We start from the raw sequence: 144,179 nt of genomic DNA on the forward strand, positions 1-144,179 counted from the left end.
AATTTTGTGCAAATGGAGGATTTTGTGAGAACTTTTTCTGCGCACAGAAATAATACGAGGTTAGAAATAATACATAAATTGTATGAGGTTATTAGTCAGTGAGGGCAAATCTCCTTAAAGAGATACACCACTTTTTTTGGAAATAGGCTCATTTTACAACTCCCCCAGAGTTAAACTGTTGAGTTTTACCGTTTTTGAATCCATTCAGCCGATCTCCGGTTCTGGCGGTACCACTTTTAGCATAGCTTAGCATACATCATTGAAGTGGACAAGACCATTAGCATTTCTATAAAAAAAATTACCAAAGAGTTTCGATATTTTTCCTATTTAAAACTTGACTCTTCTGTAGTTACATCGTGCACTAAGACCGACGGAAAATGTAAAGTTGCGATTTTCTAGGCTGATATGGCTAGGAACTATACTCTCATTCCTGCGTAATAATCAAGAAACTTCACTGCCGTACCATGAGAGCAGCAGGCGTAATGATATGACGCAGCGCCTGAAATAGTTCCGTTGTGTTGACGGAAGGTAGCCTATTTTCAGGCGCTGCGTCATATCATTTCTTGATTATTACGCAGGAATGAGAGTATAGTTCCTAGCCATATCAGTCTAGAAAATTGCAACTTTACATTTTCCGTCGGTCTTAGTGCACGATGTAACTACAGAAGAGTCAAGTTTTAAATAGGAAAAATATCGAAACTTTTTGGTCATTTTTTTTTTTTTAGAAATGCTAATGGTCTTGTCCACTTCAATGATGTATGCTAAGCTATGCTAAAAGTGGTACCGCCAGAACCGGAGATCGGCTGAATGGATTCAAAAACGGTAAAACTCAACAGTTTAACTCTGGGGGAGTTGTAAAATGTGCCTATTTCCAAAAAAAAGTGGAGTATCCCTTTAAGCCAATCATTAAAAACAAGAAACTTTATGCAGTGACAGATATGTTCATATATATATATATATACACTACCGTTCAAAAGTTTGGGGTCGGTACGATTTTAAATACTTTTAAAAGAATTCTCTTCTGCTAACCATGGCTGCGCTTATTTGATTAAAAATACAACAAAAATCAGTTATAGTATTAAATATTATTCCAGTGTAAATCAGCTGTTTTCTGTGTGAATATATAGTAAAGTGTCATTTATTCCTGTGATCAAAGCTGAATTTTCAGCATCCCCAGTGTCAGTGTCTTCAGTGTCAAATGATCCTTCACAAATCAGTATAATATGAGGATTTGATGCTCAAGAAACATTTATTATTATTATCAATGTTGAAACAGTTGTTGGTCTGTCAGTTGTACAGTTTTTTTTTTTTTTTAGGATTCTTTGATGAATAGGAAGTTCAAAAGACTTTTGTAACATTATAAATGTCTTTACTGTCACTTTCGATCAAATTAATTATTCCTTGATAAATAAAAGTATTGATTTCTTTCCTCCAAAAAATAAAAATAAAATTCTCACTGACCCCAAACTTTTGAACGGTAGTGTATATATATATATAAAGGAGAAAGACCATAAACCACAAAGATGTGCCCAACATATGACTGCTCAAAGCTGACCATTGAATCAGTGTGATTTCTTTGAACAAAAAATATGCAACGAAAGGGAATAATTTCTCCCAAAAGATGGTTTGGAGCATTTATTAAAAACAGTGTACAAAAACAAAACTGCATACAAACATACACCAATGTGAATACAAGCAAGCAAGACCCCAGAAAAAGTTGAAGAGAAATGTTCGTCCACTGAGGACATTCTGTTCGCTCAGTGTGGAGTCATGTCTATGTACATATCTAATCCTCGTCCTGTTCAGCAAACACTGTATAGCGCCACGGTTTGACTTCACTGCACAAAAACTGTTAATGATTGTCCTAAAATGAATGAGCGCCCACTCTGAACACATGCATAGATCAGGAAGACAGTCTGGGCTTTGAATGGCCTTCAAGTTTCTATATACAAAAAGACAAAATGCTACTAAGAGACCAAACTTTGCATTTGCATGATTTCTTATTGCCACTATTAAACACAGAATTGTTCAAAGCTTATCAGGTGTGAAAGTTTGACTTGTTCTTGCAGGGGGGAAAAAAGATCAAAAAAAAAAAAAAAAAAGCAGCAAGATCTCTTCAAGATCAAGGAATAAAAATGTAAATCTTGCTTAGACAAATGAATATATACATACACGTACATTCAAGCTTCTAGAAATCAATCGCATTTACGTAACATTACAAATGACAGCCTAGACTAGAATAAAGTGCATTATTGCCCAGAAACACTTTGCCACAACGGAAGGGTCTTCTCGTCTTGAGGCAGCAGGCGTTGTGGAGAGGTCAGCGGGAGAGGTCGTCATCTTCAATCATGTATCGTCATCTTAAAATTACATCAGACGTTCCAATCAGAAGTCACAGTTCCCAACATGAACCCTGATTCGCCGGTTAAGCTCCTCCCCTGCCAGCAAGCAAGGAAAAGCAGGTCTTTCATTGGTTCATTCAATGAAAGGAGCTGATTGGTCGAGAGGTTTGGCGGATGGACGGCAGCTCTCAGCGGTTCCTCACGCTGTCATCTTCATTCGTCCTATGAACAAAGACAAAAAGGGTGGGAATTACATACACAATGATGAAGCTTTTCCAGTTTCCAGGAGATACAGGGCTTATACAGCACACTGTTGCAATGGAAACCACACAACAGATGAATCATCTTCCATTTAGATGTCAACTTCTGCACACTATTTTTATCATGTTTTGAGCACTACAAAGCTCGTCTTACGGTTCAGACAGTGGCAGGATTTAGTTTTTGTTATTCATTACTCAGGAGACACACTCGCTCTGTTGATAAACCTAGTAAGGTGCATCATCCCTACACAATGTACACCACGTTATGGCCAAATTGTAAAGGCAGCATTGCATGTTGCATGATCCAAGATTGTGGGAAAAACAAGAGAAATGTTGACAATAGAGTAAAAGGTATTCATAAAATGTGTTCAGATTTAAGACCTGTCCAGACCAAGTCGAATATTTGGTGTGATAAACATTTGAATGAATAGCTGTTAAAGGGATAGTTCACTTTGAAATTAATTTTTGGTATGTTTTAGCTTACCTCAAGGGCATCCAAGATGTAGGTGTCTTTGTTTCCGCAGTAGTTTCAATTTTTATATTTTTAGGTCAAACCGTTCTTGTCTGTCAGTCATATAATGCAGGTCTATGGTCACCACCTCAAAGAGCATGCACAGAGAAGTCCAAATTAAACATGATTTAATGACTCGTTAATGTAAGTACACATTGATGGCCTAAGACACGAAACGAGCGGTTTGTGTGAGAAAACGAACAGTATTTATATCGTTTTTACCTCTTGTAACCACAGCCACGACCAAGTGATCTGAGGGCGCGGGCGCTTCGGTCTGTGCGTTACAAGAGGTAAAAACGATATAAATACTGTTCGTTTTCTCACACAAACTGCTCGTTTCGTGTCTTAGACCATCAATGTGTACTTACATTAACGAGTCATTAAATCATGTTTAATTTGGACTTCTCTGTGCATGCTCTTTGAGGTGGTGACCATAGACCTGCATTATATGACTGACAGACAAGAACGGTTTGACCTAAAAATATAAAAATTGAAACTACTGCGGAAACAAAGACACCTACATCTTGGATGCCCTTGAGGTAAGCTAAAACATACCAAAAATTAATTTCAAAGTGAACTATCCCTTTAATGCATCTGTTCAGATCGACACAAACATTTGCATGTGGTCATTGCAACAGTTTTTTTTTTTTTTTTCTAATCTCTTTTTCATGGAAAATGGAAATGAGATTCCTCTGTATTACTGTACATCAAGGTAGCTCACTAGGTCTTTGGAACAGAGCTACTGTAATCACTACTGAACATTTCTGTGACTCATTTATTCTCACATGGTAACAATGAAAATCACATTTGTCACAAAACATTTTTGTTATCCTTTGTCACCACCACAGGGCAGCCCAGCCAACCAAAAGCAGAGCTGTAGGTGAAGACAAAGAAAAATAACAACCAAACTCTTTTTCGCCACTCTCTTACTCACACACATAAAAATGAACAAAGACAAACAGTGAATACAGTGCACAACTCCAAAAAACACAAGACAACAGGTACACACAGTAAGCTTGTACAAGACCAAACAAAACAAGAAAAGACAAGAACAAAACAGCAGCTGATCCCAATTCACACACACACACACAAAGCTTCCTGGGGTTAAAGGCGCTGTGTTAGATGGGTGGGCATTGACGAGGTGACACGTGGGGCACCATGCCATGCTGAGCGTTTCATGCCAAGCGACCAACCACATAAAACCCCACCTACCTGCCCACCGTCCCCAACCAATGGGCTGCTTCTGTCTACCTGACTATCTGGAAACCAACCAATTACAGCGTCACAATGCAAAGAACAAACGTCCCTTTCACATAGTGTGACCTGTACTAAATGTTCCATGTCAGATGTTTATCAAGGCTGCTGTTATGACATTATTGCATTATTATATCAGATTATTTGCAAAAAGTTCCATCAGAATCTTATATAAGGTGGTGTGTTTGTCATCAAGTGACCATGGGCTTTAGAGTGAGTGTCTCTCGGCTCACCTGCGGACAGCTGACTGTGGGACCTGCGTCGGGTGCTGGGGGTTTTAGAAGTGGAGGAGAGGGTTGAACCTGCGCTGCTGGCCCTTGAGATGGGGAGGGGCACAGGGGTCACGGGAGGAGAGTCCAGCTACAGCAGAAAAACAACCATTATTTTGTGATGTTGTCCTGCATTTATAGGGCCCTATGAAATGTAATCACAAATAATAATAAAAAAATGTATTTGAATTTTTCTTGATTTCGTTTTAATTGCCAAATTAAATTTTAGTAATACATTTTTTCTTTTTTGGATAAAAATGTATTAAAAGTTACATTTTAGGGCCCTATGAAATCAGTTTTTTCCCCCCCCAAAGTTTCCAATTTTCCTTTTTGAGTTTTAAATTTCTCCCCTGAGTTTTGATTTAAAATGTTTCTCTATTATTCTGTTTTAATGGTTAAATTAAATGTTAGTAATCCAAAAGCATGTCCAATTAATTCAAATCATTTCATAGTTTCACAAATTCCAAATTTTCTGGATTCCATTTTAATGGTTTTATTACATTTTAATAATCAGAAAGCATGGCTACTAAATTGAATTCACACTTTAATTTTTCTTATTAATTTTTTGTACAATAATAAGGCCCTATAAAATGTTTTATTTTTTCATAAATTATCTGTCATCTTAATTTTTGGGTTCATGATTTGATTACTTGGGTAATCAAATGAAGGCAAAACAATTTACAATTAACAATTTACTTAATATTTTAAAATGTAACCAAACACGTCTGCACAACAGAGGTTTACTGTTATCACAGTGTGCTACATCTTCAACTACTTTAGACAAACAAAAGACTGAGTTTGGATTGTGTTGCCTTTGTGAGCACTACAACTCAAGTTCCAACACAAATCTTATTTTAAATATAAACCGGAGAGGAGGGAAAGTGGAACAGTGAGTGTATTGTGGCCCACTGCAGTAACTTCAAAGTTGTGGGTGAAGGATTGAGACCTTTCATTCAGATCTCAGAGATGTTTTTTCCAGACATGGACATGTGAGAATATGACTAGTTGTGATTGTGTACCTCCACGCTGTCATGAGTTGGTGAGGAGGATGTCGAGGAGTTCTCTGCTTGGCGGCGTGAGGAAGACGAGGGGCCGATCTCAACGGTCCGAACACGCTGAGCAAACTTCAGAGAGCACACCGACTCGCTGACGTTACTCTCTAGAGGAGACACCTGAGACAGAGAGAGGAACATCGCAGTTTAACTGGTGTGAGAAGCTGCATCCCAGAGAACGGGAAACCGCAGGCTAATCTAACATGACAGCATACAAAGTGTTTCATTTCTCAGTTATTTAATGTTGGCTTTATGTACCTGCATTGTGTACAGTGAGCTATGATATCAGCATTTTCCCTGTCCATGTGGCTCTGGTTTCATCAGCAGTTTGTTAATAAATAAAAATTAATCTTATGACGTGAACAGCTTTGAGTAGAATGTCCTGTATTGTCATCTAGTAATTATGAGACGGTGCGAACAGGCAGCTTAACATCCACTGGAAAATTGTACACAAAGTGACCAGGAACATTTATTGGCAAATTAAATGCGTTTTGATTTCATTTCGTCTTAACTACAACCGACTTTATGATTCCATAAGTCCATGACAAAGTTCTCTTTCTGTGGCGATTAGCTAGCATAAAACAACAGGAGAGTGTGTGCACAAAACAGCTTAAGATACTGTGCCTGCTCATGCTGTACAAAGCACAGTCTTTATCCCATAAATCCATTATAATCCACTCAAAACGTGTGGAGATTTCGAGCACACTGAGTGCCATTGTAACCCTGCTGACGTGACACACCTGCACCATCATGAGGGTCTTGCTGTCTCCGCTGAGCGAGTCCTGCAGAAGGTACGTGAGGCGGGAGTTCCTGAAGGGCACGTGCGAGTGTTTGGAGCGCAGGGCGTTGATGACATCACCCAGCGCCGACAGTGATTTGTTGATACACTGAGCCTCACGCAGACGACTGCCCTCGGCGCCGGATTTGGCAATCCGTTCTGAACCGGCCAGATCCACCAGATTTAGCTTACCTGCAATTGACAAGTGATTGTTTCATATTTGCATTTCAATTGAACTGTGTTGAAAACTATTGAAAAGGACTGTGTGTACCTGAGGTGCGGTGGCCCGTTGAAGAGTTGAAACCCGCCACTGTGACGATAAGGAGGGCATGAGAGCGAGAGCTGTGTTCGTTTAGATTAGTGCATGCTGTTGCCCTGTTCATGTGACCCAGGTCGAACACCTGCAGAGTCAAAGGTTATAAATAACGGATTAGGCTAAAATGGGTTGACGCTTGTCTGTACGACAAGACCTTGCACTGGAGCACTGAATATTTAATATCTTGGCGGATTCTCTCAGAGGGCATTAACACAGAACTAGCTTCACTTTTCTAGCTATTTTTGTAGTTATTAGTATTAAACTGTAAAAATGTTGGTAACACTTTTAATTGTCCTTGTTACGTGTTCTTAGAGTACTATAGTAATACCAGTAAATGATGCTTTTATATTTAAATTAAGTATATTTTTACAGTTTTCAGCAGAGTAACTATGACAAAATCCACAAACTGGCCTAACAAGCACATTTTTTTGCTTGAAAAGTATGCATGTGCTTCCTTTTCCTTGAAAAAATTATAATATTTTGGGTCTCACTTTATATTAAGTGTCTTTAACTACTATGTCCTAACATTTGAATTAATCAGTTAATACATTGTTTTTACATTGTACTTATACTTAAAACAGGGTTCTCAAGTCTCATGCATTGGCCGTGAGACACACGCAATTCAACCAGTTCACACGCTCACACGCCACACCGTGTATATCTCACGCTGAAAAGGCAATGCCAACCAAGTTGTCCTGCCAGCTTTATATATAACGTTGTATACGAGGCGCATGCACACAAAGATAAGTTTCCTGCCACCAGCGCGTCCGCATCTCGGCCAGATTGCGTTCGTTACTAGGCAACTTATAGACGTGCGAAGTCCGCGAGCACACACGGAAGTTCGGCCACCGCGACATCGCGCGAAAACACGTCGTGATGGAGAATGTAAGTTGGAAGAAAGCTCGCCTAACATTTTTAGACTAGAACATTTAATATATAGCCCATCATATACATTATTGAAGCAGTCAAAAACTCTACAACTTCTTTGCAACCAGGCCAAAAGCTTTGGCTCAGTTTGGCTAAGGAAATGTTATTGGGTATGGGAAGGAATGAAGATTTATTTCTTCAGTTTATTTTAAATTCTATATTATACTGTATTAATAGTATTTCTAGTTACATTAAGGCTAAAGCAGAGTGCTCTTGGTAATTTTGTATATCCTGTCAAAACATACATTAGCCTAATCATTGCCATTGCATTTGTATTTTTCAAAGATGTCAGGGAAAAATGCAAAAATATTTGTTTTTCCAAACATTTTGGAGCAATTTGTTATATATTTGTAGCCTAATTTTGAAATATAACATTAAAGAGTAGGCCTATATTTGATGTGATGAATTGCTCTGTCATTTATCAGATTTACCAATTGTTATAATTTCAATTTTTGCTGGTTATGAACAATGGGTAAAATTGGGGGTGGGGCTAGGTGGGGGCGGGGCTCCATTTAGGCCCCTCCCCTAACCGCATGTGATCTCACTTCAAGCTTTTGATAAAACTTGAGAACCCTGCTTAAAAATTACCTGCATGTAATACCGCTGTAATTAATGTAATCACATTACAATTACTGTTACTGTTGACCCTTCCCTTCCCTTTTAACCCACTCTTAATCTTCACCTACAAGTGTTTTGCAATACAAAATGAACGCAAAGTACATTGAACCTAATTGTGTTATCTAATGTTATATTCCTTTGGACTATAAGTGTGGAGTAACGGCATGCGGTTTGGATGCAGTGAGCTTTCACCTTGTTAATGTCCTCCACGCTCTCCACTGTGAACTCTGTGAGTCCTGGCACATACAGCTGTCCACTGCCATCTGGACACATCTTTATATCCAGCTTCTCATTGGGATTGTCACCCAACAGGTTTCTAAAAACAGATTCAGATAAATGCAAATGAATAAAAGCTGCTGCATTAGGAAGCATTGCTGAAACTCAACAACAATCTGTTGGAAGTTGCAGAAGTTTTTTCCCCTATTGTGACGTATATCAGAGTGAAACTGCTTCTCAAACAAGAACATTTTTAGGATGGGTTTTGATTTAGTCCATTGGGAATTGATTGGATGGTTGTGGTTTGCTATTGGTCGATCTTCCAACCCTCATGCCAGTAAATACTCCATCAGAGAAGAAGAGACGTCAATGCAAGAGGGAGGGGAAGCCATTTTGTTTAAAAATTACTAGTGTATATGAATTTGGGGCACAGATTAATATTACAGAGGCAAGCAGAATCAGAACCTACACACATCTGTTCGAGTTGCGTAACCCATCAGGAGGGGGAAAAGTGAGGGACAGTGTGACAAACAGACAGGACCAGCAGAACTGAATGCGTGATCTGTGATCCGTTTGTGTCTTACAGATGGCCTGAGAGATTTTAAATCTAATCTGTTTTTACATAACTGCTGACCAGCAGAATTTGTGGCACACACACACTTCACAGTGACACTGGGACAATTATATAAGAGTGCTGAATATGCTGCAGTGTGTCTGGAGTGACGTGCTCACAGCCGCTCACACACTGAAAGCCCATTTAGAGAACATTTGATAATCATCAAATTCAACCTCCTACTTCCACTGTGTGGTTCTACTTGTGTGTGGTTTTCTCACCGAAGCGTCTCATTGTAGATTTCCACCATGCTGACAGTGATCTTATAGTCCCAGTCAGGCTTTTTCTCAGACACTTCAGAGAAGAGCAGCCGCAGAGCACGCTGGTTAATGCCAGGGTCCTCAGGGACCCCCTAGAGGACAAACAGAGACATGAAGTAAGTACAAAAATTTGCCAACTTATGAACTGCACTGTATGTATCTACTTTGATAATGTGCACTGATTAGACATTTCACAAATATGAAAGGGACAGACATCACAGTCAATGCAGTTAGCATACCTCCATAGTGTAGGTCTTTCCAGAGCCGGTTTGCCCGTAAGCAAAGATGCATATGTTAAAGCCATCAATACAGGAAGTGACCAAAGACTGGACTTCCTGGAACACCTGTCCAATCACAAGAGAAGGGACTGTATAATAACTGACACAGGAAATACATCCATATGAGAAACAATGAGTTCAGGCACTAACCTCCTCCTGAGTGGCCTGAGTGGGAAAGACTTTGTCAATTTCAAAGGTCATGAGCTTCCCCTTATTGGATAAGTAGAGAACTGCATCATCATCAGGGTCAAAGGTCACTAGGTTTTTGGTGTCAGCAGCATCTGTTTCTCCAGCACACACGGGGCGTACGCGACACAACACACGAATGTTTCCTGAAAAAACAAGAAGTCTTCCTAATTAGAATGTAAATATCTAATTTGATTAAAATTAATTAGACATTTTGTGGAGATTATGCATCCCAGACACGATTCCCAGGTCTCACCTTTGAGGCGCACCAGTTCATTGTGGCATTTCTTCCTCAGGTTCATCTCCCGCTTATATTTCCGCAGCAGTTCTTGGTTTGCACTGCTCACCTCTCCAATCACCTGACAGATCTGTAAATCACAGACAAAGCTCAATTCTTAATGAGAGGCAACGAAGACACAAAGAAATAAAACGCCATCATGCTTTAAAGAAGAGATTAAGTGGTGGAAATGACGGATGATGGGCACAGAATGAATATTGAATTTTATATATAATATATACACTTTTCAATTGTAGTCTTTTAAAAAAGCATCTAAAATAATAAACTAAGCACAATGTAGTGTTGTCAAAAATATAGAATTTTCAATACATAGATACTGAAATATCTGAAACAGTTCCAATTCTCATTTTCTGCAGAATATATACACGACACCAGTTGCGCTTTCTCACTCTCTCATCTCTCCGACAGAGAACTGTTTACACACAAACCTGCCTCCCCTCACTCACTCGTGGGATTGTGTGTATTGCGCATAATTTTACGCAGATTTTGTGCACGCACCCAAAGTGCCCGCACATAAAGTCACCTCTCAGTACTAAATTGTGTTTTAAAAAAAAAATTGCGTTCAAACACACAAAACAATGTCAAAATGCCGGTCTTGGTAAGTATTCAGGTAAACACAGTCAGTTATGTTTTAAGTGAACGTAAACAGTTGAAAGAGAAAACGCATAATGCTGAGTGGCTTGTAACTTTGGAAAACTACTAGCCACAGTGGCTGGTGAGCAAAAAAGTTAAAGTCAAGCCCTGATCATATCCCTTTTTTATTGTTTCATTTAGTTTTTTATTATATTATATTAAACAATGTGTGTATCTGCTATTTTGAGCAAAATAAAAATGACAGTGACTTGTTATGCTCTGCAATTTTGACTAAACTTCCACCAACACAGGCGTTGTGTTTTGTTTATGTTTGGAAGGCTGCTCCTCATAGCACTCTCTTGCCATGTCCTCTTATTAAAGCATTTTTGGGCATGTTGTTTGCACTTGCCTCATTAAGAGATCAAGTTTATGGAGTTATTAAAGTGGGCAGGTGGGGTTCGCAATACATTTTTTTTTATTTTCAATATAAAGCTTTTGAATTTATTTCGGTTTATTACGTTTTTTCTATCATGATCTGGCAACATGAATGAGGTGAGGCTTGTACCTCTTCCCCTGTGATTTTATTGCACCGCGCATACAGATGAGAGACACATCCCTTATGCACATTTAAATACACCATTAACAACCAGTTTGGTTCCATACACACTGCATATAATTTTTGTGAACTGTGTGTGTGTGTATAGAACATGATTAAGCACTAAAAGGTGAACTGACACACTGCATATAATTTTTGTGAACTGTGTGTGTGTGTATAGAACATGATTAAGCACTAAAAGGTGAACTGACAACTGAATTTAGCTGCAGTGTGTACGAGCTGTGGTCAGGCTGGTGTGTCTGTGTGCTTGTATGCGGTGGTCTCACCTCCTGCTTGGCCTCAGTGATGGCTTTCTCCAGCATGTAAGGGAAGTCCTGCACCTGTCTCTTCAGACAGTTGTAATCACAGGTGAGGGTTCTCAGGGCCGGCTGCAGGGTCAGGAGGTTCATCCGCACACCTGCACACACAGACCATTAGAGCCAGTTGTAGTTCATGTTTACCACAAGATCAAAAGACAAACAGTAAACTTTATCAAATGAAATGGTAACACTTTATAATAAAGGTCTCATTTGTTACCATTAGTTAATCCATTAACTAAGTATTAACAAATGAAACCTTATTGTAAAGTGTTACCAATTAAATATATGAAAATTATATCAAATGAAGGCAATTTGAGAGTCATAACTATATTTTTTTGCATTGTGATATTATTTATAATTTTTATTTGTTTGTGCCAGCTTTGTTTTTGCCATTTCCAATACCCTCAAACAGTGATTCTGATTAAGGCGAAGAATCAATAGGGTTTACTCCAAATGAACACACATTTTTTGACTAAAAGCCCAGAGGAATGTTGTTTATTAAAAGTCTCTGTTTGATGAGTCCAAAAATGGAATCTCAAGACACATGGTTAAGATTAAATAAAGAGCAATTACGAAGCAATAAAAAAACTGCATATGTATACAAGTCTTTAAAAATACTACAGTAATAAAATATGATTTTAATGTAATTACAATTTTAATATAAAGCAGCAGAGGCCTATACATATTTTAGTTTAAATATATTTTTGGTTAAACTTTATTTTAAAGGTGTCCTTGGTACACAAATAAGTACTGAGTAATATTAATTAAAAACATGTACTAACAACATGTAGAGTTAGGGTCTATACTAAGTACATGAAATGCGTAACAAGTGTTTCCTATTTTTTGCATTGAGGCTGAATTTTCATGAAAATAATGTCACAATGCAAGACATCTTTAAGGTCCTAATGGGACAATATAATTACTAATTTCTTTTTTTGATTTGAAGGTTAAACACCGTCTCACCTGCTAGGTTCTCATGGACGGCCTTCATCTCACTCTCCGCTCTGATGAAAGCATCTTCGATCACTCTGTTCTTCTCCTCCTCCAGAGTCTGCATCTCTGCCTCCAGCTGGCCCTGAGCTCTCTCCATCTCACCCTCATACACCAGGATCTAACACACACACACGTCAACACGGAGGTTACACTGAGGTCATAAGCTCTATTCAAACGGTGAATGTTTTACACAAGGATTTACATAAAAGGTCATTTACACCATAAAGGGATAGTTCACCCTAAAATGAAGTCATCATTTACTCACCCTGGTGTTGTTCTAATCCCGTAAGATCTTTCTTTTATGGACCACAGAAGGAGAATTTTTAACAAAACAATATCACACTCGCGCTTGTCCATATTATAAAGGCAGGGAATAGCAACCAGCATCAAGTTTTTTTTAAAAGACGCAAAAGTATCACAGAATGATCCCATGCGACGTGCAGGATATTCCAGGTGTTCAGTGGGTGTACGATAGGGTTTGGTGCGCTTTTGTTAATCTTGATTTATCACAAATTGTGTGCTTTTTCTGGGCGAGATAGAGTGAACTACTAGTCTCAAGAACATAGAATGATCCCAATCAACACATGTTGTATATTCTGTGATACTTTAGCATCTTTTAAAAAAGCTTGCGAGCAGGACATTTAAAAAAAAAAAAAATCTCCTTTTGAGATCCATAAAAGAAAGGAGGACAGCATTAGAACAACACCAGGGTGAGTAAATGACTTTCATTTTAGGGTGAACTGTCCCTTTAATAGAGCTTTTACAATGACAGTGAGTAAATTTGCAACTCACTGTATGATTGATATAGTTCAGTACAAACAGCTATAATCAACCAGAGTCACTGTCAGTGTAAACACCCCTATACAGATGTACACACAACCGATGAACACAGATGCACAGAGAACACCTGCTTTCTGCTTTCAAGCAAAGCCAGTTATGATTTCTGAGATCTCTGACCAAAGCAACACAAACACCACCAGCATTAAAGACGTCATCTACTACTGACCACAGTCATTTGTAAGACAGATTTAATGCAGTTAGGTGAAGTGACCTGTGGGGTGGGTGGGTGGGAGGGCTATTAGTCACATACTTGGGAGAGGCATCTGGGGTCACACACCATCGATACTGTACATCTGCAGTACACAACGGAGTGACATCAACTATTTCACAGTAGATCATGGGAATACTATTGCAAGAACACAAAATTACGACCCTGAAGAGAATGTGAGCTAGTCACTCTGCAAAGTTTCAGGGTTTCATAGGTCAAAAATGAGCATCAGCGAACATTAATCTACATTTGCAATAAGCGCTTAAAATGGGACATAGAAACCTCATATATATGATTTCCTATAAAGTTGCAATCTGACCCATGACACATTTTTGACCTTTGACCCCTGCCGACTGCAGAGTAATCTGGTTGACCTTGGAGAGCCTGTGGGTGACCTCTGTGTTACCCCCACCCACCGCCTTGGAGAGCAGACCATATAGACGGCCGCGGTCCATCCTCAGCTGCAACGCAAGTGAAGAGAGAGAGCTGTTAACCTGCTCTTCCACAACACCGCAATCACAGAGGCCTTCAACTAGATTTGAATGAAACCCAGTCAGGAATGTTACGGAATCTGGTAAAAGTTGGATGAATAAATAAAAGTAGAGCTGTAAATTTAATGTCTGCATGTTCTGCGTGTCTCTGTGTCTACTACAGATACTCAAGCATGAGTGACGCTCGTGGTGTTTCAGCGTCCGCTGTCTCACTATATCAGGACATGAGCACATGAACTTCACCTCCGGAGCTGCTCTGACAGTCACTTCACCAGCATTTCAACATTTAATTTGAGAAAACTATCATCAGACACAAAGGGCTTTGCAACAACCAGTAAAAAAAAGAAGAAGTTTGGTTTAACTTTCAGAAATGATGAATTATATTACTAGTGCACAGTAACATGCACTTCTCAAAATATTAACATAAGTAATAATACAGTTTAATAAAACTTTATTTTTACAGAATACCACACAATAAAAATGTTCCTCCAAGTTTTAATTTAAAAAAGTAGAATTATGTCGTGCAGCACTTTGCCAAATAAAGAACATAATTGTTCAAATTTAATTTATTAATTTATTTAGTATTAAATCATAAAAAGTCAAAACTGTTAAAAAATAACACTTCATAGGGATATATTATTGTTAAAAAGTTAAAGTTTTATGAATTCAGTTGATTAGATAATAATCCTTTAGATTGTTAAAATTTAATTAAACCACTCCTGGAATCCAGAAAAATTAAAACGCAAAACACAAAATTTGGGAAAAAATAAAAACCGGATATCATAAGGCCTCATTAAATTTCTAATCTTATAATCTGATGTGAACAGATATTAACAGACCACCACGGTCACCACAAACGGGGTCAGATCTGATAATCCAGGACACTCTTAATGCTAATAATGTATCAGAGCGGCTGGTACAGGAGGTGAGTGCGATACCTGCTGGCGGAGCTGCCCGCTGGTTCTCTGGGACTCGTGGAGCTGCTGTTCGAGCTCTCTGAGGAGCTGTCTCTGCACACACAGCTGCTCCTGCAGCGTCTGGTTACGGGCCTGAGCCTCCATTAAAGCCTGCTTACACTGAGCCGACTCCACTTCAACCGTCTTGGTCACATACTGCAGGAAGAGTGAGAAACAGACACATTCATTCACTTTTATTAGGTGTTCATCAGCCCTGAGTATGTGCCTTCACAGGCTATTTGGTATCCTAAATGTAGAGAGAATATATATATACACAGTCTGAAGGCGCAGTAGAGCTGACTATATAAGGTTAAATATGCAAGGAAGAAAATGGAAATTGAGCCGGATTCTGTGTTGGCCATTCTGAGGGAAATTAATAAGGAGGAATAATTGTCTATCTCTTTCAGTATGGTTGATTCTCTAGATGTGGAAACTGGACACGGTACCAACACTTGATGTTTGGCTGAGTGAGTTGTACATAAGAAATTGTGATTTATCAATAATGACAAATGATATTTATTCGGGAAAATCTGAAAGTCTCTATTCTGTGAATATTAACACCTCATACCTTCTTTTATTGCAGTATTTTTGTATTAGTTTTGCTTTAAGGATGTAACAACATCTACCCTTACATTACTTTAATTATGGACATTCGTCTTTGACGCTCTTTACATTACTTTGTTTCTAATTCTGTTAATTTTAAATCCACTGTGGGAAAGATGTTCCAGTACACAAGTATGACTGTTTATAAGATGTATGTGATTATACAGAAACAAAGAAATACACATTTAACATGAATAATTATCTTGTGTTCACTTCTTTAAATAATACACACAATGAAATGCATGAATCAATCATGACAAAATGCATAAATCATTAAACAAATAGCATGGTGGGGACAGGAACAACATTAAACAATACACACACACACATCATCTGCGTTAACTGACGTTTATTTTATGCATGAACATGAAGTGTGTGTTACTGTACATTCACAGTCCGGCATCATAATAAAAGTCATTTTTTAAAATAATGTCTCTAGTCTCAGGGTCTCAATATGACACTATTAGTTACTTTTTTGGGCCTTACATGCGTTTAAGCGTTTGCTAAATAACTCAAACAAATCCAAAAAAAGCCTCTACGATAGAAGTTCAAGCTTACATTTCAATAAAACATTTTGTCAACACTTTATTTTAGTGTCCTTGTTACATATTTAATATATACTTATTGTAGTAATAACAGTAAATTATGCATAATTACAAGCAACTAACCCCAAACCAAACCCTAAGTAAGTACGTACATGTAGTTCATTTTTATATTACTCAATACTTAATATATAATTACACTGCAACAAGGACACCTTAAAAGAAAGTGTAGCCAACATTCAACAATTTCAAATCAACAATGAAACCTGAAAACACTCAAACATTGTGCTCTGTTATCACACACTCGCCTTGACCTGCAGCGGCTGTGCAGCCTGGAGAGACAGAGCTTCCTCAGCGTCACGAAGCCGAGAGGTCAGCTGATCCTCGCTCTGGCTCCTGTGGCATGACGCCTCTTCCAGCTGCTTCTGGAGCTGCCGTCTGTGGTGCGCGGCCTCCTCCAACTGCTCCTGCAGCTGAACTACTACACCCGTCCTCTCCTGCACCTGCTGCTCCAGCGCAGCCAGTCGCCGCTCTCGCTCGCGACACTCCTCGCCCTTACGACACAGCTCTCCACGCAGGGCCTCCACATCCTGACACATTACATAACAAAACAGAGGATAAACAGCTGTGAGAATAAACACAAGGTAGATAGCATTTCAAGAAGGGCTGTCACTAATGATTATCTTGACAATCTTGACAACAAAAGACGAGAAATCTGATATTTTTGTGTGGTAATGTAAAAATAGACCTAAGAAAACAATAGCCTTAAAGGGGTCATATAATGCCATTTTTGTACAAGCTAATATGATTCTTTAGGGTCTAAATTAAAAGTTTGTAATATACTTTAATTAAAAATTCTCATTAGTATTGTAAGAAAACACTTATTTTACCTCGTCAAAAACAGCTCTGTTTTCAGCACGCCGTTTCAGTGCATATGCCTTTAAATGATCATGAGCTTTGCTCACCCCGCCTCTCTGTTCTGTGTACACCGTTTGTAACACAATAACCATAACGCGTTGTTCATTATAAACGTGGGATTATGAATTATATGGAGAACGTCGTACATAGAAAACATGCAATAATGTACCGTGAGTGTAAACCTTAGACGCATTCCTCGTGAAGCGATTTGGAAAGATATAAATATTAATATAAAGTTTAATAAAACGTTACACTCACTTCAGTTGTTCTAGAGGTTCAGCAGGAACACGAATAGCTGGTACTGATCCTTTATTCAGGAGCAGCTTCTTAGCAAAACCAGGTTTATACTGACCCTCGTTTATAAAGCAGTCTGGTGTGTGAAATGATTCGGCAAACATGAGAGCATTGACGTTGCTCGTGGGGAATATTCCCTTCGAAAACAAACTCAGCCACTGTGTCTTCAGCGGTTCGGATTTAGGAACATTAAAATGACTGCTGTGTTCGTTATTACACCCAAGAACAGAACACCACAATCGCTTAGACGCCATTCTGCTCATAGACAGTGCTCCAGCATATCAACAATGAGCGCGCCGGTCCGCGCAGACTATGATTGACAGCTGGCTCACGAGCGAGGGCGGGTCTGTGTTGAAAGGCGCCTGTCAATCAACAATCGCGGGAGGGGCGTCCGACCGTGTGACGTCACACGGTCGAACAGCTCGATTTGAGGCAGGGGAAAACATTTAATGAGATTAAAACAAAAACACTGGATGGATTTTTATCATTATATGATGGTTGTGTACAGGCACTGCCAACACACATTTCAGTACAATCAACTTGAAAAAGTGCATGAACCATTATATGACCCCTTTAAAAATTACTTAAAATACATATATAATAACAATGAGGCAATAATATTTGGTTCATATAAAGCATCAATAGCAAGTAATCATATGGTTTCATAAAACAATACAGTTCAAATAGATAATATAATATACATAGTATAAACAATCATCATGTGTACATTATGTATTATAACAAATGCCTGCAGAGGGCGCCAACGGCCTGGAGTTGTTACACTTCACAGCAGATCAAATCCTTGTTTAATATTGGCCAAACGACATTTAATCAAAATGTTTACTTAATCTTTAATATTTGGCCACTTCTTTACAATAGAAGTGCTACAGCCACTGTAATTTCTTGAACAAGAACATGTGGACATCAAAACATGCAAACTTTAAACAATGCACAAAGGTTTAAACTTATTTTGAAATCACGATGAACAGTTTGCATATTTAGAAAAGTATTGATATATTCTCCTGTGTTGGCGTAGGTTTATTAATGATTTACCTCACAAATCTAATGAAACGGTGCACATTACGTTCCCAGATGAACATTATAAGTAACCTAAACTCACAGCATACGAGATGGAGTTTGAGACGTATTTCACTCATGTAAATAACAGCATTTACTGTGAACAGAGCCACTCTAAGACGCACTTAGGTGACCTACATGCATGTAAATAATTAAAGAGCATATATATTAAACCCAAAAGGCATATATTTATTTAATTGAATATCAGCCTGTGTGAATTCACAATAGCACTATACTACAGAATGTTTTTTAAATGGTTTTAATACATCTTGTAGCCTTAGAAAACTGTCCAATAATGGATTCATGGATTCTCGTCCATGGAATGAGCCACTTCTGGCATTTTGCCGGTTACTCGACACGGGTAAAATTGCAATCAAGGATTTTTTAAAACCATACTTTAATTTAATCGAGGAATCGTGACAGCCCTAATTTCAAGCATCAAGTAACCAATCGGATTGTATGATTGTATTTGACGCTTGCAATGATTCCCAACCTGGTTGGAAAGATTAGGATTTTTCATTGTTTAACCTATAAAAGTAAGATGGTCTGTTCATGGTTGTGCGAGTGTACCTGGCTGTGCGGGCAGTGGGCAGTAGAGCAGCTGGTCTGAGTGTGACTGGCCCTCAGCTCCTGTTTGAGACGCTGGTTTTCACTCTCCAGCACCTCGAGCTGTTTCTCCAGATCTGTCGCCCCCTAGACACACACACATACATACATACACATTTACTTAGCTAACTGAATGAGGATTTAATTTTATATACACCTAATTATAATTACAAAGCCGAGCCTTACCCCCCCAAACATTTTTTAGAATTGGGGGAAGATGTATATATATAATTATATTATTATACATAAAATGTAATTTATTTCTGTGATGCAAAGCTGAATTTTCAGCATCATAACTCCAGTCTTCAGTGTCACATGATCCTTCAGAAATCACTCTAATATGCTGATTTGCAGCTCAAAATAAATGTCTTATTATCAGTAATGTTGAAAACTGTTGTGCTGCTTAACATTTTTGTGGCAACTATGATGCTTTTTCAGGATTCTCTGATGAATATAAAGTTCAAAAGAACATTTATTTAAAATAGAATAATTGTAACATTATAAATGTCTTTACAATTTGTCTGTCACAATTTGAACGGTACAGTAATTTAATACTCCGTGTTACAAAAAAAAACTAAAATTAAATAAATTAAATGTTAATTATTTTATGAACTGGCTTTACTACAAATGAGAATAGGATTCATAATATTTAGCTTCTGGGGACAAATTTGTCAAAGTACAGATAAGTACAGCCACGCCAATCTAAAATTAAAGATCAGATCAGGGACACATTCCTCTGCTATCAACAAAACCAGATAACCAGGTTAACGCTCCCTCCACCTCCCATCATAAAATTAGATCAGGTCAGTGTTCTTTATAAAACAATAGAAATGTGTTTTCACACAACTGTGACAACTCTCCCTGTCCCTAATAATCCCGGTTTCAGTCTCTCACCAGCTCAGAGCGCAGTCTCTCCACCTCCTGTGTCTGATCCACTAGTTTCTCCTCCAGCTCCTTGACCTACAAAACCACAAACAAACAGCATTATTAAGCCAAATCTCTTTAAAAAGAAATGAGTCAGCCAGTTTAATGCATTCACATTTATGAGGTATCAATCTTCTTTAATCCAACCCGACAGAAACAATGAATATCGATGCATAAAAGGTCACGATACATGGCGGCTGAGGAATGTAAATGATCTGATGGTGCTCTTCTGAATCTGGCTGGAAAACTGAGCCCTATTCTTTGTGTGTAACGTACCTGTGTGCGCAGCCCTGTAATGAGAGCGAGTTGTTCTCCCTCGTCTTTTTGCAGTTGCTCCTGTGAGTGAATTTTACTCACTTGTACAGTGCTGGGAAAATCCAGAGGCCTTTGTGTCAAAGCACTAGAGTTCCTCGCACCTACACAGAGACACATACAAACACAGACTTAACCCCCTGGGGTCGGCTATCGCGCCGGCGCGATTGTCTCGCTTTTTTTCTTATCAGTGCAAAAGAGACTCAAAATACTCGGTTGATTTTGATCTTACATATAAGTGCGATACATCATTAGATCCTGTTAAGTTTCTATTTTTTTTGTGGATACTCACAATAAAAACAAAGTGTTGTGCTTTTCACCAAATAAAGAAAAACAAACATGATGCGAGTTCAGCGTTCTCTCTGTCAGTGCAGTCCATTCTGAAACGCGTCCTAAGATTAACTGTAACTCCGCGATTACTTGTCACACAGGCACGAGAGATTTTTCTTTATGAAGCTTGAATTCTCTTCTTTTAAATGAAGTAATTTATATAAAAAACAAATATTCTCAGTTTATGCAATCTGTATGAAAAGAGAGTGCTGTCAGTATTTTTTTCCCAGCTCATTACACTTCATTACGCGTTAATCTGACACGCCCACGGAGGACGCGCGCTATTCAAACGCAAATGTCGAGGCAAGCCATGACAATGCCCACATCAGCCGTTCCACCGCGGCGGTAAAATGTGTGGTGTATTTGCTGCCTTTTACCGCTAAGAGGCGCTACAGTCATAGACTCTGAAAAGTGTTCGTTTATTCCGGTTTATTCTCTCTAATGTGTAATCTGCTGCCGCACCGCGCTGATTCAGAGCGATTGAAAGCTGGTAGCAGATGAATTCAACAAGTGAAACGTAGTTAAAATAATTCATAATCACAATACTGAAATTAGGCTACTGAAATGTAATTGAATAAATAATGAAAACATTTCAACATCAAGGCTACATCAATGAGAATTTACAACTGTAACAGCGTACAGACGGTAGCTCAGTGATCAACGCAACAACACGAGCTTCGAGGAGCTTCATTCGACCCGAGATCGAATCTCAATGTAGCATACATGTTGTTAACCGATGTTGGCCTACAGCGTTTATATTTTACCACCTTGATGCTTAAATAGGTTACTGTTTATAACTGTTTACTTATTTAAAGTCAAGAGTTTTGTTTAATTATCATTACAACATAAATTTGCTACATTCCTGTAGAACCGCAGCCGCTGCACAAACGACAAAAACTGATGAAGGAAGATTGTCAGCCGATTGCATCAGAAAATGAAAATGAAGAAGCTCGTCTTTAGTCTGCTAAATTATTGTGTAATGTAAAAGAACACTAAAATATCTTAAGTTTGAAACCAAGTTCGAACATGTCAAGGTTTAAATAAAGTGTCGGGACAGTTTTTTTCATTTAAAACAGGGTTGCATCGGGTTTAGAGTTTATTTCTTTTGCGATGCAAAATAAGAAACACTAGGCTAATCTTATTCTTGCGACATTTTAAATTTGTATTGCCAAAGAAATTACAGCTAAATTAAACAATTAAAACAGTACAAAACGAAAATTGTCCAAAGAAACATAATTAAATTAAAAACAAGCGTTTCTCTTTGCCTATCTCGCGCTGGATCTCTTTTTAACAAGTTTATTTAGTCTCCCTCGCTGCGCGCGCCGCGTCTCTCTCGAAATTAAACATTTCAGGGTAAAAACACATCATACAGCTGATAATACTGTATATGTCGCTGCGTGTCAGCCATACAAATCACGAAAAAATTATTTAGCCTTTAATTATTGCTTCAAAGACACAGCATGCCTTGTTGAATTCACCTTACAATAACTTCAATTGAAATTTTGTGTGAAAAAAACTTTAAATAGGCTACAATAAATAAACTACAATATTTATAATTTAATAAGATATGGGGCCTACATTTGGACACAGATTTATCCTTACAATAATTTTGCCTGCTCATCAGGCTGGCTATCCGACACTCTCCATATGAAAGAGGAACATTAACACCTTTGTCCAGCAACTGTCCCTCCAACCCCCCACAGGCTATCGGAGTCTGAGGCTGACTTAACACAAAGAGAAGTCGCAATTCACACTTAAATCGCTATTCTAGACAGTGTTGATAATGAAGGAATTAAATGATTTAAGTTACATGTAGCCTTGTGATATTTCTGTCATAAAAGTTTATTACTAAATATTTCATTATTTCAATAATTGATGAAATAAAACCGGTTTGGGCCAGCTTTTTCCAAGCAAAACTAAATATAATCTGAAAAATCACATGTTAATTTGTTGTCATTAACAAATTGTTCAAATCAATATTAAAGTCTACAGGGATCTTTGGATCCTTACAACCAGGCATGCAATTTGTGAATTAAGTTTTTATTTTATTTTGTATTATTCAAATAAATATCGAAACACGGTGCTTCGTGGTAATGCTGCTAAATTAAATAACATTTATAGAATAATTATGAACTTAAATGAAACAATATCGCAACATTTCGACAAATACATTATTTGATCTGTTTTTACATTTTAATTCAGGGCGATTTAGCCTACATTTAATAAGAGCGAGATTTTGCCATGCAAGCAGCTTTTTCTTATTTTTAGGTCACAAGAAAGTCAACCTGCATTTATGTAGCACTTTATACAGATTGTTTCACTAATAAACAGGAAAATGACAGCGTTAATGTTGCAAAATTCATCAATTATGAAACAAATTCTATTTTAAAGCAGCTATACAGAAGACGACAGTATTATTATTCAGTTCAATGTCAAATCAATTTAGTTCAACAACAGTGTCAATGTTGTTGATAAATGTAAATATGTATAAAAAGCTTTATATTACATAAATATTGTCGCTGTCGGGCAGAAACCTTGTATTTCCATATTTCATCAGAAAAAAAGGAGCGCCCACATAGCAACAGTAAACTTTATCGCATAATAGTTGATAAAAACGTAATGTGTTGCACTTATTGCCTTTCTAATGACGGACAAAACATATACATGTCCGACATTCGCTGGTCAAAAACCTTATAACTCCATTCAAATGGTAAAATGTTAATAATATAAATGACAGATGCAAGCGTCTGACCATATATGACAACGTGGCGTTTAATTATTTAATAATTAAACTGACACTAATAATTAAACGCCACTGACAACGTGGCGTTTAATTATTTAAAAAATACTTTTCCATTTCCTAAAAGTAGCGTTTTTGGAGATACGAAGTTTCTCCCTGACAGCAAATATAAATATATATATATATATATAAAAAATAATACATTTATAATAAAATGTATAGAAATATAAACTATTATAATAAAAATTAAATATTATAAATATAAAAATTTATAATAATAATAATAAATTGGTCCCATTTTATACGAAGTGTCTTTTAACAATGTATTACAGTTTTTTACAGTCGCTAGGACACATTTCTCAATACTTAGGTCACTTTTTCAAAACTCTTCACACAGTTCTCCTAACCAACTTTCAGCTCGGCACAGCAGTTCATTTCACATTCAAAATGCACTAAAACTACAGAATCACTTCGTACATGTCTCAAATCAACTCATTCTTCCAGAACACTAGCAAAGGTTGACAGCCAACAAACACACTTTGTCACCCACAAAACAATGACCTAAAAAACACTAACAACAGGAAACTTTATACAATGTTTTCCTCTGTAAATGCCTTCTTTCTTCTACCTCTCTACTGTTTAGAAATCACTGCAATATATGTTACTAGAATGAATTAGACATGATGCAGTAGCCTATGCTTCAATACTTTATATATTTTATGTTTTTGGAGTAATTCCAAAGTACAAAAATTTGTATACACACCATCCACTGATTCAGATACAATAAGAATCAGCTGTGGTTGGTCCAAATGTCCAATTGTTTTTATACCATTTAATTTTTAGATTTGAAATATATTTCATTACAATATTACTGTAAATGTGGCAAAATGCTGTCTTATTCAGTTTTGTATAATGTTATTGTTTTGAACTTAAGTTGAACAGTTTTGAAAACAGTATGTAAGCATGTGCAAATTGACCTGTAGGTACACAGAGTTTTGGTGGTTGTTGTGTCGAAGTGAGAAAAGAATTAATGTAATTTGAAAGATGTAGTCATTGAATGCATATTGTGCCAAAGCAATGATAAATGATCTACAGTTTAGCTCACATATACTTCTGTTGTGCTCACTGTGAAGAGTTTTGAAAAAGTGACCTAAGTATTGAGAAATGTGTCCTAGCGACTGTAAAAAACTGTAACATTTAAACTAATAATTTGATACAATGCAGTTATTGTGTACATTATTTCCCCCCCATTGTACTTATTTATAAAATACCTTCATGTAATTACAGCTGTACTTAAATCTATAATTCCACTGTAGACCCTTCTCTTACCCCTTAACCCACTCAAATCAAACCGGTCCCTAAACGTACCCGTATCCCACCTCAATAGCAGCAAGTGCTTTGCAATACAACAAGAACACAATAATAAGAACACTGTACCTAACAATATTTTTTGATGCAAGTACATAGTTAAATACACCTGATATAAAGTGTGACCAATTCATGATGTGTGTAATTATAGTTTCACATTTCTCACCTGTAGGGGACACAGCTTGGTTGAGCTGGACGCCGTTCAGTCTGAGCTGCTCTTGAGGTTCTTGGTTAAAGGATGAATGTTCCTCGTAATGGTGGTTGTCGTGGTTGAGCTGATGGTCGTGTGTCTGCAGTCGCTGTAGCAGGAGTTGTTTCGCTGCGTCTTCGTTGCGCAAGCGTGCCTGGAACTCACAAACTCTCTCTTGCAGCGTCTGCACAAACACACAAGAAATCTGTGTAAATTCAATCATGAATGCCAGCTGTACGACCTGAACCACACACAAACTAAAGACAAGCAGGAAGGACATTTAAACAGTGGGAGGATTTTCTAAAATGAAAATGAAACAACCAGGTTACTGAGAAAGTGCTTTTCAGGTTCTTCAAGTGTCATTTACACAACATACTCATGTCATCCCAAACACATATGACTTTATTCCATGGAAAACAAATTTTTTTTTAATAATGTCAATACAAGTTTAGACTTAAAAAAAAATTGGTCACTGTATGTTTGTTGTAACAAAAAGCAGCCAGGACATTTGCAAAAATCTCTCATCATGTATTCAAAAGAAAATATTTTGAAATGACATGAGTAAAAAAGACAAAATTAAAAAATTCCTTTAACTTCACAAGACAGCTTAATGAGCAAGTGACTATTTCTTCTGGCACTCAACTACCTCGGATACAGTTTTCAGGAACTCAAGACGACTACAAAACCTCTAGTAGAGAGATTTAAGCAAACAAGGAGAACTATGAACATTAGAGACTTTACAGCAGTACAGTGTTTTGTAAAGATGACGTCAGAGCGAGGCAAGTAGCACACAGCTAAGCACAAAGAAAGAATCAGAGGGAATTACGTAGGCAGACGTCCAGGAACAGGACAAAGTAACCTTCTGTGCAGGTGAAATGGAGAGAAGGCAGTGCAGAGACACACAAATAAAGACCGAGGGGGAAGAAAGGAGCAGAAAAGCATGAAAACAAAAAGATCAGTGATGTGATGGATGACAGATGACACACAAAAGAACAAAATCACTCAACTCAAACTTCGCAGGAAAAAATGTGCACATACCAACTCTTTGAGATGATGCTATTTTTGAAGATTTGAAAATCTGATGTCTTAAAATCCTGTATTTTAGTGATTGGTTAGGCTGGAATTCCCACTACTGACTCATTGTACCTCTACAGGTAACACTGCCTGGTCAACACAGATAGATCTAGAGAAGCACATACAAAGCTATCCCACGTCTAAACTATTGTTTGTATTGAGAAGAGCCGTCAATGCATTGAAAAGCAGTGGCCTGGACAAACCATACGTGTGATCTCCAGCCAATCGGATCTCTTCTGTGCTGATGGTATGTTGAAAAGACTGGAAACCCAAGCACACTCAAATCTCTATTACTCTAGATTGTTCTTTTCAGAGAAGCTTTACCCACCCCTGGAGATCAAAGAGAGGAGGACTGTGCTCCTAATGTATCATTAACCTACGGTGGATCGTGTTATGTAACTCCAGATGAGCTACTAGAGTCATATCTATCAACCAGGGGTAAATGCGCAAGTTACAACTTAGCTTTGATGTAAAAGGGCACAAAGGTACTAAATATTTTTGCGGTGCACTATTCAATTTGTTGAAACGCAACTATGTATAATCTAAATATTTCCGGAAGCCTCCGATAAGGAGAAATGGTTGGAATAAAACAGAAGATCGACAGACTTCAATCCTTTAGACATACATGATCATGTTGACATTTACACTCATCTACATTTTAAGAGCGAGAACATTATGTAAATAAATTACTTTGTTAGTAGCTCTTCAACAAAACCCCTTCCCTAAAGAGCACACCGCTTTGTGCATCGGTCCGTGTTGTGCGTGTCAAATAATAAATATATTTAATTTCTTATGTTTTTTCAGTATCAGTATCCTTATTAATTTCAAATACAGTTTCAGAATGTTATTACATATATGTTGTATCATGTTCTTCATGAAAGTAGTACTGTATTTCAATGGCAACATATTTTTACTGTTAGTTATGTGAGGCAAAAGTTAGAATCAAGGATAAATTAAAATTCATGGCATTTCAACAAATTCTGCTCACATATTTGAAGGGAGCTATTGGAACATTAAAAGGTAAACGTCATATGTGACTAAACATTACTTCATGAAGAGCTTACGACCTACTAACTATGTTCTGCCTTAAAAACAAATGGTGCAACCAAATAAAGTAGAGAGTTAGTTATAAAACTGGCTAGTTACCTCTAGCGTGGACTTTACTTTTCAATTTAAGTAAGAACTTACAAACGGCTTGAGCAACCATACGCAGGATATCAGAGAAGTGGGGATGGACTTATTTGCCTTCATAATATTCTTATAAATCTTTCCATTTAAAGCTCAAAAACTGAAGAGGTGTTTTAGATCTGAAACAGTCTAAGAAACAATGAATGTGCAAATAGCAGCCCTAATCTAATCTAATCAACTAAATGAAATGGGATTTGCCTGCAGATGTTGCCCTGAGGGAATCTCACACCGAAATAAACCCGAGCCCGTGGTCGTTTACAGACAGTTTGAGCAACCAGCTGCGCAGAGAAGCCCTAAAGCGGATAACATTGTTTAAACACAGAACACAAAGGCAGCGCTGCCTGTTAGCGGTGACCTATGAAACCTGTAAAATCAATTACGCAAAGATCACACAGATATAGAACAGACCGGTCACACAGAAACCAGCTCCTGAATGTAGTAATCTGGTGAAGATGATTCAATCACAACACACAACCACAGAAACAGATGGTTGAGAATTTAATGCATATTTTTAATGCATTTTTTATGTTTTGAAAGAAGATTTTTCTGCTCATCAAGGCTGCATTTGTTTGATCAAAAATAGAGTATTTTAAAGTGTAATTTATTCCCGAGATGCAAAGCTGAATTTTCAGCATCATTACTCCAGTGTCACATGATCCTTCAGAAATCATTCTAATATGCTGATTTGCTGCTCAAGAAACATGATTATTATCAATGTTGAAAACAGTTGTGCTGCCTAGTATTTTTGTGGATGAATTTTTTCCCCCAGAAAGAACAGAATTTATTTGAAAAAGGAAATCTTTTGTAATATTATGTCTTTACTGACACATTTGAATAAATTAATGAATCCTTGCTGAATAAAAGTATCAATTTCTTTAAAAATTACCCCAAACGGTAGTGTAAATGGTCTAGAACACAGAATCTAGAGATTGCCCGACCGTTGCTATTCAGGCTTAGCCTGGGAAAACCCAGACAACTTCCGGCAAATTTAGATTTGCTCTGAAAGTTAGTCTGGCAAAGAGCTCATTCAAGCCCATTTCCAATCCGTCGAAATCGAGGCACCAATCAGAAACATTGGGGCGGGCTTTACACGATGACGACAGCGCTGGGATTTTGAAGCAGATTTTAGCCTACATTACAAAGATGGATGCCGCCGTCGAACATCACTCGTTCGAATCAGCTATCGCGTCTGTTTTAAGCCATTTGAACGTTTCCTTTTTGTTAAAAACCGAGCAAAGAACAACACTCTGAGATGTTTCTCCGCCGCTCTGCATACGTCATCTCCTTCATCGCTCTGATTGGGTTTAGGTCTATCCGCGACGGCCGTTGGTGACGCCCCTCTGGAAATGATTTGTCTATGACGCTTTGCCAGACCATAACTCAGTTACAACTGAGAATGAAAATTTTTAGCCAAGTAAGTGTGCTGATCCTTTAGAACTGACAAAAGTCCCAGAATGCCTAGTATGAACAATCATAACGGTTGTGCTTGTCTTCGCAAATAACACTCGCAGGGTCGTACCTGTATCAGCAACTGCTGCTGTTCTGAGGTTGCCGTTTCAGCGAGGTCAGAGGTCAAACAGTGGCGTTGAAGGACAGAATTGGGTAACGAGAGGAAGGAGCTCTCCTCCTCACCATCACTCATCAGGATATCCAGGGAACTCGCTGAAGAAAACACACAAACAACAAAAACAGTAAATATGGTTATTATTACGACAAAAGTAAAGTGGTAACATTTTACGGTAACACTATTTTACAGTTTTTGTTACATACCAAAGCAATAACATTAAATTATGCATAATTACATGCAACTAACCCTAACCCTATAGTAAATACATGTTGTTAATTAATATTACTCGGTACTTAAATATATAATTATTACACTGTAATAATGTAACAAAAATAAACAGTAACCCACTTTACATTAAGGTTCCATTTGTTAATATTAGTTAACTACATTAGTTAACATGAACTATCAATGAAAAATACTTCTAAAGCATTTATTAATCTTAATTAAAATGTTAATTTCAACATTTTCTAACATTATTAAAATCAAAAGTTGCATCGGTTAATATTATTTAATGGACCCGAGCAAACAAACCAGTATTTTTATGAACTAATGTTAACAAATTAACTGTAACAATTAACTAACTGTAACAAATTATTGCTCATTGTTGGCTAATGTTAATGCATTAACTAATGTTTACTAATGGGGCCTTATTGTAAAGTGTTACCAGTAAATATTGTTATTATTATTAAATTATATAATTATACATTTCGGGAAGAAATGGACCCAAAAGCACCATGAAAGTAGCCCAGATCAGGGATATTATTGTTAGCTAAAGCTAAAACTATAAAAAATATTTGTGATAAATTAATAAAGCTGAAATAAATTTAAATATAATTATTAGATGAAAAACTTAGATGAGAAATAAACTCAAAAGAATGATTCGTTTACTGATTAGACAGCTACTTCTCATGAACACACCAAGGGGATCCAGAAGCAAATGTCAAGATCTTCATATAATAACAGCTTCAATTTCCATCTATTCCTCACATAAACCCATCGTATGATTCAGAAGATTAGGAATATAGAGTCTTGTGCAGTGGCGCCTACAGCTGTACGGTTGTACACACTTAAGCATGAGCGCTCCGATTGACCTGAGAAATGTTTTTTCCAGCAAATATTTCAGCAGTTATTACACATGTCCCGTCTTTCTGTTGACTGAACCAGTGAAGCCAATTATTTGTGAACTAACCATTCTTTTGAGTCATTTCTTTTCAGGAAGTGAATTGGACAAACGGGTTTGCAAAATGGTCTGAATCAATTTGTATTTGTTCAGACTGCGCTCTCTGTGAATCATCTGAAGTGGTTTCTCAGTCAGAAAAAAAAAAAAAAAACAGTATCGAGAACACGAAGTAGATATTCATCTACAAACAATGTAAACAAAAGGCTACTTTGTGAGAGGTAACTGAGAAAATCCTGCTACTGCGGTGTCATCTGAATAAGCGGCCATTTACAGTGTTTGTGTCTGTCCATGTTGTTTTCATGTGAACAGATGTTTGATCATTTTATTGCTTTTTGTCATTTCCGTTTTAAAATGTGTTTAGAGACAAACTTCTCGCTGATAGTTTGGTCTGAAGAGTCTCATCTCTTCTAGAACTGCAAAGTAGTTACATAAATGCTAGAATTTATAATTTTATCTCAGAGTTGAATTATTAACACGAGGAATGAGCATATATTGAACTTTTTTAGTTGCAATTTTTTCTTCTTGCAGACGTCACCTGGTCTTGTGGACAACTTTTATGATATTTTTTATTGTGCTTTTGGCTTCCTTTTTGAAGCTTCAGAGCTTTAGTCCTCCTCAGTCAATAACTACATCAAATCATAAAAAACAAGTTAACAATTTCTCTGTTTGTGTTACTTGAAAGAAATAGAAATCAGGTTTGGAACAACTGGACAGTGAGTAAATGAGGACCGGGTGAAGTAATCCTTCAAGATAAACATGCATTGAAAACATTATCAATCAATCTGGAAAAGGTCTCATTGTGACAGCAACTCATGATAAGATAACAACCTGCTGCGAGTGATGCATTAACCTGGAATTCAATGTGGCCATGAACCATACCAAAAAACAACAATTTACCGTTTTGTTTGCCAAACACCTCTCGTTTACACTCACACCGATGAGACATGCAGCCTCTCGCTGGTACGGTTTGCGATGACACAGCAGTAGAGCCGCTTTCGTGGAAGAGTGTCAGACTGAATGCAAATCTGTCACTGCATCACTGCAAAAACCAGCTGCCAGCACTCAGCCCCGACATTTCCCCGTTTTTCCTCTTTGTTTGCTTCCCTTTTTAGTCCTTTTTGGTCTTTGTTTCTCACACAATTGCTGTGCCTGTTGTTATATTGTCCCATGCAGCAACAGAGCGCATTAGCACACGTACATATTTTTCTCGCACACACAATAGTCCCAGTGTTCAAGCCCTCCTCTCGTCTTTAAGGAGATTTACCCTTCTGTACCTGGACAGAGCGCATGTTGTTCTGCATTCGGTCCGAATCCGTCTGTCTCTGTTGCTCCCTGTCAGCGGGCAAGACCACATCCCTCTAGCTCTCCTCGATGACTGAGCCAGAGAGTGCTCTCTCTCTCTCTCACACACACACACACACGCCTGCACTGTATCTCTCTCTTCTACTCTCTATCCCCACTACATACATTCAAACATTCAAACTATCCTCGGGAAAAATGTTGCCAAACCGGTTTTTAAGTCCACCCATGTGACAGTGCTTACCATCCAATGACAGGTCTTTGTTCCAGAGCTCCTGCAGGCAGGGTGTGTGGCTGACGTCCCAGGTCTTTCGTGTGCTGTACATGACCGCAGGGCCGAGCAGACCACTCCGCTGGACCGGCTGTAAAGCCAGACAAAATCCAATAAATAAATACCCAAGTAATGAACATTTAGGGCTTTTCACACTGCACTTAACCCCGGGCTATCTTCGTTCTAAACACCGCTTTTAACCCCGGGTAAAGGACCGTTTCACACTTGTAATTTAGAAGCGGGGTTGTGAAACCCTGCTCAGGAGCAGGTTGAGCACTGCTTTTGCTGTGTTAACCCCGCATTGCAGTGGCAAACTTGTACAGGGTGTTAGTAGGCCTATGTTACAGCTAGACACTTAGCAACAGACAATCAATCGCGTGCCTTATATTTACATGCTTTGGAGTGTCACGGAAACACTGCGCCTTGTAAATAAACAGTAAATTCAGTGAATGATTGGAAAAATGTCAAATGCTGACAAAGTTTTATAACTGGAGTGAAGAAGAGACCGTATCATTCTTACCTTTATACTATTCAGGATAAACTTGATAGTAAAGTCGGCTACATGTAATATAAGAATGTGACATATGTAAACATATCGCAAGTGGTCCAGACAGTAACTAGGGTCTAGATATGTAGGAACGGCAGCTTATGAATACCCAGGATTTATTGTTAACCCCAGGTAAATTATTATCAGTGTGAAACGTTAGCAAGGATCCCTTTTACCTGGGGTTTACAATGCCCCAGGGTTAACTATTTCAAGTATGGAAAGCCCTTTTGTGCCATTAATAATAACATTTTACATAGACATTTTACAAAATAAATGTAATTATTATTTGTGCAAACCACTGCTATATCGGCCTAAAAAAAAATAAAAAAAAAAATAGAGTTGCATTTGACATTTAAATTACAGTTTTAACAAACTAATAAACTTATATGGGTAGTCATTCATAAACAAAGCTGGTAAGAAATAGGTAAGATTCTGCACTCAAAATACCATGGCATAGCTTATTAACTATTTGCATCTATTTGATTTTATTTAAATAATCATCATTTCAAAATGCATGTATTCAAATTGCTTAGAATCCACATAAAAAACATTTCAGTTAAACATTATGAATCAATTAGTTAAAATTTGTGAGATTGAAACAAATTGGATTGATCCATTATAATATATATTAAAATGGTTATTGTGTTTTTTAAAATCATTCCGTTTATTACTTAGTTCTATTACAATAATATTACTAGTTTCTTACTGGTTTCATTTATGTACTGTATGACTGAGCAAATATGTATCACATTAAATTTATTAGTTTATGTTAAAAACTGTGAAACCCAAATTGATGGAAATTTTATATGCAATTAAAATGCATAAATAATAAACTTAGGTCTACATTTTTTTTTTTTTTAGTAAACCGTAAATCAATCTCTCTATACTTTTCCCCTCTTTTGGAAAGTCATAGAAATGCTATCGTGGACTTTTCCTTTTGCTATTGAAGAAAATGGGATGGGAACACACAAATTATAATTTTATATAATTTCACTCAAGAAGTTTAACTTCTGCTTTGAGAAGTTGAACCCTGGAAAAGTGAAAAGGGACCAGAACTCGTTCAATTGAACAATCCTTAGGGCCATAAACACAATTGGTGTTATTACAAATGAGATTAGAGCGCACAGACTACAGGTCACACTGAGAGAAGAGGATTACGGTCCTTGCAGACAGACAGACAACAAAAGGACACCCAATGAGTTAATAACTGACCATCAATAACGTCTTCTACAAACAGACCCCATCTGCCCACAAAAAAAGGCGATGACAGCATTTACTAGTACTAATCTCTTTATTCCAGTTGGAGGCAAAAGTTTTTGGTCACTAAGATGTTTTTTCAAAGCAATTAATTTTTTCAGCAAGGATGCATTAAATTGATTCAAGTGACAATGAAGACCTTTAAAATACTACAAAATATTTTCATTTCAAACAAATGCTGTTCTTCTGAATTTTCTATTAAAAAAAATCCAGAAAATAAATGATCACGATCACAATCCCCCAGAATGAAGGATCACGTGACGCTAAAGACTGGAGTAATGATGCTGAAAATTCAGCTTTGCATTACAGGAATAAAGTGCACACACTAAAATATAATCAAATAGAAAGAAGTCATTTTAAATTGTAATCATTTATAACAATATTACCATTTTTTACTGCATTTATGATTAAATAAATGCAGCCTTGGTGAGCAGAAGAGACTTATTTCAAAAACATTAAAAAAGCGCATACAGTACATCACAATTGCCTTTTTTAAATCTTAAAAGCATGAGATTGGGTGCGTGTATGGGGTGATTAATTATCATAAAAAAAAAGAATAAAAAAAAAAACACCTTTCAAATTTGTGATGAAATAACCTAGGCATTACCCATTTCAGCACTGCAGCATGAATAAAAAAAGCCTTTAATAGGATAATCATCAATCTCTCCAAATATTCAGCCTGAGTATGTGCTAAACAGAAAACCTCTGTCATAGTACAGGGGTCACTGGCTGATTTAACATGTCTGGGCCTAAAAAAAAGGTCAGAGTTGTATTTAAATACTGAATAGCAGAATAAGCTGTCAGTCCCAACAACACACGCTAGTCACGCTGAAACTAATCCTCTAGAGCACAGAAAACACTTCGAAGACTACATAGCTTCTATTCACGCTGGTCTCTCACTGACTTCAACACACACACACCTGCTGTACCATGAATCCAGTTTTCCTGCAGTCCTGAGGATGCACAGGCTGATCCCGCTCCAGCCGGCCCTTGTTAATGAGAGATCCCATCCAACACAACATCTTTATCCTCTCCAGTCACAACAAACAAACAGCTCTTAACCGCTCCACATCTTCAGAATGATGCTCATGTTGTTAGAAAGAAAAGAATCTGTTTACTAACAGGTTAGTGAAGACGTCGTGCGTCAAGGCAGCTTGGATCAAGTTCATTTTACCCATAATCCTTTAAGCTGACAGCAAATGACCTCTTTCCATCGTGATGGCAGGGCAGACATTTTTGGACTGATTCAAGTCCAATCCCTGCACTAGCGTCACTTTCCCCTGATATTTTGGAAAACATCTGCACAGTTCCAGCAGATTTGCTCATGCTCACACAGAGGACAAAAACTACCTTTCAAAAGTTTGGGGTTGGAAAGATTTTTGATAGAAGTCTTCGGCTCATCAAGACTGCATTTATGTGGTCAAAATTACAGAAAATACTGTAATATTGTGAGAAATTGTTTAGTATTGGAATACATTTTAAAATGTAATTTATTCCTGTTATGCAAAGCTCAATAAAGGGGCAAGAATAAACCTGGTGTCCATGATTCCAGTCCTTTTCGACAACAGCACTTGAATGCGACGAGCTCGTAATAACAAGCAGTAGGACATTTCCAACAGCATATGAATGCAACATAAACATCACTGCTAAAATAGCTCAGAAAAGTTAACACTGAGAAAAGCTCTAGAAGCATTTGTTTTTCATTCAAACACATGTAAAAGTGCTCGACACCAAAGTTAGTCCTTACTCCACCTGAGAAGAAACCTAAGTGCTGAAATGTGCTTTTAGGGATAGAAAACACACTCTTAATGGTCTCTCTAATTCTGGAATTAAGAAACATGTCCTCATTACGGTGTTTTGGCCACCAGAGGGAGCCGTACACAGACCTCTTGATTCTGATGCGAGTCACTCTTTACCAATTATTGGATACATTTTTCAGGGGTGCAGAGACAGATGATGATCTGTCATGTACTAACAGACATAGACACTAATTATCCAACAGAATTCACAGTAAACAACAAAACACCACAACATTTCAATTATCCCAGAGCACTTTCCCTCTCCTTCTCTCTCTTCCCTTAAGGTCAATTTACACTCCGTCATTGGTAAATCAACACTCAGGCCCTTCTGATGTTTCATGGTGGTCTCCTGGGACGATCTCACACAGACTGCTCTAATGAAACGACGGATCTGCCTCAGTCCCCTGATGAAACCGCACACCACACATATTCATTTCATCCAGTACAGATGGGCATTTCACGAGCTCTTGAGAAACACCGAGTTGAAAACGACTGTTTAGCTGAGGAAGAGCGCATTCCCATCACACTGACATGGTTTTCATCTTCAGCAGCATACTTACACACAGCGGAGTGTGTGAATCTCATTAACCTACTTCTGTTTCTCTCTCTCCCCCGTGCTTCATCTTCTATTTTAGTTCTGCTACCCACATTCACAGAAAAAAAATCATGCACAAACCCGCTAGTGAAGAGAAACTGCTCTTAAAACAGCATTCAAAACATCTGAACGCATGTGTTCAAGACAGAGACCTTTAAACACCTCAAAACAATATACGTTTAAAGTAGGAGATTCATACTATATGACCTTGAGAAGTGATTTCAAACCAAGTTCCAACTAGTTTTAGTTGGATAACGATAAAGTCCTTCCAGACACAACACAGCGTTTTTGATTAGTTAATGAACAAACATCTATGTAAGGGAAAATAATAGGCTAATGTATAGGATAATATATCATGTAGGTGACGGGTGTACTATGACATTTTTGCACATCATGCTTTGGGGTCTTTGAGACCCTAAACATCAAGAATGTAAAGTCAACTGCAACAGAACAGGACAAATATTATTTTATATTTGAAATGCACAGTAGACCTTTTAAAAAGGTTCAAGCCATTTTGGGGATTAATAAAAAGCTTTAATTGCTAAATTACAATTAAAATCTGAGAAGTGTGTTGATGCATTATAGGCTGGTGTGTGTGTGTGTATACACTCACCGGCCACTTTATTAGGTACACCTGTCCAACTGCTCGTTAACACTTAATTTCTAAGCAGCCAATCACATGGCGGCAACTCAGTGCATTTAGGCATGTAGACATGGTCAAGACAATCTCCTGCAGTTCAAACCGAGCATCAGTATGGGGAAGAAAGGTGATTTGAGTGACTTTGAACGTGGCATGATTGTTGGTGCCAGAAGGGCTGGTCTGAGTATTTCAGAAACTGCTAATCTACTGGGATTTTCACGCACAACCATCTCTAGGGTTTACAGAGAATGGTCCGAAAAAGAAAAAACATCCAGTATGCGGCAGTCCTGTGGGCGGAAATGCCTTGTTGATGGCAGAGGTCAGAGGAGAATGGCCAGACTGGTTTGAGCTGATAGAAGGGCAACAGTGACTGAAATAACCACTCGTTACAACCGAGGTATGCAGCAAAGCATTTGTGAAGCCACAACACGCACAACCTTGAGGCGGATGGGCTACAACAGCAGAAGACTCCACCGGGTACCACTCATCTCCACTACAAATAGGAAAAAGAGGCTACAATTTGCAAGAGCTCACCAAAATTGAACAGTTGAAGACTGGAAAAATGTTGCCTGGTCTGATGAGTCTCGATTTCTGTTGAGACATTCAGATGTTAGAGTCAGAATTTGGCGTAAACAGAATGAGAACATGGAACCATCATGCCTTGTTACCACTGTGCAGGCTGGTGGTGGTGGTGTAATGGTGTGGGGGATGTTTTCCTGGCACACTTTAGGCCCCTTAGTGCCAATTGGGCATCGTTTAAATGCCACGGCCTACCTGAGCATTGTTTCTGACCATGTCCATCCCTTTATGGCCACCATGTACCCATCCTCTGATGGCTACTTCCACCATGTCACAAAGCTCTAATCATTTCAAATTGGTTTCTTGAACATGACAATGAGTTCACTGTACTAAAATGGCCTCCACAGTCACCAGATCTCAACCCAATAGAGCATCTTTGGGATGTGGTGGAACGGGAGATTCGCATCATGGATGTGCAGCCGACAAATCTGCGGCAACTGTGTGATGCCATCATGTCAATATGGACCAAACTCCCTGAGGAATGCTTCCAGCACCTTGTTGAATCTATGCCACGAAGAATTGAGGCAGTTCTGAAGGCAAAAGGGGGTCCAACCCGTTACTAGCATGGGGTACCTAATAAAGTGGCCGGTGAGTGTATATTATTAAAGTACACTTAAAGTTAGCAAATAAATAAACAAAAAATAAAATAAAGATGAAATAAAAAAACAAATATAAATTTAAAAAGAAAAAAATATAATAAAATAAAAATATCCTGATATATTAATAATACCCATGTCCTCAATTGCAAAAACTAGATCTAATGGATCCAAAAAGATTCATATATTTATTTTTTAAATGCATAACGTTTATTTTTAGGAAAAGGGTTATGATTGTGGTCAGTCTGTAGCATTATAGACTTAAAAAAAAATAGCTTCATACAAAACAATAGTATGCCTTCATGTTGGTAGCAATGCACATGCATGCATTCTGTTTTTTTAATCAATTAATCATTCAAATATAAAACAAAAGCTCTCATTAAAGTATCCTGTTAGTGGGCATTTCTTTACTGAAGCCTACAGCATCAGTCCTTCATCTAAGCGGATGCATGCATGTCTGTCACCAGTGAATCCTGTGGTCAACAGTCTGTCGCTGTCGGTCTGATTTCCTGTATCATTCATCCATCTGCAGTCCCCCCCTGAGTACTGTATGTCTCTCCATCTGTCTGTCTGCCTCCTGTTCCTGCATTGCTTTGTCTAAATCACTGTACAGACACAAGGACAGAGACGCAAGCACATGCAACTTCTCTGCTATGAACAGCCCATGAAACATTCATGTGAATCCAGTTATTACAGCTTCCCCATCCCCCATCATAAGAGTAACATCACCGCATCCCTCCGCTCCTGTAAATCCCTCCATAGCAAACATCTGTCTGCGCTGGTGGACACAGGGACATTAAACACCATACGCAGCGATTAGACCTCTGCATGTGTGTCATGAAAGACAATGTGTGTTAAATATTAGACAGGTAAAATATCTGTATCTTAGACATAAATATTTCTGCTTCGTCTCCATCTCTGAACTCACCTCTGTCCCTGCGGTATCCTGGTGTCGCTCATGCCTTCATCATTTTAGATTTTATTTGGAGTGTGAGCACACACTCATTTAAACACACATACACACGTCGCCGATCTCAGCTAAGCCGTCCCTCTTGCTCTCTTTGTGTCATACACACACACACACACACACGCAGCTCCTCTCTCCTCGCACACACTCTCGTACTGACACCAACGCCGTTTTTCCTGCCGCTGTTCCTTGGTAACGGTGGAATCCGAGCTGCATCACACACACACACACACACACACACACACACACACACACACACACACACACACACACCCCGCGCTTCTGCCCTCCTTCCCCTCCTATCCCACAGTTCCCTCCTCCCTCTCCATCACCAGACTGGCCACTGAAATAAATATTTTAGCATGCAAATGTAGCGTGGTGTTGCTTTTCACTGCACTAACATTTGTGTCTGCCTACTGTTTGGCACACTGAAATATTTTACATTTATTCATTAAATGTGTTCATCTTTCAGTGGATTTTAGGTATAAAGAATTGAACACCCAACCTTGGTGCTAGAGTCAGTATCAGCTGTGCTACAGGAATACATAACAAACAACAGATAAAGGAAAGAAAGGAAAAATGTGTTTAAAATGCTTAAACAAACTCCAGTTTCATTTGGTTTTGAAAAAAAATACCACTTTAAGAAGTTTTATTTAGTCAATTATGAAGTAAAAAAAATAACGTTTGCCTTACTCCTTGAGCATATGTGTGTATACACAACATTCAAAGATTTTTATTTTATAAATATCATTAATTAATATTAGTTCATAAATATCATTCAGATTTTGGGAAGTTGCAACACATGACAATGTACAATCTGAAGTTCTGAACTAAATTTCCTTCTTATTAAATGGTCAAATTATCTAATATTTTAAGAGACATATTGACCTTGACAGTCATGAGGGTCACAAAGACATAATTTCCCATTTTATGTTTTCTGCTTGTTGGATGAACCACATGCCTTTATATTATTTTATTTTTATTACATTAATATTGTCGATAATTGTCTTGACAAGGTATTTTTCTAGAAAAAGTAGTAAAAGATTGAAACAAACTACTTAAAGTCTTCTTTTCATGAAGCCTTCATTATGATCAGTTATCAGTATAAAGTGATTAGTAGCATCAGCCTGATATTTCTGGCTATTAAGCCCCACCAAAAAATGTGAAATATGAACTATGAAGAAATATGATCATAGAAGAGTTCAACTTACTATAAAGCTGAATAAATTATAAGAATGTTCATAATAACACAATAATATCTTTCTGAATATTTTTGCATTACTTCCAAAAAATCATGTTCTATGCATCAAATTCAAAGCACTAATAACAAAAAATAAATAAATAAACAAACATACTTGTCTTTAAGCTGGTCACAGGAAATTGCTCACTCATTTGTGTGGTGTATTAATTGACGGGTCTCTCAGCAACTACACTGACACCATTCTTCTGCTCCCGTGAGACCAAACTCTGAGGCACTACTAGGTAACTGGGTTACAAACGCAAACTTGAGCTGGTACATAGCGAATGTGAATAGAATAGAGGAATATGAATAACTAGCTGATAAACACTGCAAGAGCGGTTGCTCTTCAGAGCACAAATCGGTTTATGGTCAAGTCAGCATTACGAAACCATTTCCAAAGGATAGCAAAAGCCATCCATTCAAAGCATACTAAAATGTTGTCAGCTGTCTGTAGGAAGAATGTGTGCGTTAAAAGTTTACTAATTAATGTCTGAAAAAGTGCAGTGTCAGCTCAGGATTTTTCCCAGGCATTGACACAAGCCCTGTTAATGATAATCCAATACTGCCATTCTGATCACTGGCTGTGGGCACGTCAAACAAAACACCCTGAAACTCATTGCAAAAGTGAGTACTGAGCACTTAAAGGGATAGTATGAATTTCTTTCTTCTGCTGAAAGAATATGAGTAACCAAACAGCTGATGGGCCACATTGACATTAAAAAATACTATGGAAGTCAATGGGCCCCATGAACTGTTTGGTTACTGACATTGTTCAAAATATCTTCTTTTGTGTTTAACAGAAGAAAGAAATTCATTCAGGTTTGGAACAACTTGAGTGTGAGTGAAAGACTGGTGAACTATCCCTTTAAAGTACTGATAGTTGAGCTACATCTGGTTTCCCAACAAAAAATCTCTCATTAACTTTAATGATTATGACAATACTGCAAAAGTGATGTCCCAGAATACCATTATGGCCTGAAACATTCTCTATAAAAGTAGCTTGGCCAACACATTGAAAATGTTCAGTCTTGCTGTGCTTTACACCACAAGCGATAGATCCTGTCAAATTCAGTATCTATGACAATGTTTTTCTGACATCTAGTCATAAACACTTGCTGAGCAAGATTCTCTTCAAACAGATACTGATGCAAGACAAAGCTTTCCATTAAGCTCTCAGTTTATGGTAATGAGAGCGTCATTTGTGGCAATGTTTAGATTGCAAAACGCACAAGGGCTGCCAAAATGGCTGAAAAACAAAATTCATATTTTATCCTTAAATATTAATATTCAAATTATATTTAAATTTAAAAGGCATAATTTCAGTTAGGTGGAGAGAAGCTTTTGGCTTGTCTCCTGAGGGCACTAGTCGGCGCAATGAGGAAAATATTAATGCACCGCATTAAATTGTTTATGAAAGCAATGAGATTACATAACTGTCTGTACAAAAAAAGAGCATAACTTTTAAAATAACGTTTATAAATCAAATATAATTTTGTAAATTGTATAAACAATTATGAACAAAACAGCATCATGTATTTATACATAGTTTAATACAAAGAGCCGAAGCACAGATCACACAGAGTTTTAGCGTATAAAAACATGAGATGCAGTGGAATGGAAAAAACCCCAAAAAGTCTCGAGTCTTCTTACATCTGTTACATTCTCATCGTATCTCGTGCGCCACGAATAAGGCTGTCTGAAGCACACCTACAATTCGAATGCACCGATTTTGCTTTCAAATGTGGATTTTTATTTTAAATAAGATGAATATTTCAATTAATTAATCAATTAATTTGACAGCCCTGAAACGTACTGTACGTCTTATGAAATGTGGAACTGACCTAGTTGCTTTTACCTACATAGACCAAGGAATATCCATGGAACCTTTCCATTGCACAAATGTTTTTTTATAGTGGAAAAGGGTTCTTTACATTCTTAAAAATAAAGGCTCCAAATTGTTTTCCGTTTGTTTGTTTTTTGCAGCAATGCCAAACAAGAACCATTTGGGCTCCCGAAAAAACCTTTTGAAGGGTTAGTTCACCCAAAAATGAAAATTCTGTCAGTAATTACTCGCCCTCATGTTGTTCCAACCCCGTAAGACTTTCGTTCATCTTCGGAACACGAATTAACATATTTTTGGTTAAATCTGAGAGCTGGATCACTCCTCCATAGGCTTCTTAAGGGATCGAAACTGGCCGGCCCAAAAGTTATGAAAGACATCGTTAAAATAGTCCGAGTGACTACAGTGGCTCAATCTTTAGTTTATCAAGCGACGAGAATACTTTTTGTGCGCAAAAAACAAACAAAAATAACGACTTTATTCAACTATTCATTTCCTTCTCTGTGGGCCTTGAGATTTCACGTAGTGATATTGCGCAAAGCTTCTGTGTTGTACGTCACACGTAGGCTCACTATTGGCCGACGCTGGTCATGTGTGTGATGCGTGTGACGTACAACCTAGAAGCTTTGTGCAATATCACTACGTGAAATCTCAAGGCCCACAGCGAAGGAAATGAATAGTTGAATAAAGTCATTTTTAGTTAAGTCAAGTTATTTTTGTTTGTTTTTTGCGCACAGAAGTATTCTCGTCGCTTGATAAACTTAAGGTTGAGCCACTGTAGTCACTCTGACTATTTTAACGATGTCTTTCATAACTTTTGGGCCGGCCAGTTTCGATCCCTTAAGAAGCCTATGGAGGAGTGATCCAGCTCTCAGATTTAATCAAAAATATCGTAATTTGTGTTCCGAAGATGAACGAAAGTCTTACGGGGTTGGAACAACATGAGGGCGAGTAATTACTGACAGAATTTTCATTTTTGGGTGAACTAACCCTTTAAGTGCACAGTTTTTAAAAGAACCATATTTCTTTTTAAAAAAAAATGTCAAAACCATAAGAACCCTTTTTTCCACTAAAAACATCTTGTGCAATGGAAAGGTTCCATGGATGGTAAAGGTTCTTCATGAAACCATCTATTGGCGAGGGGAGCACTGCAACCAATGAAGGATTTTTCCTAGAATTGATGGTACTTGTGGAATAAGCGTTCAGTAAAACCAATTCCAGCTAGGAGAGATTTCTGCTGATCCAACAAGGGAAAGCAAAGAACATTGAGGGAAGAGAACAGTAGATTGAGTGCATTACGTATGAATTAAATTACGATTAAAGAGGACAGGGAGCTCTACGATTAACCCACTGCTTACATAACCACTCAGGATTTTATCTGCTAAAACGGGACAACAAAGAACATTAGAAACGGGACAGCAGAGGGACAGGATGATAATAATCATTCCAGGTACAAGAAAATCCCCCATGTACACTGCAAAAAAACATACTGATATTTACAAGCCATTCACATTCTGAATTACTCTAGAAGCAGCTGATCGCACAAAACTACTAAAAAGCAATTGGATAAGGGATGAGGCGTTTTGAAACACATCCAGTTGGCTAAAATAGCTCTAGACATACTGAAATAACATTCAAGCTCAGCTTAAACCTTGAACCATCAAAGAATCTGATGTTTTACCTAATCAATAATACAACACTCATAAATAATGAGAAGAATTCAATGAATAAATAAGCACCTTTTGGATTAAATGGAGATTTTCCATGGCAGATCAGTCAAAAACAACAATAACCTTAAATAAGCTTGATTGAACGGTGATCTTCATGTATCAGCAAAGTAAACAACATTGAAGATCAACCTCAAACTGTGCTGATCTTTCAATCTCACCTGTCCTCTCTTCCTCCTCTCGTGCACATTATCCAGGTGAAAAGATCTTCTTTTACTTGCTCTGCAGGGTCCATCCAGGCATCTTTCAAAGTCATGCTGTCTAAGGACTCTTGAGGTCTCTAATGCTCCAGAACTTCCAGGCGAGGGGTGCTTGTTCCTCTTCTTGCGTCTCAGTTTGGCTAAATCCTGTCTGTGCTGCTCAGGGCCCTCACTCGCCTTGGGTTCAGAGGATTCCAGGTCCCTGGGTCTCCTAAACAGGCTATGTAGAGACAGAAACACCAGGGTGCACAGCACATACATGGTGGTGCTGACTAAAAGCGTCACGAACCGGTCCGCCAAAACGTTCAGTCAGAGACAGAGATGGAGTAACCTGTAAAAGACATTCCGGCTGATCTCGTTTCAGGGTCAGTGCCGGCACAGAACACTATCTTCTGGTTGAAGTTACAGTCGTGATATCAGCTCTACTGCGCTGTGCATGTGTAATGGTGAGTCTTTGTCAAATTGAAGTCCAAAAAGTAGGACAAATCCAAAAAAAACAGTTTTGGAATAAAGTTCCCCAATAATAGTTGCCTTTTGCTTCTTTTCTCGCCAGTTCTTCGCTGTATTCACAAGGAAAATGCCTTCTACATGGCAAGACTGCTCAGTACATGTTATTCCGATGCATCAGAGCTTCTTCTAATGCTCATTTAGGCTGATAATCTGTCCGTGATCTGATCGGCAAATGAGATGGCCTCTCACATCGCCCAATCTCGCCCGAGAGAGGATGAGGGAGGGCTGACTAATGCACACCTGCTTTTAAACCCCACAAAGCCATTTTAACCTACCTGGGCACATCTATAAAGACACACCCTGATAAACAAGCTCATGTTAGCCAATGCAAACACACGCACACTAGCGGAATAATAGATGAGTAGATGGTTCGCTAACCAGGAAAGGCTTTTGAATGTTTGGGTCCTTATCTTTCACGTCTCCATTCCTCTTCTTTGGAGAACTTCCAAGCGTAATCTTGATATCACAACTGGAGTATTCCACAGAAATCAGATCGACTGAGTAATCATTAAATTCTTCATCCAAACAGAGTCATAATCGCCATTGGCACAAGCTGATATCCAACAAATCTTCACCTCCTCTTGCGTCATTACTGGTTTTATGGTTTTTTTTAATGGTTCACAGGTCAGACCACTCCTTCTGTTATCTTTATCCCAGTTTGTGGTTCATAAGACTGGACAAACTCCAAATGGTCACAGCCCGGCTGCTTCTGCGTTGCTGGTGAAGTGAAGTCCCACACCTTTGCTGAGAGATAAAATGCATTTCACTCTTTCTCCCTCCCTTTTCTCATGGTGTCCATCTGTCACTACAGTACATGAGAGCTAAGCGTCTCTTAGCCGATGATGTAACGACTGTGTTTGCATCTATGCAAAAAAAGGAAAATCAACTAAAAAAAAAATTTTAAATACACCGCTGAGGATAAAGAAGCTGGTCCCTGATTGGTTGTTGCCATGGTGAGATGACCTAGTTGAACTGCGTCTTACAAACTTCCCATCATGTTTCTGCTGCGTGACAATGAAAAGAAAATAACATGGAAATGGACGACCAAAAGAATGGCTCACAGTGAAAACTGACAGTGTCAATATTGAAGGCTGAATTTTGATTTGTGGTCATAACGGATCACTGCAGCCTTGTGGTAAAACTTCAGGGAAAAAAAACTCACTTTCACTGTGTGAGTGCGGACTAACAAAAGATCTTCTGGTTCATTACCCTTTTTAGGGGCCTGTATAGAGTCAGACCAAGGACAAACAACAAGAATGCTTGTTCTAACCAAATTAACCAATACAGTAATTACAGATCAACAGACTAAATAGCACAATACACATTTTATTAAAAAACGTAATCCTAAAAAACCATTGCAAATAATTTGACTGCAAACAAATACAGTATTTTAATAGAGCAATAAGTGAAATTGGTCTGTGATCAAACCAAATAAAGGTACAATCAGATCAGGGTTAAAGATAGGACTGCAATATACTTCAGTGGAAATAATAATAATAAAACAATAAGAATATGGCACCACTAGAGCCTTATAAAAATAAGTGTTGATAAAGCACGAAACAGGTCACTGACAGGCCACCTTACTTCACCAAACATATGCAATACAATGCAAATGTAACTATATGAGGCGTCCTCCATATCACTATACTACTGTACATTAGGATTGTATCAATTCCATTAGAAATGATACAATAATTAGTTCACAATCAATATATTAACATATCTATGCAGAGTTAGATTACCAAAAGTCTAAAAGTTATTTTTTCCCCCCAGAAGAATGAGATTTTCACTCAGATATTATTACAATCTATTTATTTTAAAATGGGCTATATGCACGCATAACTTCCGGGTTTGACGCAAGGATGCTCGTGCGTTTCCGGTTGGGGAGATTTAAAGCGGAGAAAAACCAAGGAAAACGGGATTATGGCAGAGTCTTCAAAATTTACTGTCCTCTCGTCTTTGAAACGAAACTTTAATACGTTTAGATGTAATTTTATATATAGTTATGTTTATTTAATATAATAAACACAGAAGCATAAACAAAATGAGGAGTGTCTGTTTTGTCTGTTTTTGTGACTAACGTTTCTTTAGTATAGCAATTGAGTATAAAAACCAATATAAATTCTCGGTATAGCATTGGACTCTACGATCGGCGGAAGTAATCCAGCATCCTTAGACCTTCACCGGAAATACCGCCGTGCATAGAGCCCATTGGTCATGTTGTGATTCAACTTTCCAAGATTACAAATGCAAACTACTTTTAAAAGGATTTTTCCATTCACTGGTGTTATGCGTGTTGTTGTGTGTGTTATGTGATGATATGTGAGCTTAGCTGATAAAAGGCAATAAACATGAAATTATATGATAGGTCAATGAACAAAGCCTCTAGTGCTGCTATGATTCAGCATAAAATAAAACAATGCAAATCCAATAAAGTAGATATCAGTGTAAGGCCATACAAACAAACATCTTGACAAGTCTTTATAATGTTGTTCCAAACATGTATGAATTTCCTTCCTTCCTCCGTATCTTTTTTGACGCTTGAAGGGTTTAGTCTTTCCATTCATTGCAATTGCATGGAGAAGTAAGGCCGGTGCACGTTTCAGAATATCTCCTTTTGAGTTCCAAGTAAATCATAAGGGTTTGGAAAATCATGATGGCGAGTAAATTGTCAATGTTCATATTTGGGCTACTTATTTGTTTAAAAATGCAACAATTATTATATTTAGATTACGAAATATCAAACCAAGTGCTAGACCTTTCCTCAGAACAGACTTTTCTTTGAGTCATTTTTGCATAGACATTGACCCAACTGATGTTGTATAAAGACAGTTCTCCTCAAGTTCATGTGTAGACCATCACATAAACAATTAACTAACTGACAACTAGAAAGTGTCAACATTTCTGTTTTTATTTTGAACAATAGTTTTTTTATTATTATTACAAATTAAAACCTAATAAGGTTTTTTTTGTGAAATGTTTTTCTTATAAAAGGTATGCTTGTGTTATCTTTTTTAAATAAATGCAATTTGGTTAAATATTTTGCTATCAAATGCAATGAAATTACATATGCAATGTATTTTAAATTTGGTAAGTAACCAAATACTTTTTGGTGCAACTGTAGATCCAGCTGCAAAGAAAACATGAAAGACAAATATTTGCACAAAACTTTCAGTGGAATCTCACTGTTAACTTGATCCATCAATGAATAATAAAGTATGTGTGTGTGTGCGCAGGTGCTATGCAAACACACAGGTATGCGACTTCAAGTTAAGAGGCTAAGCCGAACACGACCACCTCGGTTAAGCAGCTTAGAACAGAAATATTTCAGCAAAGTGAGCAGTGGGATTAGGAAATGCTGACAGATGCCACCACTCTCATTCAAGCCCTTCACAATTAATGCGAAGAGACATTGAGTTTAGAAAGGGAAAGTCAGCAGAGACTGTAACCTCTCGGATTGTCTCGTCTCCACGCGGCGATGAATTTAGCATTGCTGACACACCATGGCCTCAGTGTGTGCTATTTCAGGAGCAAATTACAGAGTAACAGAAAAGGGTGGGAAACCTCAAAATTACAGGGTTAATGTCAACTAATGTATGATGCAATACCTCAACTTGTATCTTCTTGTCGGAGAAACAGCTTGAATGCATACATTTTCAAGGAACTGTTTCTTTGGAGGATACTGGTCTTGGCAGCACAGGTCAGAAAAGTCAGGATAAAGGCCCTTTCACAACGGACGCGTAACGAAAAAGCGAAACGGAAAAGCGAATAGTTCGCGTCAAAACCATTCACATCTGCCGCGACGCGAATTTGCGACGTTCAGAGCTTCAACATTCCAAAACTTTCGCGCCGACAGCTGAGAAAACACGGACACTTCATCATCATCATCATCCAGTGAAGACGAGCTTTTCGTTTTCTTTAAAAGACAGAAAAAAAGGTTTTGTGTGCACCCAATCTTAAAGAACAGAGAGTCTGAAGGGGAGTATGCTAATCTTGTAAAGTAGCTAAAACTTTGCCACAAAGAACCGTCCAAAGTAAGGATTATGCATTAAACATTTGAATTGTTTATTAATAAACTAGTGTTTTCTGTCAGTTTTCGGTATGAGACGCGCTCAAGTTCACGCGCCGGCGCCTCCGTGTCCTATTGTCTACTATATTTGCTTCTTATTCCTAATCCAGGCAATTTGTTGATGAAACATTGATTAAAATTAAGACACAATTTATACAAAACTAAATTCACTTTAAAGAAAGGCTTTCTACAAAACAAAACTTCATAAGTGGCCAAAATTATGTCTGACCCATTTTAAATGTTTTCGATATATTGGGCATCTTATGATCCTTATACTCATCTCATGCGGTTCCCTTTTCATATAGCTATCAACATAGATGAAAAAATAAATAAATATATCATTATATTATTTAAACGTATATATGAAACATATGTTTGAGTTTTTTAACTTATAGGCATATTAAGCGTCACCCCGCTCCGCTATATTTACGCACATGCTCTGGTGTGTGGCCTACATGCATGCAAAAATAATATGAAACACACAACCATGAATGTTGAAAATATTCTACATCAATTATTTCCCTCCTAGTCAAAAATATTATAAATCATCAGCAGCTATATATCCCAGCTATTTTATCCCATGCCTCGTTCTTTTGCTGGTAAGAAACACCGTCATGTCATAAATGATAGGGTATGCGTGCGTTGAGATGCGGAATAGGCAATATAAAAATGCTGTCATTATAAAAGGTTTCTAGTTTTAATGTATTGCTTGTTTTTAGTTTACATTTCATGTTGTGACACTTCTCTTCACTCGCACATAATGCTGCCACGTCAGAGCGGCCAAAGCGTCAACAAGCTTCACCTTTGTTTCCTTGTATGTGATTGGCTGAAGCCTTTTCTGTCGCCGCAAAAGTAAAAAAAATCGACATCGAAGCGAAAAAAACAAAAGTCGTTTTTTCGCCGCAGCGCATTCGCGTTCGGTGTGGAAGCACTCATTACACAAACAGCTGATCAAAAACTAAAACTATCGCGCGAATTATTCGTGCGTCAAAATCGCGTCCAGTGTGAAAGGACCTTAAGTGTAAACTATGAAAAGTCAAACAGTGGAAACACAGGTTTTACCCAACCTACTGCCAATGAGCATTGACCTCATGAGTGAGTCAGAGTCTCCACCGAGGCGTACAGGCATATATGCATGTGCATGTGGTGAGCCAGACATGTTCTGGGTGTCTGACATCTGTTGCACATATTGCTTTTTACAGAAGCACCCAGTAAAGTTTACTTCTGCCCAGGGACTGCCAGAGAATACCAAAGGAAAGGAAAAATAAAACAATAGCTCTTAACACAGAGCAACACATATTTTAGGCTGTTAAAACTCAAATGCCTAAAATAAGAACATTATTTTTTATGTTTTAGAGTCGACCAACGAAACTGATTATTTCACTTACTTACCCCAAAGAATGTTTAAGTGAACGGTTATTAAAACAACCATTTTTTTCTTAGTGTGAAGAACATTTTATAATCTAAAGAACCTATTTCCAAAATAAAGAACCTTTTGTGCATTGAAAAAGTCCCATGGATGTTACAGGTTCTTCATGGAACCATCAATGCTAATAAAGAACATCTGTAGCCTCAAAAAAAGCTTTGCATGTTTCTTTGGCCTATTGAAGATGCCCATAAATGCTGAGAGATGGAGCACAGCACCATCTGTTGGTCTGAGCTGGTTTCCTGGATAGAGGACAGTGATTCATTGCAATTATGTAACATGAAGTCTTCCTTGTATTGCCAGTATACAGAGGGGTGTGACAGGGTGTCTCAGGAAGCTATGCTGTTTACACAGTTGAAGTAATGTATAATTAGGGAAAAGAAAATGGTACTATGTAACATAGGATATTCCTTAATTATATGACTGACCAAAATTAAGGTGATACCACGAGTGATGTCACTCCTTACTTTCTTAAAAACTGTCATTTTAAATGCAGCATCATGCAATAATAACTGGTAGTTGACGTCAAGCAATGACAGCAGTGTCCCAAAGTATGATGTGTCATTCTCAATCTAAAAGTAAACAATTTTAAACAACATTTTTGTCATTTGTCTTATTATTATACATGCCATTTTAAGCCCATATTAATAGAATATGCATGGAATATAAAAATGTGTGATGCACCACAAGTGAACTGCAAAAAAAGCTAGCTTGGTTTGCCTGAGGAAAACAAGACATGACAGTCAGGCATTCATTTTGACAGCAAACAAGTGACAGTGTGTGTGTTCTCCACAACACACACACACAACTCTTGGAAGAAAAGCGTCAGTGCCATAGTTCTCATAGAGGAGTTCTCACTGACTCTTCACTAAGGAATGTACTTAAGGGCATATTCGGGAATGATAGAATACAAACTGGACAAAGCGGCCCAACATGTCTACACACTCAGTATCACACCCCATCAAACACGGAAAAAACATACGGATTATAACTGACAAAGTGCGGTCTGCAATGCATTGTAATGACAGTTACGCATTTCTAGCATAGATAGTTTCATTGGTCTCTGAATATGATGCATTTTGCTTAAAAAAAAAACTACTCATGGTGCAAAACAGTGAAAAAACATTCTATTTTTGTTGCATTGCGCTTGTTTTGTGCATTTTTCCCCCCAAAATAACACACAATTATTCAATCTACTGAGTCAATCCACATATATGAAAGCTTGTTCCCACCATATAATAAAAATAAATATATGGTAATTGCGGCAATTTTGACTTTTCTCCGAATTCTGAGTTTACATTTCGCAAATTCTGTTTTTTGTTTCTGCTATGGAATAAAAATAAAACAAAACATTTATTTGTGACTATCTTAGAAATCTGACCACAATTCTGACGTTTCTCAGAAGTGTGAAATTTAAACTCGCAATTCAGTTTTTTCCCCTCAGAATTTGAAGCTAATGTCTTGAAATTCTAGGTCTATGATTATATCTTTAAAGTTTTTTCTCAGAATTGCGTGGAAAAAAAAGTTTAAAGTTAATAGTTAAAGTGGAGTCAGATTATGAGTGCAGAAGTTACATTTTGATCTGTTTCTCACAAAAAGCTATTGTATGGCATCAGAAGACACTATGGTTAACATGAGGGTGAGTAAATGTCAGAACTGTCCAATGGACAACAACTGGATAGTTTTTACAAACAGAACGCACTGTCCAGAACAGCATTCAAACTCGACTTGATCAAGTTCAATCAACAACTTGAGTCACTATCTAAACAAAGACTTTGTAAGATGTCTGCTAAAGATCTGTTAATCTGGAAAGCATCTGCTGTGTAAAAACATCTGATAAACTTCTTAGAAAAAACATCTTAAACATCTTAATTAAAGACACTTCGAAATGTCTATATCTAACAGGAAACGTCATAGAGACGAGACGAGCAAACACTTAAAAAAATAGCCTACATCTTGTCAATCAAATAGACATCTCCAAGATGTACTTGTGCTATCTGGGAAAGCAGCACTGGAAACCTCTCACGGCGTTTTTTATAAGCCAGTCTAAACTTATTCAACTGATATGACTTTTCCAAACTGACATGATGACTAGTTCTGTGAACATCCGAAGTAATTTGTACCGGGCACACCCGGACTTTGATACACCCAAAATACCAACCGTAATTTACCAGTTAAAACAGTTGTTTGATGAAAACACAGTGTAGTTTATAATTGAAGGCTTGCACAGAGGTATAACAATAACAGTCTCGAGAAGATACCGCTCTTTCGACAAAACGCAAGCCGATATTTTGATTTTGAACCGAGAAACGGGATGTTTAGTTTATGATTCAGGATCTTCTGCAACTTATATTTAGCCTACTTTATTAAATGAGTTTGCAGGACTGACAGCACTGGCGAAAAAACTGAATTGGCTATAACCGCGACAGTTGCATTTGTCTTACACTTGTTTTATAAAGTCGCTTTATTATACCTCATAACATTAAAGTATGAAGCATGTGCGGTATAAGTGAAAGAATGTGCTTACGTCTCAGGCCAGCACGCCAAACTCCTTCCTCCGCCCTGGTTTCCTCCTTAAACCGTTTACTTCAAGTTTTATTCCACTCTTTTACCCACTTGTTGAAAAAGCAGTGTTCAGTCTCGCGGTCTGAAGAGCTGGAAGTTTAGTAGTGTCTCGTGAAGTGAAGATAAACACGCCTGAGTGAAACATGCAGCACGAGACGCGCGCGCACAGCTGACTGCAGTGACGCAAACGCTCGCTCCTCCTGTTCATAGGAAAAAGGAACGCGTTTCCAGGCCACTGTTCAGTCCTCATTAACTCCAACTCTCAGGCAGCCCTCCTGATGTTAAAAAGACTTGCAATAATAAACACTACTACCAAGAAAAGAACTGTCACTGTAGGTAGGATAAATATCTTTTATTTAGAAGCTACAAGTCAAATATGTTCAAAGATGTTATCAAGAGCATTTTACACATGTGGATACATTTTAAAGAAGCATATTGCTGGACAAGAGTACAGCTTGTGCTTTTACATCTGCTTTAAGAAGATTATAGACAATGCATGATGCTGTAAGTGTAGGCCTAGTTGTTCAGCAGTCACTTAACAAACCCAAGATTGTCCCTCAGATTCCCGCCTTTACATATTTCCTGCATCTGGTTTTGTAGAGCAAGAAAGGAACAATGAAAAAATCCTCATTCTTCCTGTGCTCTTCCTGTCAGTGTGTATGTCTCAGTCTGTGTCTGACTTAGACAAGGGGTTTCCAGGAGCATTTAGAGCTGTTTTACAGTAGTTCACTTTTGATTTTTCCCACATAAATCCAGGTTTTATCAGTTTAAATTCACAGTGTCCTCCCAGGACAAAATCTTTATGGGTTGGCCACCTCTCCTGGGACCAAAAAGTAAGCTACACTGCAAGAGTAGTTAGTGTGGGTCCCGTCACAGGGCTCAGGCAATCTTGCTTCTGTATAAAAATAGACCAGCCTATTACCAACAATCAACCTAATTCCTGCCTCTTCGTCTTCTAACCTCTAACAAAGAAATGAGGGCTGTCTGAGACGCAAATGAAGGATTCTCAACAAATACCAATTAAAAGTATGCTGTAACTTTCCATTTATAGATTCTTTTGGTGTCCATTCACACTAGTAGTTCAGCATGAACTGACCTGGAAACACTAAAAAATCATTCATAATCGATTAGTACTCATAGTACAAGCACACGGAAATCTCAGCGGGGTATTTTCACCATGTGACTTTCACAAGTCTTTTGAGAGAGAGACCATAACAAATTTGTTCAGCTTCAGCTGAAAATTCAAGAAAGCATGAAAATCCCACCTGGCAATGTAGCACAACATTACTTTGTAACACCACAGCTTATACAATGTTAATAAAGTGTATATTTAATATCACTAGACATAAATTAATGGGATAGACTAATATTTACTAACCCAAACAGTGGTCACCCATTGACTTCTATTGTATGTAAAAACAAAACAAAAAGGAAAAAACAAACAAACTGATTTCCATTTCTCAAAATATTTTAATGTTTTAATATATTCAAGTATTTTAAACTAGTCTACTTTAATGTTCCACAGAAGAAGAAAAAAAGTCAAACATGTTTGGAACGACATGAGGCTGAGTATGATGCCAGGAATGTCTTTTTTTTGGTGAATTATACATTTAACATATATATTTTGACTAGAAATAACTGTACAAGGTCATTGTGTAAATGTGTGTACAAGAGCTTGTGTACAGAGGGAATCCGCTAAGGCAATAACAGACAGGATGTTGGAATAAATGCAGAGCAGCAGGCAGTCTTGGAGTTAGAGCAGCATGTGCTGTGGAAAATAGTCAAGATTACTTTCCATTACACAGGGAGTTCAGCTGACCCTAATGGCCCTTCAGTCCTAAACATCTATCATAGTCCTTAAAGGGAAGTAAGTGGCGATTGTGTCATTTTCCCATGCTGGAATACTGCTACAGGTGAGCAAACAGGTTAATTCAACTGACAAATGTGAACACTGTGGAGCTTTCAAAACATTACCCACACTGCCTCAACCAATGCTGGGACTTTGAGGCGGGGCTATTCGATTATCTGTCCAATGGCAGTGAGGAGGAGAGTTTAAGTAATGTTGGTGGGTGTGGGAAGCAGGGCGGGGCCGAGAGCCGTGGGAACTCATTCGCGACCGGTGTGGCGCTCAGGTGACGCTCAATAGCACTCGCGCCAACGGCCTTGCTCCGTTCCCACGGCTCTAGGCCCCGCTCTGCTTGCCACAGGGGGTTATTCCAGAAAGCAGGTTATGTCACATACCCGGGTAAGTTTACAGATAAGTAAACATATAACCTCAACTCTTGGTTCCCAAAACTGAGGTAACTTTCAGGATTAGTTTACTTTAGAGGTATACTGAATGAGGTTTCTTACTTGATGAGGCTTCAGTTGAGATGACAGATTTCACACAATATTATATTATATAGTCATCATTTTCTTTTTATTATATCATAAAGCAATGTTTATTATGAACTTTATTCTCTATTTTACTTTATTTAATTTTACTGTTTTATTGTCATCTCACACATCGTGGATCTGCATTCAAAAGGTTTTCAATATAATGTAATGCTATAATATAAAAATATACAAAAATAAACATACATTTAAAAAATACATATGGGACAAATTTGGAAGCAAAATGACAAAACATAAAAAAATTCATACAGCCATATTATCTTTGCAAGCACTGTTTTTTGTTCAATCAGTCTTTCTTTTTTAATTCATAAATTTAGCATAAATTAAACAATATAATTCTTGTTTACAGTATCAAAAACACTGATTAAAGATTAGAACATAATCATAAAAAATGATTGCAGAACCGCTCACCTCTGCAGACTGATTTAGGTGTTGATAGTGTTGCATAATTCATAGTCCGAGGACGTGAACAGCTACGAATAGACATCACATTACGACATGGCGTGAACGCAGCCTGAAGCGTGCTTCTTCTTAGCATCCATTTCCTTGGTGACTTTGATACATTTATTTGTGATTTCCTTGGTGAACATACTTTGAATTGACTGAACTTACTCCTGGACAAAGTTTTAGAAGCGATAACTGAATAAGAAAGGTGAGGGTTAATACACAGAGAGTTCTGAATTTATATGACAGTAAGTTTACCCGTCTTTCTGGAATACTCCCCAAAAGCTCACTTCACCTTCATATAATAATATAATACAGTAGTGTGGTTATAAATGTTTTATATTTTTCACCTCTCGAGAACCTCTATGCAAATGGAAGTGCTTCAGATATCATGTATCGGCTTCAATATGTTTCAAATGCCTCAAAACCTTTGTCATATGATGAGGTTACTAGAAGAACCCTTAGAGTTATAGCAGGAACGTATGGGTTCCTCAGGGAACTGTCCTTCTTGAAAAGGTACCTACCAAGAGGTTCTCCAAAGGGTTCTACCAGAGTCTTGAAAACATGTTTGGCATGACCTTGTTGTGTAGGAATTTCACCAACACAATAATAAAGAAAGCATGACAAGGGTTGTGTGCACTGGGCTTTTCTTCAGGCTTTCTACCCTATCCCTACTCTCCTCTGTCCTTGCCCTCTTCTTTTCTCTCACTTGTCTTCAGTTTTGCTCAGCTCTTCCTCCCCTTCCACCCCCTCTGCAGGACCGACCTCCACGGTGAGGATCTCCTCTCCCTCAACGCGGGGAGTCATGCGGATGATCATGGTGCTGTCAGTGGTCTCTGATACCATGTCATCATCATCCTGCATGCGAGGCCGGGGAACGGGCGAGCGTCGGTGCATTGGGGAGGGAGGGGGCACTGGACCTGTGGAGGTCATGCCGGAGCCAGGAGTGGACGGCTGAGAGAGAAAGAGAGGATAGACAAAAGAAGTGAGGGGCATGACAGGTCAAATATCAACAAGCTGGGCTGTACCAATAGTTAATTTTTGTAATGACAGTAGATTCAAATGGAGGGTTATGGGAAATAAAGATGACTAAGGACGTTTCCGGCTTCTATATTATACACAAGCTTGATTTATTGTGTTCAAAAATTTTGCTTTCTCTGTGCTGCTGCAAGGGGGCGCTCTAGCGTGCATTAGAATAAAACATCTTCTTCTACCGTAAGGTAACCAGACTTTCCCATTTTTCCTGGGGACAGTCCTGGCTGGCATGGAAATCACATACTTCCCTACTATATAGTAGGCGAAAAACAGTACGTGACAAAAAGAAATATGTCTGAATTCACAGTACTCTTAAAAGAGTAGGCAAAAAGAACCCGGATGCCCTACTTCTTCTGGTGAGATTCTGAAGTGTGCGATGGACACTGACCATGGGGCCTGACCATGGATGGTCACGTGATAAGGGCAACATATTAGGGCAACGTATAGAGCAGGGTTTCTCAAACTCGGTCCTGGAGGGTCACTTTCCTGCAGAGTTCAGCTCCAACCCTGATCAAACACACCTGAGCAAGCTAATCAATGTCTTCAAGATTACTAGAAACTCACAGGTAGGTGTGTTTGATCAGGGTTGGAGCTAAACTCTGCAGGACAGTGGCCATCCAGGACCGAGTTTGAGGAACCCTGGTATAGAGCATAGTTTTTTAGCGGTCATGAAGTAACTTCTTATTCAAAATTAGTACCTAATCAAGAGAGTATGCGATTTCGGACACAGCCCTGGTTTTTGGCGTCCTGTCCCAGACTAGAGTTGTCCACGGAAATGTGCCCGTTTTATAGCACGTTCAAAACAACACAAAAAGCAATTATGTAGTGATTATTTTTTACACAACAGATGGGGCTGCAATCTACATTGATGAAGAACTTAACCTGGATGAGAGCAGAGCACTTTCATTAGCAATTATAAAGAGCCACGGTTATTGGTTTATACGTAACTAATCAAATTAAATTAAGTGATACTATTTGTATGCTCTAAATAAAGCTTGTCTACTTTTGACCATTTCCAGAGGTAGTGAAAAACGCATTCGTCCAGATTGCTTTCGTAGTGTAGATGCTCGCGTAGATGCGCGGTCTTGTGGCCATCAGAGCCTAAACGAAAGCTGCAGCTCTTCGTATGTACAAAAACCCATACATTTACCCGCCCATAGACCTCCCCTTGAAGAAATCAGGACAGAAGTGGTTGAAAGTGGACAAAAGAGACGGATTAGAACACTAGGTGTAAACGGGAATGTGTCTCCCTCATCTACTTGTGAGCCGATCGACCAAAGCGCATCTTAATACCAGGAGTAAACAGGTAAACATCTGATTTTAGGTTTATGGTGAAGGACAATATTTTTAGTTGTTACAACCAGAGCTGTTGTCTGGCTTCAGAGTATGTTTTTGTCCTAAAGCGTCTAAACAGAGGGTGTAAATACCTCTAGAGTTGCTCCCTTATATGACTCCTTCAGCTTGGCAAATGTTTGTCCTTTGGCAAGCTCCAGGGCAGCCTTGTAGAGTTTGGGTGTCTCTGGCCGCTCAGTGATGACCTCACCCGTCTCCTTAACCTTCTCATCTGTAGGCTTCTTATCTTTCGTCAACATTTTCCTATGGAGGGAGACAAACTCATTGGGATGGCCATTCGTTGAGTTGTAAACTAGCATGTGCATCGCTGAGACTGTAACAGGAAGTGGTGCTCCATAAGGTTTGATGATCTCAAGCATTTACATAACATCATTCAACACACATGCACAGTAAATTGGTCCCACGGGTGAACAGATCATGTGACTCAACGGATCATGCTTTTTTCATTATCTCAATAACCTCCAAACTAACAAAATCAAACACTAATCCCTCCTTCCATTAAAGAGAAATGAGGGTAGGAGAAGGACGCAGAGAGAAAGAGACGCAGTATGAGGAGAAAAACAGACGATATTTAGCAAACAAGGCACTAGGAGATCTGTGAGTGTGATACAGAGGTGTAAATGGCTCAGACCACTGCGCTGGGTGAAGTGTGTGTGTGTGTGTGAGGATTGCCGGGGCTCTTGGTTGAGGTTTGAGATCTGATCCCCTCACTTGGCCTTCTTGCGCAGTAGCTTCTGGGACTCGGGATAGTGTACTAAGATGTCTGCCAGGTCCTTCTTATCCAAGATGAAGAGGTTAGCAAAACCATGGGCCTTTACGTTAGCGGTTCGTCGGTTCCCACCACCACCCGCCAGCAAACTGATGGAGTGGACACACACAAAAAACAGTCTGTTTGGCTTTTCACAGAAAACACATTGTTACACTGCGTGGTTCCATTATAGGGCTGGGTATTGATACAGATTTTGTGATTTGATTACGAATCACAAGCTCTTGATTTGTTTGCATTCGGATTTCATTTTAATTCAACATCTATTCTTTCTAATCTAATCTAAATCTAAAGCTGTAAACTAGGTAACACTGTCAGTTGGTACGTTACTATAATATAAAAGGTAAAAGTGATAGTTCACCCAAAAATGAAAATTCTGTCATTATTTACTCTCCCTCATGTCGTTCCAAACCCGTAAGACTTTCGTTCATCTATAGAACACAAATGAAGATATTTTTTATGAAATCGGAGAGCTTTCTGTCCCTCCATTGACAGCTACACAACTGAGACTTTGACGCTTCAAAAAGTTCATCAAGAGATCGTAAAACTCATTCATATGGATTTAGCGGTTTAGTCCAAATTTTCTAAAGACACTCGATCACTTTATATGATGAACAGATTTAATTTAGGCTTTTATTCACATTTAAAAATTGATCAGCGAACCGAAGCTCAACTGAACCTGCTTGCCGTGCGGTTCTTGCTGAAGCTCAAACTTGCTGCGTAACGCGAGAATGAACCTCATTGGTTCTTGCAGAAGCTCAAAAGTGATGTGTAAAACGAGAATGAACCTCATTGGTTCTCGCATGTCAAGCGAACTTGCTTGAACTTCCGTTTACCACAACTGATGTGTGAGTTGAATGTTTATATGTGAATAAAAGCCTAAATTCAATCTATTCAAAATATAAAGCAATCGAGTTTCTTTAGAAAATTTGGACTAAACCGCTCAATTCATATGAATTAGTTTAACAATCTCTATGAACTTTTTGAAGCATCAAAGCGGTAGTTGCGTAGCTGTCAATGGAGGAACAGAAAGCTCTCAGATTTCATAAAAAATATCTTCATTTGTGTTTTAAAGATGAATAAAAGTCGTACGGGTTTGGAACGACATGAGGGTGAGAAATTAACGACAAAATTTCCAGTGTTGGGGGAACTATCCCTTTAAGTCAGGGGTAGGCAAGTTCGGTCCTAGAGAGCCGTTGTCCTGCAGAATTTAGTTCCAACCCTAATCAAACACACCTGAACAAGCTAATCAATATCTTCAGGATTACTAAGGCCTTCCACACGGACACGGGTATTTTTATAACCGGGGTTTTTCCTACAGCGTTTAAAAAAAAAATCCCGTCCACACATGCTCGGTCTCCGTCTACATGAAAACGCAAAAACACGCTATCAAGCGCGGTCAAGAGCATGCCACGCCAGTAGGCGGCGATATAAACCTTAACTGTAAAGCCACGTTGGCCAATCAGAAGCGCAAATCTGGCGTCAAACACAGCTGATAACGGCGCACACTCTGACGTGGCAAGGCAAAAACCCCTGTTTCACTGTCTACACGACAACACTGTAACCGGCGTTTCTGAAAATTCTCACCCTGGCAGGGATTTTCAAAAATGTTCGGTTTCAGTGCGGTTTCGTGTGGACGAACGGCCGAACCGCGTAAAAAAAGTCACGGTTATAAAAATACCCGTGTCCGTGTGGACAGGGCCTAAGGCAATAGGCAGGAGAGGTTTTTTTTCAAGTGTTGGAGCCAAACTCTGCAGGACAGCGGCTCTCTAGGACCGAACTTGCCTACCCCTGCTTTAAGTTAAAACAGTGTCAAATTCAACAAAATAACAAAATTCAAAATGTTCACTGATTTTGTTGAAAAAACTAAAACTGCTATAAATCTTTAGATATAATAATCAAACACAGTTGTAAACATTTAAATTACACATACGGCAGGTTTGAGTGAACTACCTTTTGTTACGGTTTTCAGGTTCACAGACTTATTTTTTGCTCTCTCTCTCTCTCTCTCTCTCTCTCTCTCTCTCTCTCTCTCTCTCTCTCTCTCTCTCTCTCTCTCTCTCTCTCTCTCTCTCTCTCTCTCTCTCTCTCTCTCTCTCTCTCTCTCTCTCTCTCTCTCTCTCTCTCTCTCTCTCTCTCTCTCTCTCTCTCTCTCTCTCTCTCTCTTTGTGTGCTGACTGAGTCATCTGTATCACCTGCTCCTCATTAGCACGACTCTACTTAACCTGTGCCTTTTCTGTTCTGTGTTGTCAGAAGTTTGGTGTTTTCCGTGCATTGTGTTCCAGCTCTCCAGTTGTTCCTCAGTCCTGGTCCAGTGTGGATGATTGCTACTCTGACAAATTCAGATGTTGTTTATGGACTCTCTGTTTGCGGCTCTGGTTGTCGCCTGGATACCCACGATTCTCTGTACCAGTGTTTAACTGGCTTTGCCTGCTGTTCACACTAGTGTATATCTAATAAATTCACCTTACTGCATTGGCGATTGCATCTGTCTCGTTCATCCCTGACACCTTTAACATGGATGGGCAAATTGCATTGTACGACACAGTATTCCTTCCCATGAAGTCACATATGATTTTAATCAGTTGTCAAAAATATAAACTGACCTGATCAGTGCAAAAACGGTCTCACAAGAGGTGTAAACGGTCTCCAATAATGATCATTACTCACCTAATTTCCCCGAACACAGAGCCAGCTCTCAGAGTCACAAACACCGTGATCCCATCAGGCCCTCCAACCACCTGCACTTCTCCAGCTTTGATGATGTACATCTCTCGACCGATCTCACCCTGACCACCAGAGCCGAGCGAACAAGAGTCAGTTCAAAACGCTAGATAAAAGGCTCTTTCATGGTGGCTGTTTGATGTGACCTTTACTAAGACAACCATCAAATATATGGCCATATACTGAGATATTTTAGGTTTTAAAATGTTTTTGTAAGCCAGTAGCAAAGCACATATACAGCACAGTGAAAAAAGAAAGAAGAAAAGTGCCGTATTACTTACTTTTTTACAAACAAAATCTCCAGGAAGGTACACCACAGATTTCAGCCTGTTGAGCATGTCAAATATCATCTGTCTGTCACATCCCTGGAATGAACAGGAGTCAAAGACTTTAATATTAACAACAGCTTTCACAACCCGGTCAATGAGAAACAAAATGAGTTAATCCATTGGGAACTGATTGGATGGTGAGAAGTGATCTCTATATAACAGATGTTTGGAGAGGAGGAGTTTCAGAGGTGGAGCAAGTTATTACATTTGATAAAAAATCATTTTACATTTTATCTAAAAAGATAAAAAAAAAATTGAATGGTAAAATGTGTACAAGGACAGGGTACGTTCTCAGAAATTTGGCACGGTTCTCTCAAAGTTATAAACAAGCTCTTCTAGTAACGTTAATAGAACATTCGTTCAGAGTTATATGGCATTTAATAATGTTCTAAACATTTTAGCTCAAATACATACAGCATATATATATATATATATATATATATATATATATATAAATATATATATTTTTTTTTCTGAACCGCTTTAGTTGGAGGTTCGTCTAACATTTATATAAATGTTTCTACTTTTTTCAGAATGTTCAGAAAGCATTCAAAAGTAACATTCCTATAATATTTTCTAAATTATTAAACTGAATATTCCCTTAATGTTCGCATAATGAAGTTAAACGTTTTTGAAACATTTAAAAATCTGGACATTTTGAACGTTCAGAGAACATTCAGAAATAACATTTTCATAACTTAATGCGAACGTTAGCTAAATGTTCTTAGAACATATATTGTTAGCTTGTGTGTATTAAGAAAGTAATAGTAGAGGTGATCTATATACATAGATCTATATACATTTATATAGATGGGTTTAACAATATGTAGATATGGATCGTTGCAGCAATCAAATGACTAACGATATGATGAATTGACGCAATGCATTCATTATTTATTTTTCTATATTATTTTATATAATTTTAAAAACTATAGTGTATTCTTTGTTGTGGATATCCCTATTTGGATACAGTATTCAGTTAAATGTTCATGTTATTTTGGATGCATTTGTAAGTTAATTCAAATGTAACCAGTTGTTTAAAATAGGCACATAATATTGTAATACTGATCGCTAGGGGTGTAACGATACACAAACCTGACGGTTCGGTTCGTCCCACGGTTTTGAGGTCTCGGTTCGGTTCTGTTCATTTCGGTGGGGTGGGGTGGGGGGGGGGGGGGGGGGGGGGGTTAGAAAGCTAAAATTGCTTTTATTTTTTATTAAACAGTGCTTTAATGAACAAATTGTGTCCTTGTCTTTAAATTAATTCAATTACAAGTAAACGTTTCTCAAGGATAACAAAATGATCTGCTAATGCTGTAAACTACAGCCCTTACTTGCACATTACTATAACATTAAAGCTTAACAACAGAGCCTACTTTTAGCCTAAATGATATAATAATAATCAACACTCAAATAACAAATTGTATGAAAACATGTAAACTGCACATAAGGCAATTTTTGCATTAACATGTTTTTACTCTAATTTGTTATTGTTATATAATAATTTACACAGTTGCTGTTATTTTCATGACAACTATTTTAAACATACATTAAATAATCAAGATATCATAAACAGGTTAAGTAAAATATAATATATAGGCTAATATATAGCATTTATTTAGTGAAAGAGTTAGCAAACCAGCAAGCTGTGGACACTGAATGACTTGCCTGAGGTAAATATAAAGCTATGTGAAAAACTAAGCGTTTTATTGACGTATTTCCGCTGTTGAAACACTGATTGAGTGTTTACACGAGTTATGATGCCTTTCAGTAAGTATACTGTATCTTTCAACATACCTTCGGGTGTCCATTCATGTTTATTCTGTAACTGAGGAAGAGATGATCGCGCTCCGCGCTGCCGCATGCATACAATGATATCTGTCACGCCACATCTAAGAGCGCCAAAACGGCATTTATTGTTTGCATTTCGTGATCAAATAGACATAATTTGAAAGATTACACCTTGCTTATTATCAAAAGTAACAAAACACTGAGCTTATTGCGATTATATGTGGTTAATGGTGGTTAGGCAACAGCCCTGTATTCGTTGTGTACACATAACGCATGAGGTGCAATGAGCCGGGGCTGGGCGGGGCAGCAGGGGGCGGGGCGTGTTCGGTTCGCCATGAGAGTATCGCGATACGTATCGTGGGTGGTGTATCGCGGTTTTTCGGTTCGGTTCAAATATCGTTACACCCCTACTGATCGCAGGCCCCTGAATATAATCGAATCGTAATCGTATCAAAGGATGTTTTGATAAAATATCGTATGGCTGGCTAAGAGAATAAATGTCAGATTGTATTGAGATCTGATTTACAACACTAGTAAATTGGGTGAATTAGATTTCAAGTTGAATGTAGGTCTATGGCCCCTGCTTAAAAAAACCCAGCTAAAATCTGGTACATTTGTATTTAGTCATTTATGGTCATTAGCTGGACCAAGCTGGTGTACATGGTTAGTCGGCTGGACAACCAGTCGGTGTAGCTTCAACCTAGTAGTCATCTTGGTCAAGCTGGTTAGAGCTAGTAGACCACTATGGACCAGCAACAAACCAGCTTGACCACTTTAAACAGGAATAATCTGTTTTTCTAGCGGTGCTGAATCAGACTTTGTCATTCTCTGTGTGTGTTCATGAAAGAAAGATTAGAGTGAATGAGGTAATAGATACTCACCTGAAAGAGCGCCACTTTACTGACAATGCTGTAGTTTACGTCTGCCGCGATGTCCAGACGCATCTTATCTGGAAGCTGTACAAGTAACTCTTGTTCATCTGAAGACAAACGGATCATAAAACACAGCCAAAACATACTTGACACATTTAAAGGTCCAGTGCAATCGGATTCTGCTTACCCAGCATGCCTTGCGACTTCCAGGTGTAGTCGTACCAGGTCTTCACTCGGTTCTGGACCTCGCGGGGGATCTTGTAGGAGCTCATGTATTTGACGGTGCTGTCCACACAGCTTCTGTAGTACGCCTCACCTGCAGTGGCGGCTCCGACTACATCTCTCATCTGTGAATACACACACAACACAGAGATTTGATGTTTTTTTTTATTTTAAGTTTTCTGTTGATGATATGAAAAATAGCCATATTAAACTAGAAGGTGGATTTCACAAAAACATGTCTAGGATGTATTTCAGCTTAAAATTAGCATGAAGACAAATAATAATTAGTCAAATAATATGGACGATTCATTTTTTTCTCCTTAGATTATTTTAGTATTAATAATTTAATAATTATTTTTGTCTTTATATTCACTGTTTTCCTTTTAGTTGTATTAAGTTTTATTTTCAATTTTGTTGTGTGTTTTTGTTATTTTAATTCGTTTTGTGTAATACTGTTATAGTTTTATTAATTTTTATTTCAGTTTTAGATATTTTAGTACATCAATTTAACTAAATGGAAATGAGAAATGCTGCCTTGGCAATTGTCTGAAATTTAATTTTAATGGTTTATTTTATTTCAGTTAAAGTTCATTTTATCCAAGTATCGAAAGTTTTTTTTATGGTTTTAGTTGGAGTTAACTATAATAACGCTGATTAGATAGCCTAATACAATAATCTGCAATCGTACATGAAGTATAAATTGTATAAAAATGCATTTAATGAGATTTTTTACGAATTGTGAAAATAATGAAAATATTTTTACTTTATGGTCTTAAAATCAGTCATATACTTTACGCAGAATAAAAACATAATTTCTTTGTCCTTTCTTTTGACTTTGGAATGAAATATTGTGAACTGAACTGAGCTGGAAGATGACAACACTGTTTTCTCCAAAGTGGCTATATACACAGTATATATATAAATTAATTAATAACTTTTTACAAAAATGAACCAAAATTTGTTGCATTATTTTCACTGTAAAGCTGCTTTGAAACAATCTGTATTGCAAAAAGCGCTATATAAATAAAGGTGACGACTTAATTTGACTTTGGAGTGAAATATTGTCACGAATGCTTTTTGTTTAGTTTCTTTGTTCCCATTTTCCTTAGTTCCTTGTTAATATCCCTGGTTCTTGATTAGTCAACACCTGTTCGGTTTCAGTCAATCATCCTCTGTGTTTATACGCCCTCCGCTTCCTGTTTCACTGTCTGGTATTGTGTGAGAAGAAGTGGTTGTGTTTAGTTTACTGTTTCTCCAGCTATCTCCAGAGTTTTCTTGTTGTTGTGGATTTATTGATAAAAGACTATTTTTGTTTCTCTTCTCCTTCATTGTGCGCATCATTACAGCCACCGTGACAAATATGACCTTGACATGTTTTTGACAACGAGTGAGATTCACCCAGAAGTTCTGTCATGTATGTCTCCCACCTGACCGATCATGATGGAGAAAGCAAAGACTCCCACGAAGTAGTTGACCAGTTGAAAGACGATTTCAAAGACAGTGGTGGGATCAGGCAAACCCCCGATGGTGATCAGAGTCTTCACAGCAAAGTAGTAGCAGCGAATATAACTGTGGGACACAAACACCGACTCGTTATTTTACATTATCTACACTGTGCACAACACACCACTCAGTAAAGCATTGAGATGGATGAGGTCACCTGTTTCCTTTGCCATTATAGACCCATTTAGTAGAACCCAGTCCTTCATAGTCAGATCCCCAATAGAAAATACAGGCATTACAGTGCAGAGAGTACAGCAGGTACGCACTCGTACGGATCACCCTGGAATCACACAGCAGTGATAATAAAATCTTCATTATTTAAAAGGTATTCGCTTTGTGTTATGGTGACCTCTAGCTGTGGCGTCTGGTCGTACCTGTAAATGTATGCTTTGCTCATCACAGCCTCCAGACGATCATTAAACTCAAAGAATGCATTGTACTGCAAAATGGACACAGAATAAGTGTAAGTATAGGGTTGTGTGTGACAGTGGGAAGAGATTATGGACGGCATGTTTTTCTTTTACCTTTAGAAGGCGAGGAAACCGCAAGAGTGATTTGACTCCCGTGAAGACGTACAGGACATCCAGTGGAAAGAGACTGATCACATCCATCTGAAACATCCAGCATGCACTGAAGGTTAGGATGCTGTTTTAATAACACACTGAAGTTATTTGTTCAGTGTCAATGCATAGATTTAGTAGAAAATAAAGAGTTTTACCTTAAATCGCTCTGTTTGCAAGTAGTTCTCTCTCATGTCTTTTTTGTCACACTTAGAAAGACAAAACATAAAACAGGCAAACATCAACAAAGCAAAGGAAACAGTGGCCTATGAATGTCATTGCATTAGACAACAAAATATTAAACCTAGTGACGTTTATTTAAAAAAAACCCAGAGCAAGAACAATTTCAAGCAAAACAATTATCAAAAAGAAATTAGTTCGGTTGAAATCATTAAACTATGGAAGCTTACGCCACTGAATAAAATAAAGATGATCATTTCTTGCAATTGTGAGTTAATATCTCGCAATACTGACTATTTCCTCAGAATTTCGAGTTTATATCCCGCAATTCTGACTTTATTTCTCAGAATTGTGAGATATAACTCCCTGAGAAACGACTGAGAAAAAAACCCCTCACGATTCTGACTTTATTTCTCAGAATTTGCCAGAGGTTCCCTCAAGTTTTAATAAAGCTTTTTTTTTTTTTTATTAATTTATGAGTAAAATAAGGTCGGTGGTATTTAGGGATTTAAGGGCCTACTAACAGGATTTCTGTTTTGTCAGTATTCAGTTTTAAGAAGTTTTGACCACACTTTGAGATCTAGTAGACAGGAAGTGATGGAAGGGAAAGGGGAAGCAGTATTAGGCTGAAAGATAAGATAGATTTGGTGTATCATCAGAGTAACCATGGAAATGAAGACCATGACACTGGATGATCTGACCAAGAGGAAGCATTTAGATTAGAAATAGAAGTGGACCAAGAACGGATCCTTGAGGTATACCATAGATTTTTATTTTTTATTTTTAAGTTAAACAAGTTTTTTTTTTGTGTGAAAAATGTCAGCTCACAATTCTGATTTTTTTTTTGCAATTCTATTTTTATAACTTGAAATTGCAGTTTATAGACAGCATTTTTTCCCCCAGATATTCAGATGTAAGGTTTAAACTCGCAACTATAAAGTTCGAATTGCGAGATATAAACTCGCAACTCTGAGAAATTTTTTAAGAATTGTGAGATATACTCTAAACTCACAATTGCGAGGAAAAAAAGGCAGAACTGTGAGATAAAAAGTCGCAATTACCTTTTTAACTTTTTTTATTTATTCCGTGGCGGAAACAAGCTTTCATAGAAAACAATAGATATGCTGTTCAAAACTCTTGCTCACCACAATGTCCCCTCCTCTCACAAACTGCAGTCTGGGCTGAAAGACCACGATGTCAAGAATGTAAATGGCGTCACAGAGGTAGTCCATCAGCAGCCACCAGTGAACGTTCTCAGAGTTCTGATACGGGAAAGTGCAGCGCACAGGGATCAGCCAAACATTCCAGTTCCACGCAAACGTCACAAAGAACAGCCACACCACGTAGATCAAATCTGTGAAAGAATCATAGTTGCATCTTCAGTATGTCGTTTTAAAGAGGTCATATCATACAGTAACTGTTTCTAATATTTTTTTTATTAAGTCCACTTAATAATTAATATCCATTGAGGAAGAAAGTGTGCTTAATTTTTAATATTGAATGTGAAAAAAAACTGTACTTGCAGATAATATAGGATTATTGAAATAAAAGGCCACATAAGTGTACTTAAAGGGGTCATGAACTGGCTTTTTAAATTGTTTTATATTGTTGTCTGAGGTCAACTTATGACGTTCGCTTGGTTTTTACATTCAAAAACATCAAAATGAATAAGTAATAGGCTATTTTCTACCCTAGTTTTGAGCCTAGCTCAAAAACGCTTGGTTTTTATGGGCGTCTCGCATTGAAGACTTGGAAGTAAACGCCCACTGCTGTGAGTGGATAACAGTTTTGCATATTATAATGAGTTTCGTGTAATGCGCGAATCGATGGGCGGGGCTAAACCGTTCGTGTTGAAGTAGGCGTTGATCTTCTTCTGCGGGGGTGGTGTTCTCTTACGAGAGTATCTCTCGTACTGCGTAATAGCTTACGCTAGGGGAAAAACTCTTTTCCGCGAGATATTGAAGCCAAAAATTATCCTTAATTTTTTATTAATGTAAAACGCTTTGCAGCAGCAAGCAGACATAGGCGAAACAGCTCGCGCGCCTATTGGTTGCTCTGCAGCAAATGCAGCAGCCTATCGAGAGAGACTCTGCGTGACGTAATGACCAATGGGGGCAATTCGCGCCCATATCATCACGTCCCGCCAGAAGGGGCGTGGTCTCACCCTATAAATATGCTCGTTAGGCTGATACAAGCTGATTTTTACCTCTTCAGCGAAGCACACGCATCGCTGGATCCGGAGTGAGAAGCCGCGCCGTCGAAGCAAGCCTTTCAGCGGGACGAGCTCTGGAGTCGCTGGCCTCGCCGCCTTCAACTGCCGTACCTGCTGCGCTTTCCGGCGTTCTATATCCTTTCATACTCTGTGTGTATTTACTCTGTTGAGAGTGTTTGCTCGCTTACTTGACGCGACTCACACTTCTCTCACAAAAGAGCTGCGTCTTTTTAAAGATGCCTTCCTGTGGCTCGTGCCGCGCCCCGCTCAGCGATGGAGACCGGCACGTCATCTGTGTTTCCTGCCTGGGTGAGGATCACGCGGCTCTCGCGCTCGCTGACGGCGGATGCCCTCATTGCGAGCTTTTGCCCATGGTGACTCTGAGGACTCGCCTGGCATCATTCTCCGAGCCTTCACCGCAGCCCGCCGTGGTGCCGCGCCGCGCCCAGCGCGCTCCCGAGCTTTCTCCAGCCCGCCAAAGCTCGCCGGTTCGCCCGCCAGCTTCGCCGGCTTCGCTCGAGTCGCTCACTGACGGACAACGGCCGCCACCTGCCGCCGCGTCCATCCACGAGTTTGACGAACCCACCGAGGCGTGTTCTCTTCTGGCATCCGATAGTGAGGATTGGGCGAGCTCCGTGGATCTCCCCTCCGCTAGCGTTTCCCGCCAGACCACTGGTAAGAGAGCCGGCATTGAGACTGAGCTGATGCGTCTGCTCTCTCAGACCGTGGAAAGCATCGGCCTCGATTGGGAGGCGCCCGCGCAACCGCCACGCAACAGGCGAGCTCTGTGGACCTCCGCCTTCTGTCCGCGAGTCGTCAAGGTAACGGGCCAGCATCAAGACCGCGAGCCCTAAAAACCGCGGCTAGCTTTCTTTGCGTTATAAGAAATCTACCCCGCCCCCCATGGGCGTGCGTCACCGGCAAATGAGAAAAGAGTGTGTTTTAGTCCCCGCCGAGGCCGGATTAATCTCCATTTCTCAAACATTTCTCAGCTCCTAGTTTGAGCGGCTGAAAATGTCATTATTGCAGCAATGAGCCTGTTGTATAACACGCACACCTGCATACAAACGCCGACACACACAAAACTGTGATGACGCTCTCTTATCTGCTTACGCTAGTGTAGATCTCCCTGTGGCCCAGTGGCGGAACCTGAAGCTTTCACGCGAGAGACCCGTGTTCGATCCCGGCTCTCGCAGCAGATAAAAATGTAGTCTCGCCGCGGCCAGACTTCCACCGAAACTTTTCGCTCGTTCAGTTCCAGAAAATGCGACTGTTCCAGTGTATTTTGCAGTAAACAAGCTGGTACCACGGCCCGCTTGCCTGCACATAAAGGCCGTTTCCATGGCGACCCAGAAAAATCATGTAATCATTGTATTTCTGGTTTTCCGGCCACAGCCGATGGTGTTATAAGTGTAATAAAATGCTCACAGCCCAGTGTTCATTTCTACACACAAACACAGCCCGCCACGGTACAGGGCTCGCACAAATGAAATCGACGCATGTCAATTGTGCATTAAATGTAGTGAATGTGCCCACAACCCAGTGCCCACAAACACTACCACGGTTTCTGTAAAACGAAACCAACACAAGTCTTCCTAGCCTCCTAGGAAATCGACGGTGTTTCAGTCTCGCCGTGGCCAGACTTCCACTGAAATTTTCGCTCGTTCAGTTCCAGAAAATGTGACTGTTCCAGTGTATTTTGCAGTAAGCAAGCCAGTACCATGCCCGCTTGCCTGCACACAAATGCTGTTCCCACGGCGACCCAGATAAATCACATAAATGGTGTATTTTCTGGTATTCCGGCCGATGGTGTTATGAGTGTATTGAAAATGCCTACAACCCAGGGCTCATTTCTACACACAAACACAGCCCGCAAAAATGCAGGGCTCGCACAAACAATCCGGCCACGGCCGATGGTGTTATGAGTGTTGTAAGAATGCCCACCCAGTGCCCATTCCCACACCCAGACACAGCCCGCCACGGTGCAGGGCTAGCACAAATTAAATCGACTCAGGTCAATTGTGCAAACAATGTAGTAAGCCCATGTCACCATGCCCGCTCACACTACATGCTGCGTGTCCCTTGGTTTCTGTAAAAACGAAACCAACACACATTCAGTCGGCCATGAACGACAGTGTTTTCAGTGTAATAAATGTGCCCGCAGCCCCGCGCCCACATTTTCTCACAGACACACCGATTCCTACGGGATCTCCCCCGCTCGCTTTTTCTGCACAATCTGCCATAAAAAAGCTGAGCGCGGTCAGGCCGCCCGCCGTGATCAGCGCGCCCCCCGCCTCGAACGCTGTAAACACGGTGTTGTGTTCCCAGTATGCCCGGGTTCTCGAGCTGCCGTTTTGCCGCGACCAGAGCCCGGATTTCATTCTGCCCCTAGCTATTCACGCAAATGCGTGGTCAAAGCTTCCCGGGGTATCAGAATGGGTGCTGAACACTATAAAGAGAGGCTATTCGCTACAATTCGCTCGACGCCCGCGCGTGTCGAAACTACGGTGAAAAACGAGGTGTCTCATCTACTTCGTGCCGAGATAGCGAAACTACTGAGCAAAGGGGCTATCGAACCTTTATCTCAGGCTCAGAGCGAAGGGGGCCTATACAGCAGATATTTTCTGGTGCCGAAAAAGGATGGGGGTCTCAGACCCATTTTAGATCTACGACAGCTGAACAGAGTGCTTGTCAAACGCCAGTTCAGAATGCTTACGACCAGGAAAATCCTCGCGCAATTGCGCCACGGAGACTGGTTTATGTCGATAGATCTGAAAGACGCCTATTTCCAAATACAAATAGCGTCCCATCACAGGCGATTCTTGAGATTCACCTTCGGGGGCCAGGCATATCAATACACAGTTCTGCCGTTCGGCCTGTCCCTAGCACCTCGTACATTTACGAAGTGCATGGACGCGGCACTCGCACCCCTGAGACTTCAGGGCATGCGAGTCCTGAACTACTTGGACGATTGGCTGATTCTAGCTCGATCACGATCGGAGCTCATAGAACACAGGGCCGCATTACTCGAGCACCTCGAGGAGCGGGGCCTCACAGTCAATTGGGCGAAGAGCTCACTGTCTCCCAGTCAGAAAATTTCCTTTCTGGGAACCGTGTTGGACTCGCTGTCCATGACAGCACGCCTGTCACCAGAGCGCGTGCTAAATATTCAGCGCGGCGTGAAATCCTTCCGCCACGGCGCGATAGTTCCGCTCAAAAGGTTTCAGAAAATGCTGGGGCTGATGGCCTCAGCAGCCTCTGTACTCCAGTTGGGCTTGCTCCGCATGCGCCCACTGCAGATGTGGCTGAAAGCGCGGGTTCCACCCAGGGCATGAACAGCGGGTCTGTTTCGCCTCAGGGTCGACCTTCAGTGTGTTTCAGCTCTGGAACCTTGGAAAAATACCGACTGGTATCAGTCAGGTGTGAGTCTGGGGACCGCTTCGAGTGTGAAGGTGGTGTCTACGGACGCCTCCACCTCGGGGTGGGGAGCGCTGCTCGAGGGCAGACCGCCTGTGCTGGCCTGTGGTCAGAACGGGAAAAGCTCCTTCACATAAACTGCTTGGAGATGATAGCAGTCGACAAAGCGCTACAGCGTTTTTGTCCCCAGGTAACAGGCCACCACGTCTTGGTCCGGTCGGACAACATGTCAGTGGTGGCATACATAAATCGCCAGGGCGGCGTCAGGTCACAGAACCTTCACAGGCTGACGGAACGCCTCCTGGTCTGGGCTCAGCACAACCTGCTCTCACTGAGAGCAGCGCACGTGCCTGGTCACCTGAATGTGGGACCAGACAGACTGTCCAGGAACAATGTTCCAGCAGGGGAATGGTCGCTGCACCCGCAGACGGTCCAGCTGCTGTGGAAAACGTTCGGCAGAGCACAGGTGGACCTATTCGCGTCCCACGAAAACGCTCATTGCCCGGAGTTTTTCTCGAAAAGCAAGGACGCGCTGGCTCATGTTTGGCCCCGCTGCCCCCTATATGCTTTTCCTCCTGTCTCGCTCCTGCCTCAGGTGTTGGAACGAATCAGGGAGAACGGATGCCCAGTGCTGCTCGTAGCTCCGCTCTGGACAAACCAGACGTGGTTCCCTGCCCTGATGCAGCTGACCAGCACTGCCCCATGGCCTGTACCGTTGAGGAGAGGTGCCAAATCGAGCCCTCCTCTCTCAGGCGGAGGGCTCGATTTGGCACCCTCGCCCGGAGTTGTGGTCCCTGCACGCATGGGCCATCAACGGGTACCCGCTAGCCTCCCAGAAGGAGTGTTAAACACGATCGCGCAGGCTAGAGCTCCGTCTACCAGGCGGCTCTACTTCTCGAAATGGTCTGTTTTCTCTGCATGGTGTCAAGCCCAGAGCTTTTCACCTGTGGAATGCGGGGTTTCGGAAGTGCTTTCCTTCCTTCAAGAGCTACTGGATAAGGGCAGGACCCCATCCACGCTCAAAGTATATGTGGCGGCCATAGCAACGTTTGCAAAACCGGTGTCTGGCCAGTCGCTGGGGAAAAACGACTTAGTCGTGCGTTTCCTTAGGGGAGCTCGGAGGCTGAACCCTCCCAGGCCCCCTTCAGTCCCAACGTGGGACCTTTCCACGGTCCTGGAGGCCATGAAAGGCGCCCCGTTCGAGCCAATCCAGCTGGTGGACATGAAACACCTGTCGTTCAAACAGTGTTTCTCATGGCTCTCGCTTCAGTGAAGCGCATAGGGGACTTACAGGCGCTTTCAGTAAGCGCGTCGTGTATGGAGTTTGGGCCTAATGACTCGAAGGTCATTCTCAAACCAAAGCACGGGTATGTCCCGAAATCCCTCAATACACCGTTCAGGGCCCAGGTAATTTCCCTGTCCGCCCTTCCGGTTCTCAGTGAGGAGGAGGATGCGAGTCTCCTTTGCCCCGTCAGGGCATTGAGAGCTTATGTGTCACGCTCGTCTGTTTTCAGACAGACGGAGCAGCTTTTTGTTTTGTTTGGCGGGCGTTCCAAGGGACTCGCCGCCTCAAAACAGAGCCTATCCAGATGGATAGTGGATGCCATTGCGCTCGCTTACTCTGCGAAGGGCCTACAGTGCCCCTTGGGTGTCAGGGCGCACTCCACGAGAGGCGTGGCCTCTTCGTGGGCATGGTCAAGCGGGGTTTCCCTGCAAGATATCTGTACGGCCGCGGGCTGGGCCTCGCCGTCTACATTTATAAAATACTATAACCTGGAGGTACCCGCCTTACAAGCTAAGCTTTTGGCGGTCTAAAATTCAGTGCTATCTGCCCCGCTGTGCGGCCCAGATGCTGAGTTTATTGCAGCCCCATGAGTGTTGACACACGTATGGCCACCCAGATCAGGCTGAAAGCTTTCACCCTGGCTGCGCGTTTTATTGTCATATAATAGCCCCGCTGGGTGCTTTTTTATAGGGAATGACGCTTCCAGCCTCTCTTCCTCCACTCTATGTGAGTTTATGGTGATTATGCACTACATGAGCCCTGGGCTTCGGCCCCCGGGACTTTGGTGTTGGATCCCTGTACGCACGGCGTGTTGCATTGTGTTCCCCTAGCGTAAGCTATTACGCAGTACGAGAGATACTCTCGTAAGAGAACGTACTCGGTTACTAACGTAACCTCGGTTCTCTCTAGAGAGGGAACGAGTACTGCGTATCTTGCCGTGCTTGGAATACGCTCTGGTTCGCTTCAGTGATAAAAACCAGCTTGTATCAGCCTAACGAGCATATTTATAGGGTGAGACCACGCCCTTTCTGGCGGGACGTGACGATATGGGCGCGAATTGCCCCCATTGGTCATTACGTCACGCAGAGTCTCTCTCGATAGGCTGCTGCATTTGCTGCAGAGCAACCAATAGGCGCGCGAGCTGTTTCGCCTATGTCTGCTTGCTGCTGCAAAGCGTTTTACATTAATAAAAAATTAAGGATAATTTTTGGCTTCAATATCTCGCGGAAAAGAGTTTTTCCCCTAGCGTAAGCTATTACGCAGTACTCGTTCCCTCTCTAGAGAGAACCGAGGTTACGTTAGTAACCGAGTACGTTTTATCCTCTTTGTCGTCATAGTTCCCCACTTTGAAAAACGAGTCGTTTGCTGAACCTGGTGTCAATAAAAGCTTTTATTGGACTAAAAAGGACGTTTTCAGTTCTGAAACTTACAGGATATTCTTATAATATGATGACCTCTTAGATGTCAAAAGCTCAAGGAAAATTTGATTTCTCAGTTCATCACCCGTTTAATGTGTACAGTTTATTGAATGTTTCTTAGCACACTTAGACATTTAAAACTGCATATTGTAATGTCAAATTAAAAGTTTTATATATATTTAAAGCTGCTGTCCGTAGCTTTTTTGGGGTTAAAAATTATCCAAAATACATATTTGATAAAATACATAACCAGCCAGTGTTCAAAACTATCTGCTTGCCTTAGCTGGATGCAAAACGGTAAGCTTGTAATAATGTTTTTAATTTTAGTGGTACTGGTGGATTTCCGCGGGAGATTCGAGCATGTCTTTGCGTCATTACGTCACATCTGTACACATAAAGAAGGAGTCTCGGCTAGTATAAGCTATATTGCGTGTGAGGATGTTGGAGGTAGAGATTTATAGCCTTTTCTCACAGCACTTGATATAATTAAACTTATCAATTTGATGGCGGATCCAGAAAGGTTCAAACGACGATCATCATCAGTGACAACTAGAGACTCACCCGCTGTAAAATGCAAAAGACTTCGTTCGGGCTTCAGAGTGGCTACAGAAAAAAAGAGACTGCAACCGGACCCATGCGAAAACAAGGATAATATCGGAAGGACATTACATGATGTAGTCACGCAATGCTTGCTGACGTTGTTAACATTAACAATTAGAGAACATAGTATAGCTACTTTGCACGGTTTTGCGTGAAATGATAACTTATAAGCAATTGTTAGATTTAATCAGCGCGATTTACTGCAATGTCAGAACCAGAACAAAAGTGAATGTTTCTTACTAGTTCAGATGACATTTCCCGGTGAAAATTCTTATGTTGGTCATACTTACAAAAAGAATAATCTGTGATTCTGAATGACAATATCCACATCGGCGCGGTGACTGACAGCTGCACACTCTCCTCAAACATTGTGTTCATCCGCGCTGTGCCGTGTCGAGGGTGTTGAACTACAACCCACGTAAAGTTGATAATTCCGCGAATGACTGCAATTGCAGATTTCGAACAGAGATGGCGACAAAGAGGAAAAATGCCGGACTGCAGCTTTAAGTATATATTAGTTTACCATAAATGCTTTTCAGTACATTCGGCAGTACACAATAACATATAGTAATTATATGTAAGAAATTACATATAAAGATATACTTAAGCCCTACTTAAGTGGGTCAGAAAAGTTATCTTAAGTTCAACTAACTGCACTTAATATAAATTTAAACTATAATACATTTTCATTTAATTGTAAATAACATACAATTACTGTAACTGTCCAAAAACATTACATCCAATTTACACAAATATTCTTTTAAAGTATATTATTTCCAGAAGAAGTAATCTTTTTAAAAGTATGATGCAGTGTACTTCTTTTTCACAGTGGATTAGTAAAGGTAACGTTTTTGGTTCTTTGCTTTTATTATATTAAAAAAAAAGTAAATAAGGTAGTTTATTTCTATATTAATTATTAAAACAATGGACCATTGTGATCCATAGAGCGTAGATCTCACCTGTGAAGGGATCAATGCTGGACGGGAAACGGTACTCCAGTATAGCTCTCAGCCAATCAGGGATCTCGGGTATTTTCACCTGAGGAACTGGGAACTTGTATCCCATAAACTCATAGATTTGCACCTCCTCTTCAGCCTCCTCATCAGCTTCTTTATTTTCCTCAGGAGGAGGAGGAGGAGGAGGAGGAGGCGGGGCATCGGCAGGCTTTTTGGCAGGAGCTAGGGTTCAAATATCAAAGGTGAAGGAAGTATCTATCTTTGACCTTACATTACTGAACTAATACAGTCAAATAAAGAGTTAATACAAGTCGACTCACATGCTGTAGGGCTTTCCTCATCAGAGTCGTCTGGATCAGTCAGTTTGTCTCTTACACGAACTGTTCGCCCCTTAAACAGCTTGACCAGCTCCTGCAGTCGCTCATTCACAACCATACTTGTTTGACTGGCCGCAGACATGGGCCGCTCAAGGCCTCTACAGGAAATGACAACATATTGGAGAAAGTCATGCCACATAGTTTATCAATTATATATTTTTTGAGTCTAAGCAATGGTTTTGAGACAGAAACTCCCCAAAAGTCAAATATTTGTCTTTTTAAAGACTCACTCGGCCACATTGAGTAGATCAGTCGTGTTCGGATCCATTCGACTGTCTTCCTCTTCCTCAGCAGGAGCCGTCTCCTCCTCTGGCAGATTTGTTACAGTGACAGTGAGGGTCATTGAGTCTGACTCTGGTGCGACAATGATTTTGGGAACGGACATTTCTCCATCCTTCACTTCCTCTACCATCACTGCTGGCTTCACATGGCTGCTTTCTGAGAGCACACACACAATGAAATATTAGCGTTGAAATCTTAAAAAACATTATTTGTGCACGTAAAATGTATATTTAGAGATGAACAAACTATGACCAGATACTCCAGAAAGAAACACATAAAATGATCAAAAATATTACAGCATTGAATCACTGAGTGGAACATTCACATTCTTTCAAATAGTAAACTGAATACAGAACCAACTAAATATTAATAACTGATTAAGTTGTAGTCAATGTATGCTTTTTCCTCTGAGCTTTTTGTGTTTGTATAAAATTGTTTTTGCATAGTAAAATGAAACTTGTAGCTGTAGTTTGGTAAATATTTTTCTCATATTTTGATGGTTTAATCAAATTGTAGTCTCTCTCTCTCTCTCTCTCTATATATATATATATATATATATATATATATATATATATAAACAGATTATTGTGTCAATACTAGTAAAAATATATATATTAAATAAAGTGTTATATAATGTTTTTAGTCTTTCCTTCCTGTGACCGGGCTTGCCAGACAGAAGTTACAAGAGTTTATGCTCAATTATGTCAGATAAAGTTTATTGTGTAAAATGACCAAAATACCAACAATAAAAAAAAAAAAAAACTTTAAGCATAGTGTGGGACTTATATCAGGACTCTTATTATGAAATGTATATTCAAAAAGATGAAGGACCTTAAATTTCATAACACTGATACTTTTAGACTTTTTAAGGACTTTTGGGGACTTTTTAATTCGCACATGTGCTCCGAAAAAACATTTTACAGCTTGGACACATCTATGCGAGTCACAAATGCGAGTGAATTTCCCCAGGGGCTCAACACAGGAGCAGTCAAAGTCTGAACACTGTCAGTATAATCTAAGGGGTTTTTCACCCATTTTATTATCCACCAGGCAAAAACACACTCTACATGCAAGTAACAGCACACGTCTCCTCAATTGGCTGCAAGATGTGAGCTAATATTCAATGTCAATAGCAAACAATAACAGTGGTAACAATAACATTATCAAAAATCAATGGCACAGAACAGACAGCACAGCGCTATCTAGCACAGTCAGTTCACCTGAGAGATTGTTGAAGGTTTGGTGTCTTTCTGTAACTGTAGGGCACTTGAAAACCGTGTCTATGGGTGTCAAGTATGGGATGGTCTGGATTTTAGGGCACTTTTATATGGGATGACAGTGAGACTCTTGGGTATTTTAAGAAGTAAATCCACTAGCTACAGATTCTAACTCAAAGACTACATGCTGCTGCTGAGGCGGTCTACATGGGCTTGAGGATGTTGAGGCGATGGAGGACGTTCTGGAAGCACTGGTTGGCTTGTTTTGGAAGCTGGGATATCTCCTGGTACAGCAGCAGGAGATCAGAGGGCATCTCGGGCAAGGGGACATTATTGTTTTTCAGCAGATGGAAGTTGCTCAGACATGTGGAAGCATGCGGGATGCGAAGAAACCAGCTCTTTATGCCAGAACAGCTAGCGGGCACTGCAGATAGGTAGACCGGTTCAATTACTGGATGTTCATATTATCTGTCATTGGTTATGTACAAACTGGATCTCAACAGATACAGTTCATTTGATTAGATCTGCAGGACTAAATCTTCATGAAATCAACAGGACTTGATTTATCTATTTTATCATGTTTGCTGCTAGACCAATATGTTGAATTTATGCATGCTTGGATACAGTGTTGGGTGAGTTACACTAAAAAAGTAATTAATTACTAGTAGCTACTAAATACGGTACATCTTCAACAGTATAATTAGATTATTGTACTAATTATGCTCTCTAAAAAGTATTGCTTTACTTAATACTTTCTAAATCTCATATTAACATTGAGCAATTAAACAATACAAGAGTAAAGATTAAACTGCCCTTTTAATTCTTTCAAATAAATAATATGAAATTAAATATATTATTCTTGAATTGACCAAAGTATTTAAAGGGAGAAGGTTACATTAAAAACATACATTTTATCAATAGATGTGTAATCAATGTTACATTTTGATGTTAAATCCGTTATTGTTTCATATAGAATTGTTCTAAACACTATTTAATGCAATTACATCATAAGTAACCATAATTAAATTACAGAAAAATTAAGAGTAATCACTTAATAAATAACTGTAATTAATTCCTTAGAAATGCTTTACAGACAACACTGTTTGTACACTGACCTCCACATCCTTCTTCAGGAGGTTCCTCTTCCTGTAGCAACAGAAGATTAATAAAAGCAAACATGCATAAGACAGCAAAGAAAAATATGACCAAATCCACACGTCTAAATGTATATACAGCTGCCATTCAAAAGAATCACAATATCATTTTTATGTTTCTGAAAGATTGCATTTCATTGATTAAAAAAATACAGTAAATATTTATAACTGTACAAATGACTAATTCAAAATATCTGTTATAAGAATCCTCTACTTGCAGCAATGACAACTTGATTGCGCAATTGTGAGTTTACATTTCTGACATTCCTGACAGTTTGCCTTCCCGTAGCTCAAGCATGGCTCGATTCCCAGGAAAGTACTGTACCTTGAATGCATTGATGCAATTTAAGTCTGCAAAAAGCATTATATGTAAATGTATTTTTTTTTTTTGCCATTGTAAGCAGTATTCATTTCAAACAGTAAATTACCATATTTTAACAAAATAAGTTGCATAAGTTGCACTGGGTGAAAATGGCATTAATTTAGAGAGAGGGAAAAAAAACCCAGATACATTGCATCTGTCAACATTTATTATAATATTCAGTAAAAATGTGCTGGTAAATAAAACAAATCTTCCACAAACATTATAAATTCTGCAAACTATGGAAGCTTGTTTCCGCCACTGAATAAAAAATACATAAATAAATAATTGCGACTTTTTATCTCACAATTGCGAGATATGAAGTCAGAATTGTGAGAAATAAAGTCGCAATTGCAAGATATAAAGTCGCAATTATGAGAAATAAAGTCGCAATTGCGAGAAAAAAAGACAGAATTGCGACTTTTTATCTCACAATTCTGACTTTATAACACATAATTGCGAGTTTATATCTCGAAATTCTGACATCTTTTCTCAGAATATTTTATATAGTTTATATCTCACAATTCTGACTTTACAACATGCAATTGCGACTTTATATCACGCAATTCTGACTTTATAACACACAATTGTGATTTTATATCACACAATTCTGACTTAATATCTCGCAATTCTGACTTTATAACACGCAATTGCGACTTCATATCAATCAATTCTGACTTTATAACACGCAATTGCGATTTTATTAGGGATGCACGATATAGGATTTTGGCCGATATTTGATATGCCGATATTTTCAAACTAATTTTGCCCGATGCCGATACCGATATATTTGTATTTTTTTTAAGTGCAAAAAAAGCTTATTAAAGCTTCTATTAATGTTCTCAGTCAAGAGCAGTGAGTGATTTCCTCTGTGTTTTGTTGTTTTATTAACATTAACGGGATAGTTCTCCCAAAAATTTAAATTGTCATCATTTACTCTCTCAAGTTTCTTTCTTCTGTTGAAATTATAAAAGTTATTTGGAAGAATGTGGCTAACCAAACAGTTGCTGTACTCCAGTGACTTCCATAGTATATTTAAGCACAAGAAAGAAATGAATCCAGGTTTGAAACAACATTAGATAGACCGAATTTTTATTTCTGGGTGCAGTATCTCTTTAAAGACAAGCGGCAGAATATTTTTACTGTCTCTTTAAGAACTGCACGCGAGTAACGCGACGCGTCTAATATACACGCATTTGACAAGCAGATTTTCTCTGTTTGCTTTCACTTTAGACATAACCAACTTTATGTAAACCTTGTGTGTATTTGACAGTATCAGCGCAATAAGACTCGAAAGATTAGTCCAGTATGCAGGCGCTGTGACAGGCTTTTAGTTCCTGTGAGCGTCGGGTGTACGCGCTCAGAAAAGCGGATGTTAGAACAGCGCATCAGCACGTGAATGACATGTTTACCTAGCAAGACTTTGACGCACATGCAAACAATGAACTTTTGTGAATTGCGGTGTCCCGTGAGTGTAACTCTACCTCTGCGTTTACATGTGATGTGATGTGAATGTACGTCGCGTTGTACAGTATGTTGAGATGAAGGCGCCAGAATTGAACTGATAGAATGCACGTAGGGTTGCCAACCGTTCCGTATAATACGGAATCGTTCCGTATTTGACACATGAAAGGCTTGTTCCGTATTGAACTGATACGGAACGCACTTTGTTCCGTATTTTTGAGAATCAATTCAGTGCAAATCCATGACAGACGCATAGCTTCTATTATATATGTCAGACAGACTATGATGAATGAACGAAGACCCTTGGCGCCACCTTGACGGGCTCTGACGTGTAATGACGTAGAGTTGGCTCATTGGTCGCACGTCAGAGGCGCCCGCGCCATTGGATGTGCAGTTGCCGTAGCGCAGCCTATGAGCGAGCCAGACGCTCAATGTGCAAGCTGTGCAGCTGCAAATGCGTTTTACAGGCTTCAGTAAATCGAGTAAAATATGTTTCCGAAGACATTTGTAGGCTATGATAAAAAAAAAAAAAAATAATAAAAAAAAAAAAAAATTTGCACTGGAAAGAACATTCTAGAAGTCTAATTCTATTGATTAAGTTCGCACAAGGCTACAGAAAACGGTTGTGTTTATTTTTCTTCAAATGCAGTCTAAGCCGATGAGTTTCGAATGTTATATGTTGTTAAAAATAAAACGTATTATAATCTAAACAAAATACATGGTTCAATTTTGGCAAAATGATCATGATAGCCTTTATATATCTGTGTGTTTAAGTCTTGTATATTGATTAAGCCTACTTTGCTATTCTATAAATATATAGGCCTAATAAGTTGCATTATAATATGATATAAAATGTATGAATTTCAGGGATTAGTTTTCTAAACCCCCCCCCCCCCCCCCCCCCCCGAATTGCGAGATGTAAACTCGCAATTGTGAGAAAAAAAGTCAGAATTGTGAGAAAAAGTCGCAATTACCTTGTTTATTTTTCATTCTGTGGCGGAAACAAGCTTCCATAGCAAACATCACTCACTCCACAACAAAAACTTTAAATTGAACGGTATTCAGAACAGGAATGAAAAATAGGCTACTTGCCAATTATTGCTTTATATAAATTGCTTTGGAATATAAATCACAAAGAAAAACAAGGCGTATATTATGGAAAATATGGTAATGGCTGTTTTTGATCAATACAATATTAAACATCAATTCCTTTCAAAAACATAAAAATGTCCTCCCAACCTTCCGAATGGTAGTGTGCTAATATGTTTTACGCAGAGTTACCTGGTCAGCATCAGGAGGTACAGATGTGGCGCGCTCAGGCTGAGTGGTCACAGCTGGAGAGACCGTATCTGCTTGTAGCGGCGGTGGACTCTGAGGTGCCTGATCTGAAACCTCAGACTCGTGCGGCGAGGGCTCCGCCGGACAGATGTCCACCAGGCTCCTGAAAAGGGTGTGAGCAGGAGTCTAGCCATGACAACACAACCAGTCCATCACAAACATTCAGAGTCTGGTAAACCACCAATCACATCTGTAGCTGTTGACCAGATAAAACTCAAAGGAGCTGACGAGAACGTTTGATTGGATTATGGAAATCAACCCCTCTAACGGACAATCAGATTTGTACCAGAATGCTTTTAGGTCTGGCTGCTGTGAAAGTGAATTCATGATGTTATTTCAGGTCTTTCAAACGGATTAAGGTTAATGGAATAGCAACATTACTATTAATGCTATTTTAGATGCAGCTATCCATATGGACCACTGTAAATACAAAATGTCAATGCTATTCCATGCTAGATTATGCCGGTTCAGTGTTAAGTGTGGTATATAAGCTTGTTTCCTTCAAGGAATAAAAATTAAAAAGGTATAATTGGGACTTCTTATCTCACAATTCTGACTTTTTTTCTTGCAATTCGGACTGTATAATATAAACAAACTCGCGATTCGGACTATTTTTCTCACATTTACGAGTTTATAGCCTATCTCACAAATCTGACTTTATTTCCCAGACAGCAACATAGTGTCGGCCCAGATCCGGGCCACATCTGGTACATGTGGATTCAACGCGTACCAGATGTGGACTGGATCTGGGCCGACACTATTGCAATTTTAAGTTTATGACTCACAGTTCCGACGTTTTTCCTTGCAATTGCCGAGTCGCAATTCTTAGTTATAATGTTACAATGTAATCAAAACTCTACCAGCATGGTCTACAGCATTAATGTACAAAAATGGTCTGAAATGGTGTTGTAGAAGAATAGAAGCATATACTGTGCAAAATCTGTGTACACAAACTAATGTAGTCCAGTCTAACATACCTTTTTATGTCGACACTGTTTAGGGGATGTCAAGTTGGTTGCAAAATGTTGATAAAAAAGTGCACATTTCAGTTTTATTCAATGACTTTATGGCTTACTGAATTCAGCACTGCAGAATGCAGCAGCAGCAGGTCTGAAACTGTTCTACTTCTGCTGAAGTGCTTTGGCCTAAAAGCTTTTTTGGCATCAGCTGTTCTGGTTTTCAGACAGGATGTTTTATAGTGACGTGGTAAAGCAGGATGAAGCCAAAATTAAGCATCTGACATCATACCCAAAATAACACAAATGCTCAAAAGTGCAGTAGCACCTCATTGCAGTACACAAGATCCAGGGGGCGGAGTTGGATCCAGATCCAAGGGGTGGAGATGGGTAGGATTAGGGGTGGGGTTAGGGATCAGGGGGCGGAGATGGGTAGGATTAGGGGTGAGGTTAGGGATCAGGGGGCGGAGATGGGTAGGATTAGGGTTAAGGATCAGGGGGTGGAGATGGGTAGGATTAGGGGTGGGGTTAGGCTTCAGGGGGCGGAGATGGGTAGGTTTAGGGGTGGGGTTAGGGATCAGGGGGCGGAGATGGGTAGGATTAGGGGTGAGGTTAGGGATCAGGGGGTGGAGATGGGTAGGATTAGGGATCAGGGGGCGGAGATGGGTAGGATTAGGGGTGGGTTTAGGGATCAGGGGGCGGAGATGGGTAGGATTAGGTTAGGGATCAGGGGGTGGAGATGGGTAGGATTAGGGGTGGGGTTAGGGATCAGGGGGCGGAGATGGGTAGGATTAGGGGTGGGGTTAGGGATCAGGGGGCGGAGATGGGTAGGATTAGGGGTGGGGTTAGGGATCAGGGGTGGAGATAGGTAGGATTAGGGGTGGGGTTAGGGATCAGGGGGTGGAGATGGGTAGGATTAGGGGTGAGGTTAGGGATCGGGGGCTGAGATGGGTAGGATTAGGCCTGGGTTTAGGGATCGGGGGCGGAGATGGGTAGGATTAGGGCTGTGGTTAGGGATCAGGGGGCGGAGATGGGTAGGATTAGGGATCAGGGGGCGGGGATGGGTAGGATTAGGGGTGGGGTTAGGGATCAGGGGGCGGAGATGGGTAGGATTAGGGGTGAGGTTAGGGATCAGGGGGTGGAGATGGGTAGGATTAGGGATCAGGGGGCGGAGATGGGTAGGATTAGGGGTGGGGTTAGGGATCAGGGGGTGGAGATGGGTAGGATTAGGGGTGGGGTTAGGGATCAGGGGGCGGAGATGGGTAGGATTAGGGGTGGGGTTAGGGATCAGGGGGCGGAGATGGGTAGGATTAGGGGTGAGGTTAGGGATCAGGGGGTGGGTTAGGGTTAGGGATCAGGGGGTGGAGATGGGTAGGATTAGGGATCAGGGGGCGGAGATGGGTAGGATTAGGGGTGGGGTTAGGGATCAGGGGGGGGAGATGGGTAGGATTAGGGGTGGGGTTAGGGATCAGGGGGCGGAGATGGGTAGGATTAGGGGTGGGGTTAGGGATCAGGGGGCAGAGATAGGTAGGATTAGGGGTGGGGTTAGGGATCAGGGGGTGGAGATGGGTAGGATTAGGGGTGGGGTTAGGGATCAAGGGGTGGAGATGGGTAGGATTAGGGGTGAGGTTAGGGATCGGGGGCTGAGATGGGTAGGATTAGGGCTGGGTTTAGGGATCGGGGGCGGAGATGGGTAGGATTAGGGCTGGGGTTAGGGATCAGGGGGCGGAGATGGGTAGGATTAGGGGTGAGGTTAGGGATCAGGGGCGGAGATAGGTAGGTTTAGGTATATGTAAGGTGGGAGGAGTTGGATCTGGATCCAACTCCTCCCCCTGGATTTCGTGTTCTGCAGTGAGGACCATCTCCAAAAGTGGGACACTTCTGTATTTGTAACGGTTTGTCTTTTTAGAGACTGAAGCAGAATTCAGAAGAGGTTTGCTTTGATGTACTGTACAGTAATATATCTATATGGGCTAAATTGCTCTATTTTTTTTTTATCCTTATCTTTTTAATCTTAGTTTAAACAGCGCTGGGTGATAAACCAAATATTTAGCATATACTCACAAATATCTTGCATACTTTCACAACACACTACAGTGATCTTTATTTTTTGGCCATGCAGTTAAATTTTCCTATCTTGACTTCAAGATTTTTTATTTCATTTTATCAATATATAATCAATATATAATATTGCCAAGCCCTAAAAACAATATAAAACATTGCACAAATGTATGAAAGCTTCATACTTATTTCAGGTCTAGTTTTTAAGGAACTGCAAAGGCAGTGTGGGGAAACAAACAGCAGCTAAAGCATGAGCTGCAGCTTTGATGAAGTATGATGTGTCACAAACACACACACACACAGCTTGCCATCAGTGCAAGTGTTACAAGTAATGCCAAGCCTGCTAGCGCTTTGCTCAGCTCTGAGGATGAACGTCTTACTCTGTGATCTTACTATCCTCACTCTCCTCCTCACTCTCTTCATGAAACGGCTGTAACCTGTACGGCGAGCCGGAGAGGACAAACAGAACTTCAGCTGACACGCAGGATAATAAAGTAACGGCACAGCAGTAAAGAGAAGCAAGCAAAGAACTCGCATCCAATCAAATCGTGAGTTGTGACATTCACTCTGCCGTGAGGAAAGTTGCAGTACTGAAAGGTTGGAAGCAGGGTCCAAAATTATGTTTTTGTCACACATTTGAACGGCAAGTGAATTACTAGCCATGCATTTTTTATAAGAACATAAGAAATGTTTCTTGAACAGCAAATCATCATGATTTCTGAAGGATCATGTGACACTGAAGGAACTGGAGGAACTGACTGGAGGAATGATTCAGCTTTGATCACAGGAATAAATTACATTTTAAAATATATTACAATAGAAAACAGTTATTTAAAATAGTAATAATATAATATTACTGTTTTTACTGTATATTTGATCAAATAAGTGAAGCCTTTTTGAGCATAATAATCTTTTTTTTTTTTTTTACTTTTGCCAAACTTTAACAGTCGTGTATATTTGGTTGGTTTAATGCAAGGAATATACACATGTTTGTTTTGCATTGACGTAAAAGAGAGTAGTAGACGTTTTGAATGTAATAACGATAAATGATCACAAAGCTAATAGAAATGGACTAAAAGCTACACTAAAACTATAATTCCAGGCCAAAGACTGCTGTTATTCGTTTTTGTTGTTTGGCCAATGTTCATTTTGGACCCTGGCAGAAAGCAAGGAGCAACAGCGAAAAGGGGAGAGTGACACTTACTCTGGGTCTTCTTCATTCTCTTCCTCCTGGATATTTGGCAGTCTTTGTAAAACAAACAGTGAACAGGTGAATTCTGAACACTGAAAGTGTGTTTGTGTGTGAGAGAGATCAAGGAATAGTTTGAAAGATGGAGAGAGACAGCGCATTGGTCGCATAAAAGTTTTGTAGCCACTTTGTGGTTTATCACACCCCAGATCTCAGTCTTAACAAACACAGAACAGGGCAGGAAGGGTGTAACACAGTCACTGAATTCCTTACTGAGTTTGTGGTGTGTTTGTCACTTACTGATCCGCATGGTCTGGTTCTTCGTTTGTCGTATTAATGATGATATGTGTGGTGTGCTCTTCTGCCAGCTGTCTGACGGCCAATTCTGCAGCCTGTAGGGCCAGATCCTCCGCCATGCGAGCTGCCTCCACGCGTTCCTGCTCCAGTCTACACACATACACACATTTGTTTCACTATATAAGTGAGGATATTGCATAGACTTCCACTGATTTTATACCAGGTTAGCTAATGATATTTTCTACACTGTAAAAAAAAAATCTGTTAAATTAACGGTAAAAAACTGGCAGGTGAGGTTGCAAAAAATTTACCGTAAAAAATACGGAAGCAACATGTTAGGTTTTACAGGCTTAACTTACATTTTCGGTAAAAAAAAACGTATTTCATTATCTGATATAATGTTAATTTACCGATCTATTGAAGTACTAATATCTGTTTTGTACCATTGTAATACACTGACAACCACCAATCACAGTTGTAATGAGAGTCACATGATGAATCAATGCTCATAACAAACAAACAGCTTTTCCATAAGCTGAGAAAGTTAATATTAATGTATAAAAGCTGCACAGTGTCATTCACACAAACACTTAAACACCATCATTGTAACACACATGAAATCTAAAAAAATGTAATATTTAACAATATTAAATGTAACATAAAACCCTAATGTACATAACTGATTAGAAAAAAAAACTAAGAAAAGCTATTAAGAAACAGTTATTTCAACAAAAATACATCAAATGTGACGTGTCATGCATGGAATTGTGGGAATTTCAATTTACGTTTTTTTTACGACTTGTTCTTTTTCATTTCCAAAAACTGTAAATTTAACGGTATTTTACGGTAAAATGACATTAAATCAATGTATGGTTAGATCTATCACAGTTATTCACCGTATGTACAGAAACTTTCTGTTAACCAATTAACAGTTTTTCACGGTAGCATTTTTACAGGCTTTTACCGTTAAAATCACGATCATTTTTTTACAGTGTATGTGCTAACCTACACATCACAGAAACATGCGCAAAACACAAAATTTAAATATAAACCTGTTTTGGCCAATACATAAACTAGAAAAAAATGAAAAACACACATGCAGACCTTTCTATATTTTGTCTAAAGGTTAAAAAAACTGCTCCATGAGATTTTCCTGACTAATATTTCATACTGTATGTCAGACTTTACAGTGTTACATCTACCACAAGGTCACTGGGACCCAAACAATTCACACTCACCTCTCCTCTATGTTTGCTAAGGCAGTCTCCTCCGCTTCCTTCTTGATGCTCTCAATAAGAGGCGTCCAGCGCTCAGTCTGCGTCTCCGCGTCCTCCTGATCCTGCATGGCCAGCAAGTGTGGAAGGATGTTGGGTATCACCTGCAGCAGAGACGAGTTCTCCTGCTGCACCAGGACGTCCTGCCCCGAGCCCTGCTCCTTCTGCTGGGCATCCCAGTCTGAGTCCACCTCCTCCAGCACCATCTCACACGGGTCCTGCAGGATGCAGACTGCACCCGCAACAGGAAAGACCACAGGTCACAGCAGGGATTAGGCCCAAAGATGCTTTTGAATTTCATTTCTACCGAGTATCTTAGTGTTTTTGTGTCAATGCGTCACAATTGACATGGCTGAATTGAAATCGTGTGGAGTTACTTCCAGTGGAGAAAAAAAATGTGCATCATAGAAAGATCATCACATTGATCCCATTTGATTGGGTTGGGTCAATTGATTGGGTGATTTGATGGGGTTGATTGGGTCAATTGTCGGCTGGCCAAGCTGGGAGACCACCTGGCAGACCAGCTAAACCAGAGGTCTTCAACCCTGCTCCTTGCGACCCACTGTCCTGCAGAGTTCAACCCTAACCAAACTGAAGCAGGTTGATAATAAACTGCAGGGCAGTGGGTCTCCAGGAGCAGGGTTGAAGAACTCTGAGCTAAACAAAAGCTTGACCAGGCTAGGCCAATTAATACAGCTCAAACCAGTTTAGTCTGGTTTAACTGTTTGGTTTGATCATTTTGTTTTATTTAAATTATCAATGTTAGTTGCATTGACCGTCTGCATATCGTATTGAAAAGCAACACATTTTAGACCCCAATGGCTAAATTTGCACATTTTGTAAGCTGTAAGAACATTTTAAAAATCTAACTGATACTGCCGTACAAGAATCAGGGCTTGACATTAACATCGCCAAGATTTCACGTAAACACGGTCAGTTATGTTTTAAATGAACGTAAACAGTTGAGAAAGAAAACAAATGTGTAACGGTATAATGGATCAGTGCATTTGGTCTTAAAGTGACAGCATCCTAATATACCTACTGCCAAAATATGAGATAATATTAAAAATATCTAAATGGCAGTTTTCCCCCATCGTATCGATGTCAAAATTGTGGCCAGTGAAAATGCTGAGTGGCTAGTGACTTTGGAAAACTATACTAGCCACAGTGGCTTGAGCAAAAAAGTTAATGTCAAGCCCGGCGTACAATATATGAAGTGTCGGGGTAACGCATTACAAGTAACACGAGTTACGTAATCAGATTACTTTTTTCAAGTAACTAGCAAAGTAACACATTACTTTTTAATTTACTACAAAATATCTGAGTTCCTTTTTTAAATAATTAATGCAAGTTACTGTGAACATGATGCTTATTGTAGCTCTAGACTAAATGTGAGCAGGGGTCCTGTCCCCATGATCTGTAAGTGCAGATGCGTTGTGTGCGCTGTGTGTGAACATGATGCTTATTGTAAATGTTGTAAATGTGAGCAGGGGTTTCTCACTCGCACAAAAACACTCGCACAAAAACAGATTCAGTATTCCTCAAAAAATTAATAAATACAGTCAAATGCAAACTCAGAATATTACGCAAACCTGCAATAATGAAATATGTTAAATTACACAAATATACTTTATATATTTAATCTCACCTTATTAACCAATGTCTTTGCTGTTGACCAATTCAACCATGCTAATAAGCATAAATGACTTTAGATAAACATTACATTTGTTTAATTTTTCTTCTCCTGCGTCCTGTTCTTCCGCAATCCAGAATGGCAGCACAGCTGAAAGGTTTGTTTGAGCTGCAGGCGTGAATTTGCATTTCCTTCAGCCTGAGGCTCATTCATTTCTTTCTTTTTTGGGTGAGAAAGGGCCTTTACATTGACCAAAAGTATAACTTTTATTAATTTATTTTTGATATTAAACGCCATATTGTAATGCATTACTTTTAACAGTAACTTTCCCCAACACTGCATATATGCCCTAAAGTGCTCAAATTTACTGATACAGAAATGCATTTTAAAAATGCATCAAACAATTTTAGCTATTTTATAATTCATCAAAGCTGCTGCAGTTGCAAATAATACAGAACAATTATACAGAACAATATTTTAGTTTTGCAAGCATTTCTGCTCTGACCACACAACAAACAATTTGCTTTTATAAGTCATTTATTTATTAGTGAATTCATACAGCGCACAAAGTAAGGTAGCTGCCTGTGCTGTGTTAGCAATAGCCTTTCACAATAAAACATAAACAGCAGCAATATACAGCATATTAATATTCCACCATGTTGCAGTGAAGCCTGGTGTTGATGAATCATGCACAGTGGCTTTGCTAACATGCTTAGCATGATAAAAAAAAACAGGTAATGGGTTGTTATTCAAAGCATTAGACTAACTGTTGCTTTTATAGCAGGCAATGTAGATATTGGCAAACGCATTAAGTGGCATGGAGATTTATGTTTTTTTTATTTATTTTTTATGGCAAGAATATTGGGTAAAATTGTGCTCCTTAAAAGGTTTTTAATGTTAAGTTTAATGGTTATATATTTATAGACAACTAAGTAAGTTTATTTCTTAAAAAAAAAAAGTGTGAACATTTTGGATTTGTAGTGCTTTTTAGGACTGGAATATCTGATCAATCAAAGGCAGACATATTGAATTCCCGGTTAGTGAGATTGATGGAGCAAAAACAGACACTTTACATCTAAAGCAGCAAATGGCATTGTAAACTCTTGACTGGGCACCTGTATGTTTACCGCATGTCTCCTTGAGGTAGCCAATGCACTAAATAATTAAAAGCCAGCAAGCAAAGAATCCCTGTAATATATTTAAAGGGATACTCCACTTCTTTTGGAAATAGGCTCATTTTACAACTCCCCCAGAGTTAAACTGTTGAGTTTTACCGTTTTTAAATCCATTCAGCCGATCTCCGGTTCTGGCGGTACCACTTTTAGCATAGCTTAGCATACATCATTGAAGTGGACAAGACCATTAGCATTTCTAAAAAAAAATGACCAAAGAGTTTCGATATTTTTCCTATTTAAAACTTGACTCTTCTGTAGTAACATCGTGCACTAAGACCGACGGAAAATGTAAAGTTGCGATTTTCTAGGCTGAAGCCCCGTTCACACCGCCAGCGATTTTGTCGCTACATGTCGCTAGTCTCTGTACTGTGAAGTCGCTTGTGGGCGTCCGTAGTGCTGTCGCTCTAATGTTATTGGTTGACTGCACGTCTGGCCATATCTATACAAAATGCCATCAGAAGTGACATATACAACTATATCATTTTAATTTGACTAGGAATTAGGCTCAAAAGAAACAGTATGCTGTTGGGAGAGTGTTTTTATATTACCACAGCAGTGTTCAGTGGATTAAATCATTTACTAGATTAACGATCGATCAATCAACAAATTAAACTCACTCATTCTGTCATAAATTACTAAAACGTCATTCGAATTTGACAAATAATCAATTTTCTTGTCCCTAATAGTCAACATAATGCAAGGGAAACTGTAAAATGATCTGCAGCAGTGCTAAACTTGCATCATAAAATTACAACACTCGAACTATAAATGTATATGAATTAAACTCACTGAGACTGTCGACAGTTTCTTTTCCATTCGTCATTTTATTATATCCATGTGTGTGGTTACAGTCAAATCATATAAAACAGTGAAATCTCCCTCTTCTGTCTTGCCTGCACTCGAGACGGTGACGTGAGCTCATGCGTGAGCTCCACTGAAAGTCTTCTTTCCTATTGGTTGTCGCTCGCGAAAATCGCTTCTCATTTGCATAAAGTTGAAAATTCTCAACTTTTGTCGCTTGTCTCTTGTCGCTTGACACGCCCACATTCTGTCGCCAACGGTCACTGTCGCTGGTGTCGCCGGATGTCGCCAGCGCTCCATTGAAATGAATGGGATCGTGTCGCTCTGTCGCTGCGTGTCGCTGGCGGTGTGAACTGGGCTTGACATGGCTAGGAACTATACTCTCATTCCTGCGTAATAATCAAGAAACTTTACTGCCGTACCATGAGTGCAGCAGGCGTAATGATATGACGCAGCGCCTGAAAATAGGCCACCTTCCGTCAACACAACGGAACTATTTTCAGGCGCTGCGTCATATCATTACGCCTGCTGCACTCATGGTACGGCAGTAAAGTTTCTTGATTATTACGCAGGAATGAGAGTATAGTTCCTAGCCATGTCAGCCTAGAAAATCGCAACTTTACATTTTCCGTCGGTCTTAGTGCACGATGTTACTACAGAAGAGTCAAGTTTTAAATAGGAAAAATATCGAAACTCTTTGGTCATTTTTTTTTTGAGAAATGCTAATGGTCTTGTCCACTTCAATGATGTATGCTAAGCTATGCTAAAAGTGGTACCGCCAGAACCGGAGATCGGCTGAATGGATTCAAAAACGGTAAAACTCAGTTTAACTCTGGGGGAGTTGTAAAATGAGCCTATTTCCAAAATAAGTGGAGTATCCCTTTAACATAAACCAAGGAAGTTTACATGAAAAAGCACATTCATTGGTGTTGTACGTTAGCTCTATTGAACTAGAGGATATTGATGTGTGTTTCTGTCTGAACATCTCTCGCTGTCTCTGTGTGGATGTAATGAGTCTCCCAGTCGTCTTCTCCTTATGTTTAGGGGGCTTTAACCACCTTCTCCCCTGAAACAGAAGGAGAAGAGGAGCTGAGTTAACACCTCCACCCTACAAATAAGCATTTTGAGACAATAGCAATGCCTCTGATATGTTCAAATATAATCTTGGAGGACAAAAAAAAACCCCTGTCCTGCAAAACTGTCTGAAGTCATTATACCTATTATATGTGTGTGTGTGTGTGTGTTTGTGAAGATGTGTTAAACAACTTACCGTTTTGAACGATATCAGAACTGTCCTGCAAATAAACAAAGGAAAAGGGTAAATGGAAGACTAGTAGTGAAATTTCTTTCTTGATTTTCACTTAAATTACACTACTTTGTGCTCACCTCTTTTGGTTTCAGTACTGGTTGTGGCATCATGCGTCCAAACCCCTGTACAATCCAGCCAACCATGCTTGAAAACAAATGAAATATAATGCATGTCATTAGACTTATCTACATATGAAAATAATTCAAATGTATCTAAACAATAAAAGGCCTCAGATATGTGTTATGTTCAGAATGGAATACTAGTATACCGATAACTGAATGATAATACAAAACAAAACAAAAGGGAAAGTTTTCCTTTTTAAACCAGAAATGAAATGTGAAAGAGGCAGTTTCTTCTTTATTGATTCCAGCACTAATGAATCGAATAAGCAGATACAAATTATTATCTGAAAAGAGGTCAATATTTTATTTTGTGTGCATAATATTTGTGTCACGCCTGCCAGCCGGAATGCCTGTGATAGCCACCAGAGGGCACTCCTTTCATCTTTGTTATCTCATCATGGACTGCATTTCCCATAACCCATTGCCCGGACTCATTATGCCTGATTGCTTTCAGCTGTTTCTCATTACCCTTGATGACTCTGCCTATATAAGCCCTGTGTATTCACACATTCATTGCAAAGTCTTGTAAGTGTTATACTGCATTTCAAGAGTGCTCTTGTGTAATGGTTCTGACTTTCTACCTGGATTTCCCTGTCTGCCCTGTGTTTTGATCTATTGCCTGTTTGATGGATTATGATTCTGGATTGACCTAATAAAACTGTATTTGGGTCCTAAACAAGTGTGTTTCAGGGCAGTTACGTGAAAATTTGTGTGTAAAGTTTTAATTCAAATTTTGGGATTCAACTTAAAGGAACACTCCGACTTTTTGGGACTTTAGCCTATTCACCTTATCCCCCAGAGTTAGATAAGTCCATACATACCTTTTTCATCTCCGTGCGTGCTTTAAGTCTGTTTGACGCACCCACCGCTAGCCTAGCTTAGCACAAAGACTGGATGTAAATGGTTGCAGCTAGCATACTAATCCAAATAAGTGACAAAATAACGCAAACATTTTCCTATTTACATGTTGTGATTTGTATAGTCACAGAGTGTACAAAAAACACGGGCGGAGTGATAACCGCAGCACCTGAGACGCGCTCTCTGCTCCTCACCACGGCACGTCTCATGTGCTGCGGTTATCACTCCGCCCAAGTAGCAGTGCTTCGCCTTCAGAGAATATAGTTCCCAGTATTTATACGGTTAAAATATGTCTGTCTCATGTGACTTTGTTTTTTGTACACTCTGTGACTATACAAATCACAACATGTAAATAGGAAAATGTTTGCGTTATTTTGTCACTTATTTGGATTAGTATGCTAGCTGCAACCATTTACATCCAGTCTTTGTGCTAAGCTAGGCTAGCGGTGGGTGCGTCAAACAGACTTATAGCACGCACGGAGATGAAAAAGGTATGTATGAACTTATCTAACTCTGGGGGATAAGGTGAATAGGCTAAAGTCCCAAAAAGTCGGAGTGTTCCTTTAACATTTAAAAATACAACAACTGTTCTTTTTTATTTTTCTTGCCATGGTTAATAAAAGGGAAAAATAAATGGACGCAGAATTTCACGGACCCAAAACGTAATGAAATTAAACCAAAAACAAAACGTGTGTATACAGTACATTATGTTCAGAATGGAATACTAGCATATTGCTAACCAAATACTACCAAAAAAAGTACATAAAAAAATGTATATATATATATATACAGGTGAAACTCGACAAATTAGAATATTGTGCAAAAGTTCATTTATTTCAGTAATTCAACTTAAAAGGTGAAACTAATATATTATATAGACTCATTACATGCTGAGTGAGATATTTCAAGCCTTTATTTGTTATAATTTTGATGATTATGGATTGCAGCTTATGAAAACCCCAAATTCAAAATTAGAATATTGTGAAAAGGTTTTCATAGCTGTAAGCCATACTCATCAAAATTATAACAAATAAAGGCTTGAAATATCTCACTTAGCATGTAATGAGTCTATATAATATATTAGTTTCACCTTTTAAGTTGAATTACTGAAATAAATTAAATTTTGCACGATATTCTAATTTTTCGAGTTTCACCTATACATACACACACACACACACACACACACACAGTTGTAATCAAAATTATTCAACCCCCATTGCAAATCAGGTTTATTGACTTTCAGCTGTTTGCAATGAACAAATCAAACAAAAGTAATTGAAATAGCTCAACACAACAAATGTTTCAAGTGTTTTTTCCCAAATTCAACAGCAAATGCAACTTTTAATGACTTCTGCAGTCTCAAAATTATTCAACACCCTTGAATAGAATCCCTTACAATCTGAAAAACAGGTGTTGTCTCAAAGGGCTTCATTAGTTGCACCAGGTTGGCTTGAGCTAGTACACAACACATGTAATATCTGAACTGGCTAGGTTTGTTGAGTGTCACGTTTGACTGCATGTTAGAAATATGGCAAAAGAATGGTCCAAAAAGTTAGGAGAAAGATATTATCACCCGTCACAAACAAGGAACAGGATATAAAAAGATAGCAAAGGCATTAAATGTTCATAGAGACACCGTTGGAAGCATAGTTCGCAAGTTCAAAGTTAAACGAACAGTGGTTACACTTCCAGGATGGGGCAGAAAAAGGAAGTGATCAACGGCTGCAACCAGATTTCTGAGAAGGCAGGTTCAGAAAAACCCTCGAAAGACAAAAGACCTTCAGCAAGACTTGGTGGCAACAGGCACTGAGGTTTCAGCTTGCACAGTAAGACACGTAAACGCATGCCAGACTTCAAGACGTTCACCTCTACTGACCCAAAAGCACAAGAAAAGTCGGCTCCAATTTGCTCAAAATCATATAAATAAGCCATAAATGTTGTGGGATTCTGTTGTGGAACTTTTCAGCCCTATGGATCAGCGGTATGTCTGGAAGAAGAAGAATGAAGCATATGCTGAAAAGAAAACTCTGTCTGCAGTTAGGCATGGTGGTGCTCGGTGATGCTCTGCGGCTGCTTTATACCCTCTGGCACTGGAAACCTGCAGCGTGTGGAAGGCAAGATGGATTCATTGAAGTATCAGGAAATCCTAGGAGAAAACGTCATGCCGTCAGTGAGGAAGCTGAAGCTTGGGAGTCACTGGACCTTCCAGCGGGACAATGATCCTAAGGATACCTCAAATTGCCCCAAGGCTTGGTTGCAGAAGAAGTCCTGGAAGACTCTACAGTGCCCATCACAGTCACCTGACTTGAACCCCATAGAAAATCTCTGGTGGGATTTGAAGACGGCGGTTGCAGAACGCAAACCCAAGAATATTACTGAACTGGAGGCCATTGCTCATGAGGAACGGGCTCAGATTCCTCAGAAACGCTGCCAGAAGCTGGTGTCTGCTTATACATCTCGTTTGCAGAAGGTCATAACAGCAGAATGGTGTTCTACTGAGTACTAAAGATGCTTCCCATGAAGGGGTTGAATCATTTTGAGACTGCAGAAGTGATTAAAAGTTGCATTTTCAGTTGAATTTAGGGAAACCACTTGAAACATTTGTTGTGTTGAGCTATTTCAATTACCTTTGTTTGATCTATTCATTACAAACAGCTGAAAGTCTGTAAATGTTGCCAATGAACCTGATTTGCAGTGGGGATTGAATCATTTTGATTACAACTGTATATAAATGTGCATTAAACCAGGGGTGTCGAGGTTTGGTTGTTTTACATAGCCATAGACATTATAAGGAAAGGGGACCGACACTCACTTTGTGCCTTTGGGATCCTCAGCTAGTTTAGGTTGCTCAGGAGCTGCGGGTACAGGTGCGGGTGCTGGTGTTGGTGCGGGTGCAGGTGGAGGTGCAGGAGCAGGTGTTGGTTCAGGTGCTGAATATTAAAAAAAAGTCAAATGCAGAAAACTCTGTCTCCCAGGAAGCCCAACCGAGCATTTTCGATTTTCAAAATTCTACCTGGCTCTTGTTTGCAGGGTGTGACAGGAGCAGAAGCAGCCCTCTGAACAGGTGTTTCCGTACCAGAGGGAGGATGAAGATGCATAGGAGACTGAGGGACTACCTTCTCAAAACCATGCTTAATCCATTCTATTACCCTGAAATAGAAAGAGACAGACACATTAAAGGAAGAGTTCAGCCATAATGAGAATTCTGATTAGCTTCTGACAGCTCATTAACATATACCTTGGAGAGAAGGGAACGTTAGCAGCGTCTGGCTCCTCATCAGACACAACCTCCACCACAGGAATATGAGGCAGCGGCTCAGCATCTGGTGGGAGAGAGAATCATGTCACATGTGTCCTTTCCGCTCTCATCAGCCCTTCACAATGCAAATTCTTTCAAAAATAATAATTGCCAAAGTTCATGCAGTTCTAGATCAAGTGGTTATCAAGAGGCTGCACTTACCACGAATGTCTTTGGCCTCTTGTACCTGCGAAGAGACGGAAACACAAAGAACTCTTACTGTGTGTGGCCTTTGATTTAATATTGGTGTTAAAATTAAGAGGCCAGGTGCTCTAGAGTCTAGATTGGCTTGCACTTCTGTTTTTCTCTGTCTATATTATGTCAAGCAGCCAATCATTCATTTGTAAAAGTGTTTGCGAGTGTTATATATCAGTGTTTCTTCAACTTTGTGGACTTTTGGCTCGGTAAACTTAGAAACTAAACAATAAAAACTATATTTTATCTAACTTTATTTCTTTAACACATCATATATCTCAAATTTCATCTCACACTGGAGAGATGTAGATTGTGTAAAAAAATAAAACACTGAAATCATTTTCACACACTAAATATATTTCACACTTGAATTATATTTCAAGATTAAAAGTCTGGGTCTGTGATTAGTGTAAAACAATAAAATACACATAAAACACATTAAAAAAAAACTCGCAATAGATAAATAACTTCCACTCCCTCTTGCAGCGACATCTATTCTCTTCTCTGATGATGCGTTTACTAGTGTGGGGGCGGGACAACCTGTCACTCAAATGAGATTCACCAATAGCAAACCACAACCATCCAATCAATTACATATGGACAAAATCAAGCCCCGCCAAACATTTTATCTTGTTCAAAAAGCTGTTTCACTCAGATATACGTCACAAAAGGGAAGAAAAGACTTTAAGGTTGAAGAAACACCCATATGTAACATATGTAAGCAAGTATGCACATTTCAAGCTGCTAGAGTAGCCATGCAAGCATTTGAGATGTCTGATGCTGCAGGGTCATACCATAGTGATGTACGAATATAGCAGGATATTTGAAATGCAATGAGGCTCAAATCTTAAAGACTCAATCTATAACCGCCCAAAGCAATCAGCTTGTGTTTACAACTTTAATTTGTTGTAACACTATATTCTGTGATGATAACATAGCTGTGAGGGATCAAGTAGAACTATATATAAAGTTATTAATATTCAGCAGTTTGGGCTGATTCTGGATTCTTGGAGTTTGTAGACCAAGTAATTCAAATGAATGTCTCTGTTCATCACCTCATATTTAAAGGGGACATATATGATGGTGCAATCTTTGAAATGAAACCGTAAGTAGACTTCTTTCAATATTCACAATTAACATTCACAGATCACTTACTGAAACTGAGCTTGAAATTTAACTTGTTAACATCAGATTTAAACATCAGCTCCTATTCAGGATCTTGTCCCGCCCAGATGATGTGATGAGGAAAAGTCTAGAATATGGCCCCTTTAATGCTGATTTGTGGGACAGATAGGGGAACAGCGAGCATGATCCTGACACAGCTTACTCCAAAAACACTGTACTTACTGGAGGATCCACTTTAACCACTGGAACAACTGCAGGCTAATTGGAAATGAAACAAAACTCTCACAGAAGCTCCTAGAAAAGCTAGACACCTTTGAGACTGGTGCCCGTGGACCTGAAATGCTCTGCTAGGACTAACTCCATTAACTCTGTTAGTGTCACTATATGTTCAAGTCACATTTTTAAAATCTAAAACAAAAATGTAAAAATCTAAATGTAAAAAAAAAGAAACCAAAATATTTCAAAATATCATTCCTCAGTTTTTATCTAATAACAAATAGAAACGTTCTCAGTAAAAATGGTAACTTTTTTTTAATGGAAGCATGTTTTTGCCATGGAATAAATTAAGAAAGATTAAAAAGTCACAATTACCTTTATTATTATTTTTTCTGTGGTTGAAACAAGCTTCCATTTTTTTTATACATCTTGGTAAAGTTTTGCTTTCATAGTTCATAATTTGTTATTTAAAATCTCTGTCACATTTAAACATTTATATTATCAATTTTATACAATGCACTGATTGTTTTTACATTGCACTAACATTTAAAGATATCCCCACTTAATTACATATTATGTAACTACATCTGTAATTACATGTACAAAAACCCATTGACCATATTATCAAACCTGTTTCTAACCATAACCGTACCTAACAATTAAATTTTTTGATGTAAGTACATAATAGTTAAAGATACCTCAAATAAAGTAAGACAAAATTCTGAATTTAAATTCATGTGAAATTATTGGATTAAACAAACAAATTATCAGGTAACACTTTATTGTAAGGTGACAGTTACACGTTACTACATGCACTTACTATAGTAATAACAGTATGCATAATTACAAGTAACTAACCCTAAACCAAACCCTAACCGTAACTCTATAGTAAGTACATGTAGTTGGTTAATAATACTCAGTACTCATTTGAGTAAGTACAGTGTAACTACACGTCACATTAAAATAAAGTGTAACCAATGATCCTTCTTTATAAATACAAATGTCCATGAACAGCATTAAAAACAAGTCATTAATATGCTCCACAAATTCCAAAATGCGTAACTAATAAGCTTATGCAGTAAACTGCAGTAAACTTGGTAAATAACCAAAAAAGTAATCACACTGCACAAAGCCTCACCATCTTATTGGATTAGTGAAATATGTGTGTCTATACCTCAGTGACCTCCTCTGGCTCTGTTTGCCCCTTGTATTTCTCATCCGGCTGTGGAACCACTTTTCCCAGTCCCTGCACAATCCATCCTATCATCCCAGCCCTGATGGAAGAAGAGATACAGTCCATCAGCTGCATGCTCTGGGCACAAGTGAGGACGTGAAAGCATGCAAATAAGCTGATTTGCTCTAAGTCAACTCTAGATGGCAGCAGGGGACAGTAAAAACAAACAGGTCTGCCCATAGGCGTCCGTGAAGCTGTAGCCTATGCTAATAAAAAAAAAAGAAGTTCCATTCCAGTTGTGTTCTTGTAGCAAATATATATATATATAGCCTATATAAAAGTTTATGTTCTATGGAAGCCAGTCTGCATATTAGAATGCTAAAGTTTATGTCTGTTCAGCATGGATATTTTGCCTTGAGCTGTTAATATGGAAATACAGCTCAGTGCAATAAAGTATCTTGCGTGTGTAGCATGCAAAAAATTCTCCATGCAGGTTTGCAGCAAAGCTTAGCATTTTTGTTCATGAGCTATATCCACTAAGCCTACTCACTGGTCCGATGTGTTACTGCCATCCGTGGTGATACAGTGATGAAAATATGTGTAAAACTCAACACAACATCCATTTAACAGGCACACACACAAATACAGATGCAAAACACACAAGTATTCCCATGTAACTACATGCCACAAGCCATACATAAACATACAGAAGAAAACTGAATCCATAGTTTGAAACTATACCTGTTGCTCACTGCATTTCCCTCTTGCTGTTCAATCCGTGGAAAACAAAAAGAAAAAACGTTCAACAATAAAACAGACAAACTCATTTGCCCTTACATGTACGTCACCGGGCATACGGCACCGTCATATTTGGATTCTGTTTCAAAATTGCACACATTTTTTTTTATTATTAAAAATTTTTTTTAATCTAATTTTCATGGTTTACAGCAAAATAGATCTCAATGACTGAAATTTGATTGGCTTCTAACCTAATTAAAATTGATGAAACAAAAAATGAGAGCAAACATTAAAATATCAATTAAATATGTACTTTGCACATTGGCAATCTAAATAAAAAAATGTTAATGTAACCGAGGAAGTGTGTAAGTATTCACTTTCAATGGTACTTAAGTACAGCATAAAAACTCCACAATTATACTCAAGTTTAATAAATAGCCTAATTATGAACACTCAAGAACTGTAATAGTGCAGGTATTCCGTTTCAATAGTACGTACAGCATAAAGTCTAAGTACAATTACTCAAGAACTGTAAGATAAAAAGCATATTATCGGTTATTATTAATTTGATTATGTAGATCATTTATTTAGCTTTATTATGTGAGTATACTCAACAGGAGTCATGAAAATACCTTGAGTTCAGCGTTGCCCAGTTTAGAGGCGTTCACTGGCTGAGGGAGAGCACTGCTGAACCCATTAGAAAGCCAACTCAAAACCCCATTCTGAGAGCTAGAGAGAGAGAGAGAGAGAGAGAGAGAGAGAGAGAGAGAGAGAGAGAGAGAGAGAGAGAGAGAGAGAGAGAGAGAGAGAGAGAGAGAGAGAGAGAGAGAGAGAGATAATTAGGTCTGGCAGGATTACAGCGTCTACAGACACTGAATGCACACTGTATGTACTCCAAAACACACACACACACACACACACACACACACACACACACACACAAACAAAACATCACCTGCTTTCCTCTGAGACCTCCTCCTTTGACTTGGAAGGGTTGGCTTCTGTAAAATAACATCATGAAAAATGTATGAACAATACTCTTTTTCTGTAACGTGGTGAATGTTGGTCATTGATCAAAACTGCTGTCAAATTTGATAGAGTGCATATATAGTTACCTTGTTTTACGTCCTCTTTTTTCGTCACATCCTAAAGAATAGTATGGAGAGAGTGAAGACATGCTTAAACTGTGACAGACGACTCAGTGTAGAAACACATTTACACAAACACACACTCACTGCTGATGTGGACGCATTGGTTTGGTCCTCCTCTCCCAGTTTCCCAGGAGACGCTGGAGGCTGGGGAACAACTTTTACCACCCAGCTAAACATGCTGTCAGAAATACAGATTAACACCGTCAATGTCAAATAAGAATGTTTACTATAATTAAAAAGAATCGTCCAAAAAGATACTTTAAAAGTGTTGGGGAGTAACTAACTAAAATAGTGACTCTTCAGTAGTTTCCAGTTCGAACCCAACCAGTAGCATTGCATGCAACCAGACGTTACATCGCTGTTTTTATTGCCTGCGTTCAACTAAAATAATCAAACGCGTTCACATAAACAGTCCTCTCTGTCATAGCGTTAGAAAGTCTGATTTATTCTAGTGAATCGGTTCATTCCAAACAGCCTTGTTATATGTAGCGTTAGAACCGTTTGAATTTGTCTGAAACGGTCCCATCTCTCTCATATGCAGTATTGGAAAGTCAGTTCATTCTAGCGAATCTGTTCTTTCGGGAAGTTCATGTAATTTACATGAGATTAAAATATGGCTCACCAATTCATTCTAATGAATCAGTCCTATCTCTCTCATAAAGCATTGGAGTTCAGTTCATTGTAGTGAATCAGTTCGTTGTGTAAATGAATAGATTAAATATGATTAATCGATTTGAGTGCCTGTAGGCTACTATGTGCCCTTTTCAACTCAGTTATAGGATATAGTCTATAAGTTATAGCCTATAAGCTATTTCTGCTGTATTTATTATAGATTTACCTGCTCAAGTTTGATACTGTCACTTAAACTGAGATTGCTCATTGATTTTAAAACCCTCGTTGTTTTTGTGTCACGTCACCAAAAATATAGCGCTGATTAAACTATAAGAGAAATTATGAAATAACCATAGGAAAAACTATTAATAATAATTAAGATAATTAATTAATTTAACTAATAATTTCAGCCTTTTATTAAGTCTTTCATTAGGCATTAGTCTCACCACTAAGCCCGCACAAAATATCTCTTTTTTAAAAATAAATTTTAAAAGTCATGTAATTTTCATTAAAGCTGCAGTCCGTAGCTTTTTTAAGTTAAAAATAATTCAAAATAATTATATTAAAAAAAACTTATTCTGCCAGTGGTCAAAACTATCTCCTTGCCATAGCTAGATTCAAAACGGTTAGCTTGTAATAATGTTTTTAATTCCAGTGGTACTGGTGGGTTTCCGCGGGAAATTCGAGCATGTCTTTGCGTCATTACGTCACATCCGTACACATAAAGAAGGAGTTTCGGCTAGCCGGCTGTACTGCGCGTGACGAGATGTTTAGATGTATAGACTTTTCTCGCAGCACTCTACATAATTAAACTTAAGGCATCCAGAAAGATCCAAACAACAATCATCAGTGTCAACTGGAGATTCAGCAGTTATAAAACCCCAAAGACTTCGTACTTCGGATTTAAGGTGGCTAGAGAAAGAGAAAGAAACCGTCTCATGCGAACACAAGGATTTAAACATCGGCGGGGCTTTTGAAAAGTGCGTGAACTCTGTGTTTTGAAGGGGTTCAAAACGGAAGAAGAGACGGCTTTTTTCTGCTGAACAAGTAAGACATTTCAATAGTTCAATCGTGTATCAGTACGTTTTCTTAATTCACACAGTTATGGAGTTTCCTTTGTTGTGCCTTTCTCGTTTTGCTATTATGGAGAATATGAATTCTGAACTACACAGGTAACCATAAAACACATTACATTTAACATTAGTCACGCAATGCTGATGTGATGTTGTTAACATGAACAATTTGAGAACAAAGTAGGCTATAATTTGCACGGTTGCTGTAAATCACGGTGATTAAATCTAACGAAGCTTATCATGTCGAATGCTTTTTCCCCCTTAGTTGGTCAGAACAAAAAAAGGATGTTACTTACTTGTTCAGAAGACATTTTCTTATGAAAATTCTTATGTTGGTCAAACTTTCAAAAAGTGAATCTGTGATTCTGTATGACAGTATCCACACAGCGCGGTGACTGACAGCAGCACTCGCCTCAAAACACTGTGTTCATCCGCGCTGTTTCATGCCGATTTACAACCCGCATAAAGATGATAATTCCGCGAATCACTGCAGTTACAGATTTCGAACAGAGAGATGGCGACAAAGAGGAAAAGCTACGGACTGCAGCTTTAATTGTAAATCAATGTTGTTATGCATATTTATTCATGCACAGCAGCTGCAGTGACCAATGTGGCAAAATAAGTGTATACACACTTAAAGGGGTGTCACATAAATAATACTGAAGTATAATTTACATTTTATAATCATGGTTTTGCCAGGCTGGAAAGCTGTCGTTTAGAGATAATTTCAAGTAAATTCAATCCTGCAAGAAGAAGTGAAACAGCTATCATTGCATGCTTATGTACTTGAATTTATTTAATAGACTGTCAATCATTTTGCACATTTGAGTTTGCGGATATGCCTTTGAGGTGCAAATTTTGAAGGGAAGGTGTGTTAAAGTTAACACAGCAGCTGAAACTGCTTACAGCTCCTAGTTTAAAAACCAATTGACATGACATTTGTAATAAATCTAACTTTTTCTTGCTCTTGGTCACAGGGGTTTTGCTCCAAAGGGATCATGGCTGTTTGTGTGTGGGCTCCTGTCACTGTTAATCACTGATAAATGCATCTGACCCTAATCTCTCCTGGCTCGAACACCTGCGGAAACAGCCCGAGCCAGCTGTACCTGTCTACCCACACTGTTCCACTTTACACCTGAGCGGAGAAAGATGTAGGCCGAGGCCGCGGACTTCATTGTTCTGCGGTGGTCTCACTGTTAACTCAATCTGCTCACTCTAAACTCTCCATTTCAGGCCCGACATGTATTCAAACAACTGCTACACTCCCAATACTGCAGATTTTAAATCATCATCACTTAAACCTCCCCAACTCTGTTTGGTCAATTGACCGGTATCTGTTTTAATACCAGCCCTTATACACTGCGACCAATAGAAACACCAAATACACTGAGCCAAACGAATAAAAACAGCGATTATGAGTGAACTGCACAATACAGAAACAGCCTCTGAGCAGATGGGTGAAAACACTGAGCCCGAGTAGCTTCATGGACTGGTGATTTACTGCTAGTCAAACCAGCTGTCAGGAGGTTCATATGGGTTGACATTTGAAGAAATGAGCTGTGACCTACTTATACATTCTCTAAAAACAGAAAGTTTCATTTCTGTATATTTACTGCATGGAAATTCAGCTGCCCCTGATCCTGGTAAATATTATGGTGCCAGAAAATTTCATTCGATCTAATACAAAATGATGGTTACTCTTACAATAATGTTCCATTTATTAACATTTGTAGTTTATTACATATAACATGACCTGCAATGAAAAATATGGTAACACTTTATTTAAGTGTCCCTGTTACATGTAGTTACTATAGTAATAGTAAAAGCATAGCAACTGACCCTTACAAACCAAACGCTAACCCTAATTTTATAAAAAAAGTATATTTTGTTAATTAATACTCAGTATAATTACTGTAACAAGGGCACCTTAAAATAAAGTGTCTTTTAAACCGTTTCTTAATCTTAGTTCATGTAAATTTCAACATTTACTAATACATTATTGTCGTCTGTTAATATTATTTATTCACCTGAGCTAACATGAACTAACTATAACAAAGATGAATAAATACTTTTTTTTTTAATAATAAAAACAAATTTATAATTAGCTAATCTGTTGATGCATTAACTACCGTTAACTAATTGACCTGGTTGTTGCAATCCACACAATTTTAAAATAATTACAGAACTAAACAAAAACAACAACAATAAAACACTACACAAAGCGCATCAAATGGACATTGATATTAATATTTCAGAGTCTTGCTTGTTAATGTTGGCAGACGCAATATTTACCTGTTGTGTTCACCAGAAGACAATCATCCCAGAGAGAGGCTGAGGGCTCAAGGACGGGCAGGTGGGGAAGTGGAGGGATTATCCGTGAGAAAGCTCAGCTAACAGGATTAGGCTTTCTCTGGGAAGGATGGACAGGGAGGACCTGGACTTGGACCTCATTAGCTTCACAGAATCCTTCTTGGAGCTCAGCCCGTAAACAGAGGGGTCCAGGACAAAGAGTGGAGTCAGAATCCATCGCCAAAACTCCTCAAATAGTAGCCAATTTAAATATATAGAGTTTTTTTCTAGGCTGCTTTGGTCTCATTTCATATTTTTCACAGGTAAACCCCAATGCTCAAATCAATTCATTGGTTTGAGTAGGGTAAACTTAAATTGAACAAATTAGTTAAATCAAATGAACTTTTATGAGTATTTAGAACTTTATTTTTTGTTTGAGTTCACAAAACTGACACATTTTTAAGTAATCGGAATTTTCACTGAGTTTTATGAACTTGTTTCTTTTAATTAAGACACACTTAAATTTAACTGAAACTGGGCTGGGATTTCTATTTCCCAGCATGCTTTGCCATGACACTCAAAAGGGAGAGTAAATGCTACTCGTATGACGTGAGTTGACGCTGTGTTAGCTTATAACAGAGAGGGAAGTCACATGTTTTGTATTGTTCATCAATACTTAAGTGCTTATCCTGGATGCAGCAACCTATTAAAAAAATGAAGATTAGGCTCACTTGTGTGATCTCAATCGGAAAGATTGACTTTTACGTTTGAGCTCATGCACATACGTCATTATGCGACAGGAAGCTTGCGCTCCATGACTGTCAGGAATGTGCTCAGGACTGTTTGCTGAGGCTGTGAATTACAGGTAATAATGTTGTAAATAATGTTCAGTTTCTTGCACAGACCATGGTTCGAATTACGTGGGAGCCAGTGGGAGCTGAGCTCCCATAGAGAGAGTATGAGCTCCCATGAAAGCAGTAAAATCCTACACCTGTGGGGGCTCTAAAAATCATCAGCACCATCATTTTAAATTACAAATAAAGCACGTTTTCCTTCAATAATCGAGGCATATTTGTTAACCCTTTCGCACGTACGTTCACAGCGGTGTGATTAGAACAGTCAGTGCATCACGTGATCAACTGCTAAATTCAAAAGTGCTTTCGCGCGTTGGCTGGCGCTGAGCCAGAGACAGATGCGCTCAATATACACAATATATCACAACTATTCAGTGTTTTCAACCACATAATGTTTATTTTAGGTTTCAGACATTTAAATACACAAAAGTAGCTACTAGCAAAAAATGATTTGGGGGGACGCTAGGTAGGCCCCCACCAATATTTTAGCGAACTCCTTTCAGGGTTTTCCTGCATGGAATTACGAGGCAGCCGCCTCCGGCTCTCAACAAAACTCGGCCTGTGGCCATTCTCAAACCGTATAGTTTGCCGATAGTGCTGCGCGGGTCGGGCGAGACAAAGAATAAAAAAAATTAGCCTACATTCAAATTAATCGAGGATGGATGAAAGATAAATCATTATAATGTGTTGATTTTAATAAAGACACGGAACTCTTATCATGGTAAAACGCAATGAGCGTCACTCTTTTACTTTCGTTTTCAACAACGTAATTCTCTTTAGAGAAAATCAATCAAGGAAAACATGTCAGGGCATTTACTACAGTTGTAATTTTTCAATGTAAATTATTTAATTTGATTGGTAACAGCCTACTGTCTTATTATTCTGATTTAATGTATTGATCAAATTAAGGAATATTTTAAAAGAAAGATGGAGCATAGGCTACATACAATTAGAGGGGAAAATGCCCTATTTTAAAGGTAAAAAATGTATTCTGATAAGAGTGTTTGCCAACAGTGATGTAATGAAACATTGACAATTTAACTTTGAAGGGAGTAAAAAGCCTCTGTTAAGGATATTAAGGAAATGTAATTTTGGCCAAAGAATAACTTTTAATTTAAATAAATGTTAATTTTAAATCAGCCTACTTCAGTGTGATATTTTACCATATTATCATGCTTAACATTGAGAATTTGAAAAATTGTAATGATGATCAGATGCAGATCTAAATCAAAGAATATCACATGTTTGGGCGGTTGGATTATTTTTAACAGCGGATTCGGGTGACTCAAAGTGCACCAGATTAATGAATTTATCTTTAAAATGTACAAAATTTTCTTCCTGGGGGGGGGCATGCCCCCAGATCCCCCTAGAGGTAACGAACTCCACCCAAATATTCTCTACACCTGTATTAAGAAACGTACGTTGAACTCAAAATAATGAAGTGCAGTATTTAGCTATTTATTTATCACATACACCACGCCTGCTCATGGGTTACTTTTTTTTCTTTCTTTAAAGAGACCCCCACAAAGATGAAATCATAATTCGAACCCTGGCACAGACCAATCGTTTCGCTTCATAAGACCTCAATGTATCGTGAGGAGCCACGGGTATCCATTTTGTTTTGCGTATATATGTGTGTTTTTTTTACTCTCAAAGTGACGGTAGCCGTTGACCAGCATTATATGAATCACCAAGGACCACATATTTTGCGTTTAGTGAAGAAAAAAAGTCACCTACATCTTAGATGGCCTAAGGGTGAGTAAATTAACAGCAAATGAAACATTTTTTGTTAACTATCCCTTTAAACGAAAATGAGAAATGTTGCCTTGGAAATGAGGTGAAATAATATATATATATTTAAAATATTTTATTTCAGTTAAAGTTTATTTTACCTCAAGTAATGAAAATGAAATAATTTTTTTATGGTTTTAGATTTAGTTAACGATAATAACCTTGCCTCAATCTCATTTCTCCTTGACTCATTGGATCCCAGTCTCCCCAATGAGATTAATTTCATTGCTAGGGTTATGGTTTAATGTGTTTGAAAGGTTAAAGTTGCAGGTGAGTTTCTGAGTAAGATATTATTGCTCCAGGAAGACATCCTACGGTCATAAGACAAAAATACTAATGTCCTAATTTAACGGTCTTTAGGGGTCCCTCAAACCTGCATAAACAAGATCTGATATTAAGAGCAATTCTGGCGGTGTTTGCCGCTACCCTTCAGACACGGTGACTATCTCAGTCTGTTGCCATCGCCTCCCAGTTTGCCATCTGGCACATATTCATCAGTGAGATAAGATGCCGTCTCTCGGCTCATGTTTAAAAATTCTCAAAGCCTGAGATGAGTCACTTTCACCTCTGCTCACAACCCTCTGGAGTCTGCTTCATCCCTCCTCCCATATGTCCCCCACCCTGACACTTATTACAGACGCTACATCACATCCCTGAGTGGAGGAAACATCACACAACGTCTGATTATCTGTCAAGAATTTCCCCCCTAAAATATTTTGGTAACACATTATCACAACTTTCATTAATGATTCAGTAGGAATCAAAATATAGCTATAGAGTGTATGTGCGTGACGTCACCGTCGGCCGGGGCGATTGCGGTTTCGCACTGAGTGGCACTGACAGCATTTGTTTTCAGCGTGAATTCTGCGAAAACACACTAAACACCAGGGCCGGCCCTGACCAATTTGCTGCCCTAGGCAAGATTTTACCTGGTGCCCCATTACAGCCCATTTCACCCCAACATTGCGTTGGTGATTATTTAGTCATATATATATATAGCCTACATTATATATATATACACTCACCGGCCACTTTATTAGGTACCCCATGCTAGTAACGGGTTGGACCCCCTTTTGCCTTCAGAACTGCCTCAATTCTTCGTGGCATAGATTCAACAAGGTGCTGGAAGCATTCCTCAGGGAGTTTGGTCCATATTGACATGATGGCATCACACAGTTGCCGCAGATTTGTCAGCTGCACATCCATGATGCGAATCTCCCGTTCCACCACATCCCAAAGATGCTCTATTGGGTTGAGATCTGGTGACTGTGGAGGCCATTTTAGTACAGTGAACTCATTGTCATGTTCAAGAAACCAATTTGAAATGATTAGAGCTTTGTGACATGGTGGAAGTAGCCATCAGAGGATGGGTACATGGTGGCCATAAAGGGATGGACATGGTCAGAAACAATGCTCAGGTAGGCCGTGGCATTTAAACGATGCCCAATTGGCACTAAAGTGTGCCAGGAAAACATCCCCCACACCATTACACCACCACCACCAGCCTGCACAGTGGTAACAAGGCATGATGGTTCCATGTTCTCATTCTGTTTACGCCAAATTCTGACTCTAACATCTGAATGTCTCAACAGAAATCGAGACTCATCAGACCAGGCAACATTTTTCCAGTCTTCAACTGTTCAATTTTGGTGAGCTCTTGCAAATTGTAGCCTCTTTTTCCTATTTGTAGTGGAGATGAGTGGTACCCGGTGGAGTCTTCTGCTGTTGTAGCCCATCCGCCTCAAGGTTGTGCGTGTTGTGGCTTCACAAATGCTTTGCTGCATACCTCGGTTGTAACGAGTGGTTATTTCAGTCACTGTTGCCCTTCTATCAGCTCGAACCAGTCTGGCCATTCTCCTCTGACCTCTGGCATCAACAAGGCATTTCCGCCCACAGAACTGCCGCTCACTGGATGTTTTTTCTTTTTCGGACCATTCTCTGTAAACCCTAGAGATGGTTGTGCGTGAAAATCCCAGTAGATTAGCAGTTTCTGAAATACTCAGACCAGCCCTTCTGGCACCAACAATCATGCCACGTTCAAAGTCACTCAAATCAACTTTCTTCCCCATACTGATGCTCGGTTTGAACTGCAGGAGATTGTCTTGACCATGTCTACATGCCTAAATGCACTGAGTTGCCGCCATGTGATTGGCTGCTTAGAAATTAAGTGTTAACGAGCAGTTGGACAGGTGTACCTAATAAAGTGGCCGGTGAGTGTATATAGCAAGAGCATTACATCTAGCATTCAAGTCAAGTCCCCTTTATTTTTATATAGCGCTTTTTAGCCTACAATACAGATTATTTCAAGGCAGCTTTAGTTATGGAAGCAAATAAGAGACATAACTATTTGAAATTTAACAGCCACTGAATACTTAGTTTTGAAATATTTTATTTTGAAAAACCTTTATCTGAATTTATTTGCTCTGAATTCACCCCATTGAAATTTGTTTTACTTTGGAAACCATGTATCTGAATTTATTTGTTTTTGTTTTGTTTAAAAACTTGAATTTCGATTTTAATATTTTTCAATGCTCACAAATTCAGATACAAAAAAAAAAATCAAACTTACAGAATTTCAGATAAAATAGATTCAGGTTGATCAAATTCGACTGTTCAAATTCAGATCTCAAATTCGACTGCTCAAATTCAGATCGAAAAATTCAAGTTAAATATTCACATGGAAACATCCGGGCTACCCAGGATAGGAAAAACAGCTGAGCCTGTGTAGAGACAGAGCGTATTTAAGCCACGCCCACAGCGGGGCGAAACAATCCAACCGTCTCCATTGACTTTGCATTGCGAGAGGCTGCCTCCTTATAACATATAACAAATGACAGAAAAATGCATAAAAGCTGCTGTGTGACAAGGTGTACAGCAAATAAGCTAAAAAAAACAACAGAAATAGCCTACAGTTTTATAAGCTTCCGAACCGGTAAAGTCAGCCTTTAAGGAGACAAAAGTAGATAGGCTTCAGGCAATAAGACGTGAAGCATCAGCAGGAAGAATGGGTACATTTAATATATCTCCTCTTCTCAGGTTCACATAGGGTGGTGAAATAAGCAATCGACATGGTTAAAATTATGAATTTTTTTTTTTTTTTACAATATCATGTCGCGTTCTAGTGGGCGTAGTTCTCTCAGAGTAGTTCGAGAAATAGTTGCGCTCTTTCTCAATTGATCCACTTTTATGTCCTGAAAAACAAACCGTTTTTGGGGTCGACAGCGTATAAAAAAAAATTTCTGGGTTATTTTGCTTGTTTGCTGTACACCTTGTCTCACAACAGCTTTTAGACATTGTTTTGTTTTTTGTTATAAGTCATAAATGACAAGGAGGCAGCCTCTCGCAATGCAAATCAATAGAGACAATAGATTGCTTTCCCCCCGGTGTGGGCGTGGCCTATCCTGGGTAGCCCGGATGTTACCATGTGAATATTTAACTTGAATTTTTCGATCTGAATTTGAGCAGTCGAATTTGAGATCTGAATTTAAACAGTCGAATTTGAGATCTGAATTTGAGCAGTCGAATTTGAGATCTGAATTTAAGCAGTCGAATTTGATCAACCTGAATCTATTTTATCTGAAATTCTGTAAGTTTTTTTTTTTTTTTGTAGGCTATCTGAATTTGTGAGCATTGAAAAATATTAAAATCGATATTCAGGTTTTTAAACAAAACAAATAAACAAATAAATTCAGATACATGGTTTCCAAAGTAAAATAATTTCAAAGGGGTGAATTCAGAGGAAATAAATTCAGATAAATGTTTTTCAAAATAAAATATTTCAAAACTAAGTATTCAGTGGCTGTTAAATTTCAAATAGTCTCTTATTTGCTTCCATATTAGTGATAACAGGAAACTAATGCAACAAAGTTTGCTTCTCCTGTACAGCAGATCTAGAAGAAAATAGTGTCATAATCCAGCTTAAGAATGTTCAGTGATGGTTTATTTTGTTGTAAAAAAATATTAATTTAACTAATTTATATATAGCCGCTCTAGATAAAACAGTGATGTCATCGTCCAAATGTCATTCATGCACAAACTATTCAATGAGCACTAGCAAAAGTGTGGGAGTTTGGGAGTTGATGGCAGCAATCTTCCACTAAATTATGGCACGGTTCGTGTTTTCAACATGAATGAAACTGCGAAATGTCTTCTTTAATGTGAATTTTACTTAAAACATAATAAACCTGTAGCCTATAAATATCGTTAATAATTTTGGCAAATAAATTAAAAAAAATGCCATATATCCCCCTCAAAACTGCACAACTGTATAGTAAAACATTAAATAATAAAAGTGATAGTAAATGCGTCTAAATAAGACTGACATGATTGTTACAAATCGCATTGTCTGGGGGCTCTGAAGAACTCAGAACTACTGTTAGCATAAAGTTATAAGGTAAAAATAACTGCCATTAAATTATAGTATCTTACTACTATGCAATTAGATAAACTGTTCATTCATTACATCACTTTACCTCTGTATTTATCCCCTTGTTGTGTCCTCTTCTCTTTGGCACTGTATCTATCGCAGGCTATAATGCTAATTTAAATGTGTCATGAAAATTCGGCCATCCGTCACAATGAGGTAACTTTCACCGTGTCTACACTGGCGCGAGCTGCCAGGCCCGGGCAGTGCTTGAGTGTGTTAAGCGCCCTCAAACGAAAGCAATGCTGTCTACATTGGATGCGGCGAGGGGCGTATGGGATTAATATCCTGCCATGATTCAAAACTGAAAATAAAGTTCTGAAAGGTTGAAACTAAGTGTTCGAAAACTCAAAATCTTACAAAAAAAGTTTTGCAAGATCGAAAAATAAGATTTGCAAGCTTGCAAAATGTAAAAAAAATAAAAATATCTCTGCAAACATTATGTTGTTTTTGAGATTTCCTTCTTCAGAACTGCAACATTTTTTTTACGATGTTGCGCAAACAATTTTTCAGAGTTTCACATTTGTCAGTGTTCTCCCACTGTATTAGTTTGTTTTCCAGGTTTGAAACCTTGTAAATGGTGATCTGAAAACTGGTGTGCGAATGTGTGAAAAAAAGTTTTGAAACTCTGAAAACAGACTTTTGCAGGCTTGCAAAGGGGTAAAAAAAATTAAATCTCTGCAAACATAATTTTGTTTTTGAGTTTTCCTTCTTCAGAAGTGCAACACTCTTTTTGACGGTGTTGTGCAATCATTTTTTCAGAGTTTCGAATTTGTCACTGTTCTCCCAGTGTATAGTTTGTTTTCCAGATTTGAAACCTTGTAAATGGTGATCTGAAAACTGGTGTGCGAATAGGTGAAAAACAGTTTTGAAACTCTGAAAACTGAGGTTCGAAAGGGCGAAACTTATTACATTACATTACATGTGCACTCCTATTGCAGACTATTTTTTCAGAGCTGAGTTTACAACACCCAGTTTGCGGAGATACGCCCACACAGTTGCGAGCTTGCGACTCACGTGATTTGTGGCAGCTTTGTCACGCAGCTCTGCTCTGAAACTCTGAAACTCAGACTGAGCGAAAATGAAGCTTCGCAACCTCGCAACTTAAAAAAAAGCCTGGAGGGAGGGCCTTCTGCTCTTGGCCAATGCTTTGCTGTCTGCTGACGTACAGTCCAATCACAAGTCGTATTTACTGGAAAGGTGGGATTGACCGACTGCTCCGCCAATGACGAAAACGTATGGGATGAATATAGTCAGTCATATTTATTTATAGAGCACATTTAAAAAAAAACAGCTGTTGGCCAAAGTGCTGTATCAAAATATAGTATCAAAATGATTAACACGTGCAAGCACAATTATCAATGAACTTGATTAATGTTGCAGAAATGTTTTATTATCCACAACCAAAGGCCTTTCAACAGGCCTTTTCAGGGGCGGCGCCAGATCATTTTTAACGCAGGTGCTGAGGGGGTGTCAGATCATTGACAGGGGGAGCTGCGCAATTATATATATATATATATATATATATAGGCTATATACATACACACACACACACACACTATTATTTAAATGAGCAAAATTTATAATGAGATGCTCCAGCTCATGTGCAATGCAATCGCGCCCGTGCCTCCATGATCATATTGTCAGCTATTTGCTTCTTATTTATTATATATCCAATTGGTTGATGAAAAATTGATTAAAATGAAGATACAATTTATACAAAACGAAATTCACTTTAAAGAAAGGCTTTCTACAAAACAAAACTTAATTTAGTGGTCAAAATCATGTCTGACCCATCATATCTTCCGATATATTGCGCATCCATCTTACACATGCTGTTCAATTTTCATAATGAGCATAGATGTGAAAAAAATAACATTACAATATTTTAACAAAAATGAAACTAAATGCGCTTATTTAATGGCTACAACACATATAGTGGGCCTATACAGACTCTCTAAATATTTACATTAATATTAACAATGCTGTAGAAGTGCAGTTTGTTGATAGTAAATGTTAACTAATCTATAAGTGTCACCGATTTTTTATACACCGATTCAGAGGTCTCGTGAGTTCAGTGTTGGACATGTCAGTTGTTTCAACTATTCATTAAAGTGAAGAGTTAAAATGAGTCATTCGTTTGCGTATCGGACGTGTCATTAGTGGACGTCTAGCACGCTTGTGTGATTATCTCGGCAGTTTAGGAGTAGGACATCACACAAGATTTGCAATTTGTACAAATAGAGACATTTTTGTGAATACAAATGTTTTCTTTTGTATTAGTGTTTCATAATTTGCGAATCCAACAAAGAAGACGTGCATGTGTGGATCAGGTGACACGCGTGCATTCATTGACGTCTTTTCTGAGTCAATCTCATTTGATTCATTTGGATTTTGAGACTTTGTTTTCGCGGGTTTTAAGCATTTCACAACCCACACACAAACAACTACAAATGAATAGGCCTGGTGCTAATTATTAATTTGGGCACAACTACACATCTATTTGACAAATTCATAAATGTGCGTCACTACATTTAAACTAATACAATTCAATGTGTGCGCAAAATCCAGAATCACATGAATGTGCAGCATTTTGTACAACTAGAGCCATATAGTTGTTAATACAAAACCTCGATTTTGTATTAATGTAGCTCAGAACTTGTGCATGCAACAAGATGTGCAATTTTTGATCAGGTGAAACACGTGCATTCATTGCTCCGTTTCTAGAATGCATGAATATATTATATTCATCCCATACGTTTTCGTCATTGGCGGAGCAGTCGGTCAATCCCACCTTTCCAGTAAATACGACTTGTGATTGGACTGTACGTCAGCAGACAGCAAAGCATTGGCCAAGAGCAGAAGGCCCTCCCTCCAGGCTTTTTTTTAAGTTGCGAGGTTGCGAAGCTTCATTTTCGCTCAGTCTGAGTTTCAGAGTTTCAGAGCAGAGCTGCGTGACAAAGCTGCCACAAATCACGTGAGTCGCAAGCTCGCAACTGTGTGGGCGTATCTCCGCAAACTGGGTGTTGTAAACTCAGCTCTGAAAAAATAGTCTGCAATAGGAGTGCACATGTAATGTAATGTAATAAGTTTCGCCCTTTCGAACCTCAGTTTTCAGAGTTTCAAAACTGTTTTTCACCTATTCGCACACCAGTTTTCAGATCACCATTTACAAGGTTTCAAATCTGGAAAACAAACTATACACTGGGAGAACAGTGACAAATTCGAAACTCTGAAAAAATGATTGCACAACACCGTCAAAAAGAGTGTTGCACTTCTGAAGAAGGAAAACTCAAAAACAAAATTATGTTTGCAGAGATTTAATTTTTTTTACCCCTTTGCAAGCCTGCAAAAGTCTGTTTTCAGAGTTTCAAAACTTTTTTTCACACATTCGCACACCAGTTTTCAGATCACCATTTACAAGGTTTCAAACCTGGAAAACAAACTAATACAGTGGGAGAACACTGACAAATGTGAAACTCTGAAAAATTGTTTGCGCAACATCGTAAAAAAAATGTTGCAGTTCTGAAGAAGGAAATCTCAAAAACAACATAATGTTTGCAGAGATATTTTTATTTTTTTTACATTTTGCAAGCTTGCAAATCTTATTTTTCGATCTTGCAAAACTTTTTTTTGTAAGATTTTGAGTTTTCGAACACTTAGTTTCAACCTTTCAGAACTTTATTTTCAGTTTTGAATCATGGCAGGATATTAATCCCATAGGGGCGACGCTACACAACACATTACCAACAGTAAACTGATCGCGCGCGCTCTGTTTCTGACTCACTTCAAGCACGGTCTCGCAGGGCGGGGGAAGATTGATGCGCCGGACCGGAGTCGGGGGACTTAGTTAAGTTTTTGTGGAGTTGTTTTGCTTTATTTTGTAGTATTTCTAATTAATGGTTTTAAAATAGTATTAGTAAAAAAAAAATAAAAAAATCACTCGTTCACTCATTTTGGCGCCCCTATTGAGTGGTGGCGCCCTTAGCATCTGGCCTATGCCACGGGCCGGCCCTGCTAAACACATCTAAAACGGGAAAGAGTTACAGAAACAACTAGACTTCAGGCAGCGAAAGATGGATTAGCAGTTATCATTTGGTGTCAACATGCTAAATTTAGTGGTAAAATCATACCCTATATTGTGTTGTTATATATTGCATTGACAAGTGATCAATTAAATATTGACCATTGTTTATTCTGCATAATTGTACATTTTAGAAAAAATCACTGACAAACAACATTAAGGCTGGACGATATGACGATATACATTCACCTAAAGGATTATTAGGAACACCATACTAATACGGCCTAAAGTGTGCCAAGAAAACATCCCCCACACGATTACACCACCACCACCAGCCTGCACAGTGGTAACAAGGCATGATGGATCCATGTTCTCATTCTGTTTACGCCAAATTCTGACTCTACCATCTGAATGTCTCAACAGAAATCGAGCCTAATCAGACCAGGCAACATTTTTCCAGTCTTCAACTGTCCAATTTTGGTGAGCTTTTGCAAATTGTAGCTTACTTTTCCTATTTGTAGTGGAGATGAGTGGTACCCGGTGGGGTCTTCTGCTGTTGTAGCCCATCCGCCTCAAGGTTGTGCGGGTTGTGGCTTCACAAATGCTTTGCTGCATACCTCGGTTGTAACGATTGGTTATTTCAGTCAAAGTTGCTCTTCTATCAGCTTGAATCAGTCGGCCCATTCTCCTCTGACCTCTAGCATCAACAAGGCATTTTCGCCCACAGGACTGCCACATACTGGATGTTTTTTCCCTTTTCACACCATTCTTTGTAAACCCTAGAAATGGTTGTGCGTGAAAGTCCCAGTAACTGAGCAGATTGTGAAATACTCAGACCGGCCCGTCTGGCACCAACAACCATGCCACGCTCAAAATTGCTTAAATCACCTTTCTTTCCCATTCTGACATTCAGTTTGGAGTTCAGGAGATTGTCTTGACCAGGACCACACCCCTAAATGCAGTGAAGCAACTGCCATGTGATCGGTTGATTAGATAATTGCATTAATGAGAAATTGAACAGGTGTTCCTAATAATCCTTTAGGTGAGTGTATATAACATTGATATAAGTGATCGAATGGATTTAGACCAATCTATATTGTATTTATATAAAGCGTTCACAGCCAAATTTGCTTTATGTATTTCCCTGGTGTCTAAATCAGGCACATAAATGTCAGGAAACACGATTCCTGGCTGCATGTCAATATCCATGGATCACTGGATGTTTGGTAAGTTGTAAGGTACACTATATCGAATCCAACCTTTAGTCTGACCAATGACAGAGGGGTATTTGAAACTGTATTTGAAAACTATTCATTTTTGCAATTTTGAAACTACACACCATGGGGCCAGATTTACTAACATCTTGAGTCAGCGTAAACCCTCTTTTGGAGTTAAAAAAATGATACAGTCAGGATTTACTTAAGACAGTGAAAAATTAGCGCTGAAAAGGCGTGGACAGGGATATTTTTGCGACTGACCTTATTGCATATGCATTTGTAGGAGTTTCCCTTTCAGCAGGAGGAGAATATTTAAATGAATCATGCAAGGTTTGCGCTGGTAAATTTACTGGTATTTGCACCATTATTTATTTACCGTCCAAAAAGGGGCTGTTTACACGACACCATTTTCAACTAAAAACGTAAAACTTTGTATGCGTTTTGGCCGTTCGTTTACATGACAACGGCGGTTTGGGGGCCTGAAAATGCAAACTTTTGAAAACGGGTTTCAAAGTGCAAGTTTTTGAAAACGGTCTCCGTGTAAACAACAAAAACGCGAATCTCTGAAGACGATGACGTCATGCACATGCGTATTACGTGTTCAGTCTATAGTGTTTCATCGCCATCTATTGGCCTGGCAGCAGAATACAGTGTTTTTGGTAGTTTGCGGATCTGTGTGAATGGGGATCGTTTTGACAATGGTGTCGTCTGTACGCGAAAAACACAAACGAAGATTTTCTCCATTTTAAGCATATCGTCATGTAAACGTAGCCTTAAATCAGATGCTAATGGGCTTTATGCACGGCGGTATTTCCGGTGAAGGTCTAAGGATGCTGGATTACTTCCGCCGATCGTAGTCCAATGCTATACCGAGAATTTATATAGGTTTTTATACTCTATTGCTATACTAAAGAAACGTTAGTCACAAAAACAGACAAAACAGACACCCCTCATTTTGTTTATGCTTCTTTGTTTATTATATTAAATAAACATAACTATATATAAAACTACATCTAAACGTATTAAAGTTTCGTTTCAAAGACGAGAGGACAGTACATTTTGAAGACTCTGCCATAATCCCGTTTTCCTCGGTTTTCCTCCGCTTTAAATCTCCCCAACCGGAAACGCAAGAGCATCCTTGCATCAAACGCGGAAGTTATGCGTGCATATAGCCCATTTGCGCTGCTCTTGGTTGGTCATTGTGTTGGTCATTATGGAAATGATCCGGCTGCGTCTGTGTTCTTTAATTTGCACGTTGTTAGAAGATCACGCATAGAATTTTCCACTTGTTCCCTATCAAGGCTACGGAACTTCGACATTACGAATGTCGTATATGGGAACTCCTCTCATCCTTCACTTCCGCTGAAATCTTATAGGCTAACGCCAGCAGAGCTGGCCAATTGACGCGAATATGCAAATACTGACACCTCGTAGCAGTATATAAGCAAGAAGCGCCAATTCCTTCTTTAGAATCTCTCTCTTCACGCTCAAATCGTGTGCTAGAAAGCTGATACTACTCAACAAACTTTGGATCAATTCGCTGTCGTTGAAGGTGCACCGGAGATACCTGAACTGTCTCCAGCATCCGATGCCGACCGTTTGCAACCTATGCTCGGGCCCCATAGTGCCCCCAGACATGCACCTGTTTTGCGTCGCGTGCATGGGGCTGGCCCACGCTGAGTCAGCCCTCAGGGATGGAGGGTCCTGCGATCTCTGTGCGGACATGTCCCTCCGAGCCCTCAAGACCAGGCGGGACGAAGCTCGCGCTGCTGCGGGGATTGGGCCTGCTGCCGCCTCCGAGCTGCTGGCAGGCCGCCCCATCCGTGGAGTCGAGGTTCGACCCCCGGTGAGTTTCCCCGACCCTTCCTTTTGTAAGGTATGGACTGTCAGTTGACTTCATCCTTTCCTCAAGCAAGAACGTGTGTACAACACACACACACACACTCTCTCTCTCAGGAATGGCCAGAGTCATAAAATGCTTGAACATTCCATGCCCTCCCCCATCTCTGCAAGAGAGATAACAGAACTCTAACACACATACACACAAACCAACACACACACATGATGGACCTTTACATTACACTCATAAAACGAGCCATTACCAATTGTATACGATATATGCCTGTATGTCTGTGTGTTTCCCAGTCCATGGTAGTCTAGATATGATCTCCTAGCGTATCAGTGAAACTCTTGAGAGTTTATAGTTATGTATTAAGATGTATCTTCGTATTCCAATTATGTGTAAATGTTTTGTTTGGTACCGTTTTAATTATCTCGTTCCAACTGATTTGGTCAGATACAGAAGATTACAGTAAAATGTATGTTTTCTATGTTTTTACCATCTTGTGGAATGATTCTGACAAATTATGACTGGTCATAAAAGAGGCGGACACGGCCATAGTTTAACTTTGACAAGACAAAGAGAATTTGGCCGCCAAAAGTTTCGTTGAATGTCATTGGCCAGTTCGCACCTCAGAGGTGTGGACTCCAGTTCCTCTAAAGAGGACTGAACCTCCCTCTGGACGCTCTCTTCCTCCCTTGTCCTCGTGTTATAATGTAACGTCTCGCCTCCGGGCGAGCTCTTCGCCTTTCTTTTATTTGTTTCTAGTTTATTTTGTGTTTTTCAGTTGTAGATAAGTCTCTGTGTTTAATTCCAATCGACGATTGAAAAGAAAACCCCGTGACATATCTCTTCAGCAAATCCATCTACAAGGGACCTTTAAACGAGCGCACGCTCGCTTTGAAGGAGAAACACGCGCACGTGACCACGTGACGCGCCGGACCGAGAGACACACACGCTTCTTCACCAGCCATGCAAAGATGTAACGTTAACTCCGCGTGATTTCCCCGTAGAGATCTTTATTTCCTTTTTGTTAGTCAAAGTTTTGTTTTACGTAGTCGACTCAGTTCACTTCCACGAAGTGAAACGAACTTAGCCGAACTATTTCCCTTTGGAAATGTTACACCAAAGACTTTAAACCTCCGTTCAACACGCGCGCCAAGCAGCCCACGTGACGCTTCCTCACACACAAAGGACTCAGCTCACGCGGCCAGACAGGGCCGTACAGGAATGCCTCGACACACAGAGAGACCATAACATAACTTGTGCAAGTATAATCTCTTTATAGAGCTTCTAAGAAGTTTTAAGATGATGTTTCGTGTTGTAATCGGAGAGGTGAATGTCTTCCTGCCAATGAAATTCTGCCAATGTTCTCTGTTCTCTCTCTCCCCATCCCCTTTTCTCTCTCTCTTTCTCGCTCACGCGTGTAAGTTATCCATTGTCCAAACTTTACGCATTTCTCGTTCATCGATGTCTTATTGTATTGTTCATTGTTGTCTGTGTGTTTGTAAATACCTATATCCCGTGTAACCGTAGTAAATACATAAGTAGTCATGCCTCTATTAAATTAATTATATATTCATTTGATTGATGTGCTGTCTCTTTGCTCAGTTTCAAGTCCCTTAAGTGCAAAAGATCTTATGCTAAAAGCTTACTAAAATAAAAAATACCTTAAAGAGTATGTGTTGTGTTTATAGGGCGGGAAACCCAATTCTTCTGGCCAGAGAATTGCGTTTCCTGAAATCCTATAAAGTAAGATGATATTGTGGATCCCACAAATATTATCCTGACAATTGAGCTAATTCATTTTACCTGTTTTGTGAAACGTGGTCCGTGTAATTAATTGCAATCAACTTGTGGTTAATTTCCAGGATTCACATGCATGCATGCAGGTAAAATGACAGATCCTCCCTTATCGGGAGATTTATTAACATGTAAGACTGATCTAATCCAAACATGCATGAATAATTATTAATTACCAATTATTAATTATGATATGCAAATTCCCCACGGATTAGATCCGCCCATGAGTCTTTACACTTTCAACCCCCTCGCGAGGTCGCTGACTTCGTGTCCTTCGGGGCGAGTGAGGAGGAAGACTCTATGTCCTTGTCGGCCTCCGAGAACGACTGGGGTGCGGAGCAGGCCGCTCCTCTGGCAACCATGGAGCAAGAGACCCCGGCGGACCTGCAGGAAGAGCTCTTCCGTATCCTCTCGAAGGCCGTCGAGGAATTGGATTTATCGTGGAAAGCCCCCGAGGAGCCATCAAAGAGCAAGCTGGATACGTGGTTCCTCCAATCGAGCCGCCGTCAGGACGCTTCGAGAAGAGGAACACCGTTCTTTCCCGACGTGCATGAGCACGTGGTGAAGTCGTGGGCGGCCCCGCAATCGGTAAGCACCCTCACTTCAACCCAGGCCATGTTTGCCCCCGTGGACGAGGCGGGAGACCATGGCTACCTCCACATCCCCCCTGTCGAGGAGACCGTCGCCGCACATCTCTGCCCGTCGGCTCCCGCCCTGGGCTCGGACCGCAGCCTGCCGTCCCGAGCTTGCAGGTTTACGGCTCACCAGGCTAACAAGGCCTACGGCGCCGCGGGGGAGGTGGTTTCTGCACTACACGCCATGGCCATTCTTCAGGTGCTGCAGGCCAAGCAGTTGAAGTCTCTGGATGGCGCCGCCTCTGTCGACGCTGACGCCATCTGGGATCTCCGTTCGGCCACGGATGTTGCGCTTCTGGCCACGAAGCGCTCGGCCCAGGCGATTGGCCGTTCGATGGGGTATCTGGTGGTCCTCCACAGACACCTGTGGCTCACCCTATCGGACGTGCAGGAGGCGGACAGGAAGACGCTGTTAAATGCACCGATCTCCCCTGCAGGCCTGTTCGGAGACGCAGTGGAAAAGGTAACCGAGCGATACTCCGAGACGCAGAAAAAGGCGAAGGCGAAGGCGATGAGTCACGTGATTCCTCGGAGGGCGCCGATGCCTCCGCCGCCGCAGCCCCGCTCTCGGCCGTCTTCCGCCTCGGGTCGTCAACCTCAAGCTGCGGCCAGGCATCAGTCAGCGCCGCGCCCGGGACCGGAGGCCCGTAAAGGCCGAAGCGGCCAGTGGCATGGAGCGGGAAACAAGAGGCCGGCTCAGAGGAGCCCGCGCAGGAAGCCCACCGCGTCCCCGGCGAGACCCAAGCAGTCGTCCTGACCGCTCGAGCAAGAGGAGAGGAGAGCGCCAGGATGGCCCCGCGTCCAAGCGACGCGCTCGAGAGCACGTGGTCCCTCAGCGTTCTGCGAGCGACACGTCCAGTTAAGTTGTGAATGTTGTGTGTTCAAAAATAAAGGAAATTACTTCTTCACAAACAGAGCTTTTTTCTCCTCTTGCACCACACACTGTGTTACCCGCCCTGCCCTCGAGCAGCGCAGAGTCACGGTCATTAACTATAAAGGCACCTCACGGGAAGCGCGAGGTGTCTTTTTCCAGCCCTCACATAGCGGCGATGACCGCAGGTTTAGTTCAATCCACACTCAGTCGTTTCCAGACAGCGTGGGAAGCTATTCCGGGCATTTCGCCGTGGGTGTTGAACGTAATTCGGCGCGGGTATACACTTCAGTTCAAACGCAGACCTCCCCGCTTTCGCGGCGTAATTCAGTCATTAACTTTGCCCCAAAGTGCTCACATACTGAGACAAGAAGTGTGCAGCCTGCTCGAGAAGAAAGCGATAGAACCCGTCCCCCCGAGCGAGCGGGAGAGCGGGTTCTACAGCCGCTACTTCGTAGTGCCGAAGAAGGGAGGGGTCTCCGCCCTATACTGGATCTGAGACCCGTCAACAGAGCGCTTCACAAGCGCGCCTTCAGGATGACCACACTGAAGCAAATCCTGGCGCAAATTCGCCCCGGGGATTGGTTCGCTTCGGTGGATTTAAAGGATGCTTACTTTCATATTCAGATAGTAAAGCATCACAGGCATTTCCTGAGGTTTGCGTTCGAGAATTCAGTGTACCAATACACGGTCCTTCCCTTTGGGCTAGCTCTCGCTCCTGAACGACCAGGCAGGCTCGTCCCTCTGAAGGAATTTCAGAGACTATTGGGACGGATGGCAGCGGCTTCTTCAGTGTGTCATCTGGGGCTGCTGCATATGAGACCGCTTTAACACTGGCTGAAAACGCGCGTTCCCCCGAGTGCGTGGTATTCCGGCCACAAGCGCATCATGGTCACCCGCGGATGCGCCCGCGCCCTGGCCCCGTGGAGGAACCCCGATCTCTTCAGCTCAGGCGTCCCTATGGGGTTAGTGACACGGCGCGTGGAGATCCTGACGGACGCCTCGTCCACCGGATGGGGGGCGGTCTGCTTGGGCAAGCCCGCCTCGGGTCGGTGGTCAGAGAGGCAGATGGGGTGGCACATAAATCGCTTGGAGCTGGAAGCGGTCTCTCTAGCTCTCAAAGTTTTCCGGTCTCGGCTGGAGCAGCAACATGTGTTGATTCGGACCGACAACACTTCCGTGGTCTCGTACATAAATCGTCAAGGTGGTGTACATTCCAGAGCCCTATTCAAGCAGGCGGAATCCCTTCTGCTGTGGGCGGACCGGTTCTTCCTCTCGGTGAGAGCGGCGCACATCCCCGGTGTTCTAAATCGCGGGGCGGATATGCTCTCGAGGAGCGGGATTCCTCAAGGGGAATGGAGGCTTCACCCCGGGACGGTTCAGTTGATATGGAATCGTTTCAGCAGGGCGGAGGTCGACCTCTTTGCGACGAGCGAGAACACGCATTGTCAGATGTTCTTTTCGCTGTCCCATTCCCCTCGGGAGACAGACGCGCTAACTGCGCGGTGGCTGAAAGGCTGTCTCTACGCTTTTCCTCCGGTGAAAAACTTGCCCTTGGTGTTGTGCAAAATCAGGGAGGAGAAGGCGTGGGTGACTCTGGTAGCTCCGAACTGGCCGAATCAGCCTTGGTTCGCGGACTTGGTGGAGTTACTGGCAGGGCAGCCATGGGAGATTCCGCTCAGGAAGGACCTGCTGTCACAAGCGAGCGGAATGATCTGGCATCACAGCCCCGGTCTGTGGAGCCTTCGTGTGGCCGCTGCAGGGTCGCTGAGCGGGCGGGATGCGCTACACGCGCGAGTTTTGAATACCATCTTGGAAGCGAGAGCCCCGTCCACCAGGCGCCTGTACGCTCTGAAGTGGGGTGTTTTCTCAAAATGGTGTCAGGATGACGATATAGACCCAGCGAACTGCTCTGTGTCGGTTATTCTGTGCTTTCTTCAGCACAGGATGGATGAAGGGAGCCTTCCATCCACTCTGGAGGTATACGTGGCCGCTATTGCAGCGGTTCACCCCCATGTTGATGGACAGTCTATGGGCAGGCATGCGTCGGTGACTCGGTTCCTCAGGGGAGCTAGGAGATTACGCCCTGCACGGCCGCCTTCGGTGCCGCCGTGGGATTTAGCTTTGGTCTTGGAAGCATTGTCACGACCACGGTTTGAGCCCTTAGCTTCTATTGCCATTAAGGAGCTTTCGGTAAAGACGGCGCTGCTTCTCGCTCTCGCTTCGGCGAAGCGGGTTGGGGATTTACAGGCTTTCTCTGTAAGTGAGGATTGTATTCGCTTTGGGCCGGGAAATTGTAATGTAACTCTCAGACCGAGGCCGGGCTATGTCCCTAAATCACTCAAGACAATACCCCGTTCAGAGCGCAGATAGTTTCTCTGCCGTCACTGTCTGCTGAGCCATCAACCTCCCAGGGTTCGGATGCTCAGAGTGCTATTTGCCCAGTCAGAGCACTTCGGGAATACATTTCTCGTTCGGCGGCTTTTCGGAAATCGGACCAGCTGTTTGTGTGCTTTGGTGGGTGCAACAAGGGACGGGGAGTCTCTAAACAGAGGCTTGCTCACTGGATTGTGGACGCTATTGTTTTGGCTTATGATCGCCTGGGGCAGGAATGCCCTCTTAACGTCAAGGCTCATTCAACTAGGGCGGTTGCCTCCTCGTGGGCCTGGACTAAGGGGATGTCTATTCAGGATTTATGTCTTGCGGCTGGCTGGTCTTCTCAGAACACGTTTGCCAGGTTTTATAAGTTGGATTTGCCCTCTGTAGCGTCTCGAGTGCTTTCGGTGAGTTAATTGTGTACACAGCATTGAGAGAGCTGCTCTGCGCTTTGCTCATGAGTTGTTCTGTGCTTTTGTGTATTTTTACTGTTGCCACCGCTATGCGTTGGCCTTCTCTTACTGTTGTTGTTGCCCTGTTGTTCTTCAGTGCAAACTTTCCCCGGTTATACTGCTCGGGATATGCAAATTCTGGCAGTGTTTTGTAAGCTTGTGATAGGTCCTTTTGGGCCTATCAGAGGTTAGTGGTTCGCTATTGGCCAATCTCAGCCTATCGGAAGCTTGCATGCTGGGAGGGCGGTTTTTTGGTATAGAGTTCCGGGGGATGACGTTGTTATGCGACCGGAAACCACGGGCACCGCCATTTTGGCAGTATTCGGCATACTGGCAGACTGTTGTGGTGAAGGCGGTTAAACATGGTCGATAACTGTTGTGCACCAGGTTGCACAAATAAACGAGGGAAAAAGAAAGGTACGTCGTTTTACCGCATTCCTAAAGATGCGGAGAGGCGAGCTAAGTGGATCAGTGCCATTAAAAGAGCCAGGAGCAAGCAAAACAAGACTGAAAGATGGGACCCCCCAGCCGTTGGATTCCGCTTGTGCAGCGATCACTTCATATCAGGTAAGTTAGCGAATACAAAGCTTACTAACTTAAGTATTCATTATTTAATAGTATAACAGTTAATTGTGGTTTCTGGTCAGTTTAATACTAGCTAGTTGAATTATAGCATGCAATTCGTGGGGCTAACAATGTCATGTTTTGTAAGCTAGCAAGTGCTAACGAGTAAACAAAACCCAGTCCGACACTGACATTTTTCTATTTATTTTGTAGGGAGAAAGAGTGATAATCCTTTGAGTCCGGACTTTGTTCCATCTATTTTCAACTACGTTCCATCTCCAGAGAAGAGGAAAAGAAAAATGAGACTGGAGGTTTTCAACAGACGACAGAAAGCAAAGCTACAGAAGATAGAGCAGACAAAGCTATCTGCGAAAGCCATCCCTCCCAGGTGAATATATCAAAAGTTTCTGAACCTGTTCAACCCCACTTCCATGGATTTTAAAATTCATTGTAGGTTTAATCACTGCATTTTGGCTGCATGTGATTGTCACTGTCATTATCAATATCAATCTATCAATAATATATATTATGATGTAAATTATTAATCTAGTATATACTGCAGAAAACAGAGAGTGATTGACAAAAAAGTCAAACTGTCATCAGTTGTGTACATATACTCTTAATCTACTAATATTCTAATTCTAACCTAATATTCCGTCCTTCGGATGAGACGTTAAACCGAGGCCCTGACTCTCTGTGGTCACAAAAAATCCCAGGATGTCTTTCGAAAGAGTAGGGGTGTAACCCCGGCATCCTGGCCAAATTTGCCCAGTAGCCTCTGTCCACCATGGCCTCCTAATCCTAATCCTCCTAATCATCCCCATATATATATACCAATTGGCTTCATCACTGTCTCCTCTCCACCAGTAAGCTGGTGTGTGGTGGGCGTTTTGGCGCAATATGAGTGCCGAGAAAAGCGCTATATAAATGTAATGAATTATTATTATTATTATTACTACTTTTGTGTTTTCACCAGAGCATCAACCGATTGTCCCCAAGACAGCAACAAGGATCCTACTGCAGACCAGACAACTCCCAGCTTAGAGCCTTTGAAGGAATCTACCCACGAAGAACCTGAAAATGATGTCCAGCCTGTTCTCCATGAGGATGATCCAGCAACTCCACCATGCAGCACTGAAACCTGTGGTGAACGCATCCAATCTCTTGAGCAAGAATGCCAAGCTCTGAGGACAGAAAATATGTTGTTGAAGGAAAAAATGAATAGGACTACACTGAATGAGATGAGCTTGCATAACAATGATAAAAGGGTTAATACTCTCACTGGTTTATCAACATATTCAATTCTCATGACAATTTTTCATATTGTGGCTCCTTTTCTCAAAATTAAGTCTGGTTTAACATGTTTTCAGCAGTACATGTTAACATTAATGAAGCTTAGAATGAATTTGTCATTTGAATTTTTGGCTTATTATTTTGGCATTGACTCAACCACTGTTTCAAAGCTCTTCAAACACTGTATTAGTGTGATGCATTGTAGACTGGTGCCAAGTCTAGTGTTGTGGCCTGACAGAGAAAGCTTAAGAAAATCTCTTCCATATGCATTTCGAAACAGTAGCTTTGAAAAGACAGTTTGCATTATAGATTGTTTTGAAATATTTCTAGAGAAACCCAGTAGATTGCTAGCCAGTGCTCAGTGTTACTCATCATACAAATTACACCACACAATGAAATATTTAATTGCAATTTGCCCTCAAGGTGCCATTTGTTTCATTTCTACTGGATGGGGAGGTCGCACAAGTGACAAGTTCATCACAGAACAAAGTAACTTTTTATCTCATTTGCTCCCAGGGGATGTAGTTTTAGCGGACAGAGGTTTCCTGGTTAAAGAGTCCATTCAGAGATGCCAAGCTGAATTAAAGATTCCTGCATTTACTCGTGGAAAGAAGCAGTTAGATCCTGTTGACTTGGAGAACACCAGATGTCTAGCCTCTCTTAGGATACACATTGAAAGGGTAATAGGAGTTCTCCGTCAAAAGTACACAGTCTTGCAAAGCACTGCCCCCATAAGTTTCATGGACATAGACAGAGAAAATGATGTGACCTACCTTGACAAGATTGTGAGCATATGTTGTGCACTTACAAATGTGTCTGAATCTGTGGTGCCCTTCCAGTGATGGGGATGTACAGTAAATTGAACTGATGTGACTGGCTACAGATGTGTTTAACCAGGAAATAAACCTTTTTGAGACCCACTTCTTGCTTCCTTGAGACATTACTTTTGATTATTTTGATCACTCGCTATTCTGATGCGATCACATTCTGTTTACAGATCAAGCTGCACATCCACCCATTCCAACTGAGTTCCACCCAAGCAGATATTTGTTCTGGTGTGTTTGCTATAAATGACCTACTACCTATGTTTCATATCTTTGATCGCTACAGATACAGATATAGCTTATTGAAATTATATGCAAATTTTGTATGAGCAGTCAGAATGACTGCCATGGCCATTCTAGTAGTTATAGAATTCTGGTAGTTCTAACTACCAGAATTCTATAACTACTAGAATGGCGATGGGAGTCATTCTGACTGCTCATACAAAATTTGCATATAATTTCAATAAGCTATATCAAATCTAAGAATAAATGGATCTGTAATGTTAGGATAGGTAATAATGAACATCAGAACACTACATTTTAATTCTAATGTATGTGAAAATATTAGTTAATCCACAACCACAGAACAGCTATTGTAATTACAGATACAGATGCTTTGTAAAATTGGTAAAAGGGGGTGGTGATGGCGCAGTGGATAAGACACATGCCTTTGGTGTGAGAGACCCGGGTTTGAATCCACTGTGAGACACCAATGTGTCCCTGAGCAAGACACTCAACCCTAGTTGCTCCAGAGGCGTGCGACCTCTGACATATATAGCAATTGTAAGTCGCTTTGGATAAAAGCGTCAGCTAAATGTAAATGTAAATGTAAATGTAAAATGAAAACAAATGTATCCATCCTCGAATAATAAATTATAGCCTAATTAGTTTGTTTTATTTTTGAAATATCTATTTTACCAGGGCTAATGGTATGGGCTAAGAAACTCAAAATATTGCATAATGATGGAGAAGAGAACAATATTGGTTTAACAACTGTTTATTCATAAATAAGAGAGTACAGTATCAGCTACTACTATTTACTAATTTCATAGTCTCCTCACTAAGTTTTTTTTCTTTTTTTGGCATTGATTATTTTTCGGCAGCTGGGACATACCCACTGTTTTGGGACCCTTTTCATGCAAAGGCAGGTTTGGTGAAACTTTGTAACTGAACAAAAGCCTGATGCACAGACCAACATGTTCCCTGCTTCTGGTTCACGGCAGTAGCACCACTGTTGTTGACTATGATCAAATGCTGCTGGTTTTGGTGCAGAAAAATATTTGGCTAGCAGCTCTGGAATTATAGATTTTTTAAAGAAGTCACAAGCACATTTCAATTCTTTGTCAAAGAATGCCACATCAGGAGTGACACGTTCAACAAAAGGTGAAGTACTTTCTTTTTCAGTCCACAGAATGAAATCACAATATGGTTTGTCAGTAACAAATAGCTGCATCTGTACTTGATAATAGTATGCATGGTCCCGCTTTAGTCTAATTTTTCCTTGCGCATCTTTTTCAAGGCAAAAGTGTGCAACAGAATTTGCTGCCTCATTAACAGAAAGGTCCTTTACAGAAAATGGGCACTTAATTTCAATGACACCTGAACCACAGCAGCTGCAGGAAACATATCCATCAGGTGAGGCCCCAATAAATGGGTGCAGGGGTGAAATCCTGAATCCAGCTGTTCCTACCATGACATCCGTGTGTGAGAGGCGATGCTGCATTTCATAGTATTTTCTTGCCAAATCCTCGTGCTGACATCCCCATCTGAAGAAACAACAATAACATTAGTTTTGGACAATAGTAATGCCACTCCACATTGGTACTTCCCTGGTCTTTCAAATTGATACTACTTGTTTTTACACTCATGCTTTTTTAGAATAGTACCGTACTTCCTGGATTTACCCTCCCTGTTATTTTACATACTTCACATTCACTTGATTGTACACCATCTGAAAATGACAATTAAATACACAGGAGCAGTTACACACTCCATGGCCCATTTTCCCTAACTCTACCTGATAGCCTCACTGGTGAAACTATGTGACTTTGGGTAACATATTTGTCTTATCAGAGACACTGCAGGCTTTCTGACGTCTGTCTTTGTGGCTGCTCTGAAGGTAGATCCTGTTACCCTACCACTCCTTTGCTCAAACCAGATTTTGGACTTGGACTGGGCTCGGGTTTCCTCCTCTACAATATCACTCTGAAAACACGACAATCCAAACTGTTAAACTGTTGCACATAACATTTTAAGTACATGATAGATTTAAAATTTTGCTCAATTAGCCACATAAAAACATCTCACTCAAATGGAGAACAAATACTGCAGTATATAGTCCACAACAACAGTTGATAATGAAAGACTGCCACCCTTCAATCAAAAGACCTTGAGATATGTTTGGTAATTGTAACTGAATGAATTTAAAATTAATTTGCTATGTTTTCAGATCAATATATTTGTTTCCTTAAAATTTTAAATAACTAACTTTATTCTCATCTGAATTATAAATCATTTATTTCTGTATAAAATTATACTACCCTTAAAAAAACATTTGTTTTTCTTTTTTAATCAATGTAGAATGTGTCATTTAAAAATAAACAGATTATTGCTCTTTTTTACTTAGTCGGGTCACAGAGGTTACAGTTTGACAAAAGTGCAGTGTTGTTTACCACAAATATAAGTAGTACTACTGCTAATACTAGTACTAATACTAAACACTTTGCAGTTTGAATTATGTCTTGTATGAACAAAATCACGGAGTATGCCTCTCTCTCTCTGACACAGACACACACACATTTCAGCAATGATAGATACAATTTTCTGTACCTGTTCTTTGGTCACAGTTATCTCTTCAAATAGTGCTTCTGCTCGATCTTGTAACTCTGCCAGGTTGAGGTCTCTTGTCTGCTTGTCATACAGGTTGGTGAGGGGTTCTGGTAGATCCATCATGACAGCCTTTGGCACATAGGATGCTGCATACTCTTTGACAACAGACAGGACTACTGGTTTGATGATCTGCTCCTCTTGTGTGCGGCATTGCGAGAGGTTGTTGTAGAGTTGGGCTTGCTCAGCAGCGGTCAGAGGTGGGAAAGCTGGGGGGGCAGAATGACCTTTCGAAGATTTTCCTTTTTTATATTGTTGAGAGTTGTTAAAAATTATGTCCTTGCCCTGCTGATACTCCACTTTCTTTAAAGAGTCCTCACTTGAGGTGGCCCACTTGCACTTTTTGGATGTTACAGCTATCTCTTCTTTTCTTCCATTGTTATGCTGCCATATGCTGAACAACACAGCTGACACATGGGAGCAGCTCTCACCAAGTCCAGCTGTGCAATTGCAGTGGGCTCCCAAGACAACCCCATCATTCCTCACCACCATCCATGGCTTTAACTGAGGGTCATTAAGCCTTTGGGAATGATTAACCTATACATGAAATTAAAAAATGTCAGCTAACTTGGTTGAGTGAGTACATCAAAGATACAAACTAACTACAGTCCTACAGATAGCCAGACGCACCGCGGTTGCTAGCCAAGCTAACATAAACAAACAACCCGGACCCCTACTAGCCATGCTAACGTTACACTACCTATTAAACTGGTACACTTACCCTTCCAGTGATGATGCAGCATTTTTTTGCTTGAAGATTCCACAGCTGGATGTTTGTTACAAAGCCAGACTGAGTCCATTTGTAACCCTCCAGGCTTTTGTAGGCTTTTAGAGAGTCACCCGAGTATGAAGATGGGAAGTTTATCAGGTAGTTATATATATCCGGATACTGCAGATCTGGGACGTCTTCTTCACCGGAGATACTTGTGAAAAGCACCCCGGGGGCATTGTATGGGTCGGTAATATTTAACCTATTTAATTTTTTTATATAAAGCTCAATGTCATGCGAATTAAAGTGAGATGAGTACTCCGATGGCTTGAAAGCGTCGGCGCTGCTAGAGCTGGCCATTTTACTGCCAAAATGGCGGCCCGAACACCAGTAGTCACGTGGGGTCCGGAGCTCTATAGGATCTGTGTCAGTGGTTTGTTTTGGCTACCACGGCGGGATTCTATACTGTTCCCATATACGACATTCGTAATGTCGAAGTTTCGTAGCCTTGATAGGGAACATCTCCGGTTACTTTCGTAACCTCGGTTCCCTGAGAGGCAAGGAACGAGACATTACGCTCGCCGCCGTGTTCGCTATTGATTTTAGCGTTTTGTTCGATTCTAAAGAAGGAATTGGCGCTTCTTGCTTATATACTGCTACGAGGTGTCAGTATTTGCATATTCGCATCAATTGGCCAGCTCTGCTGGCGTTAGCCTATAAGATTTCAGCGGAAGTGAAGGATGAGAGGAGTTCCCATATACGACATTCGTAATGTCTCGTTCCTTGCCTCTCAGGGAACCGAGGTTACGTAAGTAACCGGAGACGTTTTCGAATTGCGCTCTCATGCTAATTTGCCCTGTTTAGTAAATCTGGCCCTTGACATGGTGTTTTGATGCCATATGTAGCCATACAGGTGTCTGACAGTACGGGTGTGTTTGATTGGCAGGGTAAAGAGTAGCCGTCTCTGTGGCCTGAGGGATTATGTGTTAGTTTGGCTAACAGGGCAAACCGCATTGAAATTCAACGTCAGCAAAACAGAGGATGGATCATCCCCGTGTACTGACAGCTTTGACACAGTGTTCCCAGTATTCTCTGCTGTCTCTTGGTCTCTGTGTGTTCCAGATCCCTCAGAGGATTCATAGCACAGCATTTCTTAACTGTAAAGCTAACATAACTCATGTAAACTAACAGTTGCAAGCTTTCAGCTTAAAACGATAGTTCACCCAGAAATGAAAACTGTGTCATTTACTCATATGTTTTTCAGAACCTAAATTACTTTTCTCTATTCTTTTCCACCTATTTTTCTATTCCACTGTATGAAAAAACAGCAGCTTGGACATTTTGCTTTGTGTTCTACTGGAAGAAAGAAAGCCATTTAGGTTTGGAACAACATGATGGTTAGTTAGTAAATGATGAGCTTTATAAGAAAATTACAGAACTAAATGGAAAACTGCCAATAGTTTTGTAAAATTCAGATTGACTCCGGGCATCTGTGTATACTCTAAATTAAGTTTTTCCTCATGTGAAACTCTTAGAAGAGTTTCTTCCAGTCCACAACAAATGAACACATGCACAATCTCCTTAAGTGATCAGAGCCTGTAATCCAAACAGATTATGGGAATAGATATGCCACATATAGTGAGATGGGTCTCATGACCCTTGCAACAGGACAATGTAACAATGGTTTATCAGCCAGTGAGTAGGTTTTTTTTTTTTAAAAAGGAACAGTTTATAGAAATTTTAGACAAAATATAAAAGTTTGCATATGTTTTTGAATAGGCTATCATATTTTATACATCAGGCTTTTATGGCACATATAATTATAAATGCATGCATTGCTACTCAAAAGTTTACCCTTGTAGAATAAAATAAGAACAAAATAAGAGGGATCATACAAAATGCATGACATTTTTTATTTATTACTGGCTTGAATAAGATAGTTAACATAAAAAATGCTTAAATATAGTCCACAAGACAAAAAAAAATAGCTGAATTTATAAAAATGACTCAGTTTGAAAGTTTACGTAGGAAACACGATGCATTAAGAGCCAGGGGTGAATTTGAATTTGAAGATCAAGGTAAATTGTACTTAAATTGAAGATCAGTTCTGAATGAAAAAATTTTATATATTTGAACAAAATAAGAAAAATTTAGACATATTCTTCCTTTTCAAAAGTCTTAATGCATCGTGTTTCCTTATAGAGCATCAGTGAATGTTTGAACATTTTCACAATCACCAATCTCAACAGACCTGGGCTGCGTTCAGCGCCGACAAAACGTTTCACAACGTTTTTTAAACAGAAACGGTGATGCGTTGAACGCACTGTTGTGATTACGCAAGAGTTGCAACTACGGCAGCTGAGAAGGCTTTTTGTGTTCTTTGTGAAGAATTTTCGGAGCCTGATGAAGTCGGTATAAATATGTTTAATACTACAAAATATGCCCGATGTTACAGTTACTGCACTTGCCACCCAGAACACAAGAGAACATCCCAATCGAGTGAAGGGATTTGTGGAAACTGAAATGGAAGCACATCTTACCTAATAAAGACTAAAACACATCTATTTAGCCTCACATTCTTGTTGTTCATAATGTTTTATTAATACCCTGTATTTTCTTACTCATTTTTAGGAAAAGCACTTTACACGCATTGTTTATTTCTATACCAAATGTCACACACTTGCAATGAAGCTAAAAATATAAACAACTACATCATTATGTTGATATCCTATATTTTTACAATAATACTTACGACAAACATGTCTTCTGATATCCTTAGTTGTTGCGTATCGAACACATTTGTAAATTACTTCCATTGTGCGAGTTCTCTTTATATCGTGTGCTTTATATACATGTTGCTGCTGATTGGACTGCAGTTCTGACACGCCCACCAAACAAGAGAAAACGCATCTCAAACCCCGCTGCACACCGGTGCACGCCGTTTCCAGGAAACATGACGTTCAACCCGGAAACCGTAGCAAAACGTTGCGCACCGTTATAATCTTGAACATGCCCCTGGCCATCCGACCAGTAGACCAATCACAAAAGACTGATGGGCATCTGACCAATCAGAGCAAAGTAGGCCAATCAGAGTCCCTCAATTGTCCTCAGTGCAAAAAGATGGATCTCAAAATCATACAGTCTTTGCTGGAAAGGGTTCAAATATGCAATAGATGCTGGAAAACTGAAGAATTTTCAGGACCTGGAGGATTGTTCTGAAGAACACCGTGCAGTTGAACTGCTCAGGACAAACAAGGGATTAAAGAACAACCATAAAAAAAAAAAAAAAAAAAAAAAAAAAAACGTTGGGTCATCTTGTGGACTATGTAAACATCATTCATGTAAAATATATTATTCAGGAGAGTACTTAATAAAAAATAACATGCATTTTGAATGATCCCTCTTATTTTGTTAAAATGTTCCAATAATATGTCTTATTAATACGATGATATTTAAGTGCTTCTTTTCATGATCAAACCAAAGTTTTAATTGTGGGGGCTAAAATATATAATGCAATGCTATATAATATAATGATGATTTAGAGATGTACAAATAAACGTTCCTCAAAAGCCTGATGGATCATATTTGATACTCACATTTTAACATGACTTTTCTGACAAATGTTGTATGGATAGTCAAGTAAAGTGCTTCTGTTCTGAAATATTATTAACAATATAAAAGTCATTACGTTTACATTATAAAAATCAGTAAAGATTTCACAGACAAAAAGACATGTGAACCACGACTAGAAGATGGACATTTGTACAATTATACTAAAAGTATAAAATAACAACATATTGAAGAGTTAACCACTTGAACCATATGAAAACTTTTATTTTGAAGGGCCTTTGAAGTTTCTGACACACAGCTGCCATGATTATCCCCTGTCAGAGGGCCGTAGGTAATGCCATTTGGAACGCAGTTAGCCTAACATAGTGTCCATTGCTATAGCCTTTCCTCAAAAAATTTTCAATAATTTTTTATATCACCTCCTGAAATTAAAGGTACAATATGCAGGATTTTTCGCCACCAGGGGACGCTAACCTCTTACAATAACAAAGGCGTATATTAACCCTCTGGGGTCCTTCGACCCAAATGGACCCGAAGCATTTAAATATATATATATTTTTTTAAATCATAGCTTTATCGGAATGGTCCGTAATTTGGTGACTTTGTTGGTACTTGGAATATGAACACCCAAAAAAATTGGGGACAGGATTTGAATAGTCTAAGTGGTTGTAAAAAAAATTGTCACACTCAGGACCTTCGGGTCCAAATGGACCCGCATAGGAAATGAATGGGAAATTGGCAAAAATGTGAAAATACAGAGTTTTTTTGTGCGTACAATCTACAAATCAGCCATGATCCAGAAAAAAAGCACACAACAGTGAAGGGGTGAATCTATAAAACATCAAGAGTGCAAAACAGACACATCCACACACACACACACACACACACACACTTTTATACACATACGCACTAATAAATTCAGATTACATATGGGTTTTGAATTTTTAAAATGCTCAGTTTGTCCACCAGATGGCATCCATCTCATTTCAAAAATTGCTTTTATGAGGCCTAGGCTTGACTCTAAAATGAAATACAGCTTTAAAAAAAAAAAAAAAAAAAAAAAAAAAAATTCTATTATATTCAATGGGGAAAAAATGGGTCATAATTATTGCATTAATATTAATTATAAATCATTTTTATTTTTGAAATTATCTCAAAACACGAAAAAAGAAAAGAAAAAATATTATAAAAAAAAAAGAAAAGAAAAAAAAGATGTTTTTTAAAAAAATAAAATATTAATCCCACCCTTCCGGCCCATTTGGACCCGAAGGTCCTGAGTGTGACTCTGAAATGAAGGACCCCAGAGGGTTAATGACGTATATTCCGCATTAAGCGGAATTATGGATCTTGTCGTCAAGGGGATGGATCTTTTTATGGATGAGTGAATACATTGATGTTTTTAACATGACTGTGATGTGAAGCAGGGTGCGATTGCTAGACGTATACCAGCGCCACACGCAACGCGAGTCCCGCGGATATAAAGGAATAAGGACATTTCATTCTACCAAACTACACGCAAGTGCTGAATTAATACTCACACAGGTCAGTTTATTAAAGGAATTAAACTTTGAGGTAACACAGCGCTGTTTCACTTGCTCTAACAGTTACACTATCACACTAAACTGCATTTGTGGGTGGAATGTTGTTAGTTAGGTTGTTTGTTTGCTGTATGAGACTAAGCAAGATTAACATTAGAGAATAACATACAGATCATATTCTAACTTTTCATCATGTTGAACTACATAACATTGATTAGTTTTATGTACATTTGCTCACCTGTCTAATAAAGTAACATGCAACACTCGCGTCTCTGTCAAGTTAAAGTTAGTCGCAGACAGTGATGGGCAGTAACGCGTTAGAAGTAACGCGTTACTGTAATCTGATTACTTTTTTCGAGTAACGAGTAAAGTAAGGGATTACAATTGAAAAAATAGTAATTAGATTACTGTTACTTCCCCGTAAACAGTCTGCGTTACTGCGTTAGTTAACCGTGATTTTGTTTAGTGTCGTGAGACTGTCTCGTGACATGAGTCGTGCGTGAATAACAAATGATGTATGAGCGCCGCGACATCAGTGAGAGACGACTAGAACGAGGGAGAGAGCAGCAGAGCTGCCAACTCTCACACACGCTCGCTCACACGCACACCCCCGATTTCTCGCGCTGAAGTGTCAACCCCTTCGGTCAAACGCCTGAAAGATGAGTTTATCTATAAATCTAACTGTTGAGCCACATTTGTTATTGACTAGTTGCACCGCAAATTAGTTAAAATCTCCCGGAATTTAGAGCGAGCGTGCATGCGAGACAGAGACTGTGCTCCATGTAGCGCGCACACGGACAGAGAGAGAGAGCAAACGCGAGAGACCTTGCATGTGCAGAGAGAGCATCCTGATCTAGAAACAGGACCCCCCGTTGGAGAATGTCAAAATTCTACCTCAAATCTGAGCAAGCATATGTCACGAGACAGTTTTACACGGTTAACTAACGCAGCAAGCCGGTACAGGAACGTGAAACAGGAATGTGAAACCCTACTGAAAAAAACCCTGGCCTGAACACCCAACTGACATGACCGCAGCGGCTACCTACATGCTGATGGGATATAATATATAACCACTGTTTCACTCCGAAAGAAAACAAAAAACGTGAAGCCAAAATGTGGCATGCAGCAGCATTTTCTGTTTTAATCAACTAATTTTTACTCCTCTCTGCACTTTACTGTTAAAAGACGTAAGTGTTAATAATTTGTAATACAGTCAGGAGCGACTTTCATTTTAAATGATTTTATTGCTGTATTTTTACATCTTTTCAAATGAAGGATTTTACAAAAAATACATTTATTTTATATGCTGGAATATGTAGAAATTTAAGTTAACAGAAGAAGGACTTTCTTTATATCATTAAAATATGGTGGAATGTGCAGAAAATAGGTTTAAATGTTCAACAATTTTCTTCTAGTCTGAGACTATTGCATTTAATTGAATTTTTTGCTTGCAATGTGCATAAAGTTAAAATATTGAAATAATAAAATAAGTTTAAAAAAAGAGAATGTTTCATTTGATTACATTTTGATGATGGAATATGCAGAAAGAATAGAATTAGGCTGAAAGGTCTATTGCTTTAGCGTATTCAGGTCGTGCATCATGTGTTTGAAAAGTAACTTAGTAAAGTAACTAGTAAAGTAACTAATTACTTTTGAAAATAAGTAATCAGTAAAGTAACTGGATTACTTTTTTGGAGAAGTAATCAGTAATCAGTAACTAATTACTATTTCCAAGTAACTTGACCAACACTGGTCGCAGACGTGGAGCTCTCGGCATCTCAAAAGATGTTGATCTTCGTTTTAGTTCTCCTTTTTGTCTCAAAGTCTGCTTGCCATGGTCCATAATGTTTGAACAAAACAACAACAGCGTGAGCGTCCTTCTAGGCATAACCGGCATAACCCAGTTGTCAACGTCTGTCGCCATGGTTACGATTGCAGTACGAGGTCAAACCTGGCGGCAACTGGGGGTAACGCGGATATGACGCCATTGACTGGCGACTCCTCACCCGTGCTCACACGCCCCGTTTCCTTGGTTAAAATCACAATTTCCTCACGATTTACAAATAGTTGGAAACATTTGGGATATTGTAAGTAATCAACTAAACAAAATATATAACTTTGGCCTAAAAATCCTGCATATTGTACCTTTAAAAGTAACAAACAAACCAAATCTCCAAATGACTCCAAGTCCTGTAATTTAAGAGGCTCTGATGATCATGTAATCCTGCTCTAATACATATCCCTCAAGGAAATCAGTGATGAACTCTCTTTGAAGGCCAAAACACAGCATTAATGAAACAGAAGGTCTACTTTTTAACAAGCTAGACCACAGCTATGGGAGATACTGAGCAACACTTCCCTTCTTAATCACAGCCGGTATTGGGTGTTACAGACAAACGTTTAGACACCCCCAAAACGAAGGCTGTTATTTTGACTTCACAAGTTTGAGCTAATAATCTTTATGATAACACATAGCAAGCCATTAAATGTAGCAACAATTATAAGGTGTCATTCAAGAAAACGGTGCAGCTGAAGTGTAATCATTAGTGTTTCAGGTCTTGACAAAATGAAAATTGAGAGCGCTTTAAGGAAAAATTAAATTTTTTGCACTGGATCCCTGAATAGGAAAATCACATCACCATAGATTTAAAGGTGTGAGCTTTCTGACACAGCATCTGTCAAAGGAATGTGAAGGCACTGCCATTGTGCAGCTGTGTTCTTTTTGCCTACAATGTTGTGTATTTTTTAAATATTTACTAAACATGATGTAACCCATATGTGCCCCTATTACGCTTTTCTGAATATTACCTTTTATGTTGCGTGTAATATAGATGTTTGTGAGCAGTGGCGTAACGAGCCAACACCGGGCCCTTATGCAGGATTATCAAGGCGGGCCCCCTACTACAACACGTGATGACGCAATGTCCACGAGTAGGCTTTTGCATGCAATACGCAAGGATCTGTTTACACCTGGCCACTTCATGCTTTTTCTGTGATCGTATAGCTATCCGATCGTGAAAAGACCAGGTGTAAATTCCCTTCGAAACGCATTCGAGACGGATTTGAATCCGGTCGCTCAAACCACTTCAGGAGGTGGTCTGGGCCGCATTCCAGACGACACTGGACAAGTGTAAATGCATCTGGTTGTTGAAACCACATATGTCAATTTTACTCCTCTAAAAATGCTAAAAAAAAATAAACGTGTGAGAGCGTGTTATAGGCTATATGGCATAGTCAGATATGACGACGCTTCTGCAACAACACGCATCACCGCAGATGAGCATCTATTCATCAAGCCAACGCACAAACTATCGCAAATCAAAGTGAAAGTAAGTCGCAGACGCTCGCTTAACACACAATCATCTTCATTAAAAGTAAAGAAACGAAATGATCTTACCAGTACTGTTGCCGCTCTCTCTAATTGCGGTCTTCGATTTAGAAATTTTAGCTGATGATCAATAAAATGCAGCTTATCTGTTGCTTTCGGTGACGTGAACTCTATTAAATCTGCATATAGCGCGGAAATTGAAGATCGGATTTATATTTGTTTTGCAAAAACACATTTATGTGACCAGCTGTAAATGGAATCGTTTTGATAAATCAGTAGCTATCCGATCTGAGAAAACGCATGAAGTGGCACGCGCGTGTAACGTTAAACAGCCGACCTGGGGATTCCCCAGTCCCAGCTCAAAACAAATTACACCAAAATCCATGATTGTTCGTTTCACACATGTATTTAATGATCTGTAAAATATGTTGTTGTCATTATTTATTTAAAACAAAATCGTGATAAAGTAAAATGCGATCAAACTAAAAGTAGTAATATGCGATAGGGGGCCCCGGCTGTCAATCAATATCTTCCAGTCAAGCGGGCCCCTGATTGGTCCGGGCCCGTAAGCAACCGCGTACCCTGCTTACCGATAGTTACGCCACTGTTTGTGAGTGTAAAAGGTCAAAGAACAAATGGAGTTACTGTCTCCTAAAAGAAGGAAACTATTCTTAACTGCCTAAAACGAGTCGTCAATAATTCCAGATTTACTTCCTCCTCAAACCTAAGTAGGTTTGTAACAAATTTGTATAATGCCAGCCTCTTCATTGGTTGCCCACGAACAACTCTTGTCCTGCCCTCAAACACTGTAGTTGGAGCTGAGACTAGAGTCAAGAGTTTGGTTTGTGTTGTCAACATGTTGAGAAGCTGCTGTTTTCTGTGCAGCGAAAGAAAATCCATTTAGCTACACTTCCAAAGGATGGGCCAACATACTGGGCAATCCGACCAATCAGAGTAGAGTAGAGTAGACCAATCACAAAAGACTGGGCCATTTGATCAATCAGAGCAGAGTAGACCAATCACAACAGACTGGGCCATCTGACCAATCAGAGTAGAGTTGACCAATCACAACAGACTGGGTCATCTGACCAATCAGAGCAGAGTAGACCAATCAAAACAGACTGGGTCATCTGACTAATCAGAGCAGAGTTGACCAATCACAACAGACTGGGCCATCTGACTAATCAGAGCAGAGTTGACCAATCACCACAGACTGGGCCATCTGACTAATCAGAGCAGAGTTGACCAATCACAACAGACTGGGCCATCTGACTAATCAGAGCAGAGTTGACCAATCACAACAGACTGGGCCATCTGACCAATCAGAGCAGAGCAGACCAATCACAACAGACTGGGCCATCTGACCAATCAGAGCAGAGTTGACCAATCACAACAGACTGGGCCATCTGACTAATCAGAGCAGAGTTGACCAATCACAACAGACTGAGCCATCTGACCAATCAGAGTACAACCCTCTCCAATATTTTGAATTTGAACTGCAGATACCCATTTCAAACCGCTAGCTGTCAAACTTATATACTGCCCCTTTAAAAAACACGAACAACAATATGTAGTTTTGAATCATGACATGTATTACTGTGAGTTTATCAATTTTCTATGCCATAACTTCCCGCAGCCTGTTTTCCTTCATCTCCTCCATCTCTCCATCATTCACTCTAAATCAGATCATCAGCTGCTGCTTTCCTGTCGTATTTCTCATTACCTGTAACGCACATTGTAAATAGCCTTGTGCCACCTCAATTTTTTTTATTAATCTACTCCCCTTGTGCAGTTTCCACCCATATCCTCCATCTCATGGTGAATTTAGTGTGTTAAGTTGCCATTAGGCTTGTGGTTTGGCTGTAATGAGAGATGGTTAGGTGAAGTTATGCTATATGACCTCTTGTTACAGTAGAATGTGATTTGTAATGGCTACAAAATGACTATGTTTTATAACCCTTACTTTAATGCCTTTAGAGCCCCCTTAAACATTAATACTTTATATATGCTACGTTCTTCCTTTTCAAGGACACTTAAGGCGGTAGGAAGATAGAAATGTGTGGAGAATAGTAATTTGGCAGGAGCACTTATAGTCTTCAACAGTACTTTTTACGTTATGAGTGGCATGAACCTGCTGGTGTTCCTCACGCTATTCGGTTCGGGATCATTCACTTACCTTACATAATCAATATTGAATAATGATGTTTTTTGAATCATTTACATTTATTAGATGTGATATACTATATGGCTTTTACAATATCCCCAACATACTAAAGCTCTTTGACTTTTTCATTTGTGAAACACAATTTTGGATTGTGATTTAGCTAATTTTATTGTAAATGAAAAAAAAAACTGAATCAAAACAGATGCTGTATCTATTGCGTCCGCTATATTTTCTCTCTGACACGACTCCAACTCTGAAACTCTGGGCTTAAAATAACTTCCAAGTTTCTCACTTGTAATTACGACTGTGTGGTGGCATTCATGTGCGTTCAACTCGTAAATCTTTCTGACATGACTTGAATGCACCATTAGAACCAGGAATCTCTTACATCCCCAACAGTTTGAGAACCACTGAATTACTCATATGACTTTCATTGTGAATGTAGGCTAAGTAGGCCATGTAGCAGTGTGAACATCCTGCCAAACGACTCCTTGTGCTTTCCAAAAAAAGAAAAAAAAGTCATACAGGTTTTTAGAACGACATGAGTGAGAGTAAATTAATTTTGGCTGAACTATTTCTTAAAAGACGATTCCTCTGAGAACTTTGAAAGATTGTTTCCGCCACAGAATAAAAATAAGTTTTCAGGCACCCAAAACGCAGTTATCGACCAAAATGCATATAAAGCTTTTAGTTTTTAGTTTTTTGGGTGCCTGACAATGCAAACGTTTGAAAACTGGTTTCAAAGTGCAAGTTTTTTAAAAACGTCTCCGTGTAAACAACAAAAACGCGAATCTCTGAAGGCGATGACGTCATGCACATGCGTATTAAGTGTTCAGTCTATAGTGTTTCATCGCCATCTAATGGCCTGGCTGCAGAATACAGCGTTTTTAGTTGTTTTCGCGGATCCGTGTGAATGGGGATCGATCGTTTTGACAATGGTGTCGTCTGAACGCGGAAAACTCAAAGGGAAAAATTATCCGTTTTAAGCATATCGTTGTCATGTAAACGCAGCGTACCCTCAGT

At 39.6% G+C, this 144,179-nt stretch overlaps 2 protein-coding genes across 19 annotated transcripts; both read right to left on the reverse strand.

Moving 5' to 3' along the window:
- Nucleotides 1-1,605: 1,605 nt before the first annotated feature.
- kifc3 (kinesin family member C3) lies at nucleotides 1,606-52,353 on the reverse strand. Of its 10 annotated transcripts, none has more exons than XM_056234289.1 (23): nucleotides 52,157-52,353; nucleotides 31,611-31,728; nucleotides 28,840-28,982; nucleotides 25,035-25,242; nucleotides 20,395-20,534; nucleotides 20,089-20,154; nucleotides 19,159-19,281; nucleotides 16,608-16,889; nucleotides 15,137-15,310; nucleotides 14,082-14,168; nucleotides 12,630-12,777; nucleotides 11,634-11,764; nucleotides 10,137-10,248; nucleotides 9,845-10,026; nucleotides 9,656-9,760; nucleotides 9,378-9,508; nucleotides 8,520-8,643; nucleotides 6,738-6,867; nucleotides 6,429-6,658; nucleotides 5,656-5,808; nucleotides 4,601-4,727; nucleotides 4,326-4,372; nucleotides 1,606-2,564 (listed from the first exon to the last, which is right to left on the reverse strand). In XM_056234289.1, the coding sequence occupies exons 2-23, from the start codon at nucleotides 31,690-31,692 to the stop codon at nucleotides 2,556-2,558; spliced, it is 2,934 nt and encodes a 977-aa protein (XP_056090264.1). In that variant the 5' UTR covers nucleotides 31,693-31,728; nucleotides 52,157-52,353; the 3' UTR covers nucleotides 1,606-2,555. The 10 variants fall into 10 exon arrangements, with proteins under 10 accessions (XP_056090264.1, XP_056090259.1, XP_056090258.1 ...); XM_056234284.1 differs by lacking the exon at nucleotides 52,157-52,353 and adding an exon at nucleotides 43,586-44,081 and having other exon boundaries at nucleotides 16,614-16,889; XM_056234283.1 differs by lacking the exon at nucleotides 52,157-52,353 and adding an exon at nucleotides 43,586-44,081.
- Nucleotides 52,354-55,589: 3,236 nt separating this feature from the next.
- On the reverse strand, nucleotides 55,590-106,259 carry cngb1a (cyclic nucleotide gated channel subunit beta 1a). 9 transcript variants are annotated; one of them, XM_056234273.1, is made up of 38 exons: nucleotides 105,998-106,258; nucleotides 102,105-102,198; nucleotides 101,985-102,015; nucleotides 101,825-101,870; nucleotides 101,502-101,598; nucleotides 100,873-100,898; nucleotides 100,682-100,696; nucleotides 100,132-100,231; nucleotides 98,964-98,999; nucleotides 97,584-97,608; nucleotides 97,362-97,446; nucleotides 97,137-97,273; nucleotides 96,936-97,053; nucleotides 93,221-93,287; nucleotides 93,105-93,129; nucleotides 88,190-88,457; nucleotides 86,955-87,101; nucleotides 86,670-86,711; nucleotides 85,846-85,902; nucleotides 83,426-83,440; nucleotides 82,392-82,551; nucleotides 79,247-79,277; nucleotides 76,863-77,070; nucleotides 76,576-76,730; nucleotides 76,259-76,477; nucleotides 67,513-67,721; nucleotides 66,346-66,396; nucleotides 66,152-66,238; nucleotides 66,002-66,066; nucleotides 65,785-65,907; nucleotides 65,552-65,693; nucleotides 64,090-64,249; nucleotides 63,912-64,009; nucleotides 61,192-61,275; nucleotides 60,857-60,975; nucleotides 58,132-58,278; nucleotides 57,495-57,663; nucleotides 55,590-55,986 (listed from the first exon to the last, which is right to left on the reverse strand). In XM_056234273.1, exons 2-38 carry the CDS (start codon nucleotides 102,195-102,197, stop codon nucleotides 55,738-55,740), a joined length of 3,906 nt encoding a protein of 1,301 aa, XP_056090248.1. In that variant the 5' UTR covers nucleotide 102,198; nucleotides 105,998-106,258; the 3' UTR covers nucleotides 55,590-55,737. The 9 variants fall into 9 exon arrangements, with proteins under 9 accessions (XP_056090248.1, XP_056090250.1, XP_056090252.1 ...); XM_056234275.1 differs by lacking the exon at nucleotides 100,682-100,696 and having other exon boundaries at nucleotides 105,998-106,259; XM_056234277.1 differs by lacking the exon at nucleotides 98,964-98,999.
- Between the last annotated feature and the right edge of the window lie 37,920 nt (nucleotides 106,260-144,179).

This window comes from Rhinichthys klamathensis, unplaced genomic scaffold (assembly GCF_029890125.1).
Source record: "Rhinichthys klamathensis goyatoka isolate OS25496 unplaced genomic scaffold, OSU_Roscu_1.1 h1tg000391l_1, whole genome shotgun sequence".
In the NCBI taxonomy this organism is placed as follows: Eukaryota; Metazoa; Chordata; class Actinopteri; order Cypriniformes; family Leuciscidae; genus Rhinichthys; species Rhinichthys klamathensis.

Coding starts and splice junctions, on each gene's coding strand:
- kifc3 (XM_056234283.1), bottom strand. CDS start 43,885: ATGTATGTGCTGTGCACCCTGGTGTTTCTGTCTCTACATAGCCTGTTT. Junction 20,535..25,034: donor CCAAGCTGTGTCCCCTACAG/GTGAGAAATGTG, acceptor GTCTCTGTGTAG/GTGCGAGGAACTCTAGTGCT. Junction 12,778..14,081: donor TCACCCACAGGCTCTCCAAG/GTCAACCAGATT, acceptor TGTGTGTGTTAG/ATCCTGGTGTATGAGGGTGA.
- cngb1a (XM_056234273.1), bottom strand. CDS start 102,197: ATGTTTAGCTGGGTGGTAAAAGTTGTTCCCCAGCCTCCAGCGTCTCCT. Junction 101,599..101,824: donor GAGGTCTCAGAGGAAAGCAG/GTGATGTTTTGT, acceptor CTCTCTCTCTAG/CTCTCAGAATGGGGTTTTGA. Junction 57,664..58,131: donor CTACTGCGCAAGAAGGCCAA/GTGAGGGGATCA, acceptor CTCCCTCCATAG/GAAAATGTTGACGAAAGATA.